This window comes from Sebastes fasciatus, chromosome 2 (genome assembly GCF_043250625.1).
Source record: "Sebastes fasciatus isolate fSebFas1 chromosome 2, fSebFas1.pri, whole genome shotgun sequence".
In the NCBI taxonomy this organism is placed as follows: domain Eukaryota; kingdom Metazoa; phylum Chordata; class Actinopteri; order Perciformes; family Sebastidae; genus Sebastes; species Sebastes fasciatus.
The window spans coordinates 33,639,366-33,783,544 of record NC_133796.1 but is presented as its reverse complement, the minus strand read 5'-3'; the positions used below and the strand labels follow the sequence as shown (position 1 = coordinate 33,783,544).

The 144,179-nt window shown below is 40.2% G+C and overlaps 1 protein-coding gene across 1 annotated transcript; it reads right to left on the bottom strand.

The window, feature by feature from the left end:
• Positions 1-80,920: 80,920 nt before the first annotated feature.
• Positions 80,921-142,428, bottom strand: uacab (uveal autoantigen with coiled-coil domains and ankyrin repeats b). The gene is made up of 19 exons (XM_074621038.1): positions 142,213-142,428; positions 112,414-112,544; positions 105,670-105,758; positions 103,148-103,212; positions 99,517-99,574; positions 98,477-98,547; positions 97,999-98,105; positions 96,525-96,706; positions 95,938-95,975; positions 95,449-95,505; positions 95,111-95,218; positions 94,639-94,671; positions 93,725-93,808; positions 92,957-92,987; positions 92,802-92,851; positions 89,346-92,042; positions 88,002-88,154; positions 87,401-87,466; positions 80,921-85,640 (listed from the first exon to the last, which is right to left on the bottom strand). The coding sequence occupies exons 1-19, from the start codon at positions 142,258-142,260 to the stop codon at positions 85,569-85,571; spliced, it is 4,140 nt and encodes a 1,379-aa protein (XP_074477139.1). The 5' UTR covers positions 142,261-142,428; the 3' UTR covers positions 80,921-85,568.
• Positions 142,429-144,179: the final 1,751 nt, after the last annotated feature.

Here is a 144,179-nt window from a genome sequence, read left to right as displayed (position 1 = left end):
GATAAGCTTTAAAAGTAAAATGAACACTGTCTTTTTTTTCAAATTCTTGGTTAGCCAAGAAATTGACTTAATACTGCAGCTCCCTCCGCCATTTTCTGTACTGCCGATGAACAACAGAGAGCTAAAGTGAAACTGGAACCTCAAAGTTCTCTTCCAGAGGTAAGATTTAAAATCACACTATAGCGTCCTGGTGGCCATAGTGGTAGGGCTTTAACAGAGCACTGATTTCACTTCCATGTTGTGCTACATTCCCGCTAATGTACAAATACCAAATAAGACGGGTCCTTATACAGTACATAGTGCACCTCCTAGAAGCAAAATAAAATGTAACCTTTGCTTTCACTTTCACGTTGTGCTAAAGTACATTCCTGCTAATACACAAATCATTTAATTAACCTCTTAAAAATCCAACAAACAGATATTGAATCATAACCCCTGTATTATGATACGTATCGTATCGCCAGATTCTTACCGATACACAGCCCTAATAGCTGGTTAAACGTCACTGGATCATCAGAAAAGGTCCATGAGCGAGTCAAGTGGCCTCGGCTAATTCAGACGTGACTGTATTGCTGTTATTATAAGGATAGAGAGAGATGAACAGCGTAAAAAAAAGTGAACGAGAGGTTTTCCTGTTGATCCTATTTCACTGCAGGTGCAACAACGTTATTGGGAGCTGTAGTATTGTAGGTGTTTGTATAAGACTTGCCGAGGTATGCGTCGTTACCGCTGTTACCCGGGGTCGGGCATACACCGATTACATTACTTGCCCAACGCTCCCATGTCGTTTTGGTTGTTTTATAGAAATAAAACCCATTTAGTTAATTTTCTTGTACCAGCGGCGTGTTATCAATACTAGTCAGTCGACGGACGCAACAAACTGAAAGTGAAAGTGTCTCCTCCGTACAGAGTCTCAGTACAGAGTAGCAGAAGTCAGATTTCACACACACGGGACGAGAGAGTTGATAGACAAGACGATGGCGGAAGATTTGGTGTCAAAGCGAAAAGCAAAAGCGTCTATTTGGCAATATTTTAGATTTAAACCTAATGCTATAATGAGGCAATCGCCGTGTGGAGGACGGAGCAGTCACAGCCGGTGTGCGCGGAGAGGCCAGACACACAGCCATCCAACGTTAAAGATCAAAGTAAGCGGTCTACAGATATTGAGCGTCATCTTTTCTTTTAAAATGTCCGGTATAATCGGTAACACCGGTGTTGTCACAAGTTTATTAACCGGTGGGAAAATGTCCTCACTGTCACATCCCTATTTCGTATGTAGAATATATATAGTATACCCCAGGAACATGTTTTCCTTTTTCAGAAAGACTAACTAAAGAAATGCTCAATGAAAGATTGCATTGAGTTACAGAAGCTAGCGCCATTAGCTTCTGTAACTCAACGTGATCTCTCGCTAGTACTTTGTCTCTCTAAATAAGCATTTCAGTGCAAATAACTGTTACAGCAGCACCCTAGAAGTGGACACTACAACAGTTTTTGTGACCGACTTTCTACCTCAGTTCAGTGTTCTGCTGCCCTTCCTTACATGCTAGCTTCCTCGTATTGTACGAGAGCTAGGAATAACCAATAAAATCTTCAGAAATAGGTAATGATCAATCATCAGGGCCTAAGCACCCACTCATATCTGGGGAGTGCCCAGAGATTTACAGCAGTGCTTGAACCCATCTCCCTAATAAGCCAGCGATTAGCAGGCTGCAGTGGAAAGAAAACACGGCGGATCGATGGAGCACCAGAGAGAATCAATGGGCTGCTCCATAGTGGGTCTCTATGGCTGCTGCCTCCCATCAGGCTCCTTTATAGCTTTGTTACTCTACCATTAAGTAGCATCATAAAACAAGCATTTCTGCGCTGTCACAGAAAGTGATGTGTTAATGCTAGGTTGCTAATGAATTTAAATGCAATGTGGTTCTGTCTCATTACACTGTTTTATACGTCAAGCGAAGAAAAGGTTATTCCTGATGAAATGTAAATCGGCAGGCAGGAAGACTAAACTGGAACTCACTGCTGCCACCGGATAAGACAGGAATGGAGTTACAAATGGAAACAATATGCCGTTTGATTTAATGTTTTTCCACTAGCCTGCCACCGGTCTGTATAATAGGCTAATGTCATGGTGTGTGGCTCTAGAAATGTTGAAACAAGTACGCCATTTGTATTTGAGTGTTTCTATTTTGATTGTCAAACTATTAAATATGCCATGAAGTTTAGCTGCTGCTACCAACTAACTGATTTTTTTATTTCAACAACAACCACACTTTGACAGGAAGTGGAGGAGACAAGGCAAGCGTGAGAGGTCACTGCACTGTTACCATAAGACGAGCAGCCAGCGATGATTTCCATTGATAAAGCAGCACTTCCTGTGAAAAGATGAGCACGCTCTCTCGCATCTAGTATGTGAGATCCCCTTCATATTTCATGCACAGAGAGACTGTACATCCTTTCAATCAGCTCACAGTTTCACTATGAAGTTGCTCAGAGAGGTGTGACAAAAACAAACATAAGAAGATGGTAATTCTGAGCTGATCACCGGAATTAAAACAGACGCACATACTGCATCAGTCTGTTCCTGTAGGAAGCACCACAGGAAATGACTGATTTCTTTATTTCATGTCCTTCTGTCGAAAACAAAATGTTACCTGTTAAAACTTTACATATGTGCTCATGTTTCTGGGTAATGATCATTCTCGATAATGAATATGCTAAAGATGCAACATTGCATGAAATATGACGTAATCTTAATTTGACTCGTTGCACATCTGTTCTTGGTTGACAAGTAGTTAAATCAAAGTTAAACTAAAATAATGAATTAAAACAGAGCAGTCTTTGGCCAGTAACTGACAGAGGAACTCAAACACAAGCCCATGCAACAATTAATCAATTAATCGACTCGTTGTCAACTATCAATTTAATTGCCAATTATTTTGATAATAGATAAATCAACTTGAGTAATTTTTTAAGAAAAAAGAAAAGTAAAAATTCTCTGATTACAGCTTCTTAAATGTGAATATTTTCTGGTTTCTTTACTCCTCTATGACAATAAACTGAATATCTTTGAGTTGTGGACAAAACAAGACATTTGAGGACGTCATCTTGGGCTTTGGGAAACACTGATTGACAATTTTCACCATTTTCTGACATTTTATAGACCAAACAACTAATCGATTAATCAAGAAAATAATCGGCAGATTAATCAACATGAAAATAATTGTTAGCTGCAGCCCTACACATGTTTAATGAATACATACAATAATATGTTTAATTTGTTAGCAAACAACTGCCAACTTACACATCCAGCAGCCACAGAGCAACTTTATCACCCCACTGAGGCGGCAACATGTTTGTGGCACCCTGAAAAATCAAAGTCTAAGATTCACTCTCCTTTTGGCTCTGATTAGGTCTCCACCAACTCCTGAGAAAAATCTGGATTTTTATAACTGCTTTTAATTTTCTTTAACAACTAGTCGCTAACTTTATCAGCTTTTCAATTCATTTGTCTATTATTGTTTGAGCTGGGATGATATGTCTATCTCCCGATTCAATACTATCACAGTACTTGTGTGGCGATCCGATTTATTGTGATTTTTGTTAACTTTCTTAACACTAGACTATGGGGAAAAGTTGAATCATACACCAAATGAATCGATGGTTGAAAAAAAATATACTTGGGTCAATTTTTTTTCTGGTCTCTTGGCCATCTGGGAATCAGCAAAAAAGAGGAGTCATGAAGGAGGATTTTGAACATTTCCTGCAGTCAAGAGAGGTTTCAAAAGAGGACATCATGCACATCCAGTACTGCAGCTGGTTGCTAATGAAAACCAGGACCGCCGGGTCAGAGTACACTTTGCAAGGAGAGTATCCCCTTGTATTTTCTTCAGTTGTCTCTCACTTTATGTGAAAACCATGCCTACTGCCAAGCACTGATTTAAAGGGACTGTATATACCTTTTTACAAGCATAAACATTTTTTAATCGTTTTTTATTACCAATGTGTGAACAGGTTGTAACCTAACCTAAAAAAATGAGACCTTCCGCTACTTTCTGGGTTTCTTCTATCAGCCTGTAGACTGCTTTTAATGTGAAGAAAGCGGGACATTTTTTCCAGTAAAATCCGACGAGTGCCTTTACTCTCTTAAGTTCCACTACAGGGCTAACAGTGTGCAACGATAGCTAACGTTTGGTTAGAAATGGAGTCCGCTAACGCCAACAAACGACCAGCCCCACCACAACTCAGACTCCAACACAAACTCCACTGAAGCACAAAAAAAACAAAGTTATATCTAGTGAAGCCAGTCTGGCAAAACAGGAATGTGACCAACCGACGTCGGGGTGAAAACTAGGATCAACATCGACTGGGCCTTTGATTCATGGAGGGACCTTCGTTTGGTTTTGGAAATCAAAACGGACCCCGAGCTGGTCCTATTGAATAGGTAAGCTAATATTACTGCCAAACATGTGAAATATATATAGTGATATTGTGGTTTTAGCTGGCTAATGTTGCTAACGTTGCTAATCAACATGATGCCTGTCAATCACATTCAGTCTCGTGTGTGTCGCCTCACTGTTTTGACCGACGCTCGTTCACGTCTACATAATGCAAGCACAAGCGCGAACAATAAGACGCTGACTGTTGTTGACTTAATGGCCACAGGTGTCACTGTTAACAAGCAATTTATGATTCTTACATACAGTATAGGCCCTCTAATGTCTTTATATTTTAGGCCAATCTCAAAATAAGATTCTCCCACGTATCCTACGGGTGGGTGCGCTCCATTGTTGTTGTTGTTTTCATGGTGCAGAACTGACCCGGGAGTAAATTGACCTAAATGAAAAAGTTATGCCAGATCTCGCTAAAGAACATTTTTCTTTTTTTCAAATTTTGATTTATTTCCCTCCATGTCCTTCCGTGGCTCCGTAAGAACCATACAATGTTTGACATTTTTACTTGAACAATGTCTTAAAGAAATAATCAAAATGTTGCTTTTTCACCTCCATGTCCATTATTCAAATTTAACATACAAGTCAGTGTCATTCTATTTTCTTGTAACTAAATTTGTTTTAGTTGAACCTTGTGGCTTTTCATTTCCCTGGGGGTGAAAAAAGACATTATGGGATTTCAATTTAACCCCAGGCTCCAGAACAGGTGTCAGTGAACAGCAGAGCTGATCAGCTGACTATAGAGATACCAGTCTGCAGGTGCCTTAATAATTCAATAGGAGTTCTATTTGCAATCACAATATCAGTGCTCGCTGAGCCGTTTGTAGACTATCCCTCAGGCCTCAATAGTTATTAAAGACAGAAATTATATATTCATAACACAGGATATTGCTGCTTGTTTATTTATAGCTTGCTTCCATTTTTCTGCGGTATTTTGTCAGTCGACTTCCAAGCTATCTACCTTGCTTTGCCTGAGGCCATATATACCTCTCCCTCCTCAACCCCCCCAAAAGGGGAAAAAAAAACCTCAGGAATGGCTAAATTGAAAGTGCGCTTTTTCCATTATTTTCAGGTTCGACCACAGCCAAGCTATTTCCTTGTTTGCTTGTGCCCAGACTTTGCAATGAGGAGGTCTCTTTCTTTCTCTGCCTTACGGACGGCTTGTTTGGTTCAGCTGCTGTCAAGGGACTGCAGAGGATGCTAGAGAGAGCGCGGGGCTAACAATGTTCGCTGTAGTCAGGGGCTCCCAAGGACAAGATGATATTATCACACTCAGACAGATGTGTGTCTCTGTGTGTGTGTGTGTGTGTGTGTGTGTGTGTGTGTGTGTGTGTGTGTGAGAGAGGTGTGAATCTTCACTTGCCTCAGGATTCGATGCATCTCAATGTATCACATTCTCAATTTTCTATATTAATGTACACAGCTACTTTATCAATTAATACAAGCAATCAGATAAAACTGAACTTCCCTTTTTATTTAGAAAGTGGTTTCAAAAATCAGACTACAACAGTCTATAATATGAAAAGCTGCATCTTTTCAATATCAGTATGTGTGTGACCCACCTCAGTACATAAACATGACAAAAACAAAACATAAATCCTTCTGCTGTGCATTACAAGCTGCATGCTATAATGTACAAAAATAAGGTTTTCACATAGCAGCTCTAAGACAGGGCACTTCCTGAATGCCTATGGCATTTTACACTGCATGAATTAGCCTAGCGGCTAGTGGACTTTAGTTAGTTAGTTACTTTTCCTACTCATAGCTCTTCTACTCTTACTTGGTTTAACTTTAAGTCTCTGCATCTCCAGACAGAACATCACCACGGTTGAATTTCAGCCTACAAGCACGTTTTGTCAGCCCAACATTGTTGAAAAAGAGCAGCTAATACTGACAGCAAGAGCAACACTCCTTTATTAACGTTTACATATTGTTTTTTGTTAGGAAGTTAAACAGGTCATAATTCCTTCTCTAGTATCTATTTTACATTGCTGTGAAAACATCATCAAACAACTGGATTTATTCAAGTTTCTCACCAAAAACTTATCTGAACACATTATGATAATGTTAGAATTTACCTTCGCCCAATTTTACTGAATAGAGCACGAATGTATCATCACACCTCCTGTGTTAAAATTGGCAGGACGAGAGCTAGTTAACGTTAGCTGTTAGCAGCCGGTAAGCAGCACGGTCCTGCACGTAGCTAACAGCTAAAGTAGTTAGCTCTCCTCCTGCCGATTTCATCACAGATTTGTTGTTTGCAATGTAGCATTATCAGGGAAACAATAGTCTCTTGGACGCTTCCACAGTACGTTTACTGCATATACTGTATCGTCCTGCAGGACAACAGGACACCATTAGTCTCAAGCCCTGACGGTATCTACGGTACATGTGGTACTGTAGAAAAACAAGTACCGTCATGTTTTCAGAATTTTGGCATTGACTTGGTACCAGTTCTCATGACATCCCTAGTCACTGCATCGCGATTCATCTTAAAATCGAGAATTTTCCACACCTCTAGTGTATGTGTGTGTGTGTGTGTGTGTGTGTGTGTGTGTGTGTGTGTTTGTGTGTGTGTGTGTGTGTGTGTGTGTGTGTGTGCGTGCGTGCGTGCGTGCGTGCGTGCGTGCGTGCGTGCGTGCGTGCGTGTGTGCATACAAGTAACAGCAACTTTATGTTTGCTATTATGCCTTTTTGAATGAAAATATGTAAAATATTTGTTACTGAAGCGGCAAAGATTTGACATTCAATATATGAAAAATGAATACAAATAAAGGAACACAGTCATGTAGTTTCCAAAAACAAGTGCAATTTTCGCTTCATTTGGTGAACAAATTGACTTTGCATCTCTGTACTTTGTCCTTTGCTGTGCCTTTGTTTACCCCACTGCAACGCAGGCGTCCTGCTGGACACGCAGTCAGTCTATCATCCCAAAATGTCGGCGCCAATGAGCTGTGGCAATAAGCTTCATGCAAGCCAACAACCAGAATCCCCAATGAGCCAAAAAGCGACTTTCAAACATTTAACAGAAACCCCCCACATCACAGATATTCTAGCCCCTCTCCCTTTCCAAAAAGCTGTTGTCACAGCACATTTGCTCCCACTTAGCACTCAACATTCACATAAAGACAGTGAAATCCTTGTTGTTCAGAGTGATTAACAGGAGGGGAAGAGGAAAAAAAAACCTTTCCTAAAAAAAAAAAAACATGGCTGCCTTCCAAAAGACATTTGTCTTCATTTGTCAAAGGTGAGCCACTCTGTTCTGCTGTGCAGGATAGTTTGACTCCGAAAGCAGCAAGTTGGCTCACTATTGACGAGTCAATCAGCAAAGGTCAGCAGGTTTAGGGGAAGTGGGACACCTGAGCGGGACTTAATCTCCTTCGTCCTTTAAGGGAAGGATTTTGGATGAATAAGCAGGTGCTGGAGAGCTATTACCTATCCACCTCCCTGGTTTGTCATCAGCCAAGGGCAGAAGGGCCTGGAGAAAAGCCAACCGCATCTACGAACACACTCACTCAGGGGGAGCCAGAAGTTGGCACCTGCCATTTGGGCTCTCTGATAGGCATCTAATGTAACCTCCCTCTGCTCCTTTACCTCTCCTCTCCCATTCACTCCCTCTCTCCAGAGACATGAACAAATCAAAGTAATGGGTGTACAGCTGCAGCCTGTGTCCTCTGCTGGATAGCTGACATAATTGTCCCCCCCCCTCTGCTGCTTAATGGAGACAGTGTGCACATCTGACATCTGGGTAAGTGCTCCAATTCCCTAAGTGACATGACAGTGTTTACGACTCCACGGGCTTCAAGAGTGTTGGAAGTTTCCAAATTTGTAGTCAATTGAACAGTAGTTTACAGATGATTGCACCTTGTCCAGTGACATCTATGAGATGTTTGAATTTATGAGGTAAGGCAAAGGGTTTGAACGTCTGAAAGAGGGTTACAAGTAAGGCGGAGTCCACATTGTCGAAAGTTGTGATAAATTGGTCAATTACAGAGAATGTGAAATAACATGATTGTCCAAGATCGGGAACATGGAGGAACAGAAAAGGATGACGTGTGTTTGCTTAAAACAAGACGTTCCAAGTGAAATGTGACAGCAGGAGGGATCTTATTAAGTGTCTCCGTCATGGCTGCCAGTGTCAGGAAGTTAATAAAAGCATGGGTTCAACTCTGCTCACTTGAACTGCTAGACAAAAAGGTTCCACACACACACATTTTCTTGGCTGTCGCAGATGTGGAAGGTCAGGCAAGCCAGGGTCACAATGAGTCTGCAGAGAGGGTTTGTTTTCCACTTGTCAGTCTAACCTTGGTGATGTCAGCTCATCCCCAGTGGATACTTAACTATCAAAAGTCCCAAGAATAATAGTAACAGATCGCACCATGGAAGACAAAACATCAGGACAATGAAGCATTTCATAATCCTGGCAATCAACCTATAAAAATCTAGTTTTCTGATTTTGTTGAAGTGTCCAATAAAACCCCAGATCCTCAAAATTTCCTGCAGCTGTTGATGTTTTGAGTTGAATTTAGAAACTTTCTTATGGTACGTTTGCTCTTCAGCACAACAGAAAATCATCCACCTTCCACCGTACACCTCAACTACTAGCACAGTGGTGCTTAAAGCTAAAAAGCTCACAATAATAATGCTAACATTCTGATTAAGACTGCCAATCGATTAAAATATTTAATCGCCATTAATCGCATGATTGTCCACAGTTAATCATGATTAATCACAAAATAATCACACATTTTTGTATCTGTTCAAAATGTACCTTAAAGGGAGATTTGTCAAGTGTGTAGTACTCTTAACAACATGGGAGTGGGCAAATATGCTGCTTAATGCAAATGTATGTATATATTTAATATTGGAAATCAATTAACAACACAAAACAATGACAAATATTGTCTAGAAATCCTCTCAGGTACTGCATTTAGCATAAAAAAAATATGTATAACATAACATGGCAAACTGCAGCCCAACAGGCAACAACAGCTGTCAGTGTGTCAGTGTGCTGACTTGACTATGACTTGCCCTGAACTGCATGTGATTATCATAAAGTGGCTCGGATACGATATCGGGCCGATACTGAGTCAAATAGCTGGAAATTGTCAGCGATCTGATATCGCTGACAATGGGGCCGATCAATTCAATACAATTCTATGTTTAGATACCATATACATTATATATTGAAATTTGAATTCCTGTTTAAGTTTTGACCAATTTGATGCCGCAATAAAAAGGGTAACACTTGAATTGTAATTCCTGTTAATTTTGAAGATTTTTTACCAAGTTGCTGGTGTACGATTTATTATTTTAATGATAATAAACAATTCAGTGAATGTACATTTATGTGTCACATTTAGTTTGACAAAGTTAGGAAAGCAATGTTTAAGTCAAGCCTGATGTTGTTTTACACATAAAAGAATGATTCCAGTCACTTCCACACAGTGAGGCATACAGCTTATTAATTAAACACTGGTATCAGATCGGTCCTCGGTGTCGGCCGATACCCAAAACCAAGGTATCGCTATCGCTATCGGAACTGAAAAAGTTGGATCGGTGCATCCCTACTTCTAACACTTAATGCCTGAGAGCACACATAACTCTCTCGTTAACTTCCTATGGAACAAGCGCTCATTGGATAAGAGAAAGAAAATGCTGAATGCATTAGCAATGTTGCCAAAGCAATATCTATAATTAGGAAGAGGTGCCAGTGGAGAATGAACCCTGAGCTTGGCTCCTTCTGGCAAGCAATTAAGATTGAGGCAGACAAATCACTGTGTCAGAGGTTTGACTGAAGACGTGGCCAAACGCACAGCTGACGATGTTATGGCTTTCAAGCCGAGCGCGTTTTACTGCGCTGACAAAATAGTTTTGTCAGCCACTTTTGTTTGTTTTACAGATTTAGCCGTTTAGTAGCACTTAGCGTACTCCAATGGCAGATGTTTGCGATTAGAAGGCAAATTTATGTGGAATGTTGTGTTCGGCAAACATCAGCAGTTATGAACCAGGAAATTAGGACGTTAAAAAGAGATGTTCTCTACAAGTTGTAGTTTTCTTTCTGTAAACTGTCCTTCTGGTCACTTCAACGGCCTTTTCTTTGCGACAAAGCAACATCAGCGCAAATAATGAAAGAATGACCAGTGTGATCAAAAGTGCTGCTCTCTCACCATAAAGAATGACAAACAGCACGAATACAAATGCTAAGCATCTTTCACTGCAAGCAGGTAGCTCCTTTCTTTCTTCTTTTTTTTTTTTTTACAACAAATAAACGTGTTGGAGGTTTGTTTGGGATGTCTCTGGAAAGGGGATTTAGCTTACCATCTCTGGTGATCTTCCTTTCTGCTGTTTAATTGACCTTGTCAAAGACTAAAGTAGAAAATACCACAGGTGGTTCTCAGGTCTGGATACACATGAAGGCCAAGAAGACTAATCAGTGCACAAGCCACCTCCTCTGGGTAAAATAAAATGGCCAATACTAACATGCAATAACCACGAGCAGGTTAGTGTCTTTTTTCTTTAAGATGTATTTACAGAAATTAGTAATGTCACGAGAACCAATACTTCGGTAACACGTTGATGCCAAAAATCTAAAAACGTGTCGGCACTTGTTTTTTTACAATACTGCAGGTACGGCATCCCATCATCCCGGGGACGACAAAAATGTCCCTGATAATGCTACATTACGAACAACAAATCCGTGTTGAAATCGGCAGGAGGAGAGTTAGTAACGTCAGCCTCTAGCAGCTGGTGGGCAGCACAGTCTTACTTGGCTAAAAAACGGAGCTAACCATTAACGTACGGAGGTTGCATTGAGTTACATGATGCGTTCAACCTCTATTCAGTAAACATAATTGGGCGAAGTTCAATTATAACGTTATCATGATGCGTTCAAATATAATCTTGAGAAAAAAATTTCACCAAAAACAGTATGCAAACAGTAATAAAGGAGTTTATGTTGAAGAAAATGGGATTCATTGTTTTTAGAGCTGTCAATCGATTAAAACATTTCACTGTGATTAATCACATGATTGTCCATGTTTAATCACAATTAATCGCAAATTAATAACACATTTTTTATCTGTTCAAAATGTACCTTAAAGGGAGATTTGTCAAGTATTTAATACTCTTATCATCATGGGAGTGGACAAATATGTTTGCTTTATGCAAATGTATGTATATATTTATTACTGGAAATCAATTAACAACACAAAACAATGACAAATATTGTCCCGAAACCCTCACAGGTACTGCATTTAGCATAAAAAATATGCATAACATAACATGGCAAACTGCAGCCCAACAGGTAACAACAGCTGTCAGTGTGTCAGTGTGCTGACTTGACTATGACTTGCCCCAAACTGCATGTGATTATCATAAAGTGGGCGTGTCTGTAAAGGGGAGACTCCTGGGTACCCATTTTCACCCCTTTGAAAATGGCCATGACAGTTTATCCTCGCCAAAATTTAGCACAAGTTCGGGGTGCTATTTAACCTCCTTTGCGAAAAGCTAGCTAGCTACTGATGCGTTAAAGAAATTAGTGGCAATTAAAACTAATTTGCGTTAACGTGTTATTATTGCGTTAACTTTGATATGACAGCCCTAATTGTTTTGTTTTTGTTTTTTTACCGTGGTATCGAATTGAGTGTCAACAATCGTGGAATTTCGCTGGTATTGATATCAACTACTAAATTTCTGGTATTATGACATGCCTAACAGAAACCTTACTTAATGCCTTACTTAAACTAGAATAATATGTTGAATCAAAGATTCACCTTATTTTAAACCCTCTCTTCACACACAGCTGCACTTGAATCGCCGTCCTTGAAAACAAACACCAGATAAGATCAAACAGGACTAAATATATCACTAGCATAAGCTATTCATAGTGCACAACACTTACTGTAATCAAGCACCGCTTCCTTTGAAACATGCTTTTAAGAATAGTATTACAAACTTCCTAAATTACATTTAGATATGCTCAGTGAAACTGTAGGCCTACTTGAGTGTTTTTCAAATAACTGCTCACTTCCCTTTAATGGAGAAAAGGAGTGCAGATGAATAAGTAGTTGCTTGAATAAATAGATGAATAATGCACGAGTTAAAAAGCACACAAAGACAAATGCAGTGCGTGCTCATACAGGCGAGGATACACGTCTTAAGATCAGCTCAGTGTGTATGTGTGCGTGTTAATATTATATGCGTAGCTATTGATATTAAATTTAATAAAGAATTTACATTTCAGATAGAGAGCACGTCCTCAGTAAAATGGGTTGATCCATAAACCACAATTTCCTCTGCAAGTGTTGAACATGTAAGAAAATGTAAACCTGGGTGCAGGCCGTAAAAATTCTTCAGGCACGCTGCCTAATTGGTCCCTCTACAATATTTTCTTACATATCCCTTAAAGATTTGTTGATATTAATATATTATGAGCGAGATTTTTTGCAGACTCTGGCCAACTTTTTGGAAATAAATGAGCTGAGATGAGGTTCCTCAAGATCCCCTGCCAGCATTCGTGGCTAATGTGCTGCGGTATGTATCACTAGTATGACCTATATATTGTGTGAGCATAGTTTGGGTGGATGAGCATGATCTCAGTATGCGTGCGTGTCTATTTTCATTATTTTTCATGTTTTTTTTCGAAGCAGTCCTTGAATAAACTCAGATGTACTCTGAACTGCACTTTGCACAGGAAAGGAGGAAAAGATTTAAAGTCAGATAGTTTTACAAGATCAATGAGAGGCAAGTTCATGCTCCCCTGGTGACAGAAATAGGGGATTAATATTATGTATGCACAGCCTGTCCTCTCTCAAAACTCCTGTGGTGGAAAAGACCAGCTTCACTGGCTTGAAGTGGGAAATAGGCAGCTGACAAGAGACTAGAAACCAGTTTAATCTTCACAGAGTAGATCAGTCAAACCATTAAAACAGATTAAGAGAACAATTTTGTCTCCTATTAGTATTTTTCATTGAGGTAGATTATGTCTGTGTATCCGCTAAAACATCAATATGACTTTGGAAGGGAGGTTTTGTCCCGAGTGAGCATGCCAGGATTTTCCTTGATATAAAAGTGTCTTCTATTATTACGATTATATTCAGGCTCTGTGGTGATTTATTTTACCACAGTCCTGGGCACCATTCTAGTAGTTTTCACCACTTCACAGTGATCAATAGCAGTTTAGAATTTATTATATATTTCTTCAAAGATGTTCTGCAGACGCACAATGTGAGGCAACCCATTGTTCCAGGTTATTCACCGTCTGCACCTCTGCAATCTGCCATTTCAGCTTTCTTTGGTCAATAATCTTTGAGGATCAAAAGGTGAAGGTGCCTGTCAGCGTACGTAGCTGTCGTCAGACATGTGGTAAACTCAACTCCGGGCACCTCTGGTAACAATAAAGCCATTCAGAGTTGCTTCTAAAATTACCAACATCATGAGCCAATTATCAATTTCCTGACGACCTCAGATGAAACATGCGTCATCCGGAGAGGGTTTATGACTGGTGATAAAAAAAAACCCACCATTTTAGGTTAGATTACATTCAGTGATTGTTTTTTGACAATCTAAGGGGGGTTCTTTTTCTCTGACACAGATTTGATTTGTCTATTTAATACAGACAAAGTTGAGAAACCAGCATTAAAAAAACCTTCAAGAACAACACTGATATGCAATCTAAATACTAGAGACCACCTTATGATGGGATCACACCACCCGCGATGCCAAAGGTCCTACACCCCTCAGGGTTCGACATTAATCATGGCCACAAAAAGTTACTCTGTGGCCACCAAATATCCGCTGTAGGTGGCCCCCCTTGACCTCCAAGTTTAATCAGGTCTCTCTTGAGAATGAGACTGCATGTCTCAATGAGATCATGGTATCGGTGTCCTAACTGAATGTGACGTGAACGAGCATAAGCGACAGTTTGATTGCATTGTTCCTATTAGATTGGTCTAACTGGCCGCAGAGCGACGCAGTGTTGCACAGCGCAACTGAACTTTTGTTGGATGCCCTGTTTCTATTTATTCCTGTCGCTCGATTTGAAAACGTCGCACTGGACGAGGAACGGCTGATTCGTGAAAGTTGAAATGAGGAGTTACCTTTATGGATACGATGTGGAGATCGGCATTAATGCTTTCTAGTAATGTTAGCTGTTAGCAGCCAGTGGGCAGCGTATGGTGCCTTCAAATGGGGCCGTGTTTACCGTGTTCAGGGGAAGAGTCCATATGAACGCCCCCCTCTTGTGATATTCACAACCTTGTAAGTTGAAAGTTTCTGAAAGCTCTGAATTTACGAGATGTGACGTGTTTGTTGACGTTGTCAGAAAAGGCGGAGGCCATTGAAGTAAATTTTTCGGTGTTCGGTGTTTTAGTCCTATCTTGTTGTTCTTCGCATTTTTATAATATGTTCAAGGAAAATTATGTCATTCCCAACGGCGTCATCTTTTTCCTCATTATGCCTTTGCATTTACTGCATTTAGTTACCCGCTGGCTAGCTTGCTAAACTGTTGGCCTCTGTAGCTTCCAGACACCGACAGGAACGTTAATATTGCCGTTGCTTAGCAGCGGTGTTCTCACAACTTAACAACTTGAACGCAAAGCATATCGTGTTCACGACTTCCCGTGTTGTAAACACAAGCTCACGAGTTTCATTTGAAGGCACCAATATTCCTGCTTGGCAAAATAACGGAGCTAACAGCTAACGTTAACAGAGGTTCCATTGAGTAACATTATGATACGTTCAGGCTCTATTCAGCGATTGAGCCATAACATCCTCATGATATGTTCAAAATAGGGATGTCCATAATTAACCGTTTAACCGTTAACCGACATTAAGCATTTTAACCAATTAATGCTATCGGTTAAAACGGTTAAAAGAAATGTTAATAATTAACTCAAAAGCTGAGCGGCTCAGAGGAACGGCTCATCTCTTTAAGGAGAAAAGCTGGTCCACCTTAACAGCCCACCTTAAGAGGCGGAGCCAGAGTTGCAGGATATAGGAAGTCAGCTCCGGTCTCTTGCTCGCTTGAGCGGAGCGGAGTTGTTGTTTCGTAGCATTTATTCACCGACAAATTAGCTGCACACACACTGCTACACCTACGTTCACAGCTATAACGCCACCAACAACCTCACACTCACCGCCAACACACACACACACACACACACACTCGCTAAAGTTATGCAGACTATACTTTAGCGAGTCAATACCGGTCTATCTACCCAATACCCAACGAACGAATATCGGAATAGTCTGTATTGATAAAGCCCTTCTCGTTTTATGACCTGTCTTATCCTGTTTACTGCTACAATTTAATTTGATATCAAGATAATAAGATAATGCAGTCATTCTCCTGCAGTTACACCTGATATTTACATGCATTCTTATAGTCTGCAGTTTTCCCTCATCAGGTTTGGGTCTTGTTTTTCACAGGAAGAGTAGATAAGTCTATCTTTTATCAACAAATCAGCATGTACTTGACATTACGAGGTGACGTTCAAAGGTTACAAAGTTCAGAGGTCACTGCACAACATGTACTTTTCCTTTACTGCACCAGCTCTCCAGTGGGAGGTTTGAACTCGCAGAATAACATTTCTACCCCAAGGGCAGGCACCATCTCAAAAATGTAAATAGTGTATGGATTGCAGTTTCATATGGCTGACCTTATTTGAGTCAATCTGATCAATGTGAATTGTGTGGATTTACACCTTTCACTGGCATGTGTAGTGCTTTTTTAACTTTTCTACTTTTTTCCACTAACACTGACAAAAGTTTCTCTGTTTTTATATTATATGACCAACTCAAGAATGTTGTTGGCAAATCGCAAAACATATTTTGGAGAAATATATTCAAATGTTTCAGCAATGATTACGAGTGATCATCGAGGTAAAAAGGGAGACAAATGTGGGAGATGGAGGGGAGAAATCTGCATTAGAAATGGAAGAAAGCCAGGAGGGAAAAATAGCAACTCGGGGGGCAAAGAAAGCATAAACACAGGAAATTATTCATAGACTGAAAGTTATGTTATTCGCCGGCTTGGCGCAAACGCTTAACGAACCCGACTGAACACTCACACATATACAATACACACTTGCTTGGCTTTGTGCACCGTGTTCGGGAGACACATCTCTAGAGTGCGGTGCAGTCTTCCACTCTGCTCAATATTACATGAGCCTCCACTAAAGTTGAACCCTGCCTTTTGTTTTAGTTAAGCAGCAAAATAAATAGAGCATAGCCGCGGCATCATAGGGACAATTAAATAAACAGCAGCACGGGGTTTTAGAAGACATTGTCGTGCTAATCACTCGCTGCACTGAGAGCAGTGTGCTGTGGTACAATTAAATCACAGCCATTTATTAAACTGTAAACTAAAGCCTGGGAAAAACGAGATGGGGATTAGGGAAATATTTTCTTTCTAAATGTGTAACATAGGCACTGAGCATGCTTCACTGTGAAATAGCAAAGAGATTGTGTGTGTGTGTGTGTGTCTGTGTGATGGAGGCACTTCTCAAGACTTTAAAACAGCACAAGGGATATTTGAAATAATAACTGATGCAAAACAGCGGATTTGAAAAGGGATTTATTCGGTTCTGCATCACAACTGGTGAGTCAGCCTTTATTCCATAAACCAAAGCTTATCTGTCTGTTAGGATGGGTACGATAATACTGTACCAAAGAATAGACAGGATTGGAGGGAGGGGGAATTTACGCACACATTTAGCTGGGTGTCATGTTTTAATGTTTCTCTGGAGGCATACAGTATATTGCATGTAGCAAACTAGAAGCTAGCACGATAAAATGGAATACATCTTTTTTTTGTATTGTTTTGCATTTGTGGTATTATTACGGCTAGATTACCTCTTTTGAAAGGAGCATAATGTGCACAGTGCTCCCAAATGACATTAGACTGCAGATAAAATGGGTGATTAGCTACTAACCGACTCATTTGGCAATCAACTGTGTACTGTAATGTGACGGAATAACATGTGGTTGTAAAATGTTGAAATGGTTGTCAGTAGGGCTGGGACGGTAGGATACACCTATCTCCTGATTCAATACTTTCACGATACTTGGGTGCCGATTCGATATGTATTGCGATTTTTAAGTATTGCGATTCGATATTGTGATTTATTGCAATTTGTATTAACTTTTTTAACACTAGACCATGAGAAAAAGTTGAATCATACACTTCTAGGGACTTTTACTTAGGACAATATCAAAAGTAAAACATTAAAATGTTTGATTTTCAGCATGTATGTAGTCCTGAAGTCAAATATATCAGTCATTTTCAGGCATTATTTACTATTTTTTTTTCCAGCAACGCAAAAATCAAAGTAAAAAGACACCTTATTTTGAAAACCGGACGTAGTCATATGTGTATACTTCCGCTAACTTCATCAAGTCTGTCGCTAACTCTTCCGTCTCGTTTCGGCCTGCTGCGGGCGGCGGTGGTTTGTTTTAGTTTTGGTTATACGGATATGACGTCACGTTACTACAACGATAAAAGCAGTAACTTCCTTTTACCTCCGCATAGACTCAAATGAAGCAAATATATTGATTATGGCATTAAAAATCAATTTCAAAATCCCCCCAAAAAAATCGCGATACATAGGTGAATCGATTTTTTTTCCCACCCCTATAAATTAGCATGTATTGTGAATGTGGCTCTCAAATGAATGCATATTGTAGTCCTTTCTGTTTACTTCTCTCTGATATTTCAGAGCAATTATTCCAGAAATCTACCATTATTTCCTTTGGAATATCGCTCACTGATAACGCCATATTGACATGCCGGGTGTGAAAGCTTGACAGGCCTAGCAACAGTAACCAAGGGGGGAGGGGCTTAGCGAAGGGTGAATACTGTGTTAATCTGCATTAATATTCCAGGTCTTCAGAAAGCGGCTTCAATTAAAGTGATGTCAGGGAGTGTGTCTTCGGTTTATTACTCAAACAATTGACAACACTCCACCGCAAATTAGCCATCCATTCACTCAGATATATATCGTTTCCATTATTTGATTGTATTTGCTTCAAAGCAGATGCAACAAGTACATAATTATGGCTGTAATTAAGCTGCAAAAAAACAGAAAAACAAGCCCTGCCACATGAGCACCTTTGAAACAATGAGTGCTCGATTCATTAGCATCTGCTGTAAGCTTATTAATCATCTAACAGGCAATTAGCAAGCTGTTACCATTGGCGGCTGGTATGTAAATATATTCCTAGGTTAATTTCTTCCTCAGATAATAGAGGAAACATTATGAAAATGAGCTCTGCCACTATGTAAATGATCTATGCCGTTAATTGCACTGCACTGTTTCAACTTGGATCGGCAAATGGCAGTGTGATGGGCTGGCACTGAGGTTATATGCCAGGCTGCCGGGGGAATGAAACTGGTAGGCATCACACTGCAGCCTGCATGACAATTTATGGGGTGTTCAAATGCCTTCCGCCAGCCCTTCTGTCAAATAGATAATAAACCTTGGCTAGCAGAGGTGGGCCCAGAGGGACTGGCCATGTGTGAAAGAGTGGGGGAGTAAAAGCAATATATGGAGGGGGGGAAAAAGAGAGTGTGTGTGTGTGTGTGTGTGTGTGTGTGTGTGTGTGTGTGTGTGTGTGTGTGTGTGTGTGTGTGTGTGTGTGTGTGTGTGTGTGTGTGTGTGTGTGTGTGTTACTGGTCCTCATACGCACCAAATGAGTCCACTCCACATGCTCACAACACCTGCATATATTACACCCAAGATAGATATTGGGGAAATGACAAAAACAGCTAAAAAAAAATACCTAAAAGTGGTAACTCATACAAATACGCCCTGTTTTCCATTAGAAAATTTGTCTTCACTGCACATGTGCCCATGTCCCATGCCATGGCTACACTAACAGGATATCAAGCCATGCTGAGAGGATTTTCTGGCAATCTACTGCTGAATTCACAGCACAACAGCACTAATGACACTCGGGCCCGACATCCATCATGGCAATGTTCATAAAGCCTGTGCCAACATGTAGCTTCCCTTCGGCCCTCGGTGCTAATCTATGCAGTGCAGGCGCGGAGAAGCCATTACAGCTCTGAATACGTGATGAGGCTCACAGCTAATACCTCTCTCCACACCAGGGGGAGGTTGGAGGACGAGAGGCAATATAATTGAGGCCAGGAGGCAGATTGTGATCTATTGACATTAAGCTAGGGCTCTTAATCTGACAGTTGTCCCCTCAGAGATGTTGACAGACAGCTGGGTGGGCTGCCGCAGCCTTTAACATGGATGCACGCCACGTAGCCCCGACTGTAATATTCACAACGCCACCCCCTACCCCCAGAGACAGTCGTCTTTCTGTTTACCTTGACTGCATCAGGAGACCGTTGACTGTGCGTCTATGAACAAAAGACAAACTGATGAGCAAAAACCTTCACATACGTATTAGCTTCCAGTGCTACACAGATGAGTAAAAATTAGGGCTGTCAAAGTTAACGTAATAATAACACGTTAAAGACAATTCGTTTTAACATCACTAATTTATTTAACGCATTAACGCAACTATATACTTGCGTATATAACACAAGTTATATACGCAAGTATATAACTTGCGATTTTTAGGTTGTAGTGGGCTCAGTATTAAAGCTAGAGTGAAGATACTGGCATCATATGACACTAGAAAACCTAAGGAATCCATTGGTACCAACTATGTCATTCTAAATAATGACGCTCCAAACTTGTGCTAAATTTTGGAGAGGAAAAACTGTCATGGCCATTTTCAAAGGGGTCCCTTGACCTCTGACCTCAAGATATGTGAATGAAAATGGGTTCTATGGGTACCCACGAGTCTCCCCTTTACAGACATGCCCACTTTATGATAATCACATACAGTTTTGGGGCAAGTCATAGTCAAGTCAGCACACTGACACACTGACAGCTGTTGTTGCCTGTTGGGCTGCAGTTTGCCATGTTATGATTTGAGTATATTTTTTATGCTAAATGCAGTACCTGTGAGGGTTTCTGGACAATATTTATCATTGTTTTGTGTTGTTAATTGATTTCCAGTAATAAATATATACATACATTTGCATAAAGCAGCATATTTGTCCACTCCCATGTTGATAAGAGTATTGACTACTTGACAAATCTCCCTTTAAGGTACATTTTGAGCAGATCAAAAATGTGTGATTAAACGTAATTAACTATTTTAATCGATTGACAGCTCTAGTAGAAATATGCTCTTCTTACTGCAAAATGCTGTCACTTTTTATTCAAAATTCGTTCTAACGTGGGGAAAAGGCTGTAGTGACCTGTTCAGATTCAAAATTGACAGTCTCTGAGCGCAACAGACCCTTTAATTAGTTTGTCTTGTGGTCCAGCAGAGGGACCTCTATCAGCTTGACCTATTGACCCATCAGTCAACTAAGCTAATAAATAAAAATGGAGGAGCAACCTAAACTGTGCTGATTAGATAATCATGATCACAATGAGGCCAGAGGCAGCTTGTGTTTCAGTTAGAAAATATGAACAGAGCTTAAAAAATTAGACGATTAATTGATTAACTGAATAGTCTCTCAACAGAAAATAATCACCAGCTATTTTCATAACTGATGAATTGTTTAAGTAATTTCCTAAATACAGTAAAACAAAATTTAAAAAAAATTCATTGATTCTAGCTTCTCAAATGTGAATTTTGTTTTCTTAGTCTTCTATTATATTAAACTAAATATGTTTTGGTTTTGGACTGTTGGCTACACAAAAAAAATAATTGATCAACTAAAAAAAAACATCTGCATTAATTAATAACCATAATATGCATAAGATAATCAATTAAATGTTTTAATGACTTTTCAAGTAAATAGTGGCAAACAGTTTGTTTTTCCAGCTTCTCAAAAATGATTATATGCAGTTTTTCTTTGTCTTATATAATAGTAAAATAAAAAACGTTGGGTTTTTAGACTGTTGGTCAGACAAAAGACGACATCTAAACGCGTCACCTGTTCCTCTGGGAAGTTGTGACGGGCATTGTTTACTATTTTCTAACATTCTGAGAATGCAGTTTATCCTTCGGGTCTTTAAGCATTCATTTAAGGATTTTAAGCTACATTTATGACTGTTATTATACAGATTTTTGACTTTTCTCGCTCTGTGTATATTATATAGTTAATTGATGTTTGGTATTTAAGCCTTCCTATTGCATATGGGTTCCAAACAGCCACACCCCAAACAGGCACTAGCATGAATAAAGGCCATCCTAGCATACATACATACACATACAGATACTATACTGGCATACAGTGTGAAATTCTTTCATTCCTACATTTCACACACACTGCTCTGTAAAAAAATAAAAAACACACACATACTTTCACCCAAACCGCTGTCCTGTCTGTGCTTCGCAGCCAATTAGATTACGTCTGTGAGTCACACGCTAAATGGCTTCACCACTTAAGTGCTCCCAAAAGGCAGCCATTTTTTTCCACTGTCTTGGGTGTGCCGGGCAGTGATGTGTGGCCCAATCAGCAGCAACACGGAGCCCTTGTATATTTAAATATCCGTGACTACAGGGCATGTTATTCTCCCCACATGTTCCCCGGTCTGCCTGTAGAGCGAACTGATTTATTGACGCTCAGTGACATGGGGAGGAGATAGCAGATAGCGTAGCGGGAATCCAATGCACCACAACTGATGTGAAAAGCAGCCCAGCGTCTGAAATCATTTGCAGTTGCACTCCCAAGGCCCCAGTGATTTAAAGAGACGTACTTCAGAGGGCCTCGGTGCCTGGCAGGGGAATGTAGTCACATCACATTAGAACCAAAGACATGCAAATAAATGCTGGGCCAGTGGAATCAATCCAGGCACATCACTGTTTCAAGGTTTCATTTCGACTCCAAGATACTTCATAGTGGGCTATTGAGTTTCATTCTGCACAGCCCTCGCGTTTACATCACAGCGTGTTCGAACATCACTTAATGGCACGAGTACCTTGAACTGTCAGGCTGAACCGGTCCACAGGAAAAAATTCCCAATGTATCTAAAAACAGGCTCATTTGTGACAGCCACATTGACGGAAACTTCGACCTCTCCTTTTAAAATCCTCTACCGTGCAATCAATGTGGAGTTTGAGTAATGCCAGGCCCATTAGAGCCAACCAAATTGCTGCGGGAGGCAGGGAAAGAGTGTCATCTATTGTGGGAAACGATTGCTTAATATAGCAGCGGGGGCTTGAAGGAGTGCTTACCAGAGCACAATCCACTAAAATCAATAGCAACAGTCAGGCTATATTGTTTCAAACGAGGAAAAAGTGCGGCTACGATAAAAAGCACTCAATATTGGTGTCTGGGCTGGTGAGACGCTGAGTCAGGAGTCAGGAGTAAGTAATGCAGTGCTGGAGGGAACGATGGAGGGAGAGAGGAGGGACGGATGAAGGGATAAAGGAGGAGAAACACTGTGAGCGAGCTCCATCCATCCTGAAGGTCAGTAAACTTTTCAGATGTCATCCATACCACCCATCCATTTCCTATTAGACAATTAATGAGCTCATGTTTTGAATTATTTGGAGTTTGTTTCTATGTTTTCAGATTAAATGGGCAGGTTGACATGAAATACTGTAACGTTACACGTCTTTCTCTCAAAGACAGGAATAGATCATTACTTGTAGCACAGGCAGGCCAGTTTTTCTAATGTCTCGCACAGTGTACATGTCATAGTCTTAAAATAAACATTAGACACTCCACACGGTTTATTCTGTTAACAACTGCAATCCAGTCGTTCTCGACATGAGGGCGTGCCTGCAGTCACTCCCGTGTGATGTATTTTTGGGGGTATTTTAAAGAAGTACTTATCCTGTGCCTTAAGGTTGTCTGGGATTTTGGAAGTACAATGTGAGACAGGAGCAATTAGCCTCTACTCATCTCTACGGAAAGCTCAGAAAATATGATTAATTTTTTTCTCTCTCCAGCACTGGTTTAGTCCGTAAGAGCTTCTCTGTATAAACTGATTTCAGTTTCGGAGTCACAGGAAATCTGAACAGTTTTTATATGAAGTTTTGTATGAAGTATTTGAGGGTGCCACTAACAACTTATTTTCTATTGATTATTCTATCTATATAACTATTGTACTGGTTAATCTTAATGATTCATTTTCCTTCCAAAAAAATTGACCTTTTAATTTAAGTTCATTTTACTTTGACAAACTGTATGTAAAAAAAAAACGATATTCCCTCATTCACGACTGAAAGAGGACAATTATTGCTAGTACGACCACAAGAGGTTGCTTGCTAGAAAAACTTAAACGTAGGTTGTTTACAATCAAACAACTACTACTATACTACTAATACTATATATACACAGTATACACACAGTATACACACACACACACACACACACACACACACACACACACACACACACACACAAACACACACACACACAAACCACACTCAGCCTGGCTTGTGAGTTTTGACTGAAGGAGATTGTCTCTTTGAGCTCCAGCCTGGAGTCCAGCTCACCTCATCAGTATGTATGTGCCGTCTTCATCCCCCCCACAACAACAAAAGCAGTAGGATGAGAGGGCGAACGGGATCCCTCAATAAAACAGAGCTGGATGGAGCCTTGTGAAGCCACATTCCCTTCATTCTGGACCTGATATTTGTTGAGCGCAGACAGCAGACTCTTCAAAGGCAGGGAACATTCCTGCAGGCCTCCTCAGATCTGAGACTAGGCTGCCCTCGCTGCACCCACCATACACATCTATACACACATACACACACCTTCCATCCCTTATTTCCTCTACGGGTTTGTCAGTTCATTAGGGAGCATCATGTATGTGTGTCTTTGTTTACCAATAGGTTAATCCCTGGATGACTCAGTATTAACATCTAAGAATTTCTACAATTGTGTAACTGTGCATCTTCACACAACTGTTAATGTACTAGTCATCGACTCTGTTATTTCCTACCATGAAGAAACAAACACGTTGATGTTTTTAATGGCTGCAGTGTTACAGCAACCACAGGGCTATAATTACACATATAATGTAGAAAGATATTTGTTTCACCACAGAGCATTTACAGCTCAAGACCTGAAAACAGTTCTTTCGTCATTGACACATAATTATACTGTATGTCCACAGTTTATTCAGGTTTGTACCGGATTAGAATCAAGATGAGGTTCAGTCTTTTGTAGCTGTCTGTTATTAAGTTAACGTATTGAACGTTATTAATGAGCATACTATTACGGCTGGGACGATACATCCACATCTCCCGATTCGATACTATCATGATACTTGGGTGCCGATTCGATATGTATTGCGATTTTTAAGTATTGTATATTCTACCAAGTATTGCGATTTCGGTTAACTTTTTTATCACTAGACCATGGGAAAAAGTTGAATCACACACTTCTAGGGACTTTTACTTTGAAAAATATCTAAATTGATTCAGTAAAAATGTTTGATTTCCAGCATGTACGTAGTCAGAGATTTCCTGAAGTCAAATACTGTGTATCAGTCATTGTCAGGCAGTATTTATACATTTTTTTCCAGCAACCCAAAAATCAAAGAATAAAGACATTTCCCTCACAATTTAGTGGTATTTTCTTCTTAATTTATAAGGGACATGTAATGTTTTATACTTCCAGTGAAGTATATAATCAATCAACCCTATGAAACCACGTAGTCACACGTGTATACTAACTTCGCCAAATCTGTCTCTAGCTCTCCCATCAGCTCCGTTCTCTTTATCCATCCATGGTCAGCTCCGTCAGAGCCGTTTGAATGCATTTAACATAAATGTCAGTATACGGTTGCTCTACAGTTGTAGCATCGGCCGATTTGACCACGGAGATGAGAGGGACAGCTGTCATGACAGCACATTACCACAATACCATAATGTTTCCTGTCCATGACAGAATTAGCATGCAGCTTTAGCCATGATGTCTAGCTCTGCTTTTCCTGTGTGAAACCCAAAGTGTTTCCATACTTGGATTTAAAATGTGAGGGTGCAGGTCGTATCCACGCCGACCCGCCAACATTTTCTACTTTCTCGTATACAGATATGACGTTACTCAGACTAAAACAGTAAAAGCGGTAACTTCCTTCTGCCTCCACATAGACTCAAATGAAGCAAATATATCAATTCTGGCATTAAAAAAATCTATTTAAAAATCGTAATAAATCACAATACATAGGTGAATGGATTTTTTTCCCACCCCTGATAACTTGATAAGGATGAATTTCCATCAGTAGAACAAAGTGATCTGTAAGACAATACTATTTTTTAACCCGGATACTTTTTTTAAGGGTTGATTTCCTTACAGGAGCTGCTGGCAGCCTGCGTCTCCCACAGGTGTTAAACGACATCAGCTTCACAACGAATAAATTCATCCTGCTTGAGTAAGACAACATTCTTGAATGTCATCGGAGTAATTTTCCACTTTTCATCCACTTCAATCATCACAGAGTAATTAATATTTAACCAGATACTGTAGCTGTACAGCAATAGTGACAGATGAACATTCATTTTCTGAGAAAAGAAAACCTGTGCATAGCCTGAAGGTGCGTGACTACGTGCTGCTCACTGGAAGCAGAGTAGCAGTAGTTCTGCCGGCGCACGGACACAGCGCTAACAACATATAAGCCCTGTTGTTTACCTCAGGGCTCAGCTTTCCTGGAGGCTACTAAATTAGCATCAGCCAGTGCAGCAATATGCAATTAAGCCCAGTCTGCACCATGTCACAGGCAGATCAACACCATGCAAAGACATGCTAATTGGCTTAGCACTAAGCCTGTTTGAAGTGTGCTAGGTAGTGGCGCTGGCTTGTGACTGATACACAAATCTGGCCACATCAAAGGGATGCCCGGGCAGACTAACCTTCGCTTTAGTCGTACATCAGTGATTGATTCATTCAGGAGCTACTCTACAGTTGATTACTGAGGTTTCTCAATGAGGCAGCGAGATTGTGGCGGAGGACTGCTGGTTCAAAATCACAGCTGAGGAAATCTGCGTGAGAGAAGTGAATGAGAAAAACTGAACAACAACTGCCAAAGTATCTTTAAGCAGGGCATAAAACCTCTGATAACTGCGGTGGAGCAGTGACAGAAAACAGGTTACACTGAGGTGTGTACTGCACCAATATGAAGCAGTAATTTTATTTTGTTGGCATACATTCCAGCAAACCTCAGGATATAATGCAGCATGAAATAAATGCACCACATTGTTCAAATTCAGGCAGCTTGTGGGGCATTTCTCACTTTCTCCCCCTCATCCTGTTACAATATTTCAGGAATACTTTCAAGGACATGAATTTGGATCTGCTTCTGTATGACTGCCTCTTCACCTGCCAAATTTGGGTATTACATTCAGCCTTTTTTCAGGGACGGCAATAAATCTGAATTTAGTTGAAAGGGATGATGTGTACAGGTGTGAATATGGAGGGAAGAAACTCTTGCTTGATCTCCTCATGTCTGCCAACAGGCTGACAGCGTCTCCCTTTCTAGGAACATATTAGCATTCCTGCGGCGCACACCAATCCCAATACTCCTTGTTGGGTCAGAGAAATCAAAGCAGGGCACATCTGAGGAATATCAGAGAGGGGGCGCATAGATTAGTGCCCACGGGTTGTATCGCTAATTAAAGTATAAGAGGGAAAATGGTGCTTGGCTGCTCTCTAAGGATATGCTGCTGTCAAGTGATTGGCTTCAGGTAATCAATAGGCTCCCTGGGTGGGAGAGGCTGCAGGGTGAGACCTTCACTTTTGAATTTTGAATAAAAAATAAATTTGCTTCACAGTGAAGGAAATGAATGACTGATCTGAGTTTTTTTGGGGGGGCGAAATGAAAATATATAAGAAAAATCAGAGCCACATGTTTCCTAAGCAACTTTTTATCTTGGTTATGCAAATATGATGGCCAGCTCCTACATTAGATCACAAAAAAAGTAATTTAACACTGAACACTGATGAGCAGCAGCCTTCTCAGTCAGATATTTTTACAGACCATTATTATCATGTGTAACACGTAACAGTTTTCATTTATCCAATGTGCAATAAGCACTCAGCAATTCAAAAACTGCCTCTTGGTTCCTCACACGGCTGAGCACTTTATCTTATCCCTATTCTTACTTTTCTTGTTTTTATCACATTTACTATATTCTGTATTGCTGCAAAACGATGTTCCTCTTTGGGGACATAAAGATCCGAACTGAACTGTGATGCTTTATCCAAGCTGTACATCCTCCATTCATTTCTTATCAATTTGAGTATCATTCAGTCACAAAAGCTTTATCACAACTTGCCTATTAGTCTTCATTCCCAATTTACTGAACATGAAGTCAACAAGATAAGTTAATACAAACCATCTATGAGTTTATATTTCATGCCAACAACTAATATGTACCAATATACTTAAAGTTGCACTTATCATTATTTTTGTATTAACAATGTATAAAATGACTATGTGTATTGTGAAAGTTGTTGCTTGTAGTGGAGAAACAACAGATAATCATCGGCCGACTCTATGGAGCCTTTTTGTTTCTTTCAGCTCATTCTTTTGGTTTGCCGGACTGCAGCTTAACTGTTACCTAACTGTTAACTCTCACTGCTCTCATCAGCTTTGTTTCCAGATGTAGCAGGCAGTGGGGCTGAAACGATTCCACGAGTAAATTGATTACTGAAAATGATCAATCAAAATCTGCTTTGTTTAATTTTTAAAGTAATTTGACATGTTTATTTATTTGTTTGCATTTCAGATTTTTTAAATTTAAAACCCCAAATGTGATATGGCACTTAAATGCATTAAAGTGACTGTTTGTAACTTTCTAAGCGTATAAATGTAGCGGGTCGGCACACATGCACGCTCGCATATGCGCGTTCGCGTGTGGCCGCTGCCTCTCCTCCTCTGCCTGCTCGCCTTCACTCAGACAGCGCGCGCGTTCTCGCATACTCGCTCCACCTCTAGACGTGAACGTGCGCTCACTCCACACTGCAGAAGAGTTAGTTTAGCTCTGAGAATATCTAGTGAATGTTCAGTGGACGTTTGTGCAGAAATAAATGCTGCAGCTCCTCCAGACCAACAGAGGTTTTCCGTGTCTTGTGAAGTGACGGGGCTCCGCAGAGAGAAACGTTATCGTCTCGTTACCGACCGGTTGCCGGTGTCTTCCTGCTCTCTCCGGCTGCGGGCGGAGGGAGGCGAGTTTCTCGCTGGGGAGCCCCGCTGCTGAAGCCTGCACTGAGGCAGGAGAAGCAAACACAGTATCAGCATTGATTCATGGAGAGACCTTCGTCTGGTCAGCTAACATTACTGCCAAGCAGCTGAAATATAGAGTGATATTGTGCTTTTAACTGACGTGTGTCGCCTCACTGTTTTGAGCGATGCTCGTTCATGTCCATTTAGAGCGAGCACAAGCGCGAGCCCGACGCTGACTTTCGTTGATTTCACGGCCACATGTGTCGCTGTTAAGAAGCATTTCTGAAAGTTACAAATAGTCCCTTTAAATGGGTATAATTGTGGCAGATAATATTATTGTGTGCAATTTAAGCAATACAAATGTTGATTTGTTTAAAAAGGAAACCAATTAGTTGTTCATTTTAAGAGACCTATCTTATTTTCTCTATTATATATTTACTATTGGTCTTTAATAATAAAGCAAAGTTATTTGTTATCCGATTACTTGATTAATCGATGGAATGATTGGTAGAACACTTGATCTAAAATAATAGATAGCTGCTGCCCGAGCAGGAAGCTGTTATCAGCTAAAAAGCGTAGATAAGCCCACTATACACTACCTGCTCAGCACCAAACGAGCAGGATATTTCTCTCAGGAGTTGGTGGAGACCAAAAACAGAGCTAAAAGGAGAGCCTGCTGCCACACATCTGCTGGATGTGTAAATAGGCAACTGTTTGCCATTAACTTTATAATGAGATAAAATGTCAATGTGTTTTCTACCACTGCCCCCAAGTGGCCATACAAATAACTTAATACTGTTTTAAGTTTTGTACTGTAGAAAATATTCAGTCTGAAAGGTAAGTCAATGGTTGCCTTTTACTTTGAGTATCTGACTGACGTCTCCAGCAGGCTGTGTAGTTCACCACAACAAGCTAATCACAGTGGTTATGCTCTTCAAAACAATTCTTCTATTATTTGATGTATTTCCCACAACTATTCATAAACCTAAAAATCCAACATGCAGACAGACTAATAGCTGTGAGATGGAAGTAGACAGTTGTGGCAGCCAAACAGGAATGTTTTGTTTACAGACCACCTACTGCAACCTTCCCATGTCAGAAATGTCTGAATCCTGTCTGCAGGCATAACAAAGCCCCTCAGACACACAAGCCAGTGCCGAGGTAATACGATGGGAGCGGAAAAAAGGACTCCTCATAACCTCTACCCTCTTCTATTTATCCCACAAACCCCTTGCTGTGATCAGGGAACGTGTCCTCGGGGACGCCAGCAACAACAGAGCAGGTAATTCTCCCTCACCCCCTTCCGAGTACACCATGTCCACAGTGCAAAACAAGCCAGCGTCCCAACAGAATTGACCCTGATTTAAACCCAACACTTCAACCTTTTCTATCCTCGGTAGAAAGGCTCTGTTTATTACCTAACATGCACTGATGGGTCTGCATGAAGGAGGAAATGCTATGCAAGGGTAGACAGGAGTCGAAGGGAAAGGATTAGAGCGTGGGCAAGGATCGGATACAGCCTTATTTACAACTGACAATGTTTTTCTGTGGAGAAGCCAGCCTTAATTTGCTGCTTAATAACTGACTTCCACCACCATGTTCAAATCCCCCTGAGAGGCTTTTGTGGTTTGTTCGCAAGATGTCTCTGCTGCCTGCACTGCAAATTAGCCTTTCAGAAAGGCACCTCACCTTCCGGCCACAGCTTGCAACACACAAGGTTGTTTTTTTTCTGTGTGTGTTGTTTGTTTTTTTCATCTCACCCTGTGCCTTTTTATTTCTATCTGCCAGTAATAACCTTCAACTAACCTTTAAACCACTGTGAATAATTTAAATCCTATTTTCATATCAATGGAGGAGTCAAGCCAGGCAATTATCTTTTATATGTGTACTTTGCTGTTGGAACAAAGCATAATAAAGTCTTCCCAAGAGAGAAAGGGAAAGAGAGAGAGAGAAGGAGAAAAAGACAAGGCAGAGATAGTGTAGAAAAGCCATAGGCCATAAGGGCTTACTGGGAGAAAGATAAGGGAGAAGGTTGATGAGAAAGAATACGAGAATAACATAAAGAATAGAAACAGTGTGTGGACGCTTGTGATGCTATCTGGAAGACACTAATGAAAGAATGAATAATTCACTAATGAGCAACAGATCTGTCATGGAAAGAAACACTGCTTACATCTGCACTGGTTTCCGGGAAGAGGATGTGGCGGGTGCCACATGTGTGGTTTTGGTGGCTGCTGGAAGACAGTAAAGATAAACATGACAAACTGGCAGTTCAATTAGGACTCTCGGGTCGTCGTTTTCTCGGTGTGTAGCCGACGGCTCCATTCTGTGACACGCTGCTGTTCAGGCCAAAGACAGACTGTGTTGAAGCTAGGGATTTTTTTTATCTCTAGTTCATTGGCTAATCATTGACCCCCTAGAGGGTCTAAGGTCCACCAACCACAGTCTCACAAAATCCTGTGGGAAACACTGAAGAGTCATGCCTTCATTTCACAAAGAAAGATGCTACTTGTATTGTCTGTAAAATGATTGCAATTTATTTGAACCTGTTCAAATGTTATTAGGCAGACATTCTACAATATTCAGAGATAATAAAACAGCTGTGTTGTCCATAGACTGTATATAAGAAGTGGACGTAGTCACTGTGACATCACCCATTCGTTTGTGGACTGCCGTTTTGAAGCTTTCTGAAGAGTTCAGAATTATGGCCGCAAACTTATGTCGTGAACTGAAAACACACTGTGAAAGGGTTAAAGTTGTAAGACAAAAACTGGGACAACGCCGTGGTAGCGACCTGTCAATCACAAGGTAGCTACGCCCTAAAACATACCCTGCTTTATGGTCTATTTGACTCTAAATGGGACCATAATTTACTAAATGAACATCATGCTGTGTTGAAGAAGACTTGAAACTAGCGATTGAGACCCTAAACTCATGTTTACAATGTTTACTGAGGTAATAAATCAAGTGAGAAGTAGGGATGGGCCATGATTTAAACATTTTTGAATAGTCATTAAATTATAAAAAAAAATCGACTAATTTATGCGACTATCGTCCTGTCTTAAAAAATATATATATTTTCCGGTATGCAGCGATTTAAAAAAATAATCGACTAATTCCCCGTGATTATCGATTAGTATTTTTGCTTGGAATGCACATCCCTAGTGAGAAGTAGGGTCATTTTCTCATAGACTTCTATACAATCAGACCTCTTTTTGCAACCAGAGGAGTCGCCCCCTGCTGGCTATTAGAAAGAATGCATGATTAAGGCACTTCAGCATTAGCTTCACTTTTCAGACCCGGGGTTGCCCATTGGTGTCGACGCAGAAAACCTGTGTAGACCTATTTTTTTCAATAAGGGAATCGATAAAGAATCGGACTGATAAGTGGAATCAAGAATGGCATTGGTATAAATAAAATCTTATTAATTCCCTTTCCTAAAAGCTCATTTGTGTGACAGTGATTTAAAGCCATGTAGAAGATGGGTGCATCCCAGGAAAAAAGAAATGGAAAGGGAGCATGAAAAAAAAAATATGAAGAAGAAATTCCCCCTGGTACTCATTAAAATTCAGCAGTACAGCAACACCCCCCTCGCTTTGCTCTTCTTCCCCCCCCCCTCTCTCTTTTTTTATTCTGTCCTCCGTCTGTTCCAACAGCCATCGTCTCGCCTTGTTGCCTCCCAGCACGCCTCGCTGGACTGTCCATGATCATTCTGATGAATTCATAAAACTTGCTGCATTCTTGATTGAGATGGAGCAGTGGAGAAAACAAGAGTGATGGAGAGAAGAAAAGCAATATCCACAACTGGCGAGGAAGGCAGTGGGGGAGATGAAGGAGTGAATGTGTTTGGGAGAGATGGGATGCAGAGATAACAAGAGAAAGAGGAGAGAGGATGAGGGTAGCAGCTATAGGCTTTGCAATATTAATCTATGGTGCAGAGATAAAACAGACAGGTGAGCCCTGCAAGTGAAGGCAGGATTTCCTTTAGTTGAGTGAATGCAGGGCACGTTATTGAAAGAGCTGCCATTTTTTGAACCAAGACCAAACTTTCTTTGACTTGCATCTGCCTGCTTCACCAAAATCCCTCAAGAGAGACAGAGCTCACAACACCCAGGATCAGATCACATCATGACACAAGGGTATTCAGCTCTTCACTGAAGCCACATGGTGGAGAGATCCAATAACAAACAGACTAGTGTCATTTCAACTTATTCTGTGTGTTTACATGCATGCTTACAATTCAGTTAGAACCAGATTAAGGCAATAATCCCACTACAAAACAATTTGGTTGGGTTACCTTGGTCAATCCAATATGGACATACTTTAAAGCTAACTAAATTTCCTTTAGGGAGACAATGAAATAGAGCTGGTATTATGCTGCTCTCTGAGGTCAACCAATGATTTTGAGCGATTAATCAATTAATCACCTAATCGTTGCAGCCAGGGTCTGAAATTAACCTTTTTCAAGTATTTTTTTTTGTCTACGACTTTTGAAATCAATGCACTAAATGAAGGAATAACACTTTAGATTTGTTGTCATTCAATGTTCGATATATTCTACACAAAAAACATAATCTGCATGGTACATTACAGAATTACATCGTAGCTTCTGGGGAGCCCTATTTTTCAGGGCTGGGAGGATGCTGTACACATTACTGTACTTTGTTATTGTCATCTATAGTGGTTATTTGCATTAAAACACAATTCAAATGATTAGGAAATAAATGATTGTATTTTTATCTAAATATTTGCTTTGATTAAAAAAAATCTTGGTATCTTGGTAGTTTTAATGATGTATTATAAGCTGCTTAGAGCTAATGTTAGTGTTACCAAGTTAAACAGGTCATAATTCTCTCTAATTCTGCACTATCTGTTTATACCATGTTTATTTTATAGCTTATTTTGTAAATTGTACATTTTTTATTCTTATTTTATTCTAACGTTTATCTATTCTTTGTTATTATACTGTTTGCCTCGCACCAATAAGCCAAAGAAAATTCCTCGTGTATACCCCTTACACCTGGCAATAAACACCATTCTGATTCTGATTCTGATTCTGATATTATCTATTTTATATTGCTGTCAAAACATCTCCTACAAACAACTTCAAGTTTCTAGACCAAAACTAAACTGTATGAGATTACATTTGAACATATAATGATTAAGTTAGAATTTACCCTCGCCCAAGTCATTTTTACTGAACAGATCTTAGACACACCATAATATAAATCAATGCAACCTCTGTTAACGTTAGTAGCTCCGTTATTTAACCAAGCAGAACTGTGCTGTCCACCGACTTCTAACAGGTAACATTACTAACTCTCCTCCTGTTGATTTCAACATGGATTTGTTGTTCACGGTGTATCATTATCAGGGAAAAATGTGCGTCCCCTCAGGTTTAGTAGTAGTAGCGCCATGCTTTTGAGCGCTTTTTTTTCTCTCCGCCATGGCTCCGGTCCCAAACAAACTGAAACATAATACAGATGCGTGTGTGTCATGGTGCATGCGTAACTGTCAGAAAGCATCAATAAGAGGAATCGATAGTCACAGAGGCATGAGATGTCAAGGAATCGACAACTGGGAACCGGTGGCGGATGACATGACGATTTTACACGCCACTGCCAACAATTAACCCGCATTTGGTGGGTGCTAATTTCAGATCCTGGTTGCAGGAAATAAACTGTGACCTGGAAGGGTTGCAAAACGTCTCTGCTAACATCAGAAGAAATTATTACCCTTTCATTAAATTCAAATATAAAGCCTCAGAAGAAATTAGCAGACTGCCACACATCTAATGAGCTGGTGATTGATGAAACTGTCATCTAGTAATTACATTGATAATAGAGACGAGATGTGTCATGGGGCTTATCTATTCAATTCAGTTCTATGTTTATAAACTATGTACATTATATACTGGAATTTGAATTCCTGTTTAAGTTTTGACTAACTTGTTGCTGCATAAAAAAGGGTTGTTACGGTTCTAATTCAGTAAATGTATATCTATGTATTTATTTGTTACATTTAGTTTTACAAAGTTAAGAAAGCAATGTTTAAGTCAAGCCTGATGTTTCCTTACGCATAAAAGAACGATTCCAGTGACTTCCACACATTACACACTTATTAATTAAATACTGGTATCGGATCGTTTCTCGGTATCGGCCGATACAAAAGCCCAGGTATCGCTATCCGGACTGAAAAAGTCGGATCGGTGAATCCCTACTTGTGTTTTTGCGTCAATAATTGTGATTAGACAGAGTTCATTTACAGAGGATCTCTCCCTGTAGCTGAAATCCACTATTTTATACACACACATATAAACATATTTTTCAGCTATACATTTGGATTGACAGCTTGATGGATCCACCTACAGGCAGCCAAGTGTCCTGGCAGCTTTGCCGTGTTCTATGTGTTTATACCCTCATTTTGTGGCACTTATAAGATATTTCTTGAAACCACACATCCCTCTAGATGTTAAACCACTTATCAAACATATACATTCTACTTACTGTGAAAATCAGGTTCTTACGAACCATGTAAACGCTTTAATCATACTATTACCTCAATCTTGTTATTTACAATAATCTATAGTATTCATATAAACATAGTGAGTGACAGAAGAGCTCAGAGCTCATCTGATTGGTCCAGCCCATTTCCTCTCTGCTACATCAAGCAGCTGCCGTGAGCCCAGAGCAATGGCAAGCAGTTGCTGTCAAGTTTATTTTGTCAGTGTGTGTGTGTGTGTGTGTGTGTGTACATTATATATACAGTATTGTGTGTATGTGTGTGTTTGTGCTCAATCCCATCCATCTGTTTGCATGTTCTCTGAGTGTAGGTGCGTGAATCAGTTCATGTGTGTTACATGCTGTGCTGAGTGATATAACTGCATGTTCACAGGTACTCACATCTATGAGAAGACACAGGAAATGTGGGGGTAATCATATAACAAGTCAAGGTCAGGTAAGGTCAGGTATGTGAGGTCTGTTCTCTATCCAGCTGTATTTCCAATGTAGAGATCCCATAGGAGATTTATGTCTGACAGCAGTTAGGCCTGCAAAGGTTTACTGTACACCCTTGTTGAATAGAGGTGAGAGAAAAAAATCGATTCACCTATGTATGGCAATTTGTTTTGTTTTTTTACAATTTCGAAATAGATTTTTTAATACTAGAATCATTCTTCATTTGAGTCTATGCGGAGATAGAAGGAAGTTACCGCTTCTATTGTTGTAGTCCGAGTAACGTGACGTCATATCCGTTTTGTATCCGTGACTCAAAACAAACAGTAGCGAGCCAAAACGACAAAGCAGAAAACGGCGGAGGGTCTGCGTGGATACGACCTGCACCCTCACATTTTAGATCCAAAGTGTTAAACACTACACATACAGTAAAGTATTGAAACACTTTGGGTTTCACACATAACCAGGAAAAGCAGAGCTAGACATCGTGGCTGAAGCTGCATGCTAACTCTGTCATGGCAGGAAACGTTATCGTATGTGCGGTCAAGCCAGCCGTCACTCCCATTTCCGTGGTCAAATCGGCCGAAGCTACAACTGTAGAGCACCAATATACTGACATTTATGTTAAATGCATTCAAAAGGCCCCGATGGAGCTGACCATGGATGTATAAAGAGAACGGAGCTGATGGGAGAGCTAGAGACAGATTTGTATAAAGTATACACGTGTGGCGACTTCCGGTTTTCAAAATAAGATGTTAACAAACAGTACTGAATATACAAAATACATATATTCTTTGATTTTTGGGTTGCTGGAAAATAATTTATAAATACTGCCTGACAATGACTGATATATTTGACTTCAGGACATCTCTGACTACATACATGCTGAAAATCAAACATTTTTACTGCATCAATTTAGATATTTTCCACAGTAAAAGTCCCTAGAAGTGTATGATTCAACTTTTTCTCATGGTCTAGTGTTTAAAAAGTTAACAAAAATCACAATAAATTGTAATATAGAATCGCACTAATTAAAAATCGTCCAAGCCCTAGAGGACATGTGAGCTCTGTGTTTACATAGCAAACAGTTAAACATGAAATTCCCTTGAAGCAAAGTTAGTAGTCAAAACTACAAACCCAAAGTCAATGTGATGCTACAAATGGCCACCAACAAGGAATTTGCACTTTTCAATCATACACATTGAATACTTCACCACTTAAAAGTGTGCTTATTTTTTTAAGGTGTGTAAATAATAAATAATACTACTAACTGCTAATAAACAGTAGTCGAGAAGCGTTTACTTGTACATGTGTATATGGCGGGAGTCCATCCATCATCAGTGTTTTACCCACGTATAAAATAATTTTCTTCATCATACAAATGTACAGAATGTTCGCTAACCAATACATAGTGGATGGTATTGGTCATGTTCATATTGATATATGACAGATTTTGCATATTTCCAGATGAAAAAGGCCAGATGTATTACCTCAAGGCCAAGCATCCATTAATCCCAATCTTTTGTTGTTTCTATGTGCTGCCCCTTCACCACCACAACCGCCCTCACTCATACAAACACATACACAGAGCAGAAAACACAAAGTCTCCATTTCCCTCTGGTCGTTTCTCAGCCTTTGAATTACACACACTGACTAATTGACCAACAGCTTGGTGCAGAATCTATCCCCAGAGAGAGAGCAGCGAGAAGGAGAGAGGAGGCTGGTTAGGCACAATCACAATGGGAGCGGACTTAATGATGTGCTGAACATCACAAAAAATCCTTAATAAGCTGAAAAATTCTCTCCCTTGAAAACAACTTGTCTTCTAAAACATACTGTATACGTTTCTTTAGAAAAGCGCAATTAGACAATTACACTAAAAAGTATAAATATCATTAAGACATATTCCGCGCTAATTAATTTAGAGGATGTAGCCTTCTCATGTGGGGAAAGAGATGGAAAATACAGAAACAATAGAGGCAGCAAATGTTGCATTCCATTTTCTTTTTGTTAATTTGCAGACTTCCCGCTGGGAGAGGTAAAATAACCCCCAGCCAGACTTTTGTCTTTTGCTGTTAATAATAATAGAGTTGCTTTTTCAAGCTAGGCAAATAGCGAGCCTGATTTGCATAGCTCAGGATGTGCATCGCTGCAGAAAAAAGGGCCCAAATGTCCTTAAAAGCTGCAGCAGCTTCGGTGTGTTTTTGTTTTGTTGCCCCTTTTTTCACTTTAATGTGCTAATACGTTGTCAGAGGCAGTTCTCTGGATTTTGGCACAGGCACATACACACGCTTTCTCATTATTCCTTTATCAGCACTCCCTTTTCACTACTCCTCTCTCTCCCTCTCACCTGTCTCTAAACCACAGCCCCCTCTCGTCTCCCAGGGGAAAGATGCCCAAGCGTCTCTCATGACAGATCTGCTCCCTGCAGATTTGAACTGCACATCCTGCCTCTCTTCAAGGTGACAGACTGTTGTATACCCAATTCGCCCCTAAAGCACTCCCCGATGTCTTTCTCACACTCTCTTCAGCACAAAGCACACACGATTCCCACAGATCAAACACCATCTTATCCCTATAAACTTTATCAAAGAATAGCTCGGAACAAGTACAAGAGAGAGATAAGTTGACGAGCCGCCACAGGGCGCTGTATAAATTATCATGTAAATATGCAGATGCACCTGTGTACTCTATTTGTATTTGTCAGAAATGAAGAGATTATTTTTTAGAGTTTAGTTAAATGGGAGGATGTGTTAAGGTTAACCATAGATTGACTTCAAAAGTAGGTGGGGTTAAATATTTAGTAGGGCCGTCAAAGTTAATGCAATAATAACGCATTAACACATTCATTTTAACACCACAAATTTTTTTAATGCATTAATGCAACCTGCGATTTTTAGGTTGTACTGGGCTCAGTTTTAAAGCTAGAGTGAAGATACTGGTAACATATGAAACTACAAAACCAGGAATACAACGGTACCAACCATGTCATACAAGCTTGTCGCAAAAGGAGGTTAAATAACGCTCGAAACTTGTGCTAAATTTTGGTGAGGAAAAACTGGCATGGCCATTTTCAAAGGGGTCCCTTGACCTCTGACCTCAAGATCTGTGAATGAAAATGGGTTCTATGGGTACCCACGAGTCTCCCCTTTACAGACATGCCCACTTTATGATAATCACATGCCGTTTGGGGCGAGTCATAGTCAAGTCAGCACACTGACACACTGACAGCTGTTGTTGCCTGTTGGGCTGCAGTTTGTCATGTTATGATTTGAGCATATTTTTTATGCTAAATGTGACAGTATATGTCAATGTTTTGTGTTTTGTGTTGTTGATTTCCAGTAATAAATATATACATACATTTGCATAAAGCAAGCATATTTGCCCACTTCCATGTTGATAAGAGTATTAATTACTTGATAAATCTCCCTTTAAGACACATTTTGAACAGATAAAAAGGAATTTAAAAACTATGGACAATCATGCGATTAATCAATATTAAATATTTTAATTGACTGGCAGCCCTAGTATTTAAGGATGGAATAGACTAGAATAAACACCCACAGTAGCAACTCTGTGAAGCTGTACTTAGGCACAGAAGTGCTTTGAGCTAAATGCTAACATCAACCTGCTCACAATGACAATGCTAACATTCTGATCATCATCTTATAACTAAACACAAAGTACTAGCTTAGGCTGATAGCATTGACACTGCGATGTGCGCATGCGCAATAGTCACATTGCAGGATGTGCGATGTCGGCATAATAACTCAAACATGTCATGCTACAACTGATAAAAAGAAACCTCGCCCAGTTTTCATTTTCCATGATTAATCCAGTGTTTCACCTCAGTTATCTACAGTCTAGGTAGGCCCGCAACAGTTTCATAATGATCCGTATATATTTTTACACTTCTCAACAGGTGGGGTCTGCGTCAGACAGCCGCTCGGTGTGGGATGATCCTCTCCCCGGTGCTGGCTGGCCCTCACTGGCGTCCCTCCATGTGCTCTGTGACCGGTTATATTAGGTCGGATTGGAAAGGCCCAAGGTGAAGGTGGCTCATGGCTCCGACTGTGAATTTTACAGCACCCCTCGCTTTCGCGGGGAAGGCGGCTCCGACTGTGCAACTGTCAATCAAGGCGGACTGTCCTCTGTGTGTCAGGGATCTGCAGCAACGTCGGCTACCCACCCGACCTGTCTTGAAACACGGGGCCCGTCTCGTTTATATGCTTCGTGGGTGTGATTTTTTGCCTTGTCATCACCATTCAAATCTATACAACAAATGTATTTAGGATTAAATTGTTTACTAGAGCACAAAAGGATTTACAACGATACATTTAACTTTAAATGTAACCTACAAAGTTTAGGATGAATATACCTGTATTTCTTCATATCGCAATATATATCGCAGAAAATAACAATATTGCAGTTTTTTCCAATATGGTGCAGCCCTACAAGGCACTAATCTGGTCGGTTAACGGTTAATGATCGGTTAAGAAGGGCCGACTATCGGTCAGAAAAAAAATTCTAAATTAGCATCCCTAACAGAATGTATTTGTATTTTGTAAAGTGTATTTTGAAAAGTTGCGTCTAATGTTGTATATTGTGTATTCACGGTCATTTACATTTGTCTTGTACATCCGTAGATTTCTTTACTCCATTAAGAGTAAATATTGACAACGAAATTTCTGGTATGGTGACATCCCTATTAGTATCTGTGGTGATTTATAAGTCACATGAGCTGTACTGTATGACAGAAAATACCTCAGACAAGAAAGACAAAAAAAAAAAGTTTTAAGAATTATGCTCTGAGTCATTAACTTTGAAGATTTTTGTTAGAGTAGGGGTTTATAATTAATGATGACAAAGCAGTACAAGACTCCAAAATAAATAAATCATCTTAGAATAATAGTAATGGCGGAAGAGGAAGGGCCACAGAGAGAGAAGAGAGAGATTCCTGATGTTCATCATTTGCACTTGCGTGCATGGACAAGTACACACTTCCAGCAGAATGTCAGAGGAGAAAAAGTCCAATTCACCTGCAAATCAGACATATTTATGTGCTAAATGAGACACACTGACAGCAGCACAATTCTCAGGCTGCGCTACCACCCTTCAGGTTTCAGAGGGTTTTAACAAGACATATGAAAGTAGCCAAGAAGTCCACTCTTCCTCTCATCCATCGCATCCAATAAAAGGTGAAGCAGCAGAAGCTCAGAATGAGACTTACTTTCTGTCTTTTTCTCTCTTTTCACCTCAAGCTAGTCAGAGTGAGTTAGCGTCTCACCCGATGTGTTCATAATTCAAATGGCAATGCGTCTGTCTGTCGCACTGACGTGCCATGCATTATTCAGCACAATGCTTTTCTCCCGCAAATAGACAAACAGAGCACTATCATGGCGGCACTAAGGCAAAAAGCAAACAATCAAAATGGCAGACATTAATTGCTTAATTAGGAGACAAAATAAACAGAGGTTGACAATGAGGAAGCAGTCGCTTTATACTGGCAGCTGTGCATAATTTGAAACTGGCTCAGGTTATCTTACAGGTACTACGGGTAAGGTGCATGTCAAGGTTAAACAAATACTGGCATGTTTCTGCTGTATATGGATGTGTATGATGATCATTCTGGTCAAATTAGAGAAAAATCCAGTGCAAGACTTGGTTCTTTAGTGTAAACTCAATTCATTGATTAAATCTGACTTATGCCTTAGAGGTCAGCAAAGATCAAATAATGTAATGGCCTAGGTGTGTGCAGAGACCTTTTGTTTGATAATCTGAGTCAATACTGCCGATACAATCACGGGTCGAGGTCTGAGGAGAGGCAGCAGGACGTGGCCTCTGCTCCAGGTTGATTAAAGGCTGACTATAATCCCAGACAGACTCTGAGAGTCTCAGCGGACAAACACAAGAGAATCATCACTTCTTTTATCAGGTGGCCACTTTACTCCACAAAGATCAGTCACATAACGATCAAAGAGAGAGGTAGGGGGCATTATTATGCTCACAGAAAACAGGAAGCTCCCATGATTCTCAGTGTAATTACCAAACTATTGATCAGCCACATCCTATTAAAGTTAGGGTACTATGATTCCACGATGCAGAAATCACGGACCGAATCGTGGAATCTGATGATAAAAATGGAATCAGCTGTAAAACGCGGAACAGCGTAGAATTTGCCAAAATAAGGATGCAATTTATGAAAATCTGCGGTTTTCTCTGCCGTTATAAGCCTTTTTTCACAGCACCTAAGCCGACTGAAAATAAAAATCTATGCCCCTATGTTTTGGTTTCATTTACAGGCACACTGCTTCTCTGCTGTGTCTGTGTTTCACCGACTATGTTTCAGACGACAAGCGTAGTTCACACTACACGACTTAAGCCCTGATTTTCCACTCGCCAACAGTTTTTGGAGCTTCCCGACAAAAAAGCCCCACATCAGAGGCAAATTGGCGTTGGTTCGGCTCGTTGCTTAAAGACGTGAGCCGAGAGGCTCGCTGATGCATCACGTAGCAGGTAAATGTCTGACCTGTCAGGGAGCTACAGCCAATGAGAGCGCAAGACACGGGTTGAGGGGAAACCTGTGGGAGGGGCCACCTAATAGTCATCCAAAAAGGAAGGAATTCGACACTAACAGCTTTATTCAGAGCACTTTATTTTACAAAAGGATGGAAAGTTTTGTTTTATGGAGTAGCTGTATTGAAGCACTTTCATTGATAAAAGAAATAGTGCAATGTTGATTCATTTCAATTCATTGATATTCATTAAATTTTGAATATTTTCTCATGAATTGTTGAAATTGTATTAATCCACTACATTATAAGACACTTTTTCTGATGACAAAACATGCTTAAATCCTAAAACAGAATTCAGAAAAATTAAAACGGAAATCAGAGATTTCGGAAAAAAATCAAATGGAATCTGAGCCAATGAAATTACGACACGTTTCTTTTAAATTTCACACTGCACAAATCAAAGCAGATTGAGTGAGAGCTTCCTGTCTGATAAACTGGTGAGCATGTCAGTTCGTACCCAGGGGTGTGTGTGTGTGTGTGTGTGTGTGTATGTGTGTGTGAAAGCCAGTAGAAGAGAGGGGATGTTGTTACACCTGACACCGCTCCTCCGCCCACCTGACAAACCGCTAATTTGGGGAGTGGTTGTTCCTTTGTTTCTCAGACAAACAGAGCCACCAGGTGGCTGCTGAATCTTTCTGCTCATACCTCGCCACACAAAACACAACACAGCACCGACGCATTAGAGCATCAGCACAAACATACACACCCACCAATGCACTTAATGCTTTCCCCATCACAGATACGTTGTTGAACATGCATGCACGCCACACATGGAGTGAAAACAGCCCAAAAATAGAGGAGACACTTGTTCTAAATAGACACTGATTTATATTCCAAAGTGCTCGTGTCAGATCCCGCCATGTAAAAAGGGCTCTATTACTAATAAATGAACATACGATAAAAAAGAAAAGATTCCCTTCAAATCTGCCTGTGTAACGTGAATCTTTCATGCAAATGGAATTTCAAATGAGGTGGAGCTATCTTCAGAGACCTTGACTGTTTTTCCACAGCCCTCTATTAAAATTTATGCCACCGCTGATTTATAAATTTTATTAATAGCTCGCTGCTGAGGAAAGAGAAGCAAAAGTGATGAAACAGCTTCAGTTCTGTCTTTCTTCTACGCGGTCCCTCTCTCCCATCGCTGGTCCGGCAGGTCCCTCGTCACTCTCTCACTCTTTTATGCTCCCTCTGTTTCTCACTCCCTCTCTCTCTCTTACTCCTCTGTGGTGTCTCATAGTGATTTTATAATTGGGCTGTGCTCATTGTTATTCAAAACCCTGTAGAACCAATTAGTGGCAGACCTCCCGACCTTCAGTTGCTATGTAATGGTGGTAACTAAAGACTCTAAGTGAGGCAGCTGAGAGCAAAGGTCTGAATTTTCTTTAGTTCCTGATTAATAATTCTGTCAACCCTATCACATGCAGACATTAAACAGAATCGCTACTTTAAGGCCCCCTTCTTTTTTTAGGGCTTTCTTTTCTCTTTTTTACTGCCTTTTATTAATCTTTAAAGATGCCCTGGATGCTCCCTCCCTGCTCTCTTGTCAGATAAATGTTGAGATAAAAGGATAATGAGACTTTGCAGGGAACCTGGTGCCGCCGGGGAGGGGTTGGCGAGTGACCTTTGCCAACAAGTGTGGACCGTCAGAAAGTTGATTTCTAGTGAGAAATTATTATTGCTAGTACTGTTAAAAAGCCTGCACTTTCCATCACATCTCAGACTTACTTTTGTTAAAACCTATAACACACAACTATTGGCAGTGACAGAGCTTTCTGCTGTCAGACAGCTGCATAACTATGAAGATGTGACTGGATTCAGGGTCACAGATTGCTGCCAGACCGGGAATTATGATGCAATGTTGTGACAAAAAGGATATGTGAAGCTGTGATATTTTGTGTTATTACAACATATTCTGGAAAAAAAAATGCCAATTGCTGTGTACTACGGAGACCACTGGAGATCAAGTTAGTAATGTGTACCCTAAAATTTCTGTAGGATTTACAAGCACAAAATTGCCTGGAATTCTGTCAAATTAGGCTTATGAATTATTATAGGAACTGAACTACAGTAGGTAGTGATGGCTGGTTAGTCTGGCTAATTATGGAGGAGAGTCTTAGCAACGGCTAGCAGGTATGTCTGAGGTTTTAGTGTAAAGGTGCCATCAAAATACTGAATTCGTTCAGCCAAGTCCATAATGATATCACATTTATTCCATTTGTCCTTTATGAGCTTTGATGCATTATTGGAAGTTTTTAAAGTGTTGTTTGATCACTTTAGGTCACTTTAGGTTAATTGTTGACTCTAAATTGCCCGTAGGTGTGAATGTGAGTGTGAATGGTTGTCTGTCTCTATGTCAGCCCTGTGATGGACTGGCGACCTGTCCAGGGTGTACCCCGCCTTCGCCCAATGTCGGCTGGGATCGGCTCCAGCCCCCCCCCGCGACCCCTAACGGGATAAGCGGTTGCAGATGGATGGATGGATGTTTGATCACTATGTCGTCCAGATTTGGCTGCTAGGTGTGCACTTGCCGATGTGTAATAAAGTACAAAATAAAAGGTGGATATACTTCAGGTTTGGGCTGTTAAGACTGTGCCCATCCACAGCTGTTTTCAGAAAAACACTCCGATAAACCCACTTTACACAACTGTTTGCTAACATTTTCACCACAACAACTTAATAAGATAATAACATAGACTGTATATAAGAGGTGGACATAGTCACCTTGACGTCACCTGTTGGTTTGTGGACCACTGTTTTGAAGCCTCCAGTACGCCATCTTAGTTTTTTCCAACCAGAAGTGACAGGAGAGGGTGGAGCTAAGTGCAACCGAATGCTGAATAAGACATTTTTAGGCGACCAAAATGTTACAATTAACTTTGATGAACTGAAAACGCTCTGTGAAAGGGTTAAAGTTGTAAGACGAGAACACGGACAACCCCCAGACCGGACGACGCCGTGGTAGCAACCTGTCAATCACAAGTTAACCACGCCATAAAGCATTCCCTGTTTAATGGTCTATTTGACTCTAAATGGGACCATAATTTACTAAATGAACATCAAGCTGTATGGAAGAAGACTTGAAACTAGAGATTGAGACCATAAACTCATGTTTACAATGTTTACTGAGGTAATAAATCAAGTGAGAAGTAGGCTCATTTTCTCATAGACTTCTACAATCAGACTTCTTTTTGCAACCAGAGGAGTCGCCCCCTGCTGGCTATCAGAAAGAATGCAAGATTAAGGTACTTCTGCATTGGTTTCACTTCTCAGACCCGGAGGTAGTCCACTGGATAATAATATGTCAGTGTTGTCTTTGCAGCTTGTTGTACTGCGCCCAAGTGTCAGAAAAAAATCAATGAATCCAGGTTTAACATATTTGAAGTAATCTGTACCCTCAGCATAGTTTCCACGATGAGAAAGACACAACAGAAATGTCCTGAATGGAGTCTGTCATTACTTAGATACACTCTTTGTATGTGTTGACGCAACAAGCTGTGTTAAGGCTGACCTGTGATGAATATGAGCCGTATTACAGAAACTTCATATATTAAGCTTAACTTGAAATCTCCTGGGCCAACAGAAACTTTTAAATTCTTCTTCTTTCACATTATATAACTTGCTAAATCAGACCACAACTTGAACTTCCACAGTAACTTAACAGATAAGAAAGCAGTGTTAGAGGTATTGGTTCCCTGATTCTTATCTCTGTAAGGAACTTCAAGTCAAATCCACTAAGCTGTTATTAAATGTTAGATAGTGTAGCAGCAAAGGAAAGCAGGGATATGAAAGAGGAGGAAATGAGAGAGACAAGGGAGGGAGAACATAACAATTTAACTTCACCTGAACACGTCTGGCAAGTTGTCCTATGACATCCACAGGGAAATGTCTGTATGAGCCCAGCCTAAACAAAGACAACCTGCCACAGTCTATAAATGTCTGGCTGGCCGTGGTCATGCTCCCAACAAACACAAGATGAACTTTCCGCAACCTTGTCAACACTGAGTCACAGTCGGGAAGAGAAGAGAAGTCTTTGTTCACCTACAACTGTAAATACTGACAAATGTCATCCGACAGTCCACAGTCACAACAGATAACTCAGATGTAACATAATGCTCAGCCAGATGTCAACCAGTAACACTTAGGCTGCACCTGACAGTAAGGAAACATCCAACATGCAGAAAGAAAGCCTCAGGAAATCCCTATAAATATATCAGCAGAGAGACAGACTAACAGATGTAATGTTGATTTATTGATGGACATGCAGAGAGATAGAGGCCGACAGACTGGGAGGTATTACACAGACAGAAGGTGTACACATAGGCCCTGTCTTTTTCTGTTTTTACAAATTTAAAAGACTTGTCATTATTTTTCATTGGATAAATAAGGACTGATATTTAACATATGGACTTGTGTATTCTTTAGAGACATATATGCGGCTTTTCAATATGGAAAAGAGTCCATAATTGGAGCGCAGAACCGAGTTTTAGCCAAGCAGCGACCTTCAGTCCTGACCAGTGAGGCCAATGCGGAAGTGCCAAAAACTGCAGTTCTTCAAATCGCCACTTGAGGCCGGCTCCAAAAGCGAGTCAATCCCCACAGACCCCCATGTTAAAATGCCCAACTTTACAGCAGAAATAAACATGTTTACAGCCTGGTACAAAAACAGCTAAACTAATTGCCTCTCATGACAACTGTACAGGGGGTGAATTTTTATACAACTCCCCCATTTAATATATATTAAGGTTTAAAGTTATGCATAATTAAGGGCGTGGTCGCTTTGCGTGACAGGTGGGTGCCATCACAGCCGCTGGCTGTCTGCTAGGTGTCACCTCAGCTAAATCGAGCCACTGAACTTACCCTCTTGGCCGTGTTTGTGATGTTGGTGCATTTTTGAGACATTTTCATGCACATATTGGACAACTAATATGGCTTGCTGTGCGGTTAATTGTACAACGGGCATCCTGCTGGCCAATGTGCAGGCGTTGGATGATTTGCGCCCAGCTTGAGGACCTACATTTCCAACGGGATATTGGGAACTGTAATGTCCGCGAAACTTGGCTAAATCCTGGAATACCCGACAGCGGCATTGAACATTTTTCTATCTACCGATCTGACAGAAGAGAGGACAAAAAAAGAAAAGAAAAAAGGAGGACGCGAGTGCTTTATGGTGAATAACGTTATAACGTTAATATGGTAATAACATCGCCGGAAGCGACCCACTTTGAGCCTCATTTTTGCTCTTCAGAAACCTATGGGTGATGGTGACTACATACATATTTTATACAGTCTATGGTTTTAGCCTATTTACTGTGAAGTAACTGTCTATCAGTACTTTTGGAACATTTTCGGCACATTTTAACAATACCATGATAACACTGATAACCGTGATAATTTTGGTCACTGTAATCGTGATATGAAATTTTCATAAAGTTTCATCTCTACCAGCAGTGATATCCATGCCAGGAGCTACAGCATCAATATAGGCCTACATTAGCAGCCTGTTCACCGTCAGACACATTTTCAGTGCTGTTCCTCACTTTTCAACATGTCTACCTGCAAATAAACGCCACAATATCAACAAAATTACAAAACAGAAAATAATCAACTCAAATTTTTAGAAACCCGAAAAATATGTTTTTGACATTTTCTGGGGGACCTAGGTGTTAATTAGGGTACTCCAGGTGGACATACAAATATAGACAGGAAAAAGTGAGTGCATTTTTGGAGAATGTATATCCTGTCAGGAGCACAGGGTATCCGAAAGTAGCAGCCTTATCAGTCTGAGATACCTGTCAAACTCAAGCAAGTCCCAATTAACACCTCATATTAAATCCTAATAGACAGGATGCTATCAACATGTTGTTGACCAGATTGGTCTGAGAACCTGAATTTCACCACCATGTGCGCAGTAAACTGCAGGAGTAGGACCTTGAGCCAGATGGAAAATAAATACTTTTATCGCCACTGGCATAATGTGCGATGATTGACATCGGAAAGCAAGCCCTGCCATTTCAATAATCTCACTTTAATAAGAATTCATGAGGGTGTTTTGTCTGATTTTCCCCTCTATGGTTGTGTATGTGTGCCTGTGTGAGAAAGAGTGTGTGGGTGCACATTTGTATACGTGCATGATTGAGATACCGCAGAGTGTGAAAAAAGTGACGGAGGAGTGGGTGCAGAAAAGACAGACAGCAAAACAACATCAAATATCTTATTTTCACTCGTGGGCTGCCAGACGAAAAAAATAGAAAAACTAATGAAAAGCAGAAAAGGCCTACTTTCAGTACTCCTGCGTACAGACACCAAGGGCTGGTGTAAGAGGAACTAATGACACAGATGAGTAAACAGCCCTCTAGTTAGTCCCATTAGCTTTACTAATAATGAACTTTGAGACCTTTCACACAGCAGTCTAAAATCTCTTTAGCTCAGGGTGCTAAGGGCCATTTTGCTGTGCATACTGCTAACCCATTACGAGTCTACAGTTACCCTTAATCAGTACTGGTTCCCTCTCTTGTGTAATAAATACTGGATTTGCTAAAAACCGGTGCTCCCTTTAACCAATCAAACCACACACTCAAGTGGATTAATTGATTCAACGCATGAATGCATGCTTGCACAGGCACAAACACTAACAAACATGCTCCCACACAAAAACACTTCCCCAGCATAATATCAAGACTGGAACTAATGAGTGCCAGATGAACTTGTCTTAATAGCTTCAACAGGAAAGGATGTAATGATAATTGGTGGAGGATCATATTGAAATGGTCATCTCCATCTCCCTCCATATAGACCCCTTTTCTGTTCGTAAACATGACGACGTATTTTGTGGACGGAGCGTTAAGTGGAGGCAGAAAAATTCTCTAAACTCATTAGTTAACGCTGGCTAGCAAGTATTGTTGGCTTGGTTCTTTAACAACGGCTCAAGAAAATATGTAGCCTGCTGTCACTCACTCTCCAGGATCACGAGTGTTAGTTGAGAAAGTTAACATTAACCAATGGGACCAGATTAGCCGACCCCTACGCAGCTGGCAGACTACTTCTGGAGGAGTAAAACGGCTGGCTAACGTTAGTTAGCTAACTAGATTGTCTGTCTCCGGAACTGTAAAGATAAATTAAGGGCGTAAAATCTTTGGATGCCTATAGTTATCTATCGTTCAGTAAAGTCAGTCAAAAAGAGTCGTACAATATCAGCGAAGCGTTTCAGAGATGGAGAGAAAATGTTGCTAATAGTTTAGCTTCTGCTAACCACAGCCAATGGCTCACGGCTGCGGTTAGCAGAAGGCTAACTATTAGCAACATTTTCTCTCCATCTCTGAAACGTTTCACCGATATTGTAGCTCGCTAGAGCCTCGAATCACGGTTTGTCATCTAAAATGTATGTGATAACTCGATTCTGGCACCCAACAACACAGCAAGATGATATTTTCGATGCGCCCACTTAGCCCAGTGCTAGTGTTAGCCTCCGGTCTTTCCTTTGTTTTGCCTCCAGCTAACACCGTGACGCCATCATGACGTCGACACAAAAATAGGGATGTGCATTCCAAGCAAAAGTACAATTTGATAATCACTGGGAATTAGTTTATTAGTCACAGTGAGACACAGAGACACAGTGGGGGAAAATGACATGTAGGGTCGGCACATTTTCCCATCTAGCGCTATGGATTAAGAGTTTATTTCAACCATATTGTTGGAACAGTGGAAGAGGCCGGTGGAAAGACAAACCAAGAAGGTTTTGGTGAGTTTTATTTTGTTTCCGTCGGCTTTGAATGACGATATGTTCCGCTGCTGGAACAGCTGATCTATCTGCTGAACCTACAAGGTGTGGGCGCCTGGCTAGCTCAGTCGGTAGAGCGGGCGCCCATGTGTGGCCAAGGCTCAGTCCTGGCAGCGGTGGACCCGGGTTCGAATCCGGCCTGTGGACCTTTCCGCATGTCATCTCTCTCTCTCCCCCTTTCCAAGACTCTATCCACTGTCCTATCAATAAATGCTTAAAAAATGCCCCCAAAATAATAATAAAAAAAAAAAAGAAACTACAAGGTGCGCGACACCGCTTGCGCACACACACGCGCTCACACACACACACACTGAACATGCCACACACGTTTTATCGGTAGTAACGTTTGCGACGGTTAAGACAAGGGAAAATACATATTTATATACATTCAATACATTTTTATAATTTAATGACTATTCGAAAAATCGAAAATCATGACCGATCCCTACACAAAAAGGGATGTGTTGAGGCATCCACACTTAAAATGACAATAATTTTCTTTCTACAAGCAATGTCTGAAGCAGCTCATGCCTGTCGCATTCTCAAATAGTTTACCCATATCTTCGCTGATATCAAACCACCCCATCTACTTTGGCCTTGCTTTTATTGTAACCCCATCTGTCACAGAGATAGACATCAACAATTCCCCTTTTATATATTGCAAAAATGCAGCTGGATTCTTCACATGGCAGCCTTGTTTACTCTCTTGTAACACTCTCGGCCTTGTTTCAGTGTCTTCTTTTATCTAAATCTGAGTGCTTGTGTAGATAGGGGAGGACGGATGAGCAATTTGTTGGCAGGAGAGGAAATGAAGCTTCCTGCTTTTTACTGGGATGCTGGTGGGATCACATGACACTGCGAGGGATGTGCGGCTTGTGGGAAGAAGTAGTAAACCCTGCTCTCTCGCAGACATGCATGTTTACCGTATGTGCACATGTAGGGCTGTCACTTCTTCTGAAGTCTGAACAAATAAGAAAAAACATGTAATTCATTCAAATTAATTGGAACGCAACCTGTGTAGCGTTTCCTAAAATACTTTGCAGAATCAACATGGTTTTGTTCATTTGCGATGCCTCCTCTGGCTCAGTGACATGCTAACGTTACTGTAAGGCAGTTGCATTTCACAAAGTCAGCAAACAAAAATATGCCTTTGCATTGCCCGGTTGTCTGCGTTTCTACCACGGTCTAATTAGTTTAATCTTTAGTCTAATTAGTCCGGTGACGACAGAGGGCGAGGGCTGCTGGTGGTCACAGGGGTAAACAAACTCTGCAGCCCGCAGTTCAGTGTGCCCGCCCGTTTCATCTAAAAAAACATGTTGTAAAAAAACTGTTTTGTTTCACTGCAACGACATTTACTGCTGCATTTATTTACTGATGCACGCTGGATGTAATGAATGAAATGCAGTGGAGGGAAATAAAACTAAGAGCGTCCGTCTCCACAGTAAACCATCTGTTGAGTGTTTGATGGTTATTTATTTATCCTTTAAAAAGTAACCGCTCTGAAACAATCAGAAAATAACTTTTATTTCTCTGATTCACAGCACTACTGTGCTGTTTCCTTCTTCTAACGTTACTGCACACCTTCACGATCTCTCTCTCTCTCTCTCTCTCTCTCTGCAAACTCCACCCCGAAAGTTCCTGTACCATGAGCGAGTACTACCCCCCAACCAGGACCTTTTTGGGGGGTAAAAAGGCCCCGGAAAATGTCCCCGGGAACTTAATTTAGAGCCTGGTCCCTGTGGTCGAAACAAAATGTTCTTAGTTTCGGAGGAAAGTTCCTGCGGTGGAAACAGGGGCTTGGTTTACCTATAGGACAACAGGGTACGTGTGAAGGGTTGGACGGAGATGCATTTTACTAACGCGCCCTGCTGGATTATAAATCACAGCTTGTTGTGCTTATACACTGTGAATTTTCAATTTGAAAGTTTATCGTTTCAGTCATTTTTAAAGCAAAAATGCAGAACATGTACTTGCTCTAGCTCATTTAAGGTGTAGATTTGCTCCTTTCTTTGTTTTATAAGATAGTAAACTGAATATCTTTGGGTTTTGGACAAAACAAGCGATTAAAAGAGACCACCTTGGGCTCTTGGAAATTGTGATGGCCATTTCTCATTTTTTTACAAAGCCAGTGATGAATTAATCGATTTTGCACATGCATACATATAATTAGCAACACATCTATACACACACAAACAGAATATGGTACATACTTGCAGTCATTACAGCCTCAGGGAAGTGGCCCAGATCAGGCTGATCTTTTCAGCCTAGAGGCAGGCTGACAAGCCAGGTCATTAAAAGCTACCTTCAGGGTCTTGAGAGTTAATTTTCTAAATTGCCTGCCATTCACTGAGATGGTATCACCACTCATATTGCACATTGTGACACCAGAATTGCCAGGCAGCACTCTGCATTCAGACGCTGTGAAAGGGTTTCCTGAAAGCCTTCAGACCTATGAGAATAGAGAAAATGTTTTCGGAGGGTACAGCGTCACAGTGACCTTTACTTTGAAATTGCTATTATCTTGGTGTGGTGTGGAGACACCAATGACACATGGTTTTTCAAGGGAAATGGTGCTGTCGCAACAAAGCTTGGTTATGTGGCCCAGAGTTGTACTAAAATGATACAGCAGCAGGCCAGTGGGGAAAAACAAAAAAAGAGGGAAGCTGAGGTTGCACAGAGACCTCGAGAAACAACTGAAAGTTTAGCGTGAATAAAAGAGAAATGATACAGAGTAGGGGGGGGGGATGAACTAAATGAAGAGGGAAAAGTTCAAGGACGCTAAAACAGAAACAAGAAAGGGGAAGTAGAAAGAGGATAAAAAAGTAGGTGTGAAATGCAACATGAAGTAGTCATTATGTTGGGTATTGGTTTAAGCATCATGTGGTTGTGGTGAGCACAGACGGGCATCCGTCCAGCTGTATGGAAAGCAGGTTGTGAAAGACAAATATGCTGACCCAAACCCATGATGTTCCGCAAAAGTTAAGAGCGGTTTCATGTTCACACAAAAAAACATACAAAAGCAAGAGCTGAAATTCAAGTTGGCTAACTCATGTTCCTTTTTTTAACATCATGAAATGTGCCTTGTTTCTTGAAGCGTCTATATTCCTCTTAAATTTAACTTAGCTAAAGAGCACTAACTCAAGTCAATGAATATAATAATAATACTAATACATCAGACCGGCAAAACGTTATCCAGAGTAGGCTCGCATGACCACGCACCCTTTTGAGGGTAAAAAATCCTGTGTCCCTCATAGATGTTAACGGAGTAAACAGAAGTTGAAACATGAGTTGCTGTGTAGTTGGTTGAGAGGAAGTGAGGAAAAGCTGTTGTGTAGCGGGTTAACCGAGGCTTTCACACTGAGATCTGAGGCACATGTGATACGTGAATATTCACTGTCAGTGTGGTAAATGGATAAATGATGCTGGTGACAGTGACTAGCATGGCTAGCTAACGTTAGCTTGAGTGTCAAGCTGCTGCAGTAATACAGTCATACATTAACGTTATAGCAGCATCAGACTGTCGTCTCCAACTAAATCTCGGCCTATAGATCAAACAGTTGGCAGTTTACAGAAAACATTTAGACTAACATGATTCAATCACATATGTATAGATGTCTGGATAAACAATATCCGGCCACTGTGTTGGACGGGGGAAGATAAAGAGACATGGCGGCAATCAACCTAAATTTATTATGGAAACACGAATGCTCAGGTTCAGACAAGATCGCAAAATAATTATTAGACACGTGTATAAAACAAAAGTTTGCATAAAAAGAGATGAATGCATACAAATTTGCATTGAAGTCTGTGGGATCTTTGGTTTTCTATTACCCCAAAAGGGGGCGCGGCCTTGACTTTTTGCGAAGTACCCGTATGTGCCGGTCTGATGTATGTTTGTGGTGTTGCATAATTTAAAGTGAGCATATGTTAAATCCTGAAACCCAAATGCATCAATATAATGATGACTGGATAGACATGACAGCCCATTGTCCTGGGGTTTTCTTCCAAACCCCTTAAACCACTAAACAGATGGCAATCCACAAAATTGTTTTGCTCACAAGAGAGAAGGCAATGTAGCACAGTGAAATTGGCCAACACCATGATGCAACAACTCAACAGGAATATTAAACCCTCCAAACACCAAACTTAATTACTTTCACACTGGTGGGGTGTGATGTTTGCATCAGTGAATCTTAACACTTATTTCCGTTTCTCAACACCAGCGCTGGCCCTCTGAGGAGTCTAGAGTGTCTGACACACGGTTCATAAGCCCCCCCACCGCCCCCCCTCTCTATGACCACTTCTGCAGCCCACCATAAATCCTTAACGACAAACTCTATAAACTTCTCTGGGCCTGAATATTTATGGATGCCTGTGGTTCCCCAGAGTGCCGTTTTCTGTCTGGGGCTCAACACACGACAGAAACTTCTCTGGCCTGCTACAGCTCTCATGGTGAAAAGAGCTTGCAAATACAGACGTGGTGGTCTGCTCGGCTTGGGTCATAAACAAAACGGCCCCCTGCGGTAAAAGAGGAGTAACATATCAGAGTTTATACAAATCCATAACACGAGCATAAACCAACCTCTCCAGCTGCCTGCGGCTCAGTCTCCCATGGCTCCTGCTGCTCAGGCTTCCTGACTTAATCAAGCTTAAGTCTTTTAATCAAACAAAGAGTCGACAGGTAGTAAAAATCACTTGAGGCTGTATCAACTCATCATCACATCTTATTCGGAAGTCCAACTTCCCACATGGTTCAGTGCCAAAACAGCCATTTAAGTCAAATTACTAAGATGAAAACCTGCCAGTATCTGTCTACGTAGACACGATTAAATGTAGACACTGCTCAGCATTACCTTTAATATGCTTTTAATCTTTTAAACGCTGTTCAGTTTGAGCCTCTCAGCACTGCATGACCTTAAAGTTTAAAGGGCTGAATGGTGAAATGTAAAGTTGCACGTACCGTTGCCAATGCTAAATGCGAATTTTCGTAATTATTGCTGTAACATTAGCCATGATGAAAGAAATAACCCTGCAAACATCCGCCTCTTTTTGTTAATGTTATTTCTTGAGAAACTAAACATTTTGCACACTGGGAATTCATGACTTCTGACTTCAAATGTCATGCAAGGAGTATGCATAAAAATATATTTTCTTTGGTAACATCTAGCTGGATTTTTGTTTAATTAGGGAAAAGGTTTAACACAAAGATCAAGCCAAAACTACAGGTAAATAGTCGAGTTGATTAGAAAATGCTTACTTACTGAGCAATATTGTTCCTTGATGATATGTTTACAGGTAATAAATCACTTACTACAGTACTTTCCCTCATAACTGAGAGGATGTGTCGAGAGAGTCACTATTCCACGTCCTGTTTTTTCCAGTTTCTTTTGCCAGAAATAGTTTTGCATCTGTAATTTACTCATGGGTCACAACAGGGGTCAGGTCAAGTTTAGTCAGGGGCTTCCCCTGGCTATACTTGGCATGCAAATTCACTACAGACACAAACAGAGAGACTGGGAGCGAGATTAAGTAGCACAGTAAAAAATATGTCATATACTGTAGACAGTTGCAGACAAGTAAGAGAGGATGTTATATAGCATACTGTTTTTCAGGACCTTGCTGTAGAGCCTGAATGAACACCAAGAATGCACAACATCAGCTGTGTGCAAACATCAGACGACCGCCTGTTATCACTTGTCCGAAATCCTAAACCTAATGGCGCCTTCAAATGAAACTCGTGAGCTCATCTTTACAACATGACACGATATGCTTGGCGTTCAAGTGGTTAAGTTGTGAGAACACTGCTGCTAAGCAACGGCAATATTAACGTTACTGTTGGCATCTAGAAGTCACAGAGGCTAACAATTTAGCAAGCTAGCAAGCGGGTAACATAACACAAGGACACGAGGACAAGGATTAGGCAGTTGGGAATATCAACATTTTCCTCAGAGATATCATACAATATAGGACTAAAATTACAAAATATTCACTTATTACATACTGAAAAACGAACTTCCATGGCCTCTGCCATTTCTGACATCAACAAACACGTCACAACTCGTGAACTCTGAGCTTTCAGAAACTTTCCACTTACGAGGTTGTGTATACCACAAGAGGGGGGCGTTCATATGGACTCTTCTTGTGAACATGGTAAGCACGACAAGTCATGACATAAGTCACGTGATAACAACTATACCATCTTAAGAAAGAAAAAGTAAGTTGGACCGTATGTTGAGAATTTTTTGTAAATCAATTGAGAAATTGCTAAAGGATAAAATAACCTGACATGAATGTCTTTTTGGCTAACCCAGTAAATTAAATACCTGCGAAATCAAAGTACTTTATCACATCAATACAAAAATCATGTAAAAATCCAATGTTGCCATGAAACAGCCTTAAGTGATTTCCAACATTTTTACAAGTATAACAGCATAAACAGTCTACAAAAATCTCTGAAAGTAGACAAATGTATTATAGAGTGCTCCAGGGATGACATATTTTTGTAGGCCAACCAGGAAGTTAGCATCGCCCTGGTTCCCCCGACAAAAAGCCGATGGGATTTTTCCATTGGCTTTTGCATTATTACAGAAAATAAGCTCTGTGGCAAACACACTTTTATGATACTTACACGATTTGTTCCATAACATAATCTCCACAAATTAACACAACTTTTATGATTTTTGAAGTGTGAATGCAATCCCCAGAAGTAGAAAGCTAATGTTAGGCTATAAATGAACTACACCACAGTCGCATGAGCGCGAGTTTACACAACGAGGCTGTAAAGGCGGATGAGTCGGTGTGATGGCGTTTAGTAGTCTCATTTAGCCACTTGTTAGCAACCGGCTCTTTTAAGACACATAAAGGCTTTAAAATTCACATGTGGGATATTTATTGATGTATTTTATATCGTAGAACAAAATGTAAAAATCTCTTCAGCTTGTGTTAATCACACACCTTATTTCAGGTTTCTAACCAAAAACCCATTAAAAAAAAAACATTGACTTTGAAACAAGGGAACCAGAAGTGCTAAAATGCTAACTCATTTCTTTGTTTTAGGACTCATTCCTGCATCACCCTCTTGTCTCAAAATATATATTGTCCCACCCGTAGTTAACCATACCCTGGGGAGGTACATTTTGTAGCTTTAATTGTTACATTTTAATTTATGTAACATGGTTTATAAATGGAAGGAAAAATAAGTGATGACAATCATGAGAAAAGTTCATAAATATAATTCAGGGGTATTTTCTTATACCATTGTTCATCTACTTCTCAGGAAGTACTGCTACTAGCCTACTACTTTACCACTACCTGTAATAATGTTCTCGGGCGCCTCAGAGGCCTTCAGTGCCTTTGGATCATTTTCAGCGCAGGAAGCAGAAAGCGTTGCCACACCTCATGAAACTCTGACACAACACAGAACCTACACAGAAATGGCATTGTGTTAGGTCATGTGTTTGCAGAGGTGTTAACATGTAGTATAGCGGAGGTGGCACAGCCTGCGCTACTGTCCATATTCTGCTGTTAAAAACCTCTGACCTTGGTGGGAAAGCTCAATAGTTTTTATAAGTCTCTTAGCGCCCCTTCACAGTGGTAATGTTTCACTTTTACTTTTTCTAATAACTTTCACTCTTTCTAATAACAGTAATTCCCCCCTTTTCTCCCTCTGATTCATAAGTAATAAGTCTTTAAGGGGAAAACACTATTCATGGAGGTCTGCCAATACCCCGCTGAAGAAAAATAACTCGCAAGTAATTTCCCCTCGGAGTTGGTGGATGTATTAAGCCAATCTGACTGGGCTGGGAGTGAATGTTTGCTAGATTTTGAGAGGAGGGTGGAGGATGCAGGTGGTGGGAGTGTAGGCGGGTGTTAATGTGTTGACATGATTACAATAACAATCAACTAGATGCTGACAATACTTAGCATTCCCTCCCTATATAATGCTGTTTTTTTTTTCTCCTAATACGTGATTGAGTGTTGAGTGACTGAGCGAAACTCTGTTCATTTCCATTTCATTTCTATTTCCCATTTAAAATCTTGTGGTAAGCGCAAAGAGTTCATCAACAGGCAGTGTGTCAGTGTCAGTGGGCAATTATAAAGACCTGCTTCACTAAGCAGGTGGTTTCCACTGACGAATATATCCACAGCCCGCCTGCAGCAACCTGCTATTTATGAATACTGGCCCACAGTGACATTAACCTTAACATTAAAGTGTGAAAGGTTTGATTGTCCATTACAAGCTCTGGACGTCTAGGCTCTGACCTCAACACTCACCGCTACCTAATGCTCAGCACAATAGAGATTGAGTGGCAATAACTATAAAACTTTCCCCCAGAAAACTTATTAGATACATTCACTACAATGTAAGACAAGGAAAGGGAGCAAATTCTGACATTTGGGAAACTGTAAACATCAAATTAGGGCTAGGCAATGTGACGACATATATCGTCAAAACAATATAAGAATGTCTATTGTATATATTTTTCTATATCGTTTCTATCATGATATAGGGTAGGCCTATATTTATTCTTTTTTCTCTATAATTTAACTTAAAACTGTTATGTTCATTTTGCACTCAAGTTCTAAAAATGAGAGAATACTCAGTACTTTTCATTTGTCAAGTATTTCATTCACACAGGAGTATACAAAAATAGGCTTTACCATGTGGTTATTTCATATTGACTCATTATTTATTGAATTACCAGAAAACATGCTATATCATGACATATATTGTTATCAAAATATATTAAACTACCTATATCGTGAGAGAAGATTTTGGCCATATCGCCCAGCCCTACATAAAACGTTTTGCTGTTTTACGTGAAAAATGGCATTAATGACTAATAGATGATCAAAATAGTTGCCAATTATTTTTCTGTTTGTCGACTTCTTGTTGCAGCTCTAACATTTATTCACTTACACATAATGAAAATCTCAAACTCTTGAAATGTTATGGTGCGGTACATCAGCAGTACATGCCAACAAGTTTAAGGTTGAGTGTGCCGCAACCTAAAGCGTGGAACAAGAGCTTATTGATTAAATGTGGAAAAAGTAACCGCATGCTGACACAAAACCCAATACCGCTTATCTAAATATGCAGCAAGGGGTGAAAATGTGAATTTGACTACCTATCCAATGAGTTATGTGCAGGATAACGTTACATTCCTAATGCCAAAATATTCTATACTAATCCCAACACTACAGCAACAATTGAGAGTGAATACTCAAACATTTCACCAATATATAAATCAACAGCATGAAAGCATCATAATGCACACAAAATAACAACCACAGAGGTGTCTCTAGTCTACCCTCAAGATATAAGTGTGGTAGACAAATTTCAGAAACACCTCTCAGTGTAACACAACACAGTTCAACAACAACACAAACTACAGCCTTCAAAATGACTATAAAGTTAATCAACACCTCTCTAAAAATGTTTCAACAATAAACAAAAATCACAACCTTCATGTTATTTACTAGAGGGCACTAGTTTTAGCTGGGTGAACCAAAGTAATGTAAGTACATGTTTGGACACTCTGTTCAGAATAAAACAAACAACCTGTTAATATCACAACATACCATTGCATAGCAGTGGCGTCAGGCATTCAGAATTGTGCTTAAGTAAAAGTATAACGGTATACTACAGTATTAAAAGTAAAAGTATGCATTTTGTAGAATGGCCCATTTCAGAATAATGTATGTTATAGTTGAATTAGATAGATAGTAACTTTATTGATCCCGAGGGAAATTCAAGTTTCCAGCATCACAGTTCCATAGTGAAAAACATGTTAGTAAAAAGGCAGTAAAAAAAAGTTAGTAGTGCAAAGTACAAACAAATATACCAGATATAAAAATACAAGGAGATGAAGAAAAACTGTTAAAACTGAATATAGTGCAGGGTAACAGCTGTGATACAGGACTATTAAAAAAGTGAATGTAGTGCAGAAGAGACTGTTAAAATGAGTATAGTGCAGGGTAACTCCAGTAGCTTAGTCTGTGAAAGTGCACTGTGTGCATTATTATCTGTCCTGCAGGCCGTTATAGTTATTGATGCAGTCATGTGTACATCACTTTAATGTTGCAGCTGGTAACTAGCAACTAAAGTTATCAAATAAATGTAATGGAGTAAACAGTAGACGATTTGCCTCTGAAGTGTAGTGGAAAATACCCAAGTAAAGTGCAAAGTACCTCCACATTGTACTTTAGTGCAGTACTTGAGTAAATCCCATTATCAAATACATGACTTACACATGTCTCTTAGCTATGGCATACAACATGTCCTGTATTCAACACCACCAGCTAATACTCATTATGCACAGCAGCTTAACAGCAAGACAAGAATGAAAACATCCAACAAGTAGCACAGAGCCATACATACAGATATCAGAGCCATACTGTAAATACAGATATAAACAGAGCCATACTGTAAATACAGATATAAACAGAGCAAGCAGAGAGAGAGAATAGAGGAGCATTATAGACAACACCTACCGATATGTGAAGGTCATGTCTGTCTGTCGTCCTCCTGGTCGAGTGGACTGTAATGTCCCGCTGGACTTCATGTCCTCCACCGGCCAGATAGCTTCGTTAGCTTCACATCTTGGCTAGCTAGCTAACTTCAACGTTTCGCGGTTGCTTCATTTGATGGCGTACTTTCTGTGAAGCCTCGGTGAAGCTGTCTTCTCAGTCTGTCTACAGTTTTTTAAATAAAGGAAGACAACTTACTCGCCTTCCACTCAGTACACTAAACCGAAACGTTATCTTCCTCCACCGTTAGTAGTGCAGTGCTCTCTTTCACCACACAAACTGACCTGGAGCGACCGTTACTATGCAGGGGCCGAATGTCAAAGAGTCTGGAAGCAGAGAGACGAAACTCAACAGCCGCTACCGCCATTGTGGACTGAAAACGCTTTTTTTATTTATTTGCACATATATAAAACTGCACAAAATCCAGTCAATTAAAAAAAGAAAAAAGAAATGTGTCAGGAGAGGTAAAGAAGCCACAGGCTTATACAAAGGACCTCCCCCCCAAACCCCAGGAGAAAAAAAAACAATAACAAAAAAGGAAGAAAGATCTAAACTAACATAATTAGTTTAAGCAGTTTAATAGGGGTAGCCTGGTTTCTGAGAGAAAATGCCACTGCAGATGAACTCACATGTGACAGACCAAGATGGCGAGCGATTGAGTTTGATTATGATTTATTTCTTTTCTAATAATTAAAAAAGAAAAGTTAAAATATTAAGATGCAAAAAGGATTAGAGCATGCATAGGACAACATGCATGCACAAAGATGCAATAAAAGAAGAGGGGATTAAACAATTATGCATTTTTGTTTTGTTGTTATTGGACAAATGATAAATACACAACTACATATATGATATAGATACAACTAAGTTACGCTCACCAGCTTCGACTGATAAATGTGTGTACACAAGGCCAACTTTAATGACTTTCCTGATATAAACTCTTAATGGGATTTTACATTGAAGAAGTACTTGTCTATATTACTTTCTAGTAGTGCAATAAAGTTATTTTATATTCTGGTTCCTCTGCTGTCATCCTGATAGAACTGGTAGTCTACAGTAAGTAGGAGGATCTAATGCATACATGGCATTGTCAATAATGTAATACACACCAGATATGTATGCAGCATTAAGATAATGCTTCTTTGACAGTACTAACAGTTTAAACCCCATTCCCCTCTTTAAAAACATCAATAAACATTCCCAGACATGAGCAACATTATGTGAGAATAAAATAGCATCTGCAGGAGCAAACAACATGCAGCTCAGAACACATTTCAATAAATAACATCGCCTCTCTCCCTCTTTTTATCCATGATTGGTTTGATAATGAGTAAATCTGTTAACTACTACATAGAAATCAGTATTCACAAACACACACATCAAGCCCATGAACCTATAATATCACAAAGCTTTACTCATTCATCACATATATCTGAAGGTTTTATTAACTTTCCAACAGACCAAACATGCACTAGTTGCCGACACATCAATAGACAGACAGAAAATAAAGGAGCTCTTTGAAATGCAGCGGCGGTACAGTACAGTCACAATCAACTATTTTCAGCACGAAGGTACCGAGGCGATCAAACATCGCAGGAGTTTATTAGCATCCAGAGTATCTCTGCTAACAACCAATGGATAAATAATTTATAGCTTTTACCCAACTGCTGCCAAGAGCAAGAATGCAAAACAACTTGGCGAGTCTCTGCGAGGCTCTGGAACGGAGAGCTGTTTACAGACTACAAGAGCGAGAAAACAAATTTGTACTGAGACCATTTTAACCATCTAATAATCTGCCACAGTAAGGGAAAGACTGCATCATTATCACATTTTTTTTTAATCTTGAGCTGGAAGGACTTCCTGATGGCCATCTCAGGAAGGGCAGCATCATCTCACAAACACTGTTTACTTCCACATATGGATGCTCTAATCCACGAGGCACCATGCTGAGTATTCCTCACAATCATTTGAGCAGATGTTGTGGGACAGGAAACTGTGGTCTGATTTTATGAACATGATTCCCTCCTTTCTTCGCCAGGACTGATGCAACACTGTGCTGGTGAATCATCAGCCACCTAAAATCCCAAACAATGATTAGTATGTGGCACTAAATTGTGCAAATATTTGAAACAGCCACATGGAGATAAGCAGTAGGCAGTTGGAGAAACAGAGCTGATTAAATGTTCTAGAAACAACACGTAGATGTTTGACAAAAGAAAAAAGAACTCTTGTGATAACAGGTGGTCGTATATATAAATGATCTGTTGTCCATTCAAAGATAGTCTCTGGTCTTCTGGTGACTCCAGGTTGATGACCTTTGACCCCTTCTCTGTCCTGTAAACTGTTTTGGATCGGTGTTTCAAGTGTTGATTCCGTCTCTTGTCCAGGGTCCCTGCTTATTCACAGATGTTCAAACTATGGTTTCCGAGGTCAAGAACAAACTTTCGTACTCAACTCTTTCAGGAGTTCACTTTTAAAGATAATCAACTAAAGGCCCTGACACATCAAGCCGACGGTCGGCCGTCAGACAGTTTGGGGTCGTCGGTGAGCGTCTGTCAGCCTAGTTTTTGCGGTGTGTGCCGCACAGTCGGTTCTCGTCTAAGAAACGGACGTGAGGAAAGCAAGCCAACAAGTAGAGGAAAAACACAGAAGGCTCTGCTCATTTTTCATCTTCATCTCATCTGATCGTTCCAACACATGGATATTTTCACCACAACATGGCCATCTGGAATGAAGCTAAGTGGTGAGTGAGAGTAGAGTGAAAATGGTCGGCAAACGCTGCTTTATTTCATGTACGTATCATAATCCCGACCTGCTAGTGTGGAGAGTTATTTCCTCTCACCCAGGCGCAGAACGTACGTGCTAACTGACCGTCGGCTGTAGTCTTTGCAGCGTGAACAAATGCAACTTGTCGGCCAAGACACAGGCGATGTGAGGCAACACAACAGTCGGCCTTCATCGCCGCTAGTTCTTTGATGTCGGCTCGGTGTGTCTGGGCCTTTAGGGAAAGGTAGCGGACATCAATTCCAAGATAGCAAATTCATCAGGATTTTAAGCATTATCTTAAATTTTCATCACAATATAACATTTTACTGTCACAGATGGAGATTGTCACTTTCTAATTGAAAATCATTGTGTTCTTATGTACATATCATTCCATTACTGCAAGTGTCTCAATAAATTAAGGAGTATAATTTCCTTTTTAATCACTGGTACTTTACATGACGCAAAATATATAAGTAACTTACTTAGTTCTTACTGTATTTAAACCTGCAAATAACAGATTTTTTTGCCACCTGGGGGCAGTGCAAACACAACACTGATATGTATATCACCCTTTAAAGGTACAGTACAGTGTGTAGGATTTGGCAGCATCTAGTGGTGTGGTTGCAGATTGTAACCAACTGAGTTCCCCTCTGCTCACACCTTCCTTTGCAAGACTACAGTAACGTGAGCCACCGAGTGCAAAACCGTGGTAATGCCGTTCGCCTCGCTCAGAGGCCATCCATACCATAATAACTCTACTTTAGGAGCAACGGAAGTCAGATGGCGGCTGGCGGTACCACGGAGTGCACTCTGTGGCTCACGTTACCGTGGTTTCACCAGTGTGTCGGAGAACTACAGTAGCCTTCAGGTAATGTAAAAACGTGAAAGGCTCTCTCTAGAGCCAGTGTTTGGTTTTGTCCGTTCAGGGCTACTGTAGAAACATGGTGGAGCACCATGGCAGACTCAGTGAAGAGGACCCGCTTCCTATAGATATGAAGGGCTCATTCTAAGGTAACAAAAACACAACAATTCTTAGTTTTAGGTGATTATACACTAATGAATACATAGTTATGAATATTATATTCCATTTCTGCCAATAGATCTCCTAAAATATTACACACGGTTCCTTTACGTTGATATGGCAAGCATCATTAGCATACATTGGAAGTCTCCACCAACTCCTGAGACAAATATCTAAACGCCCTGCTTGTTGTTCCCCAGCTAATCACTAGTTATGTCTGCTTGTCATTTGCTGCTGGGCGGATACCATACAGTGGGTTTATCAGCATGTGAGAAAGGGTAAAGAGCAGTGAAACTGATCTAAGACAGTCGCATGCCAGAAAACCGAAACAATGAGGTGAAAGATGGTGAGGTGCCCCATAGAGCTGAGAGGAACTGAGAGTCTGGAGATAATTCTCTGTAGGTTTGTCACCACCAGTTACCCCTTTCACACACACAGTCATGTGATCCCATTGTTAATGTAAAAATATTGATTGTAGCTGCTTTAATAAGAATTCAAAAAGCATGTTGGGTGGCTCTACAGATACATTTTACAAGACATGGCAGCCATTTCTGACACATATGAAAACCCTAACACTGTGTACTCTTTTGTAACTGATTCTCATTCGAGCCAAATTGCAATATAGATTAGCTATAGACAACTGTTACTAATACAGTATGTACCTCTACTTGTCTGTGTGACTATGTGTATTTATGTTTACATTATGATCTTTTTTGCTGACTATGTAGGTTTGAAAATATATGTATATATTTATTATTATTTGTATATATTTTGGTTTTATATGATAATTCTGCTCTTCATTTGACTTTTTATTTATTATTTTTATTTATTTATGTTTTAATTTAATTCTTTATGTCTTTTGAAAAAAGGTCTTTGTTTTTCTGGGGGTTGTAATTTGGTATTTCACGCTGAATGGATTGCAAAGTTATGTTGTGGATGAAAAAGGAAAACAAAGTTTAAAAAATAATTCAAAAAGCAAAATGTGCAAAGTGCAGAGGGTAAAAGTACAGAGTAACATTTAAAGATACAAGAAAAAGCATCGCTTGTCTCAAAACTCAGTCCAGTAACTGCAGTGGTTTTCTCAGTAATTAGCTGCTTTCCGGCTCTGCACAGAAGCCTTTAAACACAGAGGTATAACTTCAACAGTTAAGAGTTAAAATACAAATGAGGGATTAAAGAGGCTGTGAGACAATGGAGGTGGAAAAAGAGAGCCAATCTAATTAAGATCTCAATCACTCAATTAGACTTGAGCAGGAGAAACAAATGGCAAATAAATTCTTTCATCATAACAACCGGTTTAATTGCTCCAAGACGAAGCACTGACATCTGGCATGCCCCCTCCAGACTGCTGAGTGTGTGTGTTTGAATGAAACACGCACACGCACACACACACACACACACACACACACACACACACACGCACACGCACACGCACACGCACAGAGCAAGAGAGAAAATTTGGTACAACAACATGAAGGGATTGGAAGGGCGGGAGTTCAACGATGAGTGTGCTTTCACTGAGCCCTGACTGCGTTTATGAGCGTGAAACTGCCCGAGTGCAATGGAGCAGCGGCCTGGTTTATCCATCCGCACTTCACCCACATGGTCAGCTGAGAGCGGTTGAATTAATGGGATTGAGGGCCGTTTTGTCTCGTGAGAGCACGGTTTTCAGACACGGAATGAGGCCACTCGCTCTTTGAGAAAGACGAGACGCGGTTTAGGTTGACACAAAAACATGATACGACAATCTGAGAGAGTTTGTGAGACACAAGGGCTGCGGTGGTGGTGGCGGCCGGAGGTGCCGTGCAAAAAAAAACAAACTCAAAAGGGAACATGCACTTCTCTCTCCCCTCAGCCCTCGGCTTCTCAGTACTCAGCTGCACCACGTCTTGTTATGAGTCTGTCTAACCACTTCCTCATGCTGCTGGCAGAGAGGTCAGGGTTCAGTCAGGCCCTCTGACAGGCTGCAATAACAAGAGCGCTGCAAACGAGAGCTCTCTTTTCATTTTCTCTTCTCGGCTACTACCTCTTTTCTTCTATCCACAACCCCTCTCCTTTCCTTTCCCGTATCCAGAAATCATATTTTTTTAGTGAGTTTTGTCACAGAGCTGGCCTTGTTATGTACACCCTCCATTCATGTCAGTGTCATCCTGACGCTGACCGAAGCGAATAAAGGTCAAAAACAACCATCATCGGAAAGAAATTAACCAAACAGTCACTCATGTAAGAAGCCGGATATATTGCACAAAAATGAAAACTATAATAAATAAATGAAAGGAGTTACAGCAGCACTGATAGGTGGTGGTTCCCCTGATCGTGACTCAACTCACATTAAAACAGGATCTCCTCTGAGGGGAGCGGCCCTGTTACTGAAGTCAGTCCACTCATTGTGTTGCTTTAAAAAGAGGATCTCACCCACATCAAGCTCTGAACAGGTGGGGATCTGCTGCCCTCTGCTGGTTAAATCTGATGCTGCAGCTGTAATGCAATATCCACTGAAAACTCCAATATGCATGTGTACATAAACTGATCAAAACATAACAATAAACACACATATGTAGAGTAAAACCACTTAAATGTGCTAACGTTTAGCTTTAAAGGCATTCAGGAATGCTTGGATCTACTTTGGGTGTCGTGAATTGTAGCCCTTTTTACCCTATAATCATCAAAACATATAATATTACAACCATCTTTTCAGAATATTCTTCAGTAAGGATATGGTGTTTACATGCTCAAACTCATAAACGCTATACTTCAAAAACCTGATCATAGACGGGATACTCATGTCCATGAAGATGCACTCACTGAATAAAAAGATTGAATCTCTTTTTTGCAATACAAAGCAACAAATCCAGTATTATTTCCGACTAATATTTCAAAACACAGTAGACTCAAAACTCTTCCATCTCTTAAAAACATTATGGATAACTCTAAACTCATTTCAAAGCCAATCTGCGATTGACTTTAACGCATCCATCTCTTAACTAAATTTCCACTTGTTCTAAAAAAAAATTCTGTTCTATTCAGCGGACTAGTAGTCAAGTCTGTCAATCACACCTCACCTTGACAAAAATACCTTCTTACTTCCAATATATTTAGGAAAAACAGAAAATACTTCGAAGTTGTTGGGCTGCCATAACCATAGACTGTATATAAGAAGTGGACGTAGTCACCGTGACGTCATCCATTGGTTTGTGGACTGCCGTTCTGAAGCCTTGAGTCGTACATTTTGGCCAACTTCCCCCCATTTCCATTTTTTTTTATGCTAAGCTAAGCTAACTGGCAGCTAGCCATAGTTTCAAATTTATCCAGCAACGATAAGAGTGGAAACAATCTTTGCATCTAACTCTCTGCAAGAAAGTGAATGAAAGCGTATTTCCCAAAATTGTTGAAGTACTCATGAAGCACCTAGCTCTGTGTGACATGCCACTAGTAACTGTGCTCTTTTTGCTAATTATAAAGTAATTGAGAAATATGCTCATATGCTTTCTTCCCATAGACTGTATATAAGAAGTGGACGTAGTCACCGTGGCGTCACCCATTGGTCTGAGGTCGATTTAAAGCCTCGAGTTCGGCATTTTGGCTGTCGCCATCTTGTTTTTTTGCAACATGAAGTGACACAAGAGGGTGGAGCTAAGTACAACCGAACGCTACATAAGACATTTTTAGGCGACCAAAAATTTTACAATTAACTTTCATGAACTGAAAACGCACTGTGAAAGGGTTAAAGTTGGAAAACGAAAACACAGCAAACAAACCACTCCCAGACCGGACAACTCCGTGGTAGCAACCTGTCAATCACAAGGTAGCCACGCCCTAAAGCATCTCCTGCTTTATGGTCTATTTGACTCTAAATGGGACCATAATTTACTAAATGAACATCATGCTGTATTGAAGAAGACTTGAAACTAGTGATTGAGACCATAAACTCATGTTTACAATGTTTACTGAGGTAATAAATCAAGTGAGAAGTAGGCTCATTTTCTCAAAGACTTCTATACAATCAGACTTCTTTTTGCAACCAGAGGAGTCGCCCCCTGCTGGCTATTAGAAAGAATGCAGGTTTAAGGCACTTCAGCATTGGCTTCATGTTTCAGACCCATATGTTGCCCACTGGCCATAACATAACATATTTAGGGGGATATACAGAGTAATTACTGGCATGTTAGTGTTAAATTTAACTTACATGAAGCGTACAGTGACAATCAAATCAAATGGGTCAGAAAGCAACAACAAAGAAGCAGATGCAGCGTGGTGAACGAAGACCGCTGGAAGTAGTTGTATCGCTCAAGTACCAGATGTTTACATTTGATCTTCCGGCAAGCAGCAGTTCACAGTCCCAGAGGGAGCGTGTTGATATTAATAGGTCCGAATGGTGTGTGTGTGATATATAAGTGGGTCAGAGATGTGGTTCCAGGGACGCTCTGGTGGATCAGCGGCTGACTTGGAGGTGTGTTTGCACATTTCTGGCGAGGGTGTCCACCTGAATGGCTTTGACCTCTCAGGTCGAGCTCAATATTTGTTGTGCGGATGATTTATAAATATTTCCCTTTGGTCTCGCCAGGGGCAAGATATCTTGCCAAGGGAAAGCTCTCTCTGAAGTGAGGCCATAAAAGTCAGGTCTGTGAGATGCCTGCATGCTTACACACACCTCACATGAATGTATTCACACACACACACATCCCTGCCTCACACACACACACCTCTCTGCAGCTCGTCAAAGCCAAACAACCCCGATCAGGTGAACAGGAGCGCCTCCCACGGGATTAAAAACTGGAATGCCGGAAACCTCCAATCATTGTGAATTTGCATCAAAGACACAAAGAGGCAGTCATCGCCCAGCGAGGCCGAGATCACAGAGAGGCAAACGCTTTGACACACCGACAGTCTGAAGACAACACTCTGTATTTAAACCTGCGTTTAATGAGGAGAGGGGAAAAAAAAGGGCAGCAATTAAATTAAGTTACTGCACAACAGGGGAGGACATTATGAGGGGGGAAGAGACGAGGCTCGTCTTTTTCTGCCTGGATATCAAAAGGTTAGAGTCAGTGATTAAAAGAGGATGCCATTCACTGTGTAGAGAACATCACAACAACCAATTAGGAGTTCATCATTTATTTATTTTTGTATTTTTTTTTTTTCAGGTAGAAAAGTAGAAGAGCTGATTCTCCTCTACTATATTTGGTGCATAATCACCAAGAAAAACGTTTTGTTTTTCACTTATTATATGAAAACAAAGACGGTGATGGGGATGCATATTACAGAAAATATATTTCACTGTTTCAGACTGATCTAGCCATTTTGATCATTATACCAACATCGTATTGACGTCCAGCTGCATTAGGAACAATTCAAATGTAAAGACATGTTGTGAATTGACTTTTGTTTTCAGTGTCTGTCAACAGGATTTTAAAGAAGTAGACACTTGAATCAACTATATGATTCAAAATATTAAGGGGGGAATAGGCACACAGATCTTTTACTAAATTACAAGTAGAAATACCACAGTGTAAAAACACTCACTTACAAGTAAAATGTTGTTAAAGTAAAAGTACGCAAGTACTAACTGCAAAATGTCCTTAAAGGTGCTAAAGGTGCATATTGTGCTTATTCAATCTTGTGAAGGGCTCATTGCATCATATTCCACCCATAATCATATTCATATTCATTATATTCTACCCATGCAATGAGCACTTCACAATATTGAATAAGCACAGTACACCTGAAGGGTCCAAAGAGCACCTGTATGTGATTACCACAAAGACCCAGCAGCGCTTCTACTCAGTTGTCTTCATGCTAAATACCGGATTGGGAGCATTTCTATTGCCTCTCAACGGCTCTCAACATGGCAACGGTGAGCCGGTGGCTCGCAGCTAACGGTGCTAACAACGCTAAACAGTGCACACAACGGTGAAAGTGCTGACAGAGATAACAGCAGCGAACCAAAGGGTGTGTGCACGCTTCCGAGACGACGCTGTCGATCGGGGCGGCGTTATCAGCAGTAACCTCCATATGACAGCAGTGCAGAGCGGCGGCCGTAAGCTATCCAGTGGAGCACGCTCACATGCACTAACATGCACTAAAAGGCACGCACAGCCTATGTCAACAAAGCATAGAGGAGCTCTGATTACAACACACACATAGGGAGAGTGAATTCATTCTCTGCTCAGGTTGACATTACTCCTCTATATCTTTACTTAGCAAATGTAATGTTGTTTGCTGCTATATTAAGGCTCTGGATATTGAATTTAGCATCTTTTAAGTATCAAAAGTACTCATTGATTCAACCTGACAACCATAACTAATAATGGCATAAATCATGAATGAATCATTTAATTTAATGGATATGTATAAAGCAGGAGTCTCCAACCTTCTTCCCTCTGAGAGCTAATTTGACAAAATGAAAGTGCCTGAGAGCTACTCAAAGCACCAAGTTGTACATCGCCAATAGGAAACATAATTTCTGTCTTACTTTTATGGTCCTTTAATAACGTTTCAGCCACCACAGTCATCGCCTCTATTACAATTCTTCCATAGGCGAAGGGCTTTTTGTGTTTCGGTAGGATGTGTGCCACTAAACGAAGGCTCTTTGCTTCATTGGTCTTCTTCGTCAGTTTGGTAAACAGAGACTGTTGTCTTTTAAGCGTTGTTTTTTGGCTCCTTTACCTTCTTTGTTCGTAGACTGCTACCAGCCGGAAAGTCCCATGAAAAGTTGCTGTGGACTTGGCGCTCGATGTTAAATCTTTTACTGACTGACACGCTCACACCGCAAATGTGACACATACCGATTCCTCAAGAAAATAGTATATGTTTTGCCTTTTTTTGGCCTGGCTATTTTCAAATCTGGTGCGCACTTGCTAGTCTGCTAACATCATTGTATGTTATGGCGTTACAAACCTGACAGCAGCCTAACTAGATTCATTGACAGCCGATAGGCATATAATCGTTTGGTCTCAGAAGGGGCGGGATGTCTGAGAATTTGATTTGGGTAGTAATTTAAACAGTTTTACAAATTGACTTTGTGTTATCAAATTTATGTACATATTCTTCGAACCATTAGCGAACCACTCAGAAACGGGTGGCGAGCTATCAGTAGCTCGCCACCCGTTTGCGAGCTACTTGTTGGAGACCCCTGGTATAAAGCAATCAGTTACAGCTTTTAAACTTGTACTTATAAAGCATGTAGTAAGTGCACTTGTTAGAAAGTGGCACCCAGAATGTTGATGTGGTAAGAGAAGTTAACTTGAACTACTTTATATACTGATGGACAGTTTATTCTACAACACTGCATCATATTTTATAACATTGTTACAAGGTTTGTTTGTAAAATCTTAATCTGCAAAGTACTACAGCTGTCCAATAAATGCAGTGAAGTAAAAATGTAGTGGAGAACAAGTATGAAGTAACCTATCATGGAAATATTAAGGTGAAGGACAAGTACCTGAAGTAAATGTATTTAATTGTATACTTTCCACTAGGGCTGTCACAACATCGGATTTTTACTACACGATTATCGTGGCCAAAAGAATTCATGATATTATCGTGATAGAAATAGAATTTTTTTAAATGAAAGTAATACTAATAATGCTATCAGTCAAATTCATCTATAACTTTGTTTATTGTAAACTTGTCTCTATTTTGGCAAATAAATTACACTCAAAATACGAGTGTAGGGAGGTGGATAGAGAGTAATCTGTAACCACAACTGTACAATGAGTGATTTAAGAAGGTCTGGACGGTAACCCACAGTTCGCAAGATGGTTCAGGTCAGGCATTGACCTCAAATGGTTAAGGTTAGGAAAGGTTGTTGGGCAGCGAGTGTTGTGAGAGTTTTTTCAAGTTTTTGCAACTTCTAGGTTACCATCTAGATACGTCCATTTAAAAAGCACTGGATTATTTACACAATATTATGATGTGTATTATTAACATGATATATGATATATGATATTTCATTTTTAAATATTACCATTATCGCCATTACCAGTATATTGGCACACCCTACTTTCCACCACGGAAAATGTCAAAGCACTTTGACACAGGACATAGTAAACTAATGTAGCACAAATGTAGGCTCATCATTTTTAAGCACATGCTTCCAACTTGATCAAGTCCAATCAAAACTTGGCATCATTTGAACCTTTACAGCAGAAGATTTAAATATTTACCCTGAGGAGTTCTTGACTCGGAGCCATGTTGACTAAAGATTACCAAATGTGGAAGAAAGGAGAAACCGAATACAGATGTCTTCATTTTAACAGCCTGTTTACATCTTGTGAACTCCTGCCCAAAGAAAAGAGTTTCCTTTTATGTGTCTAATGAGCTGGTGTGACAATGTGGCCTCGTGTAACTGGTACAGCTCTTAACCACCGCCTCCGTCCTATGAAGTCAGACTGAGTTAATATCTACGATCCGCGATAACTCAGCAACTGAACCCACGGCTGAGACGGCAGAGAGGCTTTGAGCGTTTGACCTTTTGACCTCCACGCTACTGAAATCCCAGCTCTGTTGAGGAAATGAACCCCCTGAACCACTTTATCATCATCAAGGCACTACAAAGCAAAGCTAAAAGCTAATTCATGTTGAGCAAGAGGCTGCAAATTAGGCAAAGAGTTGGACGCTCTAACTCAGTTCAAGAACACTGAACTTCTATACTGTTGGTGCCTTCTTCAGACACAAATCATCTGTCCAATAATCCAGTGATACATGACTGTGAATTACAAAGTAATAAATTAACACTGAGAAATATGCTCATGTGCTTTCTTCCCATAGACTGTATATAAGAAGTGGACATAGTCACCGTGGCGTCACCTATTGGTTGGAGGACTGACGATTTGAAGCCTTGAGTTCGGCATTTTGGCCATTGCCATCTTGTTTTTTTCCAACCAGAGGTGACACGAGAGGGTGGAGCTAAGTACAACCGAATGCTGAATAAGACATTTTTAGGCAACCAAAATGTTACAATTAACTTTCATGAACTGAAAACACACTGTGAAAGGGTTAAAGTTGTAAAATGAAAACACAGACAACTCTCAGACCGGACAATGCCGTGGTAGAGACCCGTCAATCACAAGATAACCACGCCCTAAAGCATCCCCTGCTCTATGGTCTATTTGACTCTAAATGGGACCATAATTTACTAAATGAACATCATGCTGTATTGAAGAAGACTTGAAACTAGTGATTGAGACCATAAACTCATGTTTACAATATTTACTGGGGTAATAAATCAAGTGAGACGTAGGCTCATTTTCTCATAGACTTCTATACAATCAGACTTCTTTATGCAACCAGAGGAGTCGCCCCCTGCTGGCTGTTAGAAAGAATGCAAGTTTAAGGCTTTTCAGACCCAGCAGTGGCCCACTCGTACAGAGGGAGCTGCAAAGTCAAATAAAAAGTTTCAAGAGATGACGCTTGTGGCAGCGTCAGCTGAGACTGAAGACTACAGCACTTCAGCATTGGCTTCACTTTTCAGACCCCGGTGGTTGCCAGCTGTTTCTTCATGAGAGTTAGATAAGAAAATTGATACCACTCTCGTGTCTGTGCGTTTAGTACAAAGCTGGAGCCAGGAGGTGATTAGCTTAGCTTAGCATCACTGCTCCCAGCTACTGGTTGCCAAGAAACAGTCCATCACATAACCCCCCATAACACCACAACATGATATCTTTACCTTTCTGTTTAACTAGTGAGGCGTAGAGGTGCTGGTTAGTGGATTTTGCTACCTTTGGACAGAGCCAGTTTCTTCCTGTTTCTAGTCCTTATGCTAAACTAAGCTAAGCTAAGCTAAATGGCTGCTGGCGATAGCTTCATATTTATCCTTCAGTTTGTGTGTTTAATACAGATCTGGAGGCCGGAGGTGATTAGCTTAGCTTAGCATACAGACTAGAAACGGGGAGACTGCTAGCCTACATACACCTACTAGCAAGTTTTCAGGTAATTCAATAAATAAATAGTCTATATGAAATAACCACTTGGTAAAGCCTATTTTTGTATACTATTGTGTGAATTAAATACTTGACAAATGAAAAGTACAGAGTATTTTTTCATGTAATTAAGAACTCTAGAGCAAAAAGATTAGCATGTACTTGTTATTATCAATTTAGACAACGTAATTGTGTATCACAATATCTCGATGTATGATTTCATCACGATACGATTCCATTGAAAGGCGATAAATTGTGGTATTTTATTATCGCACAGCCCTAGATTTACAGGGAGTTACATTTCCAAATATTCAGCTGCCACAAATGGGTCCTATCGGTTAAACTGCCAAATGGTTTATTGAAGTGATACATTCAAATACTGCGGGAGCTCTTTCCAAATAAAGCACAGCAGCAGAAAGTCTAATATCCAGCCCACTCAGTTCTCCATCTCTGTCTTTAAGCCTGAGTAATATGTAACAGTTAGTCTTCACTATATCACTGAGCCACCCTCCGTGTCAGCGGTCTGCTTCGGCTGAACTGGCTACCCAGCCAGCATGCCATCCCCAAGATACCACAACTGAAAATGGAGCGGCTCCCAAACGCCAACATCAAATCAGCGTCAGTCCTCCAGACTCACAGCTTTTCATCCAGTCCTCATCATGGAATCAAACACAGCCTTTTCCAACCGCACTAACAAGCTCAAGCTAACACCCTCAGGCCTAACCCAATGTCTTTAAGATGATTGAAGCAGCCAGAGGTGGCCTCAGCCATGTTTCCAAGCACCGAGCAACCCCAAAAGCCTTATCCTATTAAACCACATACAACGTCTCATGTGTTGCGCCACGAGCAGACATGCAAAACTGGGGCGATTTTCCGTTTGAGAGCGAGAGATTATTGTGAAAGAAGTGGTGGGAAGGATGGCAGTCAGAGGGGAGAGGGAGATGTGGCGGTTTGGGGCCCCATCTGGTTCTTGCTAAGTCAATGAAGGGAGGAAGAAAAGCTGAGCAGATACACTAAGCATTAGTGGTTAACCAACTACTAATGAGGGGAAAAAGAAAAACATTGAACTCAGATGAAACCATTTAGCACACAGTGGTGTACAATGTCCTTACTGGGTTTCAGGGAAAGATGGCCAACACTCACGTAAGCCTCACGTGCGATAACCAAAGGGATGTAAAGAAGGGCCTGTTTCTAATCTATCTGTGCATCCTCCGCGTATAGGGATCTGTTAACGCATGTATCCCATACATGTACCTCCACACCTTTGATACAGCTTTTGTCCGGGGCACTCGGCTCTGCTGTAGTCTTGGCATGTAAAGCTTGATCCTCCTGCCAGGGTTTGAGGCTTGAGGGTTTTCATTCCTCTGATCGCCTCTCTTCCCTCATCTACCCCCACTGCCTTCCCCCCTCCGAGCTCTGGAATAAATCCTGGGAAATGAGAGGGCCTCCTGCCCCCTCGCTGCTACTCATTCCCAGGTGTGCAAATCCCAGGTCAACCCAGGATCAGACAGTTACACTGCCAAAATGTTAGAAAGAGGAATAATAAATGACGGCGGATAAAGAGCACAGGGGGGATGTGAGGTGAGGAGCGAGAGAGAGGTGAGAAGTGGAGAAAGAAAAAGAAACAAGATGAAATAAAAGACAGAGATGGAAGAGACAGCGCTCGCTTTTGGGAATGTGAGCCATGCTGAAACCATTCAACTCAAATCAGCACCATGTGTCCTCCAGAGCCTTATTATCCCATAAATGAACTTTATTGAGGCAACAAAGTGCTTTGGAGCTCTGCAAAAACATTAAAGGGGCCTCGCCTGTCTCGGCCCGGAGCCAAGAGTAGTCCGATTCCTCGGGGGACTAATGAAAAAAAGACGGGCCCCTGGCCTCGTGTTCGCTGCCCCCAGTGTAGCCTCACGAGCTGGCTGGCCAGCACTGCCTGAGTAATGGCCTATTAGTGACAGAGAAATAGTTAGCAATTACACCAGGGAGACAAATATGGCACAGACCTCTTGACTGACCTGACCTGTGGAATTAACCAGGAAGGAAGGATGACAGACGAAAGGTAAAACAGCAGGAAGGAAGGAAGCAGCGGGGAGAAGGAGGAAAAGATGACAGGACAGCGAGGACGGATAACTGGGCGAAGCTGCCTCGGTGTACTTTTTGGTTATTTGATTACTTGCATATTTTGGGGGGAACAATATGAACTTTCAGTTTATATTGTGTTCACATGGGGAATTTTCCTAAATAAAGTTGTGCAAATAACCGCAAACTAACCGACATACAGAAACTCTGAGTCAGGTAGTACTCCAGTATAAGAGCACTGGTTGGTTTCTGGGTACAAAATATAACAAAACTGCCACCTGCAGTGTGCTGGGTGCGATGTACTTAAAGGGGAACTCCGCTGATTTTACACATCAGAGTCAAGGGTTTGGGAGTACTACTGCATATGTGAAAAAAGTTGTAGGAAGTCTTTTGTGGGTCCGGAGCATAGTCTGTATATAAGAAGTGGACGTATGTGGACTGCGGTTAATTCAATGAACTGAAAACACATTGTGAAAGGGTTAAAGTTCTAAGACCAAAACACAGACAACTCCCAGACTGGACAACGCCGTGGTAGTGGCCTGTCAATCACAAGGTAGCCACGCCCTAAAGCATCCCCTGCTTTATGGTCTATTTGACTCTAAATGGGACCATAATTTACTAAATGAACATCATGCTGTATTGAAGAAGACTTGAAACTAGCGATTGAGACCATAAACTCATGTTTACAATGTTTACTGAGGTAATAAATCAAGTGAGAAGTAGGCTCATTTTCTCATAGACTTCTATACAATCAGACTTCTTTTTGCAACCAGAGGAGTCGCCCCCTGCTGGCTGTTAGAAAGAATACAAGTTTAAGGCTTTTCAGACAGAGCGGTGGCCCACTCGTACAGAGGGAGCTGCAAAGTCAAATAAAAAGTTTCAAGAGATGACACTTGTGGCAGCGTCAGCTGAGACTGAAGACTACAAGTTTAAAAATGAAAAAAGCTGGAGTTGTGGAGTTAAAGACAGGCAACGTATCCTCATACAATGGTTCATTTGATATCTTACGTATCTTAAGTTTTTCAGAATTTTTCGTGCATTTTCCTACGAATGTCCAGCAACACGTGTCAATTTCCACTCCAGTCTAAACTTCCGTCTTCACAGGAAACAACTTGTTTAGGTTTAGGCAACAAAACTACTTAGGTTTAGGAAAAGAATGTGGTTTGGCTTAAAATAACTCCGGAAGCGATGTAACTTCCGTAGTAGGAAGTTACGTGACAAATAAATCAATGTTGACTTCTTGTTTCACACGGAGTACGAACAGCGGTCTCCTGGGTGAAAGTCTAGTATTTTTTGACCCACCCTTCCACTCCGACCTCCTCCCTACACAGCGTTTGTTGCTCTTCCTGGTTCACAATTACGTGGATTACATACTAATTGATTTTGTGGGATACATACGAATTACAGTGCATTACAGAGGAGAAAAAGAGTTTGAGAACGCTATCTCATGTGTCAGGTAGTCAAAACAAAAAGTTGTCACAATTCCTGTAAAACACAAGAAGGCCTCTCAGTTTCAGTACGGAAAAATCAATGCGGGGGAACTCCTCCAGGGGATGAGTGATACAGAGGTGGCAGACTGCTGTGTGAGATAACAAACGTTCGTGACAGCTCAGAGGACTGGAAGCTAAGATGTGGGCGTGTATCTGATGTGTATATAACCACCCGCTTGCCTCCTCAGCCAGTTCACCACTCATGAGGCATGCGGTGGACGGCCGGGGCTTATTCCAACATAAATAAAGTCTCTGATCCTTCTCGGGATGACGAATTTTTATAAAGATGGGATTCTTTGCGGCCGGGAACGGGGTTGCGATGGTAAACCAAATGGCCGCAAGTGGATGTATGGGACTGATTAGGAGCCTGGAAATGAGATTAAAGAGAGATCTACCAACAGATTGAATTGTATTTGCCATAATTGCTGAGAACAGCTTATTCAGTGCAGACCGCAAAAAAGAGAATCATAAAACCAAGGAAGGAGGCGGAGTGGAGAGGAGGGAGGCCTGCCACTTGAAACCAGCAAGCTTTCCTCAAAGAAATCAAACCCAGGAAAAGTCTTGTATCAATTAGAGGGTGTGCGCATGTTGTGTGTTTGTGTGAACAGAGGATGGGATGAGGGATAGATTAGCTCTTACTCATAGAGTTCAGCTTGAAGCTTGTATGAATGATTTTTTTGGGGGACGTATTAGTAATCTTGCTTATTTTGAGGCCAATTCAAGCACACTGTACTTATTTAAATGGAAAATTCCCCTGTGCTCAGTGACTGTGCATGCCTTGAATTTATCTGAAATGAGATAACTGAAATAGCCCTGACCTCTGTTCTCAGCATCCCGACGAAAAGAGCTTTAATGAAAAATAAATCTTGTGAAGAGGAAAAAAGACCAACAGACAAATCAATAGAGGCACGGGCTCAAAGATAAAAGAGAGCGCCGTGTGCCAGAGAGCTACTCGCTCTCATTCCTGGGTTGATTGTACTTAAAGTGAAACCACATGAACGGAGCTGTTTCCACAAGGGAAGCTAAAAGCACACATTTACTGTACGCCGCAAAGCCCCTCAACACTTGGTGTTTCTCTGTAACATTAAATATTCATGACTAAATGAGCATCAATCAACATCAAAGTTCAGGAAAACAAACTCAGCTAATTTGCTTCATCAGACTAAGTGGGTGTCGTTTGATCAGATCTGACTGACAGTCGTCTGGCAACATAAGAAATTAAACCGCACAACTGGTGAACAGAAGTTCCTGTTATCACATTTTTCCAATGGAGCCACAATCACACAACAAATCCAACCAAAACAAAAGACAAAATACAGAAATATCTCATGTAAAATAAACAAAACTGGTCTGGCTTTGGCAGAAAATTCTGTGTTTGTGTAGGACCCCATTCTACGAGGCAGTATTAGGTATGATAGAGTATTAGGGCCACATTGAGGGGAAGAAAATCTGAGATTTAGAGAATTGCGGGTTCACATCTCACACAATTATTATTTTTTTTTAAATAGTCTTTATTTCAAATTGTCAGCATACAAAGTAACAGAAGGAAACATTGGAGTCGCTGACAAACAGATAATGCATTGCAAAAACATAAACAAAAAGCAGCGCCAAACATAAAGACAACAGAAATGAAACAAATCCAACATAAAATGAATAAAGTTGAAATAAACACGCGAGAGAATGACAATAAAACTTAAAAACTTTGAAGATATTGCATACAGTCATTGTTTTTATAGCTTTTTTGTTTTGTGAGGAAGAAATCGTTGACACATATTCCATTTCCTTCATAAATAAAACGAATTGAAGCTCTTTTGGGGGTAAATTTACATTTGTGAACATCTCAAAATCCATTTTGTCAGGCTTCACCTGGGGTTACCTTAAAGACACGACCCGCGACCTGGAGGCAACTGTTTGTTTTATGGCGGCTCCTGAAGAGGTTAGCATCACCTAGCAATAGCATAGATGGCAACAGCAAGTTGGCCATTTTTGAGGTAGTAACAGGTAAGAGTGCCATCCGCTGGCTGTTTAAAGTGTCAAAAGCTAACACAAAACACTACACAGTAAATGAGATTCAAAAGCCGAATTGTACTATTTATAGTATACAGTCAGACACAAAAGTAGGCTAACGTTATGGGTTTCATTTTGCAAGATACCGGTAGATTAAATATGAAGGATTAGCCCTTGTTTTTTAGTTTTCAGTTAGTATAACATTAGCTATCTTATCTTTGTCCGGATGGTTGTGTAGTTGGTATTTGGCTTGTAGATCTTAATGTCATATACCTATCCATTTGTAAACTGGACATCGGCCTCCAAAGATTTACATATTTTGAACTGCTGACAGGTGTTCACAAACGCCAAAACACATCAGTGACTGTAATGGATGCAAACTGTCATGATGCTCCTAATTTGTAAGGATCGATATCATTAACTAACTTCTGTTTTGTAAAATATCGCTCCTTTGCCTCTGTCAGCTTCTCTTTTTATGGTCATTTGTCTTTCACACATACTTTATACATTTCTGATGATGACGATTAACAGATGACAGATGAATAGCCCGGTGACAGATAATGACAGTCTACCGTAGATAACGATAGTCTACCGTAGCTCCGTATGCTACCTTCCAAAAATGGTGGCACACCCCAGAAGGCTGCGCGATTCCCATTCCCTATAGTATCAGTTATACAGTATGAGAACTGGAGAGTATTTCTTCATTGAAAGAAGAGCAAAGAACAGTACTGAAGGCTTTTCTCAATGGAAAATGTGTTTTTTTCGCTCTTTTCCTGTCTGGCCTGGTAACAGTTTGATTGACAGATGGTTTAGCCAATCACATGCCAAGTATTGTTTGAACGTTCCTTCCCTTTTCCAATGATGGCTTCTCAGATGGTTCTGTGTAACAAACCATCTGGTGGGTCAGGGTAGGTGCTACATGAAAAGTCATTGGATCACCAAAATAAACTAAAATACATCGTCTGGGGACCATGAATGTACAAAATGTTGTGACAATCCATTCATTCCATCGTAAAAACTTTGTCCTGCTGGTGGCGTTAGATAAAAAGTCAGGAGCTCACCAAATTCAGTGGGATTCATTCTGTGGGGACCACGAAGGTCTGTACAAAATTTAATAGCAATCCACCAAAAGTTGTTGAGGTATTTGAGTCTGAACTAAAAATCACAGAAGTAATGACAAAACACACTGAACAAAAACGTAGTTTTCTATGTTAGGCACTTTTATTGATTTTGTATTATTGATTCACAAACACAAATATTACTGTCAAAGACATCAACCAATTTAAACAGATTGGTATACAGTATAGTTATTCAGAGATTTACTGAAACAATTTAGAGTCTATGTTAACATTAGAGGGAAGACTGTTAATTCCTAACATCTGCATAACAAAATGCAAGAGGTGTTTTCTACACTATCTGTTGGAGTAAACAGAGTTTTTTGGCCAAAATATAAAAACAGAGAGCGAGAAATTTCACTTGGTAAAGTGTGTTAGCTGAAAGGTAAAGACAGGAGTGCTTCAAATAACTAATCGTTATGGGGGGTTTGTTTGTCTATCCACATAAATAAAGGGATCTGTTCTATTCGTATCACATGGCGTCCTACAGTAAATGTTACCCTGAACGTGTTTTGTGCCGTTCTACTTCCAGACCTGCTGAATATCAGAATTGTCACACTGTAGTACAGTAATTAAAGTAGTACAAAGCTATGAAAAATATATCAGTGTAAAGGCATAAGAGACTCGCTCAACAATCACAACACCACTACACGACACCATCAAGAGTCACAAAGAGCTGGCTCAGGGGTACGCAGCCGTCGCTCTAGGAGAGGTCACTGCTGCAGGTTTTAGATCAACTCAAGCTTCAGCTGGGATATTTCACGTCTTTAACAAATGGGTTTGGTTCAACTGTAGGTAACACTTTATAATAACCATCAATAATAAATGGTATTTAATTAAAATGTAGTTAATAATTATTTTACTGTTAAACAATGAAATGATAAATAATCATGTTTACTAATTATTAGTAATGCTACAATTTGTTATTTTATCATTAGTTTGTATAATATGCGATAAGTTTAGAAATTATATATTGCATTTTTACATTCTATCTAAATAATGTTTATAGATGCTTTACAAAGTATTTATTAACCATTTAACAAGGTATTATAATCATCAGACTTTAGAATAGTCATCCAAATAATGTTTATAGATGGTTTACAAACCAATTATTAATCATTAACAAAGTGTTACAAATATCTATTTATGTAATGTGTATAGATGGTTTACAAACCGTTTCTTTAAGGATTTAAAATGTTTTAATGTGTGCAACAATAAACTGTTAAAATATAAAATTATAGCATTACTAATTATTAGGAAACATTCAAATAAAATAAAATAAATGAACAGTAAAATAACTATTAACTATTAATTGACCATTTATTAATTCTTTCAGCTATAGGTGAGATTTAATACAAGTGTTGCAGATAATACAGCTTCCTAGAACAGCAGCTGCCTACCCCTGGGCCACACTGATTATTACAATTTCTATCAACTTGGCCTGCCAAGTCTCTCCACTAGAGGACACTCTGGTTTCAACAAAAGGACGACGTGCCACCGCAAACTGTAGGACACAACAAGAGATCTCCACTCCCCTCCCTCCATGACTCAAATCCAGCACAGACCATGTCCAGACTTGTGTAACCAGACAAATCTGTCACATTACTATCTACCATGTACCGAAATGGCGAGTAGTTTTGGATTATTTTTACCCTCTTCATCAGGTCTTTGGATTCCTCTGAAAACACGTGTGCTAGTTTGGACCTCCAGGAGACGATAACTGAGCCACAAAATGAGTAAAGAGAGACTCAAAAAAGTAGCTGACATGAATAAAGTTGAAGAATGAGTTCACATTCTTTCAAGTCTGTCTTAAAACAACATTGCCCACATGTGCATTAAGAGAGTTATGGGATGCTCTAATCATTCTTTCTGTGTATACCGGACATAAAGGGATCCCCTAATAATGATGTTCCAATGTAAGATATGGAGAACCACACAGTCCTCTTTCTGTGAGACTCAGTTAGTGAAATCTCTTTTCCTTTAGCGATGTCCCTGTGGCTCAGCAAGGAAACACAAAGAGGGAATTTCATACTAAAAAGACGGTAACCAGCTTGCTATGACTAATTCATACTGCTGAAGCCTCGGGTGGTTCAACTTTTAAAAGTGTTTTTGCCCAGAGCCACCATGTCTTACATTATAATCATGTTAGGAAGAGATCTCACATTACAGCAAACAAGAACTTGTATTAAAGGATAGGTTCACAATTTTTTAAAGGATCTTTTAGTGTCCAATATGAACAGCAAGCAAAACCTATTTTAGAGTTCAGACTTGTAACATTGTGAACTGATCCTTTAAAGGCACAATGAGTAGAGATTGTCGGTTGCTGTTTGTAAACACAAAATTCGAAGTTGGAGGGTTAGGCTGTATTCACACCAGATCTCGCAGTGGGGCGAAAACGCAAGTCCTCCTATTCATTTTGAATGGGGGGTAGCGCATTTGGGCTGCGGCGGCCACAGGGTGTGCCGGAAAAAAAGTAGAAAGTAGTTGAAACAAAATCAACTTTTGGAGAAACGCACCCCGACCCTGGCATTGTGTCCACCATTTTCTTAGCTCCCTCTTGGCTGTCTGCTTACAATCTGGCACCTGGTCGATACGTTTTTAATAGTGGTTGATGACCAGACACATCCTGAGCACAGCAAAATGAAAAGAAAAGAGAAGGCAGAGGGCAGCGTCTCAAATCCTACTCATTGTGCCTTTAAGATCCACTTGAAAAAACGTGATCCCTCAAATTCTATTCTGTTAAACACTAAAACATACTGCATGAGAGCTGACTATCAGGTGGGAATGTGAAAAGTGGTCTTTGAGTTTATGTCCATTTTACATTTCAGCTGAGCGTTTCAAGAGTGAGTAAGCTATGAAAGAAGGGACCTACAGGTCAAATAGCTCACTATAGCACTGAATATACTGAGTTAAAGCTGCATAACAATGCACAGATCTGAATCATGTGTAATAGATTTGACAGAAATGTATACATTAAGTCACATCTTCACATACCGTACTGTAAGATAAAGTGAAAAATGTTCCTGCATATATGTAGTTCATTAAGGCAAAAGGATTTCACAGTAGGGGTGTCATGATCTCCATTTGTGAGCTTTTGAAATCAAAAGCAGGATCGGCGATTCTCACAGTATTTCTTTCTTTTCAAAAACACTTCAAAGACGACACAGCTGCACTTTGAGACGCCAAGGCCTCTGCCGAAGTCGGAGATGACGGATAAACGACAGAACTGGAAAATCCTCCTGGTTCCCTGAAGTCACCGGTGTGGCGACATTTTGTCTTACCCGTGATGTATGTAGATAACGAACGCATTGTTGACATAAAAACTACGTCGTCTCAGGTAACACGACAAATACGGCAGGATATGTTCGGCAGGAATAGGTGGCTTTTAGCAGGTGAGGAGACTCGAGCTGTTTTAGAGTTCCCTTCTGACATCTAGTGGCTCTTCTTTTTGTGTTTTATCAGTTTGTTCCTAAAAGACTGGTGAAATAATTCATTGCTATGACATTTCAGATAAATTATTTAAATTTGACCATGTGGTCTTAGTGTGGTGCATTCCAAAAAAACACGGTGGTTACTGTATATTACGCTTGATACCATGTAGCCTATCTTTTAAAGAAGAATTTGAAAAGGTAAATGTCAGTGCATAAAACCAATGATCTGTTGATCTCTATGAATCAGTACTTGATAGTTTAACAATGGCATAGCTGTCAGTGCTGAAAGAAAAGAAGTTTAAATCAAAAATTGAATGTTGGATTTGGAGAATCATGACACCCCTATAGAGTGCTGCAGGAATGAGTCCTAAACCCCAGAAATGAGTTAGCATCTTAGCACTTCCTGTTCCCTCATCTAGAAGTCAATGGGTTTTTGAATTGGTTTTTAGTTTGATGCCTGAAATAAGGTCTGTGGTTAACACAAGCTGAAGAGACTTTAATGTTTTGTTCTAAGTCATAAAATACATCAATAAATACCCCAATTTTGAAGCTTTTATGTGTGTTTGAAAAGGCGGTTGCTAACAAGTGGCTAAATGAGACTACTAAACGTCATCACGCCGCCTTTACGGCCTCGTTGTGTATACTCGCGTTCATGCGACCGTGGTGTAGTTCGTTCATAGCCTAACGTTAGCTTTCTACTTCTACCGACTGTATTCACACTGCAAAAATAATAAAAGTGGGGTTCATATGTGGAGATTATCTTGCTGAACAAAACGTGTCAGTATCATAAACGTTTGTTTGCCACAGAGATTGTTTTCTGCAATAATCCAAAGCCCAATGGAGAAATCCCATTGGCTTTTTGTCGAGGGAACCCAGTGCGATGCTACAGTAACTTCAAGGTTGGCCTACAAAGATACGTCATCCCTGCACCACTCTATTTCACAGGTCAGTTTGATACAGAAATGGATACAACAGCCTTTTTAAGAGTTTTCATTCGCTGAGTTTCTACTGAAGTTGAAATAACACATTTGTATCTAAAATCTACAGTTATTCACTTTCACCCACAACATTGATATTTGGGAACCAAAGTTCAGCCATACTACAAAAAAATAGCTTGTTGTTAAAATTTTGCCGAATGACAAACAAACAAACACGCGCACACACACACACACACACACACACACTCACACACAAACACACCGGGCACCCACAGGGGCCACAGCAGGGGAACTCAGCAGTGGGAGATGTGAGAATGGTGAATTTGAGTCATCAGGTAGCATTTTGTTTCGTTGGAGGAACCTTTAACACACAAACTCCTGTCTCATGCGGATGATCTGTAGTAAGGCGGCCTGGACGTCCTCATCCATGTGGCCCTACGACAGAAACACAGTCACATATGAGCTTCAGTTAATCCATTATATCCTATTTCTCACTGTAAACTCTGTTGTACACACATAACAGATCATTCTGTGCTTCAGCTCCTGACGGCTACGGTGCGTGTCGTATTTTCAAATAATTTGGGCTGAGTCGTATTTTCTTGCACCATTTTCCCCGCCTGCAGCCTGCTCCCACAGGATATCCAAGCATTAAGAGTAACCAATCCATCTGCAATGGCTGCCTCAAATAATCAGCAGGCTTTCACACGTTTTACCGCAGTGTAAACATACAGTATGAAGTAGCTCTTTTGCTTTAGGAGGGTGACAAAGTGCTGACAGTTGGTTGATCTTGGTTTGACAGAAGCACAACCATGATTCAATAAAACAGACGCGTTTTTATAAAACATCTTTTCCATGCTTTCTACATATGCAATGTTTGCAGCGATCGTTTATTGTTTTAATGTGCACTGCCAGTGTGTCATATGGCCTTTCAGTGATCCGTTCCGCCTCTCAATACTGTCGACTGCATGCTAACTAGAGCCACGCTGCAGCTGTTGTGACACCTCCCAATTTCTCTCAGTTACTTTCTGTTGCCATATGGATGGGGGGAAGTTTAGACTACCCAGTAACATCTGTGACGGGAGGTTTTTTAGAACAAGTTCAGTTGTTAAAATCAGAAAAGTGTTACAAGGAATGGCCAGGAGTCGAAACACAGCATGTTAAAAGCTCAATGCAGGGTCTGCCTTTTATGCAATCAAGTGTTTTAATTAAAATCCTTCATCTCTTCTGCAAAACAAGTTACAGTTATCAGTTCAATTATTCTTTCATGAACTGCCTCCATAGTGTTGTTGTTCTTAAAGATTAACTTTGGTATTTTTCAACCTGAACCCTATTTTCCCATGTTTTTGTGTCTAAGTGAGTAATGGGAACACCACTTTTTGAAATTGGTCCAGTACTGGGGGAGAACGCTGCAGCCGCGAGCCACTAAACGAGCTGTAATGTAATAATTTGGGGCAACCTGGTCAGTTAACGTCCACTGAAAGTGCTTATTTTTGCCACTAACAGGCTCAGATTGTTATTATAAGTGTCTGTCTACATTATGGAAAGGACTCTACAGAGAAACGAAACGTTTTTCTTACCTTTCGCTTTCTATTTGTCATTGTTTCATGTGACTAGTTGCCCGAAGAGACAACGGTGGAAACATGAGTGACAGTTGGAGAGATGAGTGCCGGTTTTGTCAGAGTTTGTTGTGTTGGAGTACAGAAAGCGTAGCATAGTGTTATCTAAAATATTTTCAATGTCAAGGCTGAATATTTAGATGATTTCGACAATGTGGATGCGACGCGAGGTTTCAGAGCGAGACACACAATAACAAACAGACCGGATCAAGCAAAAGGTAAGAAAAATGTTTTATTTCTCTGTAGCGTCCTTTCCATAATGTTGCCAGACGCTTATGATAACAATCAGAGCCTGTCAGTGGCAAAAACAAGCAGAAACTGCCGGTACCAGGTTGCCCAAAATGATTACATTACAGCTTGTCTAGCGGCTGCAGCGTTCTCCCTCAATACTGGACCAATTTCAAAAAGTGTTGTCTCCATTAGTCACTTAGACAGAAAAACATGGGAAAATAGGGTCCAAGTTGAAAAATACCAAAGTTATTCTTTAACATACTACTCAGCTGTCTGAACAAGGACCATTCATGGGAATACAAATCAGACAACTCTCACTTTCAGTAGAGATTAATGAGAGGAACTTACCTGTGCTGCACTGAGAAGATGAGTTCGATAAATGGAAACCACCTCCCTGTGTTGCCTCTCAGCATCCTTATGGAGCAGAAGAGAGACACAAAGTGGTTATTGTACACCTAAATGTTAGGATGACAACAGCATCCATTTTTTTTCTACAGTTAGTTTGTTTTTTTGTCACAGTTTGAATTCTTATTTTCAACTCTATTAATCAAGTAAATGAGGTATGTATACGTGGTGTGATTACAACCAACTGAGTACCCCTCCGCTCACTCCTCCCTTTCCAAGACTGTGGTAATGTGAGCCGCTGAGTGCAAAACTGTGGTAACGCCGTTCGTCTTGCTCAGAGGCCATCTATACCATAATAACACTACTTTAGGGGCAACGGTAGTCAGACGGCGGCTGGCGGTACCACGGTTTAACACTCATGATATCACAAGCGTGTCGGAGAACTACGGTGGCCTTCAGGTAACGTAAAAATGTGAAAGTCTCTCTCTAGATCCAGTGTTTGGTTTGTCTGTCAGTCTCTAACAAAAGGACAGTTATTGTGCAGTAAATGAAACATAAAGCAGAATATGCACATGTTTACACAATGTTGTGTACGTCCACTCACAGCCAGCTGTTGCTGTAGGTTCTTGATCTGGCCATGGAGTGTGTCGATGTGCTGCGTCTGTCTCTTATTGGGCGCATTGCTCGTGTATGCCAGCTGGGACAGACCATTCAGAGCCTGCTTCAATCGCTCAACATCTGTCAGCAACTCCGTGATCTGAAACACACACACACACACACACAAACACACAAAGGTTAATGATCATCATCATGATAATTTTTCATAACTTTATCAACCGCGTGACAAAACTGAAAGAATAATTTTATCCCCAGAAATAGAAACAAATCTGATTGTCTTTAAAAATCTACATGTACATAATGCAGATGTTCTTTCCTTAAAGTCAAAACAGACACATCAATACTTTTCAATGGAGGATTATCACATTTTTAATCTATAGTAGTTACACTTATCTATATCATATCAAACACACGTACCGCCTGTACAAAAAGTAGTTAAAGAGACCCACTCAGACCTGTTTTTGTCTTTTTTAGGGGGGTACAGGAGGTCTTTAGGGGGATGTACAGTAGCAGGTCAACAGTAGATGTCACATAGAAGTGGTGTACATCATCTGAAAGCTGGGAACCTGAAGATTAATCTGAGATGCAGCTCAACACTGTTTGTCAAGTTGTTCTAGTCATAAATCTGAAGTAAACATGAATGAATGAATTAATTAAAATAAATTATAAAAGTGTATAAGGTCTTAGAACATTATGATAGAAGTATATGATGGCCATTCCCATGCTCTATTATGTCTCATAAGCTGTTGCATCAGTTTTTGGGTTGATACCATTTGTCACACAGATTTGGTGTTAAATGTAACCATTTTTTACCACTCGAGAATTTATAAAATGATCAATAATCCATCCAAAATACCACAATAAGACAGCAAGACCTTGAGGAACACCATAGAAAAAGCCATGCTGTGATTTGGCATCAAAAACTTTTGACATTTGGAGATTTCTGCAAGAATTGCATTTTTCTACGATTGGATGGCGAGCACTTCTGTTCTGGACACTGCTCAGAAAGGAAGCCTAGGAAAACCAGCCATCCTCTGAATGCTCTAGGTCTTTAGTTTGTGACTGTAAAGTTTCATGAGGCTGTGATTATCCTAGAGATCACTACAGGTCATTTTATACAGTGAGGTCAAGTTTCCCAAAATTGTCTCACTATGTGAAATGGCTACTATGGGGGACTAACACAAAAAATGTTGCCCAACTTTGGAGCGTTAATTAGCCTCCTCCCAGACAAGCTAACATGACTTGGTTTTCTAATTTAACATGATACCAGTACTTTTACTAAAACTGAGGCCGCTACAGCCTCTGAAAGACAATGAAGTTGTTTTACTACCTTCTTGTCTTTGGTTTCAGTCTGCTGAGCTGATGTCTGAATCTTCCTCTGAAGATCACCGATGGTGCTGAGCGACTCATCGTATCTCTCCTTCAGCTCCCTAACTTCTCTCTCGATGGTGCGCCCCTTCTCCTGGACGGCCTCCATCTCCATCCGCGCCCTGCTCTCGCCCTCCCTCGCTTGCGTCTTCTCCAGACGGGCCTCCTCTCTCTCCTCTGCTAAGCTCAGCAGCTTGTTGCTCAGGTTGGCTGCCTCCTCCTCCAAATGCTGCTTCTCCTTCTTCAGCTCGTTCATTTGGTCTTCCTTGTAGCGGATTTCCTCGAGAGCGTGCGTGGCCTGGAGGAGCTCAGATTGCAGTGCGGATACGTCTTCGGCCCTCTGGGCGCCGTTCTCCTCCTCTTCGTGGAGAGCCAATCGGAGCTTAGCGACCTCGGCCTCCAGGGTGTCCTGGGCTTTGGTCTGCTGTTGCAGCAGAGACGCCTGATCCCCGCGGCGTTCCTGAACCTCTTTCTGTAAGGCACAAACCCTCTGGGCCTCCTGCTGCTTAGCCTCTTTTGCTTTCTTGCAGTCGACCTGGGCTTGCTGCATGGCGTCATTGAGGGCTTTAAGCTCCGTGTCGTACGTTGCTATCCGAGTCAACTCTGATTTCAGACGATCCTGCAGATTCTGGATCTGAGCGCTGCTGAGGGCGTTCTGGTCTTGTAGATCCGCTTTCTGAAGCGTGACCTCCTTGTGCTGCTGCTCTAACTTCACCAACTTCTGAGTTAACTCCTCAAATTTACCTTTGAACTCTTCCTCCACATTCTTGTGCTTCTCACTGGTAACTACAGCAGAGTCAAGTCTCTGTTGAACCGATTCAATCTCAACTTTTAGTTTCTGTTTCTCCTGTTTGTTGCTCTCTCCGGCAGACCTTTCTCTGTTATACTTCTCTTCCATTTCCAGCAGCTTGACTGTCAACTCCTTCACCTGGGCGCTGTGAGAGTGCTCTTTCTCCTCAGCTGCTGTCAGCGGGATAAACTTGGACTGAATAGCTTCTTGTATGGTGTCAAGTTCTCTCTTCTGCGCCTCCAGTTCTTCGGTAAGCTTGATGGCTTCCTCCTGAGCCGACGCATACATCCCCGACGCTTCGTTTGCTCTATTCTCCGCCTCGACCACAGCGGCGTTCAACTTGTCTGCGACAGCTTTGTGCTCTTTTATGCTCATATAGTCCGTTTTCATCTCCAACAGGACTTTTTCCATCTTTTCTTTCAACTTGTCATTACTTTCTTTCACGTTCTTCAATTCTTCCCCACTTTCTTTCCCCTTGGTCTCCAGCTTCAACCTCTCAGCTTTAACGTTCTCTAACGTGGAGCTTAACTCCATCTTCACTTGCTCGTGCTGCTGCCTGGGAATGTACTCTCCCTCCAGGCTCTGCTTCAGAGTCTGGCTCTGCGTGGTCAGCTGCACACACTCTTTATCCCGGTCGTTACATCTCCTCTGCAGAAACTCAAGTTTCTTCGTCAGGTCGGCGTTCTGCGATCTCAGAGCATCCATTTCACTCCGGTGTCTCTCGCTGGCGCTTTGGAGGCTGCTGATGTTCTCCTGTAGCGCGGGCCTCTCTGTTTGAAGCTGCTGGACTTGTGCCTCTGCTTTTCCATAGCGTTCGCTGGCTTCCACCAGTTTGTCCTCCAGCTCCTCCAAAGCCGTCACCATGTTCCTCCGGGCTTCATCGTGCGCCGTCATTGGTATGAAGTCGTTCTCGATCCTGCTGTTAAGCTCCTCCAGCTGCTCCCGTAGTATATCTCTCTCCTCCTCGCTCTCCTCGACCTCCTGAATTAGAGCCTGGCTTCTGGTAGTCACATCCACCAGTTTCCTTTTCAACGAAGCGTTGTGCTCTTCGAGAGCTTCCCGTATGCTCTGCTGCTCCTCAGCAGCCCCCGATCCTGACTGGGATGACGGACCGTCCAGCTTTCGATGGAGCTCCGCCACATCCTCCAGCACACGATCGTAGTCCTCCCTCAGCTCAGCGATCTGCCGCTCCTTCTCGTCAACCGCGTTGGACAGCAGGTTTTTCATGTTGTCAAACTTCTCCGCTGGTACTGTGTTGCCATGTTTCGTCTGGGTCTCCTTCAGCTGGGTTTCCATTTCTAAAAGGGTCTCTGCTAGTTCGTCTCTCTCTGCGGTCAGCGCTCCCACCTCTTGGTTCAGCTTTTCTGCCTCTGTCGCCAGCTGGTTCTCGCAGCTCTTGTACTCCTCCAAGGCCTTCTCGCTCTGCTTGAGGCGGTTACGAACACGACACACTTCGGCTGAAGCGCCTTCGTACTTGGCCTTGATGTCCTGGAGCTGGGCGCGCTGTTCTTCCGTCGCCTGGCCTCCTAAGTGTTCCTTAACAGCGACTACGTGGGCCTGCAGTTGCTTGACCTTACACTCAGAGTCCAGCATTCTCTTCTGGACGTCGCCCAAAGCGTCCTCCAGTTCTTGAACCTGCTGGTCGGCCTGTTTCTGGATGGTGTCTCGGCTAACAGCCAGCTCTTGGCACTCTCGGTTTTTACGGTTCAGGGCAGATTGAAGCCGTGCTGTCTCTTCATCAGCCGCCTGTTGTCTTCTCTTGACTGCCTCAAGTTCACGTCGGTGTGCATCCAGTTCAGTGACTACCGCGGGCGGACTCCTCTCTGGAGGTCTGGACAACGAACGCGACACGGCAGCATTCTGGTGCATCTGCAGAGAAAGAGGAACATATTAAATTATCATTATTAGTCATATTTATGGAAAGCCAGCTACTTTATCTGAGAGTACAGAATCAACACATTCTCACTCCAAACTCTTTAAATACCGCCTCTTAGTCAGTGCCCCTCGGCATCGGAGACTGATAAATAGGGTACCCCTCTTGCGTTACTTTTGGACATGTCAGGGACGGCAGGTCAATTAAGCATCGTGTTTGTTTGACCCATCCACCACACCTCACGCCCGCCCTTAGCGGACTCTCATGCTATTAATCACTTGCTCCGTTCATCAAATAACACCGCGGGTGGGTTTACATGGGAGTTAGTTGAAAGCCTGGTTCGCCACATGCTATCGCTAAAGGGTGCCTCTTTGTGCTGCTTTGCGATACCGAGGGGCGCTGCCCAATCGGCGCTGCCCTCGGCGATATTTGACGAGTTGGGAGTGAGACCAGGTTGACAGAATAGTTGTCGATTGCTTTGTAATACATTTACAAAAATGTTCCTCAGCTTTCTTTCCTTTGACTTGTAATCTTTCAGTACAGACTGATTAGTTCTTAGTTATAATTCTCTTTTACGGAGGACAAGAAGGAAAAAAAAATCAGCATCTGAATACTGTGCAGTATAAGCAGTTTAATTTGTATCCTGCTGTAAACCCTCCATTGTTGACACAGACTGCTTTGATGCAAACTACTAACACTGTATTTTTTTAAACATCTGCAAGTCATGTGAAACTGTTCCACAGATAAAAACTTACGTGATCAGAATCCACACTGTGAGCTTGTTTGACCAAGATGTTTTCTTTACCTGCGAGACAAACAAACAACATTCAAACCTCCTCATGCTCTGCAGGTGAAGGTTGAAATTAAGGTATCAAAGGTTTCTTTGTGATTCAAGAAATGTAAAGCTTACCTTTGATAACAGACTGTCCAGAGTAATCCCCCTGTGAATACATATGGACACACATACTCATTACGATAGGTTGACTTTTTAGACTATTAAAAAAATCTATTTTTAACACTATCTAGATTGTTTTAGCAGCACTGATTTATTTAAAAACATACTGTAATGCCACTACCTTTAATATGTAGAAAATCTCTAAGCAGATACACAGTTGACAGTTTATTAGGTACACTTAGCTAAAACTAATGCAGTCTATAATACGACAGACCTGCAATAAATCCTACCAGTTTTGGTCAAAACTGTTTTAGAGAGGTGTTGATTCAACTGTGTGATCATTTTGAGAGAGAGGTGCTTCTGTTATTTAGTCTACCCTCATTGATATAAACGGGGTGGACAAAATAATACAAAAACATGTCAGTATAACGCTATACAGTTCAACAGCAACACAAACTACAGCCTCCAAATGAACCATTAAGTTGAATCAACACCTCTCTAAACAAAAACTGAACATTATAACCTTCATCTTCTTTTTGTTTATGCAGGACTGTTTTATTAGATTGCATTGATTTAGCTGGGTGTACCTAATAAACTGGCAACTGAGTGTTCGTTTACTAAGAACTTCACTTCAAGACTTTTAGATATGAAACCTGAATTGTCAGGACAACAAAATGTGAATCACAGCTTAATACCAAATACACATGTATTAAGTCTGATTACAAATAAAAAAGAAATAGTCACTGCATTAAGTAGGATTTAGATGTGCATAAAATCACTGACCAAAGTACTCCGGAGCTGAACTTTAACCGTCTCCAGGCCTCGAGCTCCTTCCTCTCTGTCTTTGGTGCTGAGTAACACCTTCAACTGATTGATGAAAAACAAAGATCAATAAATGATTGAATGATGGCAAATACAATTTATTTATATAATTTATCAAAGAGATATGCGTACGACAGTACATACACTTTAATTGAACTGATACTTACTATTCAAAAATATATTTAGATTAATATTTTTACATGTTTGAGAAACAAGCAGTAACTATCTGCCACACAGCATTTGTGAAGGGCTTCCAAAACTCTTATCACAACCTATATTTCACTCATAAATTACACATAGTATGAACTGTTTTGGTCAACTTACAACAGATACCTACTAAATGTGTTTCAGTTCTCTCGGTGGTTCTCAAGTGTTTTTCAATAATGTACCCCCTTTGAAATATTTTTTTTGTTGTTGTGGCAGTTAACGATTGCATTGAAAATAAGAATATTTAATATAAAATGAGGATTATCAAACTTCCATTTACATTTTTTATTGAAGTTGTTACAGTATAATTATTTTAGGAATTGACAATATTTTTTAAATTACCTTTTTCACTCACCCCCTGCAGTACTCCAAAGTAACCATAGGGGTACTAGTAATAGTGTATTTGAGAAACACTGCTTTACAGTATGTGTTTTTGTCACTACTGCAAGTTAGTTAGATAGTTACTCTTACTTTTAGGTTTCAGAGTTCATACAGTAACTAAAGTCCATCTCAGTACTGCACTCATGACTGCTACTGCTGTATACTGTAATAATGGCATTTTGATTGTAATGTGCATCCAGTTGAAGATTAATTTTAAAACCAATGTAACTAAGAAAACAATTGTGAATGAGACCCACAATGCCCAATAAATCAATTTTGTTACATACCTCTTTTTGAGTGTCTTCCACAGTGATCTTTTCCTGCAGATGAATAAAAAAGATCATACATTTACAGTCAGTTGAGGTATTAATAACTTTATCACTATTCGCCACTAAAATTCCTTTGATTGAATTTCCTTTATTAGATATTATTCTGGCAGCTAATATTTAAGAATCTATTATGTTCCTTGAATGTAGCATTTCAAACTAAGTCTTAATGATTACAATATTCAACATCAAACAGAATTAAAAGCTTGCTCTGCCTCCCTGATATTAAGATGATGCCATTAAGAGAGCTCGACTCAACTCAGTTGTATTATTATATTTGCTTATATTCGTCATCCAAACCTCTAGTTTAGGAGGACCCTCAAATCTACACACCCACAGAAAAGACAAGCCGATAGTAAAGGACAAGCATGCTTGGAGGGTTTTACTGTACTTTCTTGCTAAGTAGCTCTTACTGTGTTGTTGTATTGTTTACCTGTGTGAGCTGTTGCTGCAGCATGTTGACCTTATCCAACAGGGCTCTCTGATCCTGGTGGTACTTCCTGAGATTTTCCTGGAGGCTCTCGTTCTGCCTCTCCAAGTCCTGAAACAAACACCCACACGTAAAACCACAAAGCTTACACAAACTTAAACCAATCAAAATACAATTACTGAATGCTAAAAAACTAATAATTAATCAGTGTTTATGGATACAGATGTCTTAATGACTTATTGATTTTGACTTTGGATGCAGTGAATTCAACTCTTTAAATGTGATGAAAGTTGCTTGTGTGTTTGTGTGGAATAGGGAGGCTGAAGTTATCCAGAACTTACATGTATGATCTGATCCCTTCTGCTAACCTCAGCTGCCTCTGATCTCTCCACTGAATGCTGAGGACGAGACAGGATCGTTTTTACAACCATGTTTTGAAGATATAAACATTACCGTAGTAGGCTATGAAAGCGTACGGAACAACTCTCTCTTATAATCACTAGATGGCAGTCATGCACGTCTGAGCAAGTAAAAAAAATTATACAACTGGAAGAAATGCAGAATAGTGAGGCTTCAAAGTGTCTTAACATTTGAACGACTCTGATTCATTAATGTATTTATGTAAGCAACCTCGACCATTGTCATCTTTTAACAAAAGGGACTGTGGAAACAAAATGTCAGTTCATTGCTATTCCCATCATGCTACATGAACACATGAAGGTCCTCTGAAATATGTAAAGCAGTGTAGAGAATAACAGCTGCTCCTCACTATACAGTAGGTGGGGTTTAATGGATGGTGTGAGCCAGTAAACTGAATGCTGCAGGATTACCTGTCGCTTCCACTGTTCTATCTTTGCAGCCTCTTTATCTGGAACAAAATGAGAAACGAAACAAGTTCAGACTCCCTCCCATATGTTATCAAGATTAGACAAAAACAGGTATGTGTACAGAACAGTCTTTCTTGAAAACATGTTCAAGGAAAGAAATGCACACAAAAAGAACAACAAGTATATCAGAGAAAGATGGAATCAGGAAATAATGGTGAAAGTCAGGACTAATGCTAAAGATATTGTAAGATATTAAAACACTTGGTGACATAAGGTTAGAAAATAAAAAAATCATACTGAATATTTACGTTCTGCAGTCACAATAGATTTTACAGAAAACCTAATACTGGAAATTAAAAGTAAACCATCAGGGTATCGGATATATTTGCCTGCACGTATTATGGTTTTGAATTTTTTTTCCAAGTGTATCCGTAAAACAGCAGTTTACATTTCAGAAGTAATCCTTCCTTCTTTATTGATCTGATCATTGTTGCTTTCAATGATCATGATAATAATTATGCTCTTCTCATATTTGTTCCAAACAAACTGTGCTAGGATTCTTTTATGTTCACTCTTTTTTGTCCTCTGACCTCTGGTGGCTTTGTCCAGGTAACTTTTGACCATCGAAACGAGCTCCAGGTTCTTGCTGAGGCGAGCGTAGTGAAATGCATCGTGACCCAGGCTGTCTACTGCCTTGACGTCAGCGCCACTCTTCAGCAACACCTCCACTGCATCCTTACAGCCGTACTCGCAGCCCAGAATCATCGCCGTCCTGAGGGAGTCAACAAAAACCGGTTACGAGCAAGAACATGCAAAAACTAGCTATGAAACGTTTGTGTCACTGAATATGAGGCTGTCAAGTCAAACCATGCAGCAAAAACAACAATTTACTCTGCATTTTGTTCAACTGCTGCTGAATAATTCAGAACTGTGGCAGCTGTGCCGAGTTGATCAGGCTCCACAACCAAGGCTGACCCCCACATGAAAACTATGAGGACCGTAAACTTAAAAGACGCACTATCTGGACTATCTACATCTATCTGCACTACCTGCAACCATCTCTTCTAACCACTGGTGCACTTTAAACTTTAAACTTACTTTACACTACATCCCATATACCATTTTATAGACTATTTATTGTACATTAATTTTTTTTTATTATTATTGACGGACGTTACACACTATGTTCATTCACTATATATATTCTGTATCTCTATTTATTGTTTTTATAATTTTTTGTACACCTGTACCTTTCCTGTGCTTTGCTGCTTTGATACCTGAATTCCCCCCCTGGGAATTAATAAAGGTTCATCTTATTTTATCTTACATCTAGTTGTTTTTTATGAAATTTTTAAGGATTGTTTTTGCTTTGTGATAGAATTTCTGCAACCACAACAAATGAGTCCGGCAAAACTTGTATTAGAACCTTAAAAGTTATATTAAACTGAAAATAGAAATGTAAGACATTCTCAGGCAATCTTTTATTTTTGCTGTATTTAAAATGTATGAAATTGTATCACTACAGCAATCTATAGAATTAAGCCATGAATTTTATCGTTATACCCCCAACAATCGTATACAGAAAAAAATGGTTTCCAGGACTCTCGTATGCCTTGATAGCCAGGCAAATGTACTGTAAAAAAATACAGTGGCAATCCTGTTACTGTAGTGATTTTCAATATCTCCCTTTACAAAAATGATTCTGTTTTCTTTCAAGTTTTACTTTTATTGGTATTCATCACTTGTCTGACCCAGCTTTTGTTGAAAGGTTTCTATAGTCCTCTTTGCAAAGTAAGTAAGGTAAAGGCCCTTTCAGAAATACTTCTTTTTAATTTTCTGATAAATGTTCATAGCTAGCATACAATTTACTGTATTTTCTGGAACTTGATGTTAATGTCAGAAAGACTGTCTGACAGAAATGCAAATTGTGTGATTGTTTTAAGTTATTAACCTACGCCATCTCTCAAAAGCTGCCTTTTGTAAGCACCACAGACTTCCAGTTATTCAATTTGACATTTGCCAACCCTACCGAAGAAAAACACAACGAGGGGTGATGTCTCTTACTTATTTTGTTTGTCTCGGGTGGTGATGTCAGCCCCTCGCTCCAGCAGCAGCTGACAGATGCGAGGATGACACATTTGGGTTGCCAGCACCAGAGGTGTCCTGCCATCCTGGAGAAAATCACAAAAATACACACATGTACATCCATCCACAAAAATCACACGGTTATAACACAATACATTTCAATCCAAAGAATCAATTTGTGCGTCACCTCAAAGCAAAAAGAGTAATCCAGAATATAGAGAGCGCTCATTCTAGTGGACTGAATTTAGATTGTGTGAGCCTTTTTGTGCTGCTCCAACTGACCGTACATGAAGATAATGACTGTCATTGACAAGGTAACTGCCTTTAAGGAGCAAGCAGATCAATATGCTTTTCTACAATAATAACTGAACACATGGAAAACGAAAAGAAAAAAACTATTTTAGAAGAAAACCATTACAACACACTGTGAAATGAAGTGAAACAAAATTATTCTCACGAAATCAGTGGCATTCACAGAAGCCCCGCTGTCAGAGAGAAGTTTCACGCTGGAGGAGCAGCCGGCCATGACTGTGAAGAAAAAGAGTAGAAACGACTGCAATCATTTCATCCCATTCATCACTGGAATACACATGTACATCAATCAGCTCAAGCAGCTCAAGCAGCAGGGTGAACCTGGTTTATACGTTGAAAAGGTAAAAAGCTAAACAAGCACTCTCTTTAATATCATGATGCATCAGAGATGCTATGGAAAATATAGCTAAAGAGCTGTCAGGGATTTCATCCATTTTAAACACAGTAAAGTTGTTACTAAGGTAAAGTAGAATTAAGTAGAGTACAGTCGTTATTTGTTTTTAAAAGTCTGAAAACCCAATAAAACATTTGAATAATACTAAGGTAAAGTAGAATAAAGTAGAGTCAGTTTTAAAATAGACTAAGCACTATACTACAGGACTAGAGTAGAATCAGTACTAGAGTAGAGTATAGTCGGTTCTAGAGTAAAGTAGAGTAAAGTCAGTATTAGAGTAGACCAACCCCTATACTACAGGACTAGAGTAGAGAAGAGTCAGTATCAGAGTAGACTAACCCCTATACTACAGTACTAGAGTAGAGTACAATAGAATAGAGTACAGTCAGTTCTAGAGTAAAGTAGAGTAGAGTCAGTATTAGAGTAGACTAAGCCCTATACTACAGGACTAGAGTAGAGTAGAGTCAGTTTTAGAATAGACTAAGCCCTATACAACAGCACTAGAGTAGAGTCAGGACTAGAGTAGAATAGACTCAGTTTTAGAATAGACTAAGCCCTATACTACAGGACTAGAGTAGAGTCAGGACTAGAGTAGAATAGACTCAGTTTTAGAATAGACTAAGCCCTATACTACAGGACTAGAGTAGAGTCAGGACTAGAGTAGAATAGACTCAGTTTTAGAATAGACTAAGCCCTATACTACAGGACTAGAGTAGAGTAGAGTCAGTTTTAGAATAGACTAAGCCCTATACTACAGGACTAGAGTTGAGTAGAGTCGAGTCGAGTCTTACCAGCATCATGTAGAGCTGTTCTTCCTTGTAGGTCCACATTTCCAACTGGACTGTTGTGCTGTAAAATAACAAACATAAGTTTGAACAACAAAATCAAGTGAAGCACAATATTTTACAAGTGCTGAAAAAGTCCAACATTTATAATAAATTATATATATATATATATATATATATATAAGAGCCCCACACGAGAAAGTTCACTCTAACACACTCAAACACAGATGTTTCAAAATGATCAACAAGATATAATTCGTTACATCAATTTAATGAAATTGTTCGCACATTTTGTTTGTGGCCAGAAATGAAATAATTAAATACATTTTGGCAGTGCACAGGGCCAAGTCATTCATGCCGCCTGCTTACGGCACTGGTCCTTTGTTGTAGATAGCTGTGGTTAGAGACTCTTTAATTCAGCTTTACTTTAGCTTGGGGAAGACATGTTGACAACACTTGCTTTGCAAGGGATTATGGTTAGTAAATAACAAGGATATTGAGATGTTGTGGGTTATATCGCCGGCAATATGCTGACGTGGGAACAATATAATTAAATTGAGGCCACAAATTATATCTCGTGTGCACAAATTTATTTTCCTCTCTATGGCCACTCCCAGGCTGCGTAAATAATGAAGTTACTGGATATGATGCTGCTGAGTCACGTATAACTAGTGGTTGGCTCTCTTCATTATAGCTTATGTAACCAACTCAACAAGTCATATGATGAGTTTTATCAAAGTGGAAAATGAAGTTAGCTTGATTTGATTGTTGAGTACCCGAGTCTGGATTTTCAGTTATTCAACGCTAGAAGAACTAAAAAGAATCTGAATTAAAAACTCTATCAAGTTGGTGATGGCATATTTCATAAAGATGTTATATTTTGACAATTACTCAAACTGAGGAGAGCAGGGCTGTCAAAGTTAATGCGATAATAATGGGTTAACGCAAATTCATTTTAACGCCACTAATTTCTTTAACGCATTAATGCAATCGATATTCCAGAGGTTGTATTTTTTTAAAGCTAGAGTGAAGATACTGGCATCATATGAAACTAGAAAAACCTAAAGAATCCATTGGTACCAACCATGTCATACTAGCTGGTCGCGAAGGAGGTTAAATAATGCTCCAAACTTACACTAAGTTTTGGTGAGGAAAAACTAGTATGGCCATTTTCAAAGGGGTCCCTTGACCTCTGACCTCAAGATGTGTGAATTAAAATGGGTTCTATGGGTACCCACAAGTCTCCCCTTTAAAGACATGCCCACTTTATGATAATCACAGGCAGTTTGGGGCAAGTCATAGTCAAGTCAGCACACTGACACACTGACAGCTGTTGTTGCTGCTATTAATCCCAATTAACTATGGACATTCATGTGATTAATCGTGATTAAATATTTTAATCGATTGACAGCCCTAGAGGAAAGACCACTAGTTGTTATATCACAAATCTACCTTTGGGTGTTACTACTTATTTTAAATAATGGTTTAAATATGTTTCAATAGAAGAAAATCATTTATATCCACTGGTTGGCGGTGGAACCTGAGAGGCAACAGCAGGCAGGTCATATTAGGCTAAGTGGCGCTGTGCTGATATGCTTGTGACATCTCTACCCAGTCAGTCAGCTGGTTGGAGTGTACCACTGTGGTGATGAGGGGCTGCTATGAAAGCCTTGAGGACTCAATGCTAACAGGGACCTGATGTTGCTGGGTAAGCTTGCCAGCGAGCCCTGGCCCCCACTAAAAAAACCCAACTCTCTCTAGCAACAAGGGCCAAAAATTAGCAGCATGCTCAAATGACAAAGCGAAGAGGAGGGGGGGAGTAGAGCAGCAATGTGGGGCTGACGGTGGAGCATGGAGGGGGGATATCCTATACCTTGAGGGTTTGGGCTGACGGAGGGAGAGAGTGGAGGTGGTGGGTGTTGGCGTCCAGCTGCTATGTCTGGCGTGATGACGGCACCAAGAATGGACGGCAGGTTTGCAGGAGGGTAGGCTTGTCAACACCGCTGACAACCCCCCTTCCAACAGCCGTGACCTCCGTTAGATCAGCGCCATGAGAGAGGTGGGGGCGGAGGGAAGGGCTACGACGCTGTGAGAGCACAATATTGCAGAGATAGCCCCCTGATTGTAAACACATAAATCCCCCAGTGGGGCACGGTGACTCAACAGGGCCTACTGTTGACCGATACGGAGTGGCCTCAGCTGCCAGAGCTGTTTGGCAATAATTATTTAAAGAGGGGAACTGCTCTGACTGGCCAGTGACTGGGAAGCTGCTCAGTGGAGCATGCACGCAGTGGAGCAGTGATTCCCAAACTTTTTTTCTGGGGACTCACTTTTTAAAAATGACAAACCATCGCGATCCAATTCACAAGAGGCCTCATCTATAAATCGTGAGAAGAGGGTATTTGTGCATGAATGAAAGTTTCTGACCATTTTTACTGCCATTTCCACATCACCTTATATTATCTTGTATCGGTAAACTAGTCATTTTGAAGAGACAGATGTTTGATAAATCCCAATTTTGTTTTATGCACATGTTATTGAAAACATATACACATTAAATACTTTATAAATTAGACCAAATAAATGCATTTAGGCCGAGTTAACAGGCTCACGTTTCAGTAAATCAAACAGAATGTACGCTAGCTTTTCATATTAGATTCAATGTTATAAGTGGGCTACAATTATCAGAACAATACGAACATTCAGGCTCCCTCATGTGGCTCAAAGGTGTACTGCAGATATAAATGTTAAATAAAAAACAATAGAGTGCTCCAGGGATGACATATTTTTGTAGACCAACCAGGAAGTTAGCATTGCCCTGGTTCCCTCGACAAAAAGCCAATGGGATTTTTCGATTGGGTTTTGTATTATTGCAGAAAATAAACTCTATGGCAAACAAACGTTTATGATACCTACACGTTTTCTTCCATAAGATAATCTTCACAAATGAACACCTCTTTTATGATTTTTTGAAGTGTGAATGCAATCGGCAGAAGTAAAAAGCTAACGTTAGGCTATAAACGAACTACGCCATGGTCACACAAACGTGGGTACAACAATGAGGCTGTAACGGCGGACGAGTCGGCGTGATGACGTTTAGTAGTCTCTTTTAACCACTTGTTAGCAACCGCTTTTTTTAAAACACATAACGGCTTCAAAATCCACAAGTGGGGTACTTATCAATGTATTTTATGTTGTAGAACAAAACGTTAAAATCTCTTCAGCTTGTATTAACCACAGATCTTATTTGAGGCATCTAACTGAAAACCCATTCAAAAAACCCATTGACTTCCAGACGAGGGAACCGGGAGTGCTAAAATGCTAACTCATTTCCGGGGTGTTAGGACTCATTCTTGGAGCACTCTATAGAAGAAATTCTGCAAATTTATTTGGCGACCCCAATTAAATCTCCTGTGAACCCCCCTGTGGGTCCCGACCCAGACTTTGGGAATGACTGCAGTAGAGTGTGTAAATACACAACATGCTAACATGAGGAGCAAAAATCTGAACAAAATAAAACCTAAACGAACTATAAAACATAAATAGATTTGATCTTGTAGTTTGGCACATTTTCTCAAAAGGAGTAAATATCAGACAGATACAAATAGTTAGAGGAACACTAGGAACTGCACATTACCTGCAAGAGTTTCTGCACACACTGTGAATGTCCATTTCTTGAGGCCAGATGAAGAGGATTTTTACCTGAAAGTGATAAACGCAGCAATCAGAAAAAATGCATTCACATCCAGGGTTTGCACTGTATGTATTGCATGCATGTTTAGAGCCAAACACAAAGTGCAATTTTCACTGAACAAGCCTGTAAGATGTTGTAGGTCCATAATCGCACTGTGGGAAACTGCACAAGCGTAAATAAATACACTGTACTCTGCAGTGCCAAACTAAAATATTATTCTGTGACAAGCAGCCAGAATACGTCACTCTGTTGATCGTTCTGCTGATGCTACAAACCTAAAGTACCATGAGATTAATCAGTGCATCACTTTGAGCTTGACTCAGCTGGCAAAGCAGACACCATGAGTTTTAATCCTAATGAGTCAATGAGGAGGCAATTAGTGAGTCACAGCTTCACATAAATTATGTACAATACATTACACAATTCAGAATGTGTTCCTGATTTTACATCGAGCGGATTTCTCTTTATGTGTCAGAGCACTTATTCACCCAATTTTGAATGACAAAGTCCCCTCACAGTCCACGTCACTGCAGTGTGACGATAATATTTCTCAGTAGTTCCCCGACCAACCAGTAGGATTTGATAGTTCAGCGACAAGGATTTGCACCCTCACCAGATCCCCATTGGGAAATCCAATTGAGTTTTCTGGGGAGCTGTTACATTTCCAATATCTTATCTTAAAGGGTGGAATCAGTGTCAAATTATTCTACTTTGGTATTGATCCTTTTAATTTGTTGCTGGTATAAAAAATGACTTCTTAAGCTACTTCTTTTCTTTGCTGGCTGACTGTTGATTTTGAATAACTTCATTTTTATTGACATATTTTTTACCCAATATATCATCAGTCAGTTAGTCATGCAATTTCTTGAAGAGAACCTACAACATTTGCACCCTGAAATGGATGAGATATAAAATGTGGCAAAGTGCAAAACTTTACTGAAAACATGTTTATGCAAGAATTCTTTTTTTAGGTCAAATTATACTAGAAAGCTGCTTCATCATTGCCACAAGAGCAGCCTAACTGTAATTTGTTGCTTCCATCTTTGCCTCGCTGCCTGAACCTTTTGTCTAAATTGCTTCTGAGAGCAGGGATGAGATTAGTTCGTGTCTCTCGGTCATTATTCAGACTAATTTCACATCCCAATTTATAATTTTAATGCTGAGCAGCACTCTGCTTCTATTAAGCTACTACAGACCACTAATAAGAGCAATTTTCTGCCTAACACATCCTCATCTCCTTCCCAAAAGTAGGGAAACGTGGTCTGGCACGAGTGCCTTAATGTATAATGTGCTAATGTGATAATAACGTGGTTTATTTTTTTAAATCATGGCAAAAGCAATATACAAACTCTTGCCAAAGACTTAGTATGTGGTCCATGTTTAAATTAAACACTGACAAAGAAAAGGTGCTTCTCTGGTTGTTTACTAAGTAAAGTGTCAAATGTCTGTGGTGTTGTTGAATTGTATTGTGTTATACTGCAAGGTGTTTTTAGTATTAAAGGGATAGTTCGGGTGTTTTAAAGTGGGGTTGTATGGCGTACTTATCCATAGTCAGTGTATTACTTACAGTAGATGGCGGTCTGCACGCCCCCAGTTTGGAGAAGCAGACAGGAGTTACCGCACGGAACCAAAGCAATATACTGCTGTGGACGGGGACTGCAACAAAACGTATTTTAGCCACCTAAAAGAAAGGCTCACCCGAAAAAATCAATATCAGTTAAAGTGTACGCTATATTTAGAATATTTTCACCGGTTTACCTTGCCGTCAGACAGTTCTATGTTTCCGACAGGGAACTGAAGCTGTCATCTATGCTCTCGCCAAAGCAACCAGACTCCCATTGAAGAAAACAGTAATTTTTCGTCACAGAACATGTGAGTTGCTGGTCTACCGCTGTCTCGATTGGTTAGTTTTTTTGTTTTATTGGTTAGTTCGGATTCACCAAAGTCACACAATAACACAAAGTAACAAACCGATCGAGGCAGCGGTAGACCAGCAACCCACATGTTCTGCAAAGTAAAATTACTGTTTTTCTCAATGGAGTCTGGTTGCTTTGGCGAGAGCATAGATGAATACAATGGCTTCAGTTCCTCTTTGGAAAGGGCTGTCTAACGGCAAGGTAAAGAGGAGAAAATATTTTAAATATAGCATACACTTAAACGGACATTGATTTTTTTTAGGTGGCTAAAATATGTTTTGCCGTCGGCCCCGCCCACAGCAGTACATTGCTTTGGTTCTGTGCAGTAACTCCTGTCTGCTTGTCAAGCTGATGGCGTGCTGACCGTCATCTACTGTAGGTAATACACTGACTATGGATAAGTATCTCATACAACCCCACTTCAAAACACCTGAACTATCCCTTTAAGTCTACCCTTATTAATATAATGAGGATGGACGCAATATTAGAAACACATAAAAGTATATAACTACAGCTCCAGGGTACTGCTTTCATCCAACCTGAACTCACCAGTGGCGTCAGTCGCAGTGACATCAACACTGTGTCCCAGGATGATATTGAGACACTCTAGATGTCCTCGTGTTGCAGCCAGATGAAACCTGGAAAACAAGAAGAGAGATGGAGGAAAAATCAAGAGAGGAAAACAGACGGAGGGAGATTTCAGAGAGTAGACAGCACAGAGTAGAGAAGGGCAAGTGAAAAAGTGATAGGGTGTAAAGAGAAGGGGGGTGAGGGTGAAACTTAAGGACAAGAGAGGGACTGCAAACGGACGCCTGGCTCCTTGCTATCAGTAAGATCAGCATTCTTGAAGCAAATAACAAGAAACCTCAGGGTCTGCATGACTCCAAGGAAACCAGGAGCTACACAAACAATGTTTTCCTTCTGTATCAGCTTCACTGCTGTATACGTGAGCACTATCAAAAGATAAGATTACCTGCAAAAACAGGTTGCACAAAACTACAGCCTCTCTTTTTGCTTTCTGTGGCACCACCTCTGGCACTATTCAAATTGAAGGAATGTTGATAAAATTTTACAATTGCAGAATGACAATATTCATGAGAGTTTAGCCTCTGTGTTGACTATCTAGCTTGCATAATGTGATAAAACTAAACAGCCTGCATGGTAACAAACAATACGAGTTATCAGTCATGTCACACTGCCCTAAATGTTTTTATTCATGTGTTTTTAGAGTTCATTTTTGAACTTGGAAACAGCAGCTGAGACCTTGAAACTCAACTTTTAAGCCAACATGGTTAAAAGTCAGGTTAGGGCTTTTCTTTGTAACAGGGTAACAGATTTATAGTGAAATTTGAAATGATATTGTTATTTAAGTTGGCCTTGTTTTTTGTTTTGGGAGTTATTTTTTTGTTGACATGTTTTTGGATTTCAGGATTGATTTTGTCTAGTTTTCATGTTGACTATCTTGTGCTTCTGTGTGTTTTCTTTGTTTTCTAACATCTTGGGACCATGTTGGAATTAAGTGTTTTCACTTTAACATGATAATCCATAAATAAAATCAATCAATCAATCATGGACGAGAAGTCCATAAAACGTTCAAAAAAAGAGAGGAAATTTGAATATCCACACTCCCATGACAAATGGTCAAACTCCATCTGCTAATGAGGATCATGTGAATCAATTGAAAGCCCCAGACCAGCTACTAAATGAACCTTGAAATGCGATTTGTCTTGTCAAATTTGTATTCATATTTAATTGCCACAAAGTTTGCATATTCCCTTGTTAATTGCCTTCTCAATAAGCAGTTTACCAGTGCATGTGTTTGCCAACATGTCTGTAATTGTCACTTTTGCCTGGAAACATTTCTGCTCCTCTTCTCTGATTTAACCCTCAGCAGCGCTGTCGCCAGCAGCCATGAAGGCCTGGAGAGCACTTGTGTGTAAACCAATCTCAGTCCGTCACCCATCAAGCTGCATGGACCTGTTTATACACTAACCCCGAGGTATCTGCCAAGGAGACAGCTAGGCTGTCACCTCAACACTGCCACGGGTATTAAAAGCCGTGTTGATGGCCAGGAGACGCTGGTTCTCTGGGGAGCAGTGGAGGGTCCTGACCTCTCGGGGCAAACAGACCGGAGCTATCCAAGTTAGGGGGGTATAAGTGATGGGACTCGTCAAGTTCATGAGCCACCGCATTTTTTAGAAGGTAACTGGAGGAATGCTTCTGAACTGAGTCAAAAATACATAATTGACCCTTCCTAAGTCCCACCCCTTTTTGCTCTGTGCTCCAATAACAGTTGAGCGAGCTTAAGTAACATTACTATGTAAGTCACATTACATTGTTGTCACAATGTTCACAGACACATTACATTGTATATAGTCACAGTTACTACGAGGAACTTTCATTTTGTATTGATTATGGCGGTCCCTGTGGACAAAAGCGGTAGTGTTTCCGGGCACCAGAGTAGGGATGCACCGATCCGACATTTTCAGTCTCGATACCGATAGCGATACCTGGTCTTTGGGGATTGTCCAATACCGAGTACCGATCTGATACCGATCATTCTTTTATGTGTAAGGCAACATCAGGCTTGACTTAAACATTGCCTTCCTAACTTTGTAAAACAAAATGTAACAAATAAATACATAGATGAAATAACATAAATTTAGTGATTTGTTATTTATTATTATTAATAAATCGTACACCAACAACATGGTAAAAAAAATCTTCAAAATGAACAGGAATTACAATTCAGGTGTAAACCATTTAATGAAGCAACAAATAGGTACAAATTTAATTCCAGTATATAATGTATATGTTATAAAAACATAGAATTGAATTTTAATAGATTGGCCCCATTGTCACCAATATCCGATCCAGCTATTTGAGTCTGTATCGGCCCGATATCGGTGCATCCCTACACCAGATTCCCTTTAGAAAACCTCTGGATTGTGGTGCCAGTGTTGGCTCCCAGCGGGGACCGGTGGAGCAGCGAGGCGAAACTCTGCACCTGGCTGGAGGAGGAGCCGCTGCTGCCGGGCGCAGAGCTCTACACCTACTGCCGGAGCTCCGACTGCAGGTAGCTGCTGGAGATCTGAGCTGAAGGAGTTTTTGGGGAACCTGCATGATTCTGTCTGATTTTGTTATTATGATCTCTGCTTGGTGCTGCTCTGAAGTATGTTTCTTTTTGTCAAGCTTGTCCGACCTAGTAACAGTAACTAAAGGGGGCGGGACTAAGGATCATGAATTGCAAACTTGAACTGGGGGTGATGGATTTCCTCTCAACTTTGTGATGAATAAAGAACGATGAGTCTTGTGACATTGAGTGCCACTAACAGCTACTAAGATGTTTTACACTGAAAATCATTATTTGCAACAACATTATGACTATATGCAAGAAAATCTAACACAGATAGATTTGACTTAAGGAGACTTAAATCCACTAAAATAGTTCTCCATAAAAAGTTAATAACTGTGGTCGGCACAGCTCAGACTGTGAATAAAAACAGCTAAATGTGGGACGAACACAAAGAATTGACTGCATTTAATTGTGGAGATATATACTGCTGACCCAGCTGGAGACCTCAGTAAAATGAATTTTAGAGACTAATGGGTCTGGCTTTAAGAGAGCACATGTTATTTCATCGCCACACCTGCTCCTTGGGCGGTTTTCAGGTTGACACAGTCGACAGGATATGGTTGCTATTTTTAGAGAGTGGAAAGGGAATAGTAAACCAGAGAGTATGCTGGTAGCTGAACCATATACAGTGTATGATAATGTGTGTCTCTAAAGGCACAGCAGTCAAAACACTGTGGCTGCTGCAGCTTCAAATACTACTGAATTATTTCTGTCAGGCTAGCTCAGTCATTGCTGCACATTGTTTTAAGAAGTCTGCAACTCTTCCGATGCGTTTACATGCCAGTGAGAAGCCACAACATTCATAATATCAAAGCTAGACTTCCCTGTTTGGTCGCCAGATTAACTTTTAAAGCTGCATTATTCATTTTTTCATGTGTATTATGAAAGTGGTCACTCACGATGAACCCAAACCGACTCATCACCAAATTCTGCTGTACTGTTTTCAGAAAATAAGCTTTGATTGACCCACTGTATGCTACCTCAGCACCAAACAACAAAAAGTCAGCAACTAGGCGGTGAAGAAAACTAAACATTTAGCAAGCAAAAGACCCATATATTTTTCTCAGGGGTTAGTGGAAAACACACAAGCACAACTAATAGGACTTAAATCTGTCAGGTGGCCAAAAACAGGATTGTAGGCATGCTGCTTTAAAGGTACAGTGTGTAGGATTTGGCAACATCTGGTGGTGTGGTTGCAGAGTGCAACAAACTGAGTACCCCTCCTCTCACTCCTCCCTTTCCATGACTGCGGTAACGTAAGCCGCCAAGTGAAACACCGTGGTAATGCGTTCACCTCGCTCAGAGGTCATCCTTACCATAATAACACTACTTTAGGAGCAACGGAAGTCAGATGACGGCTGGCGGTACCACGGTTCTGCAGCTCACGTTACCACAGTTTCACAAACGTGTCGGAAAACTACGGTGTCCTTCAGGTTACGTAGAAACGTGAAAAGCTCTCTGGAGCCAGTGTTTGGTTAGGCCGTTCTGGGCAGCATGGCAACATGGCAGACTCTGTGAAGAGGACCCGACCCCTATGTAGATATGAAGGGCTCATTCTAAGCTAACGGAAACGCAACGATTCTTAGTTTCAGGTGATTATACACTAATGAAATATGAATATTATATATCATTTCTGCTAATAGATAGACCCTGAAGTGTTAGACACTGTTCCTTTAAAGAAAAAATAACAGTTTGTAATTAGTTTCCCCACAGAGGTCCATGATTACAAGACATCGCTATTTAACATTCCTTTGCTGGCTTTTGCAGAGGCCAGAGAGCCATGGACACGTGTTGGTCTGTGTGTGGCCCACTGAACTATAAGCAGACTTGCTGAGTTGCGACTGTGGTTCACTTCTGTTGGGTAGATTTAGTTGGGTAGACTTAGCAAACGCGTGACCTCTTTCCATAAATGTTCAATGTGTTGATTTTATAGTTAACTAGCTGTGGTCTGTCCTCCCTGCAGGGGAACACTAAATGATGAGCGTGACTGTGTTTGTGTACAACAATGTCTGCAGTCACTGAATTTAGTTCTGACAAATTCTAGCACCTTATTATGAGACCAGGCATTTATCAGGTTGTGTGTATTATAATTATGTTTATTTACAAGCATTCATGTATACAATCATTGGTCTGTGCAATGGTGCCATGGGAGAATTTCACACACTGCTGAAAATACTCAGCACCTTTGCTTTTGGGATCTGTGGCTCCATAGTTTTATGCTTTAACAAAGCCTTTATCAAAATAAACCTGAAGCACGGGCCAGAGACCAGAGACTTCTTCATATATCTAGGATTAAACTGACGGCGCCGGCCGGGCCTCCCAAAATGCTGGTGTTGGAATCTGGTTACATTTAGCAATAAAACAAAGTACTTGCCTTTTTTAAACAGCTCAATGCATTGTTTTCCATTATGCTATTAGGATCATTAATAGGACCAAAACAAAGGTCTGTATGAGATACCTGGAACGTCTGTGGTCTTGGATGATCATGCAGCGTTAGAGAATCCATTGTACATATTTCAGTTGGGTTGACCTTAGGGGTATAAGAAAATATCGATACAAATGAGTATCGCGATATTATGTTTTGCGATACTGTATAGATTCTCTAAAATGCTGTATCGATTTTCAATTAAACTCTTAAAAATAAGACGGCCTGCCGGTGGACCCGGTTGTTATTCTGTCTTTCGGAGGTTGTACTGGGCTCAGTTTTAAAGCTAGAGAGAAGATACTGGTATTAAAAACCTAAGGAATCCATTGGTACCAACTATGTTATACTTGCATGTCATGGAGGAGGTTAAATAACGCTCCAAAGTTACATTCAATTTTGGAGAGGAAAAACTAGCATGGCCATTTTCAATCGGGTTCCTTGACCTCTGACCTCAATATGTGAATGAAAATGGGTTCAATATTGGTACCCACGAGTCTCCCCTTTACAGACATGCCCACTTTATTATAATCACATGCAGTTTCGGGCAAAAAACAAGTAATTTTTGCATGCACTACAAATGTGTTATTTTTATTTATTTTAAAATGGTGTATTATAATATTTCTGCATACTGGGATCCCTAAACAGTCTTGGAATTACATAAATTGGCTATGACTTGTGGATCCAATGAGCCCAATTGTATTCATGTGTAATGATGTTAGTCCCCATAGGAGCCATTTCACATATTATGCATATGGAGGTATGTCTTTATACTATGATTTGAAAAAAGAAAATCAAAATATATCGTCTTGCTTACAATATCGCAATATATCTAAATATACCCCTGTATCATGAAAAGTATCGTATCGCCAGATTCTTGCAAATTCACAGCCCTAGTTGACCTACTTTTCTCCTTACACCTTCCATTTCTTTCTGTCCCATCTCTCTCTTCTTCTAATGAAACTTTGTGAAGGGTGTAAATCCAGCTCAAAACCTGAGGTTCCCACGGAAAAACCCTACCATACAAAACATGGTCCTTCAAGATGTCAACTGATCCTGATAATAGCCTGCAGCTGGGCCAAAACATATTACTCGGTGTTGCAAGCACCACAGTGGATCGGATCTGTATGTACAGGGAGTCATTTCCTGTGGGGACTACATAAACAGCCCTCCAGCCAATGTGGTCAAGCCTTCAGCGGCCACAAGCATTCTTTATATCAGCTCCCACACTGACCTCCAGTCAGATGGACACCAAGAGAGAAAGTACTGGATATAAAAATGGACACATAATAATATGCAACTGCAAACGCAGGGCAGCTGGGTGAGGTGTTAAGGTTGAAATGTGCACCAGGGTCTCCGTAGCTACGGGATATTTGTGAGGGGACGGGATTGTTTTTAGTTTTTTTTCCTAGGGTCATGCAGGGAGACTTGGAGGCAAGAGGTAGAACTATTTTTGAGTAAGAGTGACCTAATTCTGATGAAATCCCCATCTATGGACGCTTTATCTGGGAAACAGGGCTGGGAATATGGAGGGGAGACCACAACAATGTTTGGAATTTGTGATGCTCAGCATTTTTAGATTGGGAAATATTTAAAAAGGGCATAGTAGATAGTAACAATCAAGAGAAAACTATGTGTGTCAACATACTGACCATGGATGTGTGTGTGTGTGTGTGTGTGTGTGTGTGTGTGTGTGTGTGTGTGTGTGTTTGTTTGTGTGTCCATGTTTACTCACGCTGAGCGTCCTTCCACGTCGAGCTTGGTGGGGATGATGCCCTTCTTGCTGAGAACAGCAGCCACCTTGTCCGCCTCGCTCCGTTCCACGGCCTTCATCAGCCGATCATCATACTTGTTCCAGTCTGTGTTCTGACAATAAAGACAGTGAACTATCAGATATACAGTAGGTTTGACAGTATTTCCCAAACCAAATAGCTCAACGAATACCTACTTTAGTTTAAAAGTAGAGTGTACTACCTGTAATTTGACTGATGAATGCAACAGTGACACACGCATATGAAGCAACAAAGAACATTTCGGACACAGAAACAACAACAGACATACTGGTAATGTAATGCGTCCATTTGTAGTACAATAATAGACATGATGCAGAATGTGCCAAGAATGTGCTGTGCTGCAGTTTCACTAACCCGCCCCCCCCATGAGTGATAGCTACAAAGCATGGGAATAGAGTACTTTAAGGCTTCTGGGAAGCACACTTTAAGTATACTGGAGGTCAAAAATGAACAGAGAACACAGGCACAAATGAAACCTTAACTGAGTTTCAAACACACGCCATTTGTATGCACACAGCAGCAACGCACTGAAACTAAATAATAAGAGAATAATTAAACCAAACATACAACACTTTGACAACATGTACAATAGTTGTGAAGCAATGAATGAGTCACCAAATTAATCCACCGATGATAATTGTCTCAATTTGCCTCAAGAAGAATTCCTTCACTGCATTAACCTTTGTTAACTTTTAGGTAATTCAATTTGTAAACAAAAGCATGAGAACATAACAGCAATCATATGAATAGATTACGGTGACAAACTGTACCCAATGAATACCTACAAAGTGCATGGAGGTGCATTTCAGCCAGCGGCTCATCTTGGGTGAGTGGAGCTGGTCCTTGACCCGTGCTACTGAAAAAGATGCCACGGTTCCGGTTTACAAAAGCAAAAACTGAGGAAAAAAAGCGTATAAAAAAATCCCCTCCGTCTCTCAGTGCACTCAACCAGTGAGTGCAACAAAAAAAGGATGAGAAGACAGAAGGGTGACAGTCTCTAACCGCAGCGGAGGTCCTCTAATGGAAGGCTCAACCTCTGGAGTTTCCCTCACTTGAGGCAGAGAAGTTTATTTGGCAGGATTTTCTAAGCATTCCTGCGTTGCTCACGGGCTCTGCCTGTAAGTTCATCACTGCACAGCAGTTTGGTTGATGGTTAAAGGGAGGAGAAGGAGGAGTAAAGAGGAGGAAGGAATGGAGGTGGAGAAGCAGTAGGGCCAGCCCTGCCAGCCCTGGGACCTGCCCTGGCCGGCAACTGCAACTCCTCCTCTGGGGGGAAAGTCAGCTCAGCCTGGCTCCCTCTCGCCTCCCCCAAGTGCCTCCTCCTCTATTCTCGGCTTTATCCTCAAACCTTCTGTTCAACTCTTCTTCTGTTTTGATATTCTTCCTCTTGTTCTCTGGATTGTTTTCTATCTATAAAAGCTGAAAGCTACTACAAGTAAAGAGCTTCTCTCTTTGCCTCTCGTCTATGAGTGGTCTCCAGCGTCTTCACCCCACCAAATGGCAAGTCAGTCAGGCTCAGTGGGGTAAATATGTGAGCTCTCCCAGGTTTAAAATATCACCCCCTCCCTGGTAAACAGCGGTGGTGCAGACAGCCCTGTAGACTGGTTACCTCTTTATTTTTTGACCCTCCAACCTTTCTGTAGTGACTGATAGGAAGACAGGGGCTAAGAATACATTCTGGACATGCCTGCACCGTGAGTAATGGCTTTAGTGTCTATCACCACTGCCAGCATGAAACAAGGCCAGCCAAAAAGACCTTGCTTACATTGCCACCCCCCCACCACCATGCTCCCTGCTTGCCTCCATCTGAAAATATTAATGTCAGAGGGGGATTATGCTTTGCACATTTGAAGTGGTCTTGGCACTGACCCTCACAGGACACTACAGGGCCAAGAGCTGCTGTTAACCCATCCATCTAAAGAGGGTGGTGTGGCTCCAAAGCCCCGTGATCCCGAGCTGCACGGTAGCGAGGTTAGATGTCAGACTTTTTACAACCATCAGTCTGAGACTGCAGCTGCACCAAAAACTACTCTGCCTCTTCACTTACACTAATACCCACAAACACTGCAAAAGCACAACCTTCACTTTTATTAGGTAAAACATCACAAGAAAAAAAAAAAAAGGTACGGAGACAGCAACCCAAGGACCCGTTTAATTTACACACTGCATCAGCTCCTTGCGGCCTCAAGTTACCGTCCGCTGCCAGACTGGCGTTAACAGAGCGGCACCATATCCACAAACATGCAAAAAGACCTCCTCCGCATGACATGTCATATGAAGAAGTAGGTGTCAACTTACGAAAGCTGCTCAGCCTAGCATAGAGACAAAGGCGCCAAAATGGCACCTAGCCACGCAGCATGCTGGACATCGGTCACGTAAATATCTCACATGGGTGTGCTGGTGTGTGTGTGTGTATTTGTTCGGGAATCTGTTAATGTATTAGTTAATGATAGGGCTATTGGCAAGTAAGTTTCCACTGAAGCACTCACTCACTTACTGACACAATCAAATATCACGATAGGTTTTATTAAAGTATAACTTGATGTTTTAAAGTGATATTGATTATCGATGCCTTCATAAAATGATCATCAAATTATCCAAACTTGAATCACTTGACTGCAGCCTTTAAGACCAGGAAAGACGATGACGAGAACACATGACGATATCCAGTTTCATGTGATGACGTCAATATGATGTCAATGTAATCTCCCTGCTTTACTTTACACGCTGGAATAATGACAGTAAATTCAAGCAGATGAATGTGCGTCGAGTTTATTTTAAATTACTGAGCTCAACGATATTTAATCTGAGGTGTGTGTGTAGGGATAAAAGATATTGTAAAACTAAAATTACCGCCTCTTGGCTGTATGCCTCCGCCAATCAGTCAAGTTGCAGTTTACGTCCATGTCTGTCCAAAATGTCATTACTACATCATTTTATCCTATTAGACATTTGTATGAAATTGTAATAATTGTATTAGTAATTAGCAAAGGAATTCTTGAGTTATGGACAAAAATGTGTTTTGCTGAGGTCACAGTGACCTTGACATTTCACCACCAAAATCTAATCAGTTCAAACATGAGTACAAGTGGACGTTTGTGCCAAATTTGAAGAAATACCTCCCAGGGAAAATGATGCGTTCACGAGAATGGGTGTGTGTACGTATGTACGTAAGGATGGACGGACAACCCGAAAATATAATGCAGATATTTTCTTTTCTTTTGCAATATATGTACGTTATGATTTTTGTAAGCTTAAAATTTCACTAAATATTTACAGCTTTTAATTTTTGTAGCTTTAAAAAGGTAGCTCTAAAAGATTTACAAATTTTTGCTCCATGTCTTGTTTATTTTTATGTTTATGTTTATTAAAACCAAAATATTGCACCATATGTAGCATTTTTATTCAACATTACTTTGTTTTTGACTGCTACTTTGGTCTTTTTACGCATTTCAAAGTTAGATACAAATATCTACATAAGATGTTTCTTTTAGCATGTTTTTATTTCATTGTGCACTGAACAAATAACGCTGCACAGATAATGATCGCAATTTGTAATTTGACCCTTAGAGGTCACAGCATCGTTGGCATAGGTATGTTGTTAAATAGCACTGGGAACTGACTAATATCTTTTAGTCAAGTCTACAGCCACGCTAGCTGCCCTGTGAAGCTGTGCTTTGAGCTAAATGCTAACATCTGCATGCTAACATGGTCACAATGACAATGCTTACGTGTTAAGATGTTTAGCAGGAACAGTACAAAGTTTACAATGATCAACAACATAGTTTTGTGTGTTTGCATGAGGGCTGTGTATTGGCAAGAATCTTGCGATATGATACCTATCATGATACAGGGGTTATGATTCAATATATGGCAATATATTGCGATTTTCTAAATGTAGTTTTAGGAAAACTGTCATAATATAAAGAACACACCACCATATGCATAAAATCTGAGTCAAAAAAAGTTCAGAGCTGAGGCTGATGGGAATGTTATTGATTTTGCAAGTATTTTTATCCATAAACCAATGTATTGATGATGGTGCTGGATGAAAACTTAAGGAATTACCAAAGTATTATAATTCATCCTGAGAGGGACATGAATGTGTGAACAAAATTTCATGGCAATCCATCCAATAGTTGTGCAGATATTTCACTCAACCCCCCCAAAAAAGTCAACCTCATTATGGTCAGGATTCATCCTCTGGGGACCATGACTATCTGGACCAAATTTTGAAATTGTTGAGATATTTCAGTCTCTACCAAAGTTGTTGACTGACCGACCAGCTAACGTTACCATCCCAAGGACCACACCGCTAGAGTGGCTACAAAAAGGAGAGGAGCCGTTCAATGCAGAGAAGTTAAATAATATTTGTAATATGCTCAATTTGTGCACAAACGCTGGCGCTAAGGAGGAAAAAAGGACACAAACTGACTTGGACTTTTAGAGTCCCCTGATTACATTGCATCGTATACTGTACTGTTGGTGCTAAATCTATGTTCACCCTGGTTGCGTGCAACTGAAACAAACACATTACCTAAAGTTTCTATTTTAACACAGTGACCTTGAGGACAAAACATCACCTGACACTGGATGAGCCAGTTCAGGCTTCTACCTGTCCACACAGATTATTCTGGGTGTCAGTTAGAGGCTGCTGTCATCTTCAGTTCAGGTTTTCCATCACTGTCTCCAGACTGTAATTCTTTCCAACACCTCAGTTTCCTGCCCCTCTCAGCCCCTGGCCAGACTAATGAGTCTCTGATGTCCTCACAGATGAAATCACCAGCAGGAAATATCTAACTGGTCATCTGATAACAGACCGAAGCCAAGACCAAAACATAAAGCTCTATGCCAATGTGTCAAGTGATAGTGGTGTCCAATGCTAAACGGCAGTTACTGAAGTGTTTTATAAGAATGTGATCATGGGGATGCTCATGATTGCAGGAGACATCTGTGGAGAGACATTATGTCATGAAATGTAAAACTTTGACCTTTGAGGGGCAAGGTGGATAGGTATCTGGAAGTACAGACCATTTGCAGTAATTCATCTCTTTCCTATAAGTACTTTAAATTAGGGATGAAACCCAAGTTGACTGAAGTACAAGTTCAGTTGTTGGTTACTGGACTCACTCCTGTTCATACTGGCCGTTAAGGAAGGATCTAAGCGTGGTTGCAATGTAAGAGAGGAAGAAAAAAAGTTCTGGTCCTGTGCAAAAAATGCATTCAAAAATGAATCTGAAGCCAATATGAGGCTTCAGCAAATCGGTCAGTATCTTCCAAATTTACTGTGTTTTTAACACAAAATTCCCTCCACAGCAGCTCAGCAGGGAAACACTGTCCATGGAAAAGCAAAGATGGAATTTCATACTAAAAAGTTTAACTAAACACTAAAAAAAATCCTCGACCAAAGAAATTCTTAGTCGAATAACACTCATGTACGATTTAATTTAATCGTCAAATCTGTAAAACTGAGTTCCTCCTCCACAAAGAATCACACAAAAGCACCACTTTAAATCTTGTTTACCAGAGATTGATCGGAGTTTGTGAGTGATTGACAGCTGCTCAGAGACGGCAGGCTCCAGCTCAGCTCTGATTGGTTGTTTTCCTCCGGTCTGTGAAATCTTGCAGATGCCATTAGAGCACACAGAGGCACATGATTTTTTTCAGATTACCTATCTCATGCACTACTGTCAGGATATAGTGACCAAAACTTTTTTTAATTATATTTGCTACAATTCTAACCACTGCAGCTTTAAATGCCTATTTTGGTGAGATGATGCATTGCACACCAAACTACTTAATTTGGATTCTCAGACCTACAAATGACAGAGCATGCTATTATGATCTAAATTAAGTCAAATCTTGTCATTTTTATCCTCCTACTGTAAAACATCAGAGCATTTGTCTGTATGTGTATATCTGTTAGCCTCTGTTAGCACAGCATTATCATCTGTGTTCATAGTGTGAAATAGTGATAGAAGCAATACATATAATACGAGTTTTAAGAGGTTAATAAAAAATTGCAAGTTGTGTTAATGCGTTAAAGAAATTAGTGGCGTTAAAACAAATTTGCGTTAATGCGTTATTTGGCGTTAACGTTGACAGCCCTACTAATTAGCATTAAACTCAAAGTACAGCTGAGGATGGGAAGGTCAGTTTTGTAGGCATTTGGTCATAAACCAAAGTATTGGACAAATAAGAGTTTTAACCTGATGGTGGCGCTAGTTTTATCCTAAGTGGGGCATGAATGTCTGCACCAAATTTTCCCTAATTAGCAGTTTATCTGAATAACTACAACTTATGATGTGCGTTCTGACTTATTTGATAATTTAAGAGGTAGACATACCAATACCACACAAACCAATTAACTGAAACCAGTTCAAACTAACTACAAGTGAGAAAATGAGACGTTCTGACGACCCATATCATTTTTCAATACTAAGCATGAAATCTTTACTTGTAGTTCATGAACAGGCCCAAACATGACACCAATCATCTGTTAGTATTTTTATCATGCATCCCCAGAGATACCTGTTTGGGATATTAAAATAGCTGCATGCTGTCTGAGTAGCTCAGTGACAAGCTGATTTATTGGTGCAATATACCTTGGCAGTGAAAAGCCAAAACTCTATCTGCACCAGTGTTAATGAGAAGAGAGCTCAAATACCAGAAACGGTGCCACAGAAATCTGTAGAAGTTTACATGAGTCTCAGCTGTTACCCAAGAAGAGGATTTAAATAAACAACGCAGGAACAAAATGCTTGCCAGAGCAGCTATCAATTAAAAAACAAGTGTATCCTGTTTGATTGTCTATAAAAACATATTTAATTTTCAGTCAGTCATTCCTAAAATAACCGCTGAGTAGTAGAGCAGCTATTATTAATTCAGTGGGATGGAGAAGATTTTTAAGGACAATGTTCTCTCTCCACCCAGTCCTACTGTCACCCTCTCACAACAATCAGCAGGGTTTTTCTGGGACCGCTGTTAGCAGTAGCAGTTTTACACCTCCACACACCCTAATACACCCCCCCGTCTAATCTGTGACGATAGACCTGTGCATGAAGTGGTGAGCTGTGCAACTGTCTGGGCATGTAGAGTGTAAGTGAAACCCCTCAGGGGCTGAGACAGAAAGGGTGGAGGAGGAGAGAAAGAGAGAGAGATGAACAAATGTGTAAAAGAACAAGTGGAGAGGTGAGAAAGTGACAAGATATGGCATGCTTGCAGCCAATCTGTCGTTACGGGACAGGTAAATTGATGCTTCAGAGTGAAAGCCCTTCTTGGATTGGGGTCAAACCCCCACTGATGGTTCAGGCCAGGTGTCAAGGGTAAAGAGACGCTCTGTTTTTGGTATGTACACGAGGCACTCGCTGCATATCTGGGTAGCTGCTAAACACAGGACCACTCTTGCTGGGCAGAGTGTGGGCTGGATGCAAGAGGACACACAGACAGACACGCCCTCTTGTGGTGTACAGAAAAATGACAGGTCCAATTTACTAAAGTCTATTTGTATCACAGAGAGAAAGGGTGACCACTGGTCGTCTTCACTGTTGATTTTGTCCATACAAGATAGTCTCTCATCTCTTTGCATTGTCAATACTTGACTGTCAAAACCACTATATGCCGTCAAGAGGGTTGGAAGCAAATTTATCCAGTCTGGTCCGGTGTGCAAGCTTAAACCAGTTTGATTTTAGGAGATACAGTATCACAAAACATAATATATATATATTTTTTCATATATTTTCAATATTTTCTTACACCCCTATCAGCAACCTGTGCTGATGGCGTCACGGTGCTAAATCCGACTGGTATTGCTTTAGAAAGCAATAAAACAATGTGATTAACATAATAATATGTTTGTTTATAAACAGACTAACGCAGCCACTAGTGTCTGACAGGCCGAGGCAATTTACTGCCGAGCTGAGGCAAGATTAAGGGGCAAAGGTGGGAGGAAGATTGTGTTGTGTTTGTTTACTAAAAAGCTCATGTTTTTTTGGGGTGACGAGACAGAGAGACAGTTTAGTCTCAAAGAAAACTAAAACTGCGGCAATATGGCAACATTTTGGATTTGACGCCAACGAAAGAGGTGAGCCGAAAAACCAAGTGGACTGGAGTCGCTACACTCCCATTCATGGCCTCTTTGTCTCAATATGTTCTACTTGGGAGCGGCTGCTGAGACATCTCGTGGCCTTGATACTGACTGACTGAAAAATCACAACGTAGTTCAATAATGTGACAACATGCTGGGTGACTAAGGGTACTATGATACGATATTTAATCTTAATATTGAATACTAAGGTACAGTATCTGTGGATTAAAAAAAATATATGTATTACTAATTCACTTTGTGAGAAGAGTCAAATTGTGTTGACAGCAATGCTTTGAGACCAGGGACACACAAATTACAAACTAGTACCCATCGTGTTTGCCTATAAAAGCATTAAAGCCTGCGACCTTTTCAGTAAATGTGCATAAATTGGGCTTCCATTACACAGAATAACGGAAAACTCATCTCAAAATAAAAACAAATCTCTACAAATTGACCTAAATTAAGTGCAAATATAGAACACACATTTACTGATTGAACCAGAAGGCACCCTCTGTACTAGGACACATCTAAATCATCACCAGTGTGGCCAATTGTTTTATGCCGTTGCATAATAAGAATCATACAAGTTTGCTAAAAAGCACCAAGAATACAAGAAGATTTCTAAGGCACTAAATAGCCCTCACCGTACAGTAAGGTCATTTCTAAGAAAAAGAGCTGGCTGCCCACAAAAGCTGATAAAAACTGATAACATGGTCTGTTTTGTGATACTTGAGTCAAGCCAGAGCCTGTCGAAAACACAATACAACCCATGTGGTGAAGTGGATTACTGGGAGCCTCCCGCTGACCCTCTAATGCTATCCTCACTTGTGTTGCCCAGAGACACAAAATGGAGACTAGCTGGTCCAGCTGCTGGGTCACACCATTTTAGATGACTTATGACCCAGAGGGCAAAGCCTTTCCTTGCTATTTTCTTCTACTTCCGACACCCGCTGCCAGGGCAGGAGATCAGCTTTCCAGTTGCCCAAACCCAGTGAACTTTGCCCCTGCCAGCTCCCCAGTAGAGACAGTCTCCACAGGATGATGAAAAACAAAAAGGCCATAATATAGTTTCTGAAAGACAATGGTGGCATTCATGAGAGATATGTCAAACTCCTCCATTATCAGTTGTTGATAACTGAACAGTCTATCTGGTCAAAAAAAACCTTTGAAGGTAAAGCTTTCTTATCTCTGCTGCCTTTATCCCAAATGGATTTGGAGGATTATACTTTACCACTAATGTGTTTTTCAGTCCTGACAAGTTCCTAAAAATAATCAGATCAGATATATTTATTTCGAACATGTAACAAGAAAACAAAACAAGTATAGTAGTAGTAGTTTTAGTCCTATTTTTCCAACGTGTGTGTGTGTGTATGTTTTTCAAATGTGTTTTCATTTTACACTGTTTGATGTTGAGCCCTGTCAAAGGAACATTTCTGTTACTTTGTGATAGACAAAGTTTGTCTATCTATAAACAATAAAATGAACAATAAACATATACAGCAAAATAAACTACACAAATAAATAAATATTGGATTTTCGAAAAGGAGTAAGCAGAAGTAAACAATTATAAGGTCCTACCCCTAGTGAACTTCATTTTTATCACATATACACATATATAATCATCTTTATATATATATATATATATATATATATATATATTCTATTATCAAGGGGGAACACTTAGCTATTATTCTAAAACTATGGTTAGAAAGTGCAGTGCTTCTTTCTAAAGTTAGAATCTTAGAATCATTAGATACAAATGATATTCACTGAGACGACATGAAATTACAATATGTAGAAGAAAGTCATGTGTATTTCATGGCAGGAAGATGTTTGATTCCAATTTCAGAACAGTAACAATTGTCTATTTGAATGAAGCAAGCCTGTAATTTATTGCTCTATGTAAATGTAAGTTACATGACACTGATATAAAGTAAAAGCCAATAAGATGCCACTTAAATTAAATAAACAACATTTCCGCCTAAAATGTAATTCATCCTTCCATATTTAACCATGCTTGCGATATGTCTCTATTTCAGACTGAAATACCTCAACATCTACTTGATTGATCTGCACAAAATTTTATATAGACATTCATAATTGCCAGAGGATGGATCATGACTTTGGTGATCCCCTGGCTTTTCCTCCAACACCACAATAAGGTTGACATTTTTGTTTTTTAGTAAAATGTCTTGACAACTAATGGATGGTTTGCCATGAAATTGGGTGCAGATACCTATAGGCCCTGTTCAGACCTGGTATTAACATGTGTCCTGAGTGATCGGATCACAAGTGGATAGTTCTAAGTACAGGTGTGAACACCTCAAGACACATTGAGGACGCATTGAGATCCGATCAATCAGACCACATTCAGAGGTGGTCTGGGCCACATATGGCCACATTCTTTTAGCAGTGTGTATGCAAATGCATCCTGGGCCACATTGAAGGCTCGCCTACTCAACTGACGTCCCGCTTGGATCAGTGGGGTCTCTGTGCTCCTCATGTGAATAGACAGGCAGACACGAGCGCTTGTCTGCCTCGCAACATGGAAATGGCCTCTGTGCTCTACTGTATTCTGTCGGTACAACTGCATTTTATTGAAATATCTCTTATCTATAGGCTACAGACTACAGACTAGGCACGCAAAGTGTATTATTATCATACTGTCGGAGATGTGTCGGTGTTTTTGTTCCATAGTGCCCAGAGGATGAATTCTAACAACTTTGGTGGGCCAATGACTTTTCATCTAACGCCTCCATCAGGTCAAATTTTTAAGGTGTCCAATACTTTCGTTTATGACCAAATACATTCAAAACTAATGACATTCCCATCAGCCTCAGTTGTACTTTGTGTTAGCACATGTTAGCATGCTCGAAGCATTTTAAAAGAAATAAATTAATTCCAAAACAATTTAGAGCAAAAAACATTATGAGGGCACCAGTTCTGTACAAGGTTAAAATACAAATTTCCTGTAAAATGCCAAGAGCTTAGCTGACACATTTTAATAGCCATCACTGAAGCAACAATGTCCGCAGCAGGAGAATTAAAAACAAGCAGGGTTGTGGACTTTGGCTGTAGATGGGATCGCTGATATTATTGCAGCTGGTCTGACAACATGGAGATAAAAGAAGAAAACAAGGCAGACAGAGAGCCGTGGGGCTATGAAATTATTTCCAATCAGCTAGTAATTTGAACTATTTACAGTGGGTCACTAATGCAGAAACATTACAGTAAATTACCAAGGTGGTGAGTGACTATATAAAAAAAAAAAAAACATTAAAATTAGCATTTTAAGTGCCATGAGAGACAATAAAGGAATGCAAACTATGGAGAGAGACACACAGACAGAAAAATCTGGGTGTCTACAATCCGTGTTTATACATGTGACTGTGTGGTACTTTAATGTTAATGTGGCTGAGGGTAGTAATGTGAAGAATGAAAGCTGTTTTTTTTATCTCACCTCAAGAAAAATGATGAGGCAACATCAAGGAAAACACTACAGGAGTGTTTTGTCTTACATGGCCATATTTGGTTAAACGAGGAGCTCTTTGGGCATGCTGGTACTTGGGCACAAATACTAGTGATGATGCTTGTTTGGCCAGAACTTGCAAGTCATCACACACAGGCAGGGCGAGGAATGTGACTGGAGGGTTGGTCAAATGGATTAGGCTTCATAAAAACATGCATACACTAAAAAATATTTCTCCATAGTCTTATGCAGGCTGTTCTCATATATCGTTCATAGCTACTGTATACCTACAAAAAGTAATGCCTTGTAATTTGTATATATCCCATGAAATCAGCCCATATGTAATCCAGGTAATGGTGAAGCAGGAAGTATAAAGAGTGAAAAACACCCCGTAAGGAGGAGGTCAGGTAGGATGGGAGGGTCAAAAAACACTGGACTTTCGCCCAGGAGACCGGTGTTTGTACCCTATGTGAAACTAGAAGTCAATATTTATTTATTTGTCACGTAATTTCCGCACTTAAGTAACACCACTTCTGGAGTTATTTGAACCCAAACCACAATCACAAGTTTTGTTGCCTTAATCTAACTAAGTTGTTTCCTGAAAAGACTGTATGCATGTAACGAGCGGAAATTGAGACATGCGTCACGTGTTGCTTGACACCGTTGTATGAGGATTCCTTGTCTTATGGAATGTATTAAAACAATGGTTGCTCAATGCCATAATGTAACTTTTATTTGCTATGAGGTAAGAATTCACTTTAGTCAGAGGTTATAAAATTTCCACAGCCACTATACATTATGCCTACAGTTGTGCAACAGACTACATCAGTAAACATTTTCCATACAATCACATCTGCCAAATCTCAGCCGTAAAGACATCTGATGAGAAAACTATGTAAAGAAATACATTTAAGTAATACAAATAATAATTTTTAAAAAATCAATTAAAGTGCCGAAAATGACATTTGAGCTGCTGTATTAAATTCCTGAAAACAACACTCGACTCCCATGGTGTAAGATAACAATCGGGTATAGAGCAGGTATGGACTTGCCCCTTCGACAAGTGAAATGCTCCACCTATTCTGTCCTATGACCAAGCTCTGAGTAAACAGGTCTTCCTGGAAAAGTCTCCTTCCACATCTCAAAATAGAGTGCTGCAGGAATGAGTCCTAAAACCCAATGAGTCAGTATTTTAGCACTTACGGTTCCATGGTCTGGAAGTCAATGGTTTTTTTTAATTGATTTTTAGTTAGAAGCCTGAAATAAGGTCTATGGTTAACACAAGACCTTAATTTTTAACGTTTGGTTCTATGATATAAAATACATCAGTAAATATCCCACTCATGAATTTTGAAGCTTTTATGTGTCTTAAAAGAGGCGGTTGCTAACAAGTGGCTAAATGAGACTACTAAAAGTCATCACACCGACTTGTCCACCTTTACAGCCTCATTGTGTATACTCACGCTCATGCAACCATGGTCTAGTTCATTTATAGCCTAATGGTAGCTTTTTACTTTTGGTGATTGCATTCACACTTCAAAAACATGGCTCACATACCCCCGCTCAATGCTTGACCCCTACTAAAGTAGGGCCAACGGTTTTGCCCTTTAGGAACTAATGGAATAAGTCTATAAAGCACAATGTAGCTTGTTATTAGCTCACTTTCCTCAAGTCCAGGGTGCCCTGGACGTCTAACCCCTAACTAGACCACACTGTCAACCATCATTCCAAATTTCAAGTTAAATAGTTTCCGGAGTTTTGCTCCAGAAACGAAAGTGTGACACGCGAACGGACAGAAGGACGGATGGAAAGACAGACAATGTATTCATTACAATGGAAGAGGGAACCCATGCGATTTCTGGGTTGGCCTACAAAAATACGTCATCCCTGCAGCACTCTATACTTTCAATATACAGTGTATGGACCTTTAGAAGTCACATCACCCTCTTTCTAATCAGCAACATCACAGTCAAATCTGCTGCACTTTGTGTTTCTCAGCAAAACTCTCTCAACAGTAGAAGCAGGATTGTCAGTCAATGAGAATCGAGATTCGGTTCCCGTGAGAACCAGTTCCCGGTTGTCCGATTCCTTGGAATCACATGCCCCCGTGACTGTGGATTCCTCTTATCGATGCTTTCCGACATTTACACATGTACGGAGTATAACAAAGCTACTAATGTTATCAGAGGTTCCATTGAGTTACATTATGATGTGCTCAAGCTCAGTAAGAATGAGTATTGGGCGATGGTAAATTATGATGTTATCATGATGTGTTCAAATGTAATGTTGTAAAATTTAGCTTATTGCAAGAAACTTGAATAAATACAGTTGTTTGAAGGAGATAGATTTCAAAAGTGGCAGATAACATTTCTGAGTGGCAGACAAAAAAAAATTAAACAATTTCAGACTCTGAGTAGAAGCCAAGCCAGCAGTGGTAGGTGTGGAAGTGGAAGGCATTAATTAGCTTGCACTAATTAATCACGCTGTCTATTTTACAGAGGACACTGACTTTTGCAAAAAGTTTGAAAAAGTTTTACAAGTTTCTGATAAAGCAGAGACACTTGTCTAATCTGCAGAGAGACAGGAACATAGAAACACACACAGAGCACAGCTTGACGAGGCTTAGTCTGAGCCATGTCACAGCAGTTTGTCCCTCATCAGCACAATCTTTGTGCTCCTGTTGCTCAGCATGCTGGACTACATATGTGTGTGTGTGTGTGTGTGTGTGTGTGTGTGTGTGTGTGTGTGTGTGTGTGTGTGTGTGTCTGTGTGTGTGTGTGTGTGTGTGTCGGCTGATGTCAACTGTAGCCCACCCAAAGTCAGTCAATAAGCTCAGCCCCCTCTCACATGACAACCTCCCCCAACATTGGTAATCTCTCCATCACTAACCCAACACTTTTCATATTACACACACACAGTCCACCAATTGCATGGTGACCTGTAATTTACACATGACAAACAAATAAGATGGAAACAAACACACACATGCACATTGCCACCACACACACAGTTATGGTCTTCCACAGGGTGAGCTCTCTGTGTGGGAACACAGTCGGGTAACGCTGCAGAGATGACCTCATGGCTGCCTGCCCCCATGGAGCCAGACATTAATCCTAAAAACACAGACCGTCACGCTACCACCTACTCTACAGCCAACATAACGTCCAGCCTAAAACAAACATCTGCTGATCCTGTCTGGGAGTTTGCCCCCTACAGAGAATATAAGTAAAATGTCTATGTGAACAAATACAGTGCTATAATCCAGGAAAACCTGCAGTACTAAGAAAGAAAAATACAAACAGAAAGGTTGGAGATTTCAGTTGGTCCTTTGTTCCTAACAAGATATCAATTACTACTACAGACTGCAATGAAATCTGATATAGGTATTCATGAACCCCTAATGGCTTTGCTGACCCCCAGAGTTATCCAAAGAGCCACCATCTGGCCAAAATCTCTACTTGCACCAAAAAAACGATCAAAATTCACTTTAACAGGCAGATTGCCAGGAAATTAAAGCTCTATTTATACTAAGGCGCAGGCTCTCTCTTAACGGTCAGCATGTTTCTGATGCCGGTAGAAAATGTTGAAAGTGAATATAACAAGGGCTGTCAAAGTCTGGTATCTGTTGCTGTCGCAGGACGGTAATAAACCCGTCCAATCATTTCATTGGCCCGAATGAAATAATTGGACGGGCTACCTGCCTGCATGCGTGCACTCTGCCCGTGCACGCATGCTTTCTCGCTAGATTTAGGGACTGTTGGAGGTAGTGCTGCTAGCTAGTCTCATTGGAAAAGAGTTGGCAACACTGTGTTCCTTTATCGGTTAGATAATTTTTTTAAATCTAGCGTACTCTTACTAGTTTCTCAAGATTACCGACCCTAGCTTTAACACTGCAGTCTCTGTGAGCTACCAGCGGAGCTTTAAACTATTAGTCTTATTCATACTGAGACAACATCATTTACCATCTCAGCCCATTTGTAAGTCAGTAGTTTCTCTTTACTTCAAGTGTTTGGTTCACTAGTTTTGATGAAATGCCTGCTGCTATTTCAGTCAATGCAATTCATAAACTTGTATGAAAGCACAGATTAATCTTCTCTTTATTCAAGTTAAAATGAGTTGGTATACATCTCATAAAATGGTATAAAAAGGACAACTCGACTGGATAAATTATTATAAATAATTCTGAGTAATGTCATTTCTGAAATGAAATCTACTGTGCCATGAAGTAGGAGACAAAGAACAATGTTACAACAGTACAGTTCACTGTTGTGGATGAATAGGAAAATACTTTTGAATGACAAAATTGGGTAACGTGTGATTGCTTGTATTCATGTACGACAGCCGTCTTTGCTCCATTGTATAGCTTGAACATCTTCCTGACAGGGTAGCAAGCAGACCAGCAATTTAGTCTGACAGGCGCTTGTCAGAGGAAGATCTGAAAGCCTTGTAGTCTGGCCAAGGATTAACTCGAATGAAACATTCAGTCCATACCAACTCAAGCCCAAAAAGCAAACAAAACACATGCTTTGAAAATGAGGGAGGAAAAGAGGATTTTTCAAATCCCAAACCTTCTCACCCCGACCAGCAGAGGAGTAAGAACGCCTGCTGGGTGTTCTCACCAAGTTGGAGCCTAAACTGGCTGAGGGAGGCTTCTACTTGATAAAGCTAAGTAGGTACTCTGGGCTTTAAACGCTGCTCAACGGCTTGTGAAAGATTCCTCAGGGGTTAAGGAGGCTGCAAGTTCCCACATCAGGGTAAATGTTTATTATTACAAATCAACAAACTTCTCATCTTTCTACAACATTGCAATTTTGAATTTTGAGAATACAGATTGTGCTTCAGTAGACGTTACATCAGTCAGTACTCACTGCTACGGTTGTCATTGGCTAAGTGACAGACATGTTACGATATCCATGTTTAAAATTAAAGGTGCAGTGTGTAGGATTTAACTCCATCTAATGGTAAGGTTGCAGACTGCAGCCAACTGAAACTTCTCCTGTGTGCCAAGCATGTAGAAAAACTACGGTGGCCGACGCAAAAACGCGAATGGCCCCATCGAGAGCCAGTGTTTGGTTTGTCTTTTCTGGGCTACTGTAGAAACATGGCAGCCAGCTCCGTGAAGGGGACCCGCTCCGTATGTAGATATAAATGGCTCATTCTAACGTAAACACAACGATCCTTAGTTTCAGGTGATTATACGAGAAAGAAAACATACTTATTAATTAGGGCTGTCAATCGATTAAAATTTTTAATCACGATAAATAGCATGATTGTCCATGATTAATCCCAAATTAATCACACATTTTTTATCTGTTCAAAATGTACCTTAAAGGGAGATTTGTCAAGTATTTAATACTCTTTTCAACGTGGGAGTGGGAAAATATGCTTGCTTTATGCAAATGTATGTATATATTTATTATTGGAAATCAATTAACAACACAAAACAATGACAAATATTGTCCAGAAACCCTCACCCTCGCCGAGCTGGAGCCTGCCATCTGCGAGCAGCTGTCAATCACTTGCAAACTCCGACCAAACAGTCAAACTAGGCAGCGCTGATCAAATATGAATCAATATTCTGTTACTGTGATGCCTATTTCTCGCCGCAAATGTTTTCAGAAACATGTTGTAGTGTACTGTTTAGCTGTAAAATGAGAAAGTTTGTGGCCCGGAAACCATGTCGAAATTAGTTGAGGAAATACCAAGCACCACCCACCAGCCGGTTATTAGCAGCACTTTGGTCAACTTTTGTTGTTTTTAAATGTGCTTTATAAATAAATTTGGATTGGGATTGGATATTATGGAATTTTTGCCCAATGATGTCAAAAACGTTCTGCCTACTGCAGCTTTAAACATCGCTTTCCTAACTTTGCAAAACAAAATGTAACAAATAAATACATAAATACAATTTTACTGAATTGTATTAAAATAATAAATCGTATTCCTGCAGCTTGGTAAAAAAAAAAAAAAAAAATTAACAAGAATTACAATTCAAATGTTTTTTAATGCTGCAACAAAAAGGTTAAAAACTTAAAAATTCCAGTATATAATGTATATTGTATACAAACATAAAATTGAATAGATTGGCTCCATTGTCAGCGATGCCTCATCCAGCTATATGAGTTAGTATCGGCCCGATATCCGATCCAGAATCGGCATCGGTGCATTCCTACTAAAAAGATTTTTAAAATCCACTTTTCACCACGTGATATTAATGTCATTATTCTACTACACTTAAGCATTCAAAAACTGAGAGATTGTAAGAACAATCTGTGTTGAGCTCATCTGAGGAATATTTCAGCAACTTCATAATCTCATCACTAAGACACAACTCAAACAGCAGATAGTGATCACTGCCAAAGGCTTGGAGCTGTCATTCTCCCGTCTCCCAGCCCCATCCCCTCCCTCCTTTTGTTACGGCTTCCCAACAATACAGTCCAACTCTATCTGACTCCTCTATACCACTATGCTATCATCAACACCTCCCATAACACTACTTCAAGGGAGAGGGAGGCTCTCACATTTCATCTTTAATGATGACTGCTCGGGGAGGAGACAGAATAAAGACACGGTGTGATCAGGAACACAAAGAAGCAGGAAAATATGCAGACATAGAGAATACTCCCCTTACAAATGAAAAGGGTGTTATAAGCCCAAAATCTTGAGTCCTTAGAAGAGATGATGATACACCTCCTTGAGGCAGAAAAAATGACAAGCCTGACATACATTAAAGGGACTGTTTGTAACTTTTTAAGCGTATAAATGTAGTTGTTTTTTAAGCGTATAAATGCTTGCATATGCACGCTCGCATATGCGCGCTCGCGTGTGGCCTGAGCCTCTCCTCCTCTGCCTGCTTGCCTTCACTGACACAGCGCACGTTCTCGCTCCACCTCTAGACGTGAACGCGCGCTCACTCCACACTGCAGAAGAGTTAGTTTAGCTCTGAGAATATCTAGTGAATGTACAGTGGACGATTGTGCAGAAATAAATGCTGCAGCTCCTCCAGACCAACAGAGGTTTCCCGTGTCTTGTGAAGTGATGGGGCTCCGCAGAGAGAAACTTTATCGCCTCCCTCCTGCGCCCGCAGGGAGACACCGGGTGCCGGTGTCACGGTTCACGTTTCGTAGCTCTGTCAGAGCTACGAACTCTTCTGCAGTGTGGAGTGAGCGCGCGTTCGCGTCTACATGTGGAGCGAGAACGCGTGCGCTGTGTCAGTTAAGGCAAGCAGGCAGCGGAGGAGAGGCTCCGGTTGCCGGTGTCTCCCTGCGGGCGCAGGAGGCTGAGGCAGGAAAAGCCAACACTAGGATCAGATCTAAATCATGTTCATGGAGAGACCTTCGTCTGGTCAGCTAACATTACTGCCAAGCAGAAGAAATATAGGGTGATATTGTGGTTTTAGCTGACGTGTGTCGCCTCACTGTTTTGAGCGATGCTCGTTCAGGTATATTTAGAGCGAGCAAGCGTGAGCCCGACGCTGACTTTCGTTGACTTCACGGCCACAGGTGTCGCTGTTAAGCAGCAATTCTGAAAGTTACAAATAGTCCCTTTAACTGATATTAGTGTGAGCAGCAACAAAATCAATGTTCATTTATGATACAGATTTAATAAATAGCCCTGCTGCCATTAAGACTATAGTCACATATGCTATAACATAGCTTATTGCAATGTATCCTCATACAGCAGTTCGTATAATATCGTACGAAAAGTTTTTCCTCATTTTCGTGCATTTTCCTACAAATGTCCAGCAACACGTGACGCATGTGTCAATTTCCGCTCCAGTCTTTTCAAAATAAACTTCTGTCTTCACAGGAAACAAATTGGTTTGGTTTAGGCAACAAAACTACTTGGTTAGGTTTAGGAAAAGATCATGGTTTGAGTTAAAACAACACCAGAAGTGGTGTAACTTACGAACAGAAGTTATGTGACAAATAAATCAATCTGGTTTCACATGGGGTACGAACACCGGTCTCCTGGGAGAAAGTCTTTTTTTTTTTTACCCCCCCCACATCCACTCGACCTCCTCCCTATGCTGCCTTTATCGATCTTTATATTTCCTGGTTCATAATTCCGTGGATTATATACGAATTGATTTCATTGGATATACACGAATTACAGTGCAATACTTTTCGTAGGTATAGCTACGAACGGTGTAAGAGAACAGTCTGCCTAATAACAAAGGTTGAGCACAAAGCTGTCTATACTGGAGAGGCTGCAAATACTTTAATGGATGCTTTATCCTTGATCGAGCCCTTTCATTATACTGTGCTGTGTCTGCCTGAACGAAGCTTCTCATTAGGTGAGTGTTTAAACCCACACTAATGAAGGCTTTTGACTGGCTTTGATGATCAGCCTTGGTCTGCTGTTGAAACGGTGTTCAAACTACAGAGGTTCTGCAGAAGAATACTGACAAGCTCTTTGTCCCTCCATAAATATCTGAAGATATTGTGGGAACACAACACAATGGTTCAAAAAACAGAGGTTGGCAGAACAAAACAACAGCAGCAGTAAACAAACACAGAGTTACAGCAACAATACCATAAAGTATAGCAAAAAATTACAACCTTATTACTAATTTACCAAAGGTAGCATGGACGCGGACGCTTTACTGTTACAGGCAGGAGAGGTCAACCCTGCGCTGGCTGTGCCATTGTTGTCCGACTAGGTGGAAGAGCGTCCCTTGGCCTGGCACCCCGCTCGGAAGCGCCACCTAGCGCTGTGCTCAAAGTTAAAAGTATTTCAACTTTGACCTTGGTTGCCGCTGACCTTTCAAAGCACAACCAATAAGATAACAGCTGCAACCATTGTTTTTTCCCTCGAAAAAAGAATGGCATTCCTTGTAGAGCTGCAACGATTAATCGATTAAGTTGTTGACTATTAAATCAATCTCCAACTATTTTGATAAATCGATTAATCTGAGTATTTTTTGAAGGAAAAAAAGTCAAAGCCAGACTAGCATTTCCCTCAGGAATTTGTAGAGCCAGAAAACAGAGCTAAAAGAGGGTGAATATCGGACATTCATTCATCAGGTGACCAGAAACACGACTCCAAATGAATAATAATGTTGCTCTGTAACTGCTGGATCTGTTAATAAGCAGCTGTTTGCTAACATGTTCAACATATAAACTTAAAGGATAATGATATATCAATGTATGAAATTCTACAATTGATTTTATGAGACAAAAAGCAGAATGTTACAATACACAGACGAAATGTAAGAGAGAAGCAGAGGAGAAGGCAATTTATCTCCTTTAACTTATCGCAACACCAAACTGTTCTTCACCTGGAGGATTCAGGTTCAAATAACCACCCTTTTGCAGCACCCCGAGCAAGAAATTAGATCCTTATTTACTTCAGAGGCAGTGTTTTCAATGTTCAGCAGTGCTATAACGCTAATCCTTTACTCTAAACACCATGGAGGTATGCAACAAAAGAAATGGAACAATAAAAACTCAAGTTACGGAAATAATAATTATTTTCCCACAATATCAATGTTATATGCACACTAATGATACAATCATAATGCAGTCAAGGCAGAAATATGAGTAAGCTGGAACCATGGAAACACCATTCTTTTGTTATAAAGTTAACATGATTATGCTAAGAGACTAAGCTAATCACTGCCATATATGTGGAATATTAGCTGCCTTATTTGTTTCTTTTTGTAGTTTCCATTTTTGTGCCACAAAGAAATGTAAGCAAGGCACTACTCTCTATCTCTAACCAACCCTGTCTCCAACAAAATTACATTCCCATACAATTAAAATGCATTCTCCATTACGTTTCGACGGAAACATATTTTGTTGCGGATTGTGGCCACAGATTTAAACAGTTTTAAACAGTTTTAAACATGTGGTTAACGTTGTAAATTGAAACAAAACAAAACAAAAAACGCACCAACCCTTCTTAGTTAGGCTTAGGCAACAAAACTACTGGGTTAGGTTTAGTAAAAAAAGACATCACGTCAAATACAAATGTAATCTGTGACAAAATATGTTTCCGTCCAAACGTGATTGAGAATGCATTTTAGTTGTATGGGAATGTAATTTTTAGCTCTAACATAACAATGCAACATAATATAGTAATAAATCCAGCTGTAGATAATATAATGCCCCACAAACAGAATGGCTCCAACTCAAGTAAAAGTGTAAAACAGTCATAGTTCAACTTGTACATGGCACAATAAAGAATATATTTTTCTTTATTTTGCCACAAAACCACAAAGTATCTTTTCATTTATGTTAAATTACTGTTCATAACAGCCCAAACAGGCTTTGGTTTCTTGGAAGAATTGGAACTAAGGTTTGCTACAAAACAAACTCTCAATAAAAATACGCAAGTCGCATGGTAATTCAACTGCTGTACAAGCCAAAGATATTCTGCTGATCCAGTAAGACTCTTTACTAACTCTTCCATTGTTCTGCCAGGTACAAACATGACCATTAATCAAACTAAACACGGGAATATTAATGGAGCAGTCTATCAAGAAACTGATGAAATCATCTTAATGAGAATAATGTGTTTCTCTGATTGTTGTGAGTATGTGTATGTATGTGTATGTGTATGAAAATGTAGTCAGTGATCAGAGATCTTTATCGTCAAAACGTCAACTGGCATAAATTTGTGTTTTTGCACCACAGGGAGTGCTGCACACACTCCAACATGTCTTAGATGATTAAACCAAATGCCAGCGGTCTATATGAGGCGTGGCATTGAATGACTTTCATTTCAGCTCACTTCAACCGCTTATAATCCCCATGACACACAAACATTACTACTTTCATCACTCCGAGCCCCAACCATAACCGTTCCCATCACATTCCCAACATATATCCAAACACTAAGCCGTACTGGAGGCCCAATATTGTTGGATGATCACGGATATATCAATATTTCAAACAGTCTGTCTCACTGATTTGCAACATTACCCATAATAATCTTACACAACAAGCTTCCATACACATCATTGTAACTTATATGAAATGGTTCAATGGACTTCACTGTGTTTAAGGAGAAAAACCCACATGTTATTTTTTATTACAAAAACTTTACTGGGTAAATTACCGCAGTGTCCAGTATACTGATATATTACTCTAGTAGCTATAACACTGGATCATCAGAGAAATTCCTCCTGATGTTCCCGATCACCAGAACAGACTGGGTAAATCTGTTTTTTCATTCACGCTCCGCAAACTTAGAATGAGCTGCAAGGCAGACTTAACTTCTTACCCTCTCTTGACATGTTTAAAAATACTTAAAAACAGTTTACAGAACAATGCTGCTGCTTTTAACAAGTGTCATTATTTGCCTTAATTCTTAACCTCTGATTCCTGTATGTTTTGTGTCTGTTGTTGTGTTTTGGGATGATTTTTGGGATGTTATCAGTCCCCGTTTGTACTTGTATATGAAACTTTTTATTTTGCTGCCCATCTTGACCAGGACTCCCTGGCAGAAGAGATATTGTATCTCAATGGGACCTATCTAGTTAAATAAAGGATAAATATATAAATACATTTAAAAAACTGAAATATTTAAAGCGGCAGGAGGCAGAATCTTTTTGGCATCATTGGGCAAAACATCCATAATAACCTTTCAGCATATTGTAATTCAAATGCTCTGTGAGAAAATTAGACTTCTGCCGCTCCTCATGGCTCTGTTTTCAGGCTTTAAATAATCTAGCCCGTGACGGGAGACTTTGGCCAATCACAGATTATTTCAGAGACAGAGCGTTCCTACTGAGCTTTCCTGTAAAATGAGAAAGTGTGCTCTGGCTGGTGGGCGGTGATTGGCATTTCCTCAACTGATCTCAACATGGCTGCCGGGTCACAAACTTTCTCATTTTACAGTTAAACAGTACACTACAAGATGTTTCTGAAAGGAGGTTGAGGAGAGAAATAGGCATTACAGTAACAGAATATTGATTCATATTTGATCAGCGCTGCCTAGTTTGACCATTTGATCGGAGTTAGTGAGTGATTGACAGCTGCTCAGAATCGGAAAGGCTCCAGCTCGGCTCTGATTGGTTGTTTTCTTCCGGTCTGTGAAATTTGGCAGATTCCATTAGGAGCACCGGAGGACACAGAGCCACATGATTTTTTTCAGATTACCTGTCTCATGCACTACTGTCAGGATAAAGTGACCATTTTATAAAAATAACTTTTTTTCATCATCTTTGCTCCAATTCTATCCACTGCTGCTTTAAAGTATTTTTTAAAATCAATAACCAAGTTATAAATGGTATGCAAATTCATATTTTCTCACAGTATATATCATCATATCGCCCACCCCTATTAGTCAAATTGGTCAACACTTTCACTACGTTGGAGGAAAAAGTACTTAAAATGTATCCTGTGTAGTTCTTGTTAACAAAGTTATGTTTACATTTAGTGTTACGCACCAAAATGCATTGCGGGTAGAGTTGCAATGATTAATCGATTATTTGCCAACAATTAAATTAATCGCTAACTGTTTTGATAAACGATACTCAGTTTGAGTAATTCTTTAAGAAAACCAAAAGTAAAAATTCTCTGATTCAAGCTTCTTAAATGCCAATATTTTCTGGTTTCATTACTCCTCTATGACAGTAAACTGAATATCTTTGAGTTGCGGACAAAACAAGACATTTGAGGACGTCATCTTGGGCTTTGGGAAACACCGATCGACATTTTTTCACCATTTTCTGACATTTTATAGATCAAACAACTAATCGATTAGTAGGGAAAATAATCAACAGATTAATCGACAATGAAAATAATCGTTAGTTGCAGCCCTAATTGCGTGCATCCTTGAGGTCTAACAAACATGTTCAGTGCCTTTCCTTTCTAACAAAACATTTCCAAAAAGCGTGTATTGTATATATTCATGTTTGTCGATCTGCAGACTTCATGACTGCCTCTGCGGGCACATTGCTACACTTCTTTGCACAATACTACTGCCAGCACAGTGGAAAAGTGCAAGAGCAATGGCAAATGTGTCTGGTATGGTCCGTGTGCTTGAGTGCGTCCTTGCGCATCATGTGCAAAATATAAAACATAACCCTTTCATGGTAACTGTTCACTTGCAGCTCTTTATATACATACAGCAAGACTATTTTTTTCTTAATCCTATTAAAAGGAGGACATAAACACAGCAAATCAATACTGCACAGGGAATCGATGCTGAACATTTCATGAAAGAACGGTCTGTTTATGTTCCAGCGAGCAGAATGCAAAAATCTCGTGAGAGCTGGATGTTGAGAATGAGAAAAATATACTGCAATGCCATTGTACAAGCCTGCTTCTCATTGTGGTCTGGCAAGGCTACGGATGAATCTGCCTCAGAAAGACATCATTTCATGGCAGCTGCAGAATAAATGACAAGTATCTCCTTCGCTGCATGAAGCAGCTCATTTGTCTGATTTTAGTGTCTTTTGGGACACAAAACACAGTCAAAACGAAAGTTCCCCACCTGACAGAACAGATGTTTGCTGTGACAACAAACTGTGTGACAGCTCAGACTAAGCTCAAAACTAACCAGGAAATCCAGTTTCTCTTATTTTCCTCCAGAAACTCTCCTGTCTCTGTAGATACAACTCTGAATAACTGCCAAGTTTTGCTGAAACTGAAACATTTTCATTCAACATATTTGCTTTGGAAAATCTGGGTTTTTGTAGCCAGCTAAGGTGTTTGGAGAATGTTAGTTCAACCACATTCAAACATTTGATCTTAATCTTGCAGAGGACATTCTTATCTTAACATTTTCTTCAGCTTTTTTTCCTGTTTGTTTTTATGTTGATAAGGATATGCTTGTCAATAGAATGATTATATTACTTATATAATTTATTGTCAAAATCTATGACAAAATGTATCAAACACTAATAATGGTTAAACATGAAAGCATTGTTTTAGTCCATTTTATGGCCAAGTGAAAAATAAATAAGGAATCTTCTGCTTAGAGCTGCAGCGGTTAATCAGTTGATCGTCAATAAATCAGTCATTTTTTAAAAGGTACAGTCTACAGTCTGTAGGATTTGGCGTCATGGAGCAACGGAAGTCAGACGGCAGCTGGCTGTACCACATTTTTGCACTCTGTGGCTCACGTTACCACAGTTTCACAAGCGTGCCGGAAAACTACGGTGACCTTCAGGCAATGTAAAAACATTAAAGTCTCTCTCTAGAGCCAGTGTTTGGTTTGTCCGTTCTGGGCTACTGCAGAAACATGGTGGAGCAACATGGTGGACTCTGTGAAGAGGACCTGCTCCCTATGTAGATATGAAGGGCTCATTCTAAGCTAATGAAAATACGATTCTTAAATTTCTGGTGACTATACACAAATGAAAATATAGAAGTGTTACTCACTGCTCCTTTAAGAAATAAAATGCAAAAAATATCTGGTTCAATAATGTGAGGATTTGCTGCTTTTCGCCGTTTGATATAATTGTTAATTTAAACTGAATATCTTTGGGTTTAGAACTGTTGGTTAAACAAAACAAGAGATTTGAAGTAGTCACCTTGGACTATGGGAAACTGGGATTGCCATTTTTAACTATTATATGACGATTAACTGATTGCTCGCAAAAATAAACAGATTTAATAACAGATTAATCGATAAAAGATGTGTCAAACTTAAAAACATCATGAATCCTTGTTCGTTTTACATTTGGAGTGTATGGCAATTATACATGACTATTGTTTGTCATGAGAAGCCTTGTAATTAATCACTCTCTTAACAGAAAACAGTTTCCTACACAAGAGAATAACAGAAACCGGAGCCCTGCCTGCAAACCTGAGCCAAAACTACAGACTTCACCCTGCCTTTAATCTACAGCTGGTATTGAGGGAATGTCTTGGCATTTTCTATCCTGGTTACTGAGTTTGTTTTCCAGCTACCGTAAATGGGTTTGCATTCCTTGGCTGAAATAAATCTTGCCAATATTTGATAGGCAAACCTGATTGATAGAATACATTAAAAAGACAATGTCAGGTCTGAAAAGGCAGTTTATGGCTTCTTCTATGTTTAAGAAAATCAAAGTAAATCCATAAATCCTTACTTGAGGAGATAGAAAAGACAATACAAGGAGTGGAAGAGGAAAGAATTCAGTCACAGTTTGTTCAAATACTAAAAGCCTTCCTTTGAATTCCCCCCTCTCCTCTCCCACTCGGAAAACAGAGATTTTTTTTTTTTAATTATTAGTCACCCCACCAGGAAGGAGTGAGTGAGTTCGACTCCCGGTCATTGTGTACCAAATAATGAGGGAAGCATCTAAAACATTTACAATAAGGTGTGCTGCTGCCAATCTAATACCTTGTAGACCAATATGATTTATCTGTTTTATGAACATACATAGGTTTCAGGATGGAGCTGTAACAGGTGGTGATGATACAATATGCAATGAATGATAGCTATGATGCCTTTACCTTTAGCAGCATGTCTTTAAATACATTTAAAATGAAATTAAATATACTGTATAGTGATGTCTGTAAGGGTACTGCCATCTGTTAAGTTTTTCCTTTGGTATATCTTCCTGCACAGAGGAATGCAATGGAAATGTTATGAAATCATCACTCTCAGACAGACCTTTGTAAATGTCACGTCTGTTTCCTCAACACAGCTTACCTTGTGCTTTCCTAGTTTTAAAACAAATGGTACAGAAAATGCTAGGGCTGTCCTCCACCAAAGAAATTCTTAGTCGACTAACACTCATACGATTTTGTCAACTAATCGATCAGTAGGGCTGGGACGTTACACCTTTCTCCCAATACGATACTATCACAATACTTGGGTGCCAATTCAATATGTATTGTGATATTTAAGTATTGTATATTCTACCAAGTATTGCAATTCGATATTACAATTTATTGCGATTTTTGTTAACTTTTTTAACACTAGACCATGGGAAAAAGTTGAATCATACACTTCGGGGGACTTTTACTTTGGAAAATATCTAAATTGATATAGTAAAAATGTTTGATTTTTAGCATGTATGTAGTTTGAGATGTCCTCAAGTCAAATATATGAGTCATTGTCAAGCATTATTTATTACACTTTTTCCAGCAACCCAAAAATCAAAGACTAAAAACATTTCCCTCACAAATTGTAATGTTTTGACAGAGATAGCATGCAGCTTTAGCCATGATGTCTAGCTCTGCTTTTCCTGGTAATGTGTGAAACCCAAAGTGTTTCTATACTTTACTGTATGTGTAGTGTTTACCACTTTGGATTGAAAACGTGAGAGTACAGGTCGTATCCATGTGAACCCTCCGCCGTTTTCTACTTTCTCGTTTCGGCTCGCTGCAGCTTTGTTTTGTTTTTTGACGGATACAGTACGGATATGACGTCAATTACTCAGTCTACAACAATAAAAGCGTTAACTTTCTTTTAACTTCGCATAGACTCAAATGAAGCAATTATATTGATTCTAGAATAAAATTAATAAATAAATAACGCGAGAGGTGAATTGATTTTTAAAGCATTTTAAAAAATGACTAATTGACTAAAGAAATCATAGTGGACTAGGACCAAAACGACCGATTAGTCGACTGATCGACTAAGAGGAGGCAAACCTAGAAAATGATGCAGGGCAAAAAACAGGCTTGAATGTTAAATGGCTGCCCCTGACAGAAGGAGTGAGACAACCAACAATACTATTTCATTGCTGAAGGGCTTTTTTTTCCTCCCTTTTAAAAAGGGCCAGATAGTTTACCACACACAGCTCCTCTGGCTTTGTGCCTTTCTCATGGTAATTGCTGGGAGCTGAAAACAGAGTGCAGTGCCAAACACCCACTGCATGTTGAACTGTGCTGAATTGTAATGACTGTCTATTAAGTTCATAGGCTGTTGCTGGATTATGAAGAATGAATATGACATTATGGCCTATGATGGGGTTACTAGCAGAAAAGCATGGATATTCTAGCAGTGTTATCCATTCAATACGTTTGTCTGTAACACAAGCAGACTTAACTTGCCAACAAACTCACTGTAACATTCCTGGAGGGACTTATGGTGTATCCACGGTGCCATGGAGCCTCGATGGCTACCCACAACTAATTCTATAGAAATGTGAGGTTTTGATGTAATATTTTATATAAGCCTTCTATATTTTGTGTCAGGATTACTGTATTTATTTTAGGGAAGTATAGACACTCAGTTGCCAGTTTATTACGCTACCACCCACAATTACTTTCTCGAATAATCGATTAGTTGTTTGTTCTATATAAGATGTCAGATGTCAGATGAGTACTTTTATTTTTGGTACTTTAAGTATATTTTGATGCTAACACTTTTGTACTTTTTGAATGCCTGACTTTACTCATTTTTAACAGTCTCTTCTGCACTATATTCACTTTTTTTTTTAATAGTCATGTATCACAGCTGTTACCCTGCACTATATACACTTTTAACAGTTTTCTTCATCTCCTTGTATTTTTATATCTGGTATATTTCTTTGTACTTTGCACTACTAACTTCTTTACTGCCTTTTTACTAACATGTTTTTGCACTATGGAACTGTGATGCTGGAAACTTGAATTTCCCTCGGGATCAATAAAGTTACTATCTATCTATCTATCTACTTCTATGGCGTTGATATTTTTTACTAAAGTAAATGATCTGAGTACTTCTTCCACCACTGTTGTATAGTAGACTGTATTAGTTTTAGATAGGTGTACCTAATAAACAGGCAACTGAATGTATTTGGACTGAGCCCTCATCCAACATTAGACCTCACATCTCACATCTGTTGTTGAGCTGCTGCACTCAAGATAATCAAAAGTGAGCCCAGCTTCTGTCAGGGGTGGTGACTGGGGTTGTTCCCAGTGTGATAACAACCAGGATAGAAGAGGTGCACTGATTTGAGGAGCTTTGCTGCGCTTTGTGAATAACAACAACTCAGTCAGCTGCTCTAGATTTAGTCCAGATCATTAAGAAGTTGGACCTGGATGCAGTAGTGTAATAAAACGGTGTTAAGGCCACATCCACCACTCTGGCGGAGCTGCAGGTGCCTGTGCTGTGGTGTATTATCCGACCACACCACCACAGCAGTCCTATAGGGAACAGGACCGCGGTTAACGTGGTGGTTGAAGACGGGAGGTTACACACAATAAACAATAAACCCAACGCCTAGCATTAGCCTCGTTACTACCCGTATCTAAGAGACCACTGGGGGTGTTAGCAGAACTTAGTGAATACAGAAAAACAACAGTTTCAACTCACTGTGATGGTAACTTCGTGCTTTTTCAACCGATACTTGAGGCTCTTCATCTTGTAACTGTGTTGGTTTCCGGTATTAAAAGTTTCCTTTGGTGAAAAAGTTCATAAATAGTGTAAAAACTTCCCAGAAAGTTCAGGTGAAGTGAGTTTAATGTGTCCCTCTTTTCCCCCTCACACAACCAGTTTCACCTGACGCCTAACCGCAACGTCTACTCACACTGTGATTGACATCCAGTGGGAGCCAATCACATTGAAGCGTGGTGAGTTTGATCCAATCGGTGACGTCGGAGGGCGGGACTTCCTGGTAAAGAGTCGTTGGGAGAAGTTGGAGACATCCTGGGACAGAGCAGGAAAAACCTGGCATGACGTCATGACGTACCTGAAGACAGAAAACACCTGGAAAAAAAGTACCTATGATCTATTAACATCCTGGGTATCATTATCTATTATTTACAGTCAATACCTCAAGGGAAACTATTTAACTAATAGTTTCCCTTGAGGTGTTAATTTCACCTGTGATGAAAATGATCTCAATAATAATGTCTGTTACCTGGTTACCTGTCTGTTGTGTCACGGATGACCCAGCAGACTGTACTGTGGTATCCTTGTAGATAGATATACTGTATATATATATATATATATATATATATAGATAGATAGATAGATAGATAGTAACTTTATTGATCCCGAGGGAAATTCAAGTTTCCAGCATCACAGTTCCATAGTGCAAAACATGTTAGTAAAAAAGCAGTAAAAAAGTTAGTAGTGCAAAGTACAAAGTACAAAGAAATATACCAGATATAAAAATACAAGGAGATGAAGAAAACTGTTAAAACTGAATATAGTGCAGGGAAACAGCTGTGATACAGGACTATTAAAAGGTGAATATAGTGCAGAAGAGACTGTTTAAAATGAATATAGTGCAGGGTAACTAACACTTTCTATGAAATTGCATTGTATGCATTATTATTATGTAGTTATTAACTTCACACAATACACAATAAGGAAATATTCTGTGGTGGAAGAAGTATTCAGATCTTTTACTTAAGTAAATGTAGTAATACCACAGTGTAGAAATACTCCTGCATTCAAATTTATTTAAAAGTACAAAAATATTAGCATCAAAATATACTTAAAGTACCAAAAGTAAAATGCAGAATGGCCCATTTCAGAATAATATATTACTGGATTATAATAGGCTAATCGATGCATTCATTTGTTTATTTAACGTTGCAGCTGGTAATGATGGAGGTTATTTTTAATTACTTTATATACTGCTGCTGGATGGCTTAACTTTTAATAATATATCATATTTTATTGGTTGATTTACATTTTGTATTAATAATCTGAATTTGCAAAGTAATTAAAGCTGTCAAATAAATGTAGTCGAGTAAAAAGTACAATAATTCCCTCTGAATTGTAATGGAGTAGAAGTATAAAGTAACATAAAATGGAAATCAAGTAAAGAACCTCAAAATTGTAGTTAAGTACAGTACTTGAGTAAATGTACTGAAATTCTATTGAACAATATTTCAATAATTGGATTAGAGACTGATCACTTCCTTTAATATTTCTATACTTTTACTATAACTGAAAATGTTAAATTTAGGACATTTAATGATGAGTTTTTACACTGAGTTATTTTACCTCCGTGAAGCAGCTGAATTGTTTTATTATTATTTATTCACTATACTTGTATTAGATAAATTGAATGGAATCTGTCGACAACCTCCAAGGAACCCCAAGAAAAAAATAACTGTCCTTCCTGTCTGCATTTATTACACAATATAAATAGTTAGATCTATCTAGCACAGGGGTCTCAAACTCGCGGCCCGCGGGCCAATTGCGGCCCGCAAGACGATATTTTGTGGCCCCCACCTTGATATGAAAGTTTAATGTTAGTGCGGCCCGCAAATTTTTTTTTTTTTTATAAAGTTTTTTATAAAGTTTTTTTTGGGGGCATTTTTTCA

Bases quoted from the DNA above. Each gene is read 5' to 3' on its own strand.
- uacab (XM_074621038.1), bottom strand. From the start codon at position 142,260: ATGAAGAGCCTCAAGTATCGGTTGAAAAAGCACGAAGTTACCATCACA. The intron at 103,213-105,669 runs GTGAGTTCAGGT...TATCACTTTCAG, and splicing joins CACTGCGACTGACGCCACTG to GTAAAAATCCTCTTCATCTG. The intron at 96,707-97,998 runs GTAAGAGACATC...TGACTCCCTCAG, and splicing joins ACCCGAGACAAACAAAATAA to GACGGCGATGATTCTGGGCT.